Here is a 112,500-nt window from a genome sequence, read left to right as displayed (position 1 = left end):
AGCAACATGGATCTTCTGGACAGCCTTCCCCACCCAGTAACATGGATCTTCTAGACAGCCTTCCCCACCCAGCAACATGGATCTTCTAGCCAGCCTTCACTACCCAGTAACATGGTTCTTCTAGCCAGCCTTCCCCACCCAGCAACATGGATCTTCCAGCCAGCCTTCCCCACCCAGTAACATGGATCTTCTAGCCAGCCTTCCCCACCCAGTAACATGGATCTTCTAGCCAGCCTTCCCCACCCAGTAACATGGTTCTTCTAGCCAGTCTTCCCCACCCAGCAACATGGTTCTTCTAGCCAGTCTTCCCCACCTAGCAACATGGATCCAAACAAATCAGATTCAGATCAAGCTAGGGCTTAAGCTTCTATTAATGTTTTTTAGGGTTCTGGATCTTTCTATGGTTTTGGCTCCAAACTTATTGAAACATCGGAAATCCCCCTGAAGCCTATTTACATTTACATTACATTTTAGTCATTTAGCAGACGCTCTTATCCAGAGCGACTTACAGTAGAGTGCATACATTTTCTTACATTTTACATACTGAGACAAGGATATCCCTACCGGCCAAACCCTCCCTAACCCGGACGACGCTATGCCAATTGTGCGTCGCCCCACGGACCTCCCGGTTGCGGCCGGCTGCGACAGAGCCTGGGCGCGAACCCAGAGACTCTGGTGGCGCAGCTAGCACTGCGATGCAGTGCCCTAGACCACTGCGCCACCCGCGCCGCCTATATAAGATCATTTATGGAGCAGTCATCATGTAGCCAGCTTTTTCACTGTTTTAGCTTCCAACCTTATTAGTCTCTTCCTAGGATATATTTCAGATTGTCAATGCCATGTGCAGTCAATTTTGTTGTCACAAAACATTCAAGATATCCTTAGATTATGTCACTTTTCCACCACGTGACATAACCCAATTCTTTGTGTGTTTTTAATTGTCCTAAATATACACTACACAATAAACAAAGTGTAATTAATTCTGTAGAGAACATTTAACCACAACAACAACCCTGAAGGTTCCTGTTCTCCTCTTCCCTCCACCAACACACAGTGAGGCTATTTACAGTACAGTACTGTCTGAAGTTCATTTACTTCCTTGTTTACATCCAGCACTTCCTGAGAACCCAGTGAAGGATTAGAACTGGAGCAGGAGGTTAACAATACAATGAGCATGGAACTAAATAACATGGAATCAAATACATTCCAAATACATTCTTTTAACAAACCAGATCATTCTAGATGAGGTCCACAAACAGTATTTGTGTGGTGCTGAGAAGAACCGAAATTACAAACATGTGGGATTCGTGTTGTAGTATTGGAGCTTAGTTATAGCACGACTATAGCTATAGTAAGAGCAGGGATGAATGAACCTGCCCTGATACAGAACACAGTTTGTCATTCTCAATAACACCAAGGTCAAAGTCCTACTTCCTATGCTTGTTATTATTGTTAACTGCATGAGAACATTTGCTAGCGTCAAAGACCTAGCAAATGCGGTGTTGAAAAGCCCTACAAGGCTGTTCTTTTCTCGTTGGTGTTGAGACCTTTGGGTCTGAAATAAGTGGAATTGTTACTTTACAAATGGCAGGTAATTTCACAGACTGAGGAGTGAAGAGTGAATAATTTTCCTAGGGCTACGTCCCACATAGCACCCTATTCCCTATTTAGTGTACTACTTTTGACCAGAGCCTGGTCAAACTTACCTGGCACCTGTAAAGTAACAATTTGACAGACCCAAAGGTCTCAACGTCAAAGAGAAAACAACATCCTCATTCCACCTGTTAACCCTGAGCTAAGGGGCCTGGGAACTCTCATGTCATCAGTGTGTCAGTATAAGCACTTGCTGTCACCGTAGAGTGAGTTTCTCTGTGTAAGCTACAATGCTGGGACCGAAACCCTAGATACAGTAATTCAATATTTCAACATTTCCTTATTTCATATTTGATCACAGAATTCTTTACTTTTTTATTTAACTAGGCAAGTCAGTTAAAGAACAAATTCTTATTTACAATGACTGCCTAGGGACAGTGGGTTAACTGCCTTGTTCAGGGACAGAACGACAGATGTGTACCTTGTCAGCTCGGGGATTTGATCTAGCAACCTTTCAGTTACAGGCCCAACGCTCTAAACACTAGGCTACCTGCCACTACCGAGGCTATATGAGCTTTCCCATATCCAACTGATCACCCAGATGATGTCCACTTTAACACCGTTTGAGATTGAACTCACTGATGACTTGTTCATTTAATAAAGTCCCCTTTTGTCCCCAAATCTGGGATGAGTGTGTGTGTGTCGGTCTACAATAGCAGTGTCCAATCTATACATGTCTATACATGTCCTCACGTACCCGTCCCATGTGCCCCAGCTTATTGCGCTCGCAAAGGCCTCTCAGTGTGTGTTTGCGTGCATAGAAAGACTGTGCTTAACAATTCCTTTCACAGGGAAACTCAAACAGCTTAGCTGCTAACACAAAAAAAGGGCTAATTTCTGAACGTTTGGCTTTGAAAACCATGACAGTCAACAGAAACAAATAACATTTTGGGCTCTGATCCACAGCTCTGATCCAGCTGTTGATTGTAGGCCTGTTCTCTCTCTCCCCCAGTCCTCTGTGTGTCATAAGACAAGACACTGCCTGGAATATGATGCTACAGAGTTGTATGTATGACAGTGTATGCCGTGTAAAGCCCTCTAACATACTACAGTAGTTACGTAGCATCCTGCAACACAGATGTGTTTTACTAAGAGAGCCTGACTATTCTCTCTGCCTGGTAGCATCACAGAACGGTATATATCAACACAGCAGTATTGTGTGTGCAGGTAATAAGAGCTAAAGCCCATTACTCCCAGACAAGGCCGGGGCTTTTCAAACTAACAATGACTAAAAGGAAGACTCCCGGAAGGGAACCAGGCCAACACCTACAGCTGATCGTGGATGGGGTGTGTTTTTGTGCTTTCCAGTACAATTAGACAAAGAAGAACAATTGGCATTGGTTCAGATTGATCTGACAACATGGTGCTAGGCTATGTTATGTTTCAGATTGATGTGACAACATGATGCTAGGCTATGTTATGTTACAGATTGATGTGACAACATGATGCTAGGCTATGTGATGATTCAGATTGATGTGACAACATGATGCTAGGCTATGTTATGATTCAGATTGATGTGACAACATGGTGCTAGGCTATGTTATGATTCAGATTGATGTGACAACATGATGCTAGGCTATGTTATGTTACAGATTGATGTGACAACATGGTGCTAGGCTATGTTATGATTCAGATTGATGTGACAACATGGTGCTAGGCTATGTTATGATTCAGATTGATGTGACAACATGGTGCTAGGCTATGTTATGATTCAGATTGATGTGACAACATGATGCTAGGCTATGTTATGATTCAGATTGATGTGACAACATGGTGCTAGGCTATGTTATGATTCAGATTGATGTGACAACATGATGCTAGGCTATGTTATGATTCAGATTGATGTGACAACATGATGCTAGGCTATGTTATGATTCAGATTGATGTGACAACATGATGCTAGGCTATGTTATGTTTCAGATTGATGTGACAACATGATGCTAGGCTATGTTATGTTACGGATTGATGTGACAACATGGTGCTAGGCTATGTTATGATTCAGATTGATGTGACAACATGATGCTAGGCTATGTTATGTTTCAGATTGATGTGGCAACATGATGCTAGGCTATGTTATGTTTCAGATTGATGTGACAACATGATGCTAGGCTATGTTATGATTCAGATTGATGTGACATGACGCTAGGCTATGTTATGATTCAGATTGATGTGACAACATGATGCTAGGCTATGTTATGATTCAGATTGATGTGACAACCTGGAACTAGGCTATGTTATGTTTCAGATTGATGTGACAACAGGGCGCTAGGCTATGTTATGATTCAGATTGATGTGACAACAGGGTGCTAGGCTATGTTATGTTTCAGATTGATCTGACAACATGGCGCTAGGCTATGTTATGATTCAGATTGATGTGACAACATGGCGCTAGGCTATGTTATGATTCAGATTGATGTGACAACATGGCGCTAGGCTATGTTATGTTTCAGATTGATCTGACAACATGGCGCTAGGCTATGTTATGATTCAGATTGATGTGACAACATGGCGCTAGGCTATGTTATGATTCAGATTGATGTGACAACATGATGCTAGGCTAAGTTATGTTTCAGATTGATGTGACAACATGATGCTAGGCTATGTTATGATTCAGATTGATGTGACAACATGGCGCTAGGCTATGTCATGATTCAGATTGATGTGACAACATGGCACCAGGCTATGTTATGTTTCAGATTGATGTGACAACATGATGCTAGGCTATGTAATGATTCAGATTGATGTGACAACATGGTGCTAGGCTATGTTATGATTCAGATTGATGTGACAACATGGCGCTAGGCTATGTTATGATTCAGATTGATGTGACAACATGATGCTAGGCTATGTTATGTTTCAGATTGATGTGACAACATGGTGCTAGGCTATGTTATGATTCAGATTGATGTGACAACATGGCGCTAGGCTAGGTTATGATTCAGATTGATGTGACAACATGGCGCTAGGCTATGTTATGTTTCAGATTGATGTGACAACATGATGCTAGGCTATGTTATGATTCAGATTGATGTGACAACATGGCGCTAGGCTATGTTATGTTTCAGATTGATGTGACAACATGATGCTAGGCTATGTAATGTTTCAGATTGATGTGACAACATGATGCTAGGCTATGTTATGTTTCAGATTGATGTGACAACATGATGCTAGGCTATGTTATGTTTCAGACTGATGTGACAACATGATGCTAGGCTATGTTATGTTTCAGATTGATGTGGCAACATGATGCTAGGCTATGTTATGTTTCAGATTGATGTGACAACATGATGCTAGGCTATGTTATGTTTCAGATTGATGTGACAACATGATGCTAGGCTATGTTATGTTTCAGACTGATGTGACAACATGATGCTAGGCTATGTTATGTTTCAGATTGATGTGGCAACATGATGCTAGGCTATGTTATGTTTCAGATTGATGTGACAACATGATGCTAGGCTATGTTATGATTCAGATTGATGTGACATGACGCTAGGCTATGTTATGATTCAGATTGATGTGACAACATGATGCTAGGCTATGTTATGATTCAGATTGATGTGACAACCTGGAACTAGGCTATGTTATGTTTCAGATTGATGTGACAACAGGGCGCTAGGCTATGTTATGATTCAGATTGATGTGACAACAGGGTGCTAGGCTATGTTATGTTTCAGATTGATCTGACAACATGGCGCTAGGCTATGTTATGATTCAGATTGATGTGACAACATGGCGCTAGGCTATGTTATGATTCAGATTGATGTGACAACATGATGCTAGGCTAAGTTATGTTTCAGATTGATGTGACAACATGATGCTAGGCTATGTTATGATTCAGATTGATGTGACAACATGGCGCTAGGCTATGTCATGATTCAGATTGATGTGACAACATGGCACCAGGCTATGTAATGTTTCAGATTGATGTGACAACATGATGCTAGGCTATGTAATGATTCAGATTGATGTGACAACATGGTGCTAGGCTATGTTATGATTCAGATTGATGTGACAACATGGCGCTAGGCTATGTTATGATTCAGATTGATGTGACAACATGATGCTAGGCTATGTTATGTTTCAGATTGATGTGACAACATGGTGCTAGGCTATGTTATGATTCAGATTGATGTGACAACATGGCGCTAGGCTAGGTTATGATTCAGATTGATGTGACAACATGGCGCTAGGCTATGTTATGTTTCAGATTGATGTGACAACATGATGCTAGGCTATGTTATGATTCAGATTGATGTGACAACATGGCGCTAGGCTATGTTATGTTTCAGATTGATGTGACAACATGATGCTAGGCTATGTAATGTTTCAGATTGATGTGACAACATGATGCTAGGCTATGTTATGTTTCAGATTGATGTGACAACATGATGCTAGGCTATGTTATGTTTCAGACTGATGTGACAACATGATGCTAGGCTATGTTATGTTTCAGATTGATGTGGCAACATGATGCTAGGCTATGTTATGTTTCAGATTGATGTGACAACATGATGCTAGGCTATGTTATGATTCAGATTGATGTGACATGACGCTAGGCTATGTTATGATTCAGATTGATGTGACAACATGATGCTAGGCTATGTTATGATTCAGATTGATGTGACAACCTGGAACTAGGCTATGTTATGTTTCAGATTGATGTGACAACAGGGCGCTAGGCTATGTTATGATTCAGATTGATGTGACAACAGGGTGCTAGGCTATGTTATGTTTCAGATTGATCTGACAACATGGCGCTAGGCTATGTTATGATTCAGATTGATGTGACAACATGGCGCTAGGCTATGTTATGATTCAGATTGATGTGACAACATGATGCTAGGCTAAGTTATGTTTCAGATTGATGTGACAACATGATGCTAGGCTATGTTATGATTCAGATTGATGTGACAACATGGCGCTAGGCTATGTCATGATTCAGATTGATGTGACAACATGGCACCAGGCTATGTTATGTTTCAGATTGATGTGACAACATGATGCTAGGCTATGTAATGATTCAGATTGATGTGACAACATGGTGCTAGGCTATGTTATGATTCAGATTGATGTGACAACATGGCGCTAGGCTATGTTATGATTCAGATTGATGTGACAACATGATGCTAGGCTATGTTATGTTTCAGATTGATGTGACAACATGGTGCTAGGCTATGTTATGATTCAGATTGATGTGACAACATGGCGCTAGGCTAGGTTATGATTCAGATTGATGTGACAACATGGCGCTAGGCTATGTTATGTTTCAGATTGATGTGACAACATGATGCTAGGCTATGTTATGGTTCAGATTGATCTGACAACATGGCGCTAGGCTATGTTATGTTTCAGATTGATGTGACAACAGGGCGCTAGGCTATGTTATGATTCAGATTGATGTGACAACATGGCGCTAGGCTATGTTATGATTCAGATTGATGTGACAACATGGTGCTAGGCTATGTTATGATTCAGATTGATGTGACATGGCGCTAGGCTATGTTATGTTTCAGATTGATGTGACAACATGGTGCTAGGCTATGTTATGATTCAGATTGATGTGACAACAGGGTGCTAGGCTATGTTATGTTTCAGATTAATGTGACAACATGGCGCTAGGCTATGTTATGATTCAGATTGATGTGACAACATGGTGCTAGGCTATGTTATGGTTCAGATTGATGTGACAACAGGGCGCTAGGCTATGTTATGATTCAGATTGATGTGACAACATGGTGCTAGGCTATGTTATGATTCAGATTGATGTGACAACAGGGCGCTAGGCTATGTTATGATTCAGATTGATGTGACAACAGGGCGCTAGGCTATGTTATGCTTCAGATTGATGTGACAACATGGTGCTAGGCTATGTTATGGTTCAGATTGATGTGACAACATGGCGCTAGGCCATGTTATGATTCAGATTGATGTGACAACATGGTGCTAGGCTATGTTATGCTTCAGATTGATGTGACAACATGGTGCTAGGCTATGTTATGGTTCAGATTGATGTGACAACAGGGCGCTAGGCTATGTTATGATTCAGATTGATGTGACAACATGGTGCTAGGCTATGTTATGATTCAGATTGATGTGACAACAGGGCGCTAGGCTATGTTATGTTTCTGATTGATGTGACAACATGGAACTAGGCTATGTTATGTAACACAGAGAGGGAGAGGCCCCTCCCCCAACCCCATAGCTTTGACACTCCCCCTGACAACCCTTTGAAACATGTCACAGTAGAACCCTCCAGGCCTCTTTTTATGTGTGTACCCTGGCTGTACCCTCAACTGAGGCGTTACCTTGAAATCCCAACCCAAATGCCAGACACCTTTGTTCCACACTTGTATTTAGAATATGTTCTAAAGTTTGGCTGACCACATTCCTAACATGGCTGCCTTGGCTTATTCTGGCACTTGAGCCAACCAGAATAACATCACACATACAGCCTAAATCTATATCATAATGACTGGTATAGCTCACCTAGACATAAATACACCCGTCCAGCCAGCCTTAAAGCAGGAATCCTTCATTGTTAAAACTGCCATGTCCGTTTGGGATACTATAATAACAAAGAAATTACTGCAAATAACGACCATTGTTGCGCGCGGAATAGAACAGCAGAATATGTACTTTGATTAGATTGCTGCCGGAGGCCCCTCTCCTTCATTTCAACATCAAAACAAAAGCAATAACAAAAGTCCTGATGCGAACAGTTGCGTAGTTTCCCCCTAATGAGGATTCCATCTTCAACGCCCTTAAGTCTACATCACAATGACTTTTCTAATGAGGATTCCATCTTCAACGCCCTTAAGTCTACATCACAATGACTTTTCTAATGAGGATTCCATCTTTAACGCCCTTAAGTCTACATCACAATGACTTTTCTAATGAGGATTCCATCTTTAACGCCCTTAAGTCTACATCATAATGACTTTTCTAATGAGGATTCCATCTTTAACGCCCTTAAGTCTACATCATAATGACTTTTCTAATGAAGATTCCATCTTCAACACCCTTAAGTCTACATCACAATGACTTTTCTAATGAGGATTCCATCTTTAACGCCCTTAAGTCTACATCATAATGACTTTTCTAATGAGGATTCCATCTTTAACACCCTTAAGTCTATATCATAATGACTTTTCTAATGAGGATTCCATCTTTAACGCCCTTAAGTCTTCATCATAATGACTTTTCTAATGAGGATTCCGTCTTTAACACCCTTAAGTCTATCATAATGACTTTTCTAATGAGGATTCCATCTTTAACGCCCTTAAGTCTACATCATAATGACTTTTCTAATGAGGATTCCATCTTCAACGCCCTTAAGTCTACATCATAATGACTTTTCTAATGAGGATTCCATCTTTAACGCCCTTAAGTCTACATCATAATGACTTTTCTAATGAGGATTCCATCTTCAACGCCCTTAAGTCTACATCATAATGACTTTTCTAATAAGGATTCCATCTTTAACGCCCTTAAGTCTACATCATAATGACTTTTCTAATGAGGATTCCATCTTTAACACCCTTAAGTCTATCATAATTACTTTTCTAATGAGGATTCCGTCTTTAACACCCTTAAGTCTACATCATAATGACTTTTCTAATGAGGATTCCATCTTTAACGCCCTTAAGTCTACATCATAATGACTTTTCTAATGAGGATTCCATCTTCAACGCCCTTAAGTCTACATCATAATGACTTTTCTAATGAGGATTCCATCTTTAACGCCCTTAAGTCTACATCATAATGACTTTTCTAATGAGGATTCCATCTTTAACGCCCTTAAGTCTTCATCATAATGACTTTTCTAATGAGGATTCCATCTTTAACACACTTAAGTCTACATCATAATGACTTTTCGCTCACTTAGCCTAGACAACTTAATGAAGGTATAGATTCACATACACAACTTGCTAACGTTATATAGATTATTACGTTTATTTATTTGATAGTTTTACAAGAAAATATTTAGTCGTCTATAGTGTTAAATGAACAGTAGCTACATTCAGAAATGATCCTTTCCTCCTGCAAGAGCGACAATATTTTTCTATTCCTTCCAGTTACACATTTTACGATAGAAACACGTCCTTGATGTGGCTTCAGGGAAAGATACTGTAGTTTAACATGGTTCACATAGGATGCTGTTGGTAGAGTGAAACTACAGTAGGAAACCCACACTTAGACACAAATACCTGAACTTTCTAGAAACGCTCTGCCATCCTACACAGTAACCTTGTTGAGAAAAAGGCAAACGACGCAAAGGTCAAATATTACATTTGGCTTTTAGTACCAAATCCCACAGAAACGCATTGAATAACACATTCATCAATGGCCAAAAAAGACCGTCCAAACACACTGTAAATCATAAGGAAGGTTTTTAACTGTGTGTCATATATCTACAACAGGAGATAAGAAAGCTAAGATAATTTTTTTTACACATATTTAAGCCCTTTTATGGGCGGTAGACGTACTTCCACTAAACTATACCGGTCACCTTCAGACGAGTCCAGTGACACTTGTGTGGTTATATTAGTTTATAGGCCAAACCACTCAGACACCACAGCTGTTTTCAGGAGAACACCGATTTTCAGGATGTCTCATGGTCTGACAAACACTGCTGTAGCTCGGCCACATTCCACTGCAAATGTTTTGTTTACCTTTATTTAACTAGGCAAGTCAGTTAAGAACAAATTCTCATTTTCAATGACGGCTTAGGAATAGTGGGTTAATTAACAGCCTTGTTCAGGGACAGAACGACTGATTTTTACCTTGTCAGTTCAGGGATTCATTCTTGCAACCTTTCGGTTACAAGTCCAACGCTCTAACCCCTAGGCTACCTGCCGCCTAATGCAGAATGCAAAACTGATATCAGGTTAAATTGATGGATTTTGATGGGGATTTTTATATTATGTTACTTAGATTGATGCACCGGTGGGTCAATAGACTCTTTATTAAAGTGTAATATCATGTGTTTTTACCTTTTTTTTGACCAGATAGGTGCCCTCGTGCCACCCTATGGGCATGAAGCCTCCGGCTACATCTTGAGGATCTTGAGGCTACATTATAGTCGAGAGGCTGTTTGGGGAGAATACTGTAGAGAAAAAAAAAAGGGGCTTTGTAAAAACCCTCTGTATTGATTACTGAGGAATCATCTTTCAGGCCTCTGTGAAGCTGATGACCTATGGGATCTTTGGAGCTCGTTATTTCCATGACGATTCTATTTGGGGACAAAGATGGCAGTTGAACTTGTCACTGTAAACACAGTCATATACTGGTCACTACTAGTATGGGTCCCAAATGCTTCCCTATTCCCTATATATTAATTCAACTACGCGACCAAGACACTATCCCCTTTATAGGCCTATTTGTAAATACAGTCATACTTAACATTCATCATTTATACTGTATATCCTATTGTGTACATATCAGTTTTATTACCATGCGTGTTTCTTCTACTACTTGTCATTTTTATTAGACTTTTGATTATATTGATGTTGATTCTTGTACTGGCCCTGTTGAGTGAGCCTGCGAGGAAGTCTTTCACCACACCTTTTTCTACCTGTTGTAAACTGTGTACGTGACATTTGGGGCACAGACCCTAGTCTCTAAGTTACTCATCGAGGGCATAGACTCTGTGCCAGACATAAAAGCTAGGCTGGCTCGTTCACCTACGTACATATGTGGACTTTTGAAGACGGAAGAGATTGCAGCAGACATCTTTAAAACTCATTATTTAATTCATTAGGCCGACGTGCCAATGTGGGAATAATTCCTCTCTTAATAACAGATAGTCACAATGAGGCACGTAAAACATGTCCCAAACTCAAATCACTCTTATGCAACCACACTTTACGTGACCACACTCAGTTAAAAAACGATTTGCATTGAATGATACATTTGGTTTGAAGGATCAACACAACTGGAAGGACTATTGACTCTTTGTGAAATTCACATCAACGGGGTTTCAAGCACAGCTGCGCCTTTTGTTTTTGTTATTTCTGAAAAAACACACACAGTGGTAGTGTTAGCTGTGTTACTATGGCACCAACACACAGTGGTAGTGTTAGCTGTGTTACTATGGCACCAACACACAGTGGTAGTGTTAGCTGTATTACTATGGCACCAACACACAGTGGTAGTGTTAGCTGTGTTACTATGGCACCAACACACAGTGGTAGTGTTAGCTGTGTTACTATGGCACCAACACACAGTGGTAGTGTTTGCTGTGTTACTATGGCACCAACACACAGTGGTAGTGTTAGTGTTAGCTGTGTTACTATGGCACCAACACACAGTGGTAGTGTTAGCTGTGTTACTATGGCACCAACACACAGTGGTATTGTTAGCTGTGTTACTATCGCACCAACACACAGTGGTAGTGTTAGCTGTGTTACTATGGCACCAACACACAGTGGTAGTGTTAGCTGTGTTACTATGGCACCAACACACAGTGGTCGTGTTAGCTGTGTTACTATGGCACCAACACACAGTGGTAGTGTTAGCTGTGTTACTATGGCAACCAACACACAGTGGTAGTGTTAGCTGTGTTACTATGGCACCAACACACAGTGGTAGTGTTAGTGTTAGCTGTGTTACTATGGCACCAACACACAGTGGTCGTGTTAGCTGTGTTACTATGGCACCAACACACAGTGGTAGTGTTAGCTGTATTACTATGGCACCAACACACAGTGGTCGTGGTAGTGTTAGCTGTGTTACTATGGCACCAACACACAGTGGTAGTGTTAGCTGTGTTACTATGGAACCAACACACAGTGGTAGTGTTAGCTGTGTTACTATGGCACCAACACACAGTGGTAGTGTTAGCTGTATTACTATGGCACCAACACACAGTGGTCGTGTTAGCTGTGTTACTATGGCACCAACACACAGTGGTAGTGTTAGCTGTGTTACTATGGCACCAACACACAGTGGTAGTGTTAGCTGTGTTACTATGGCACCAACACACAGTGGTAGTGTTAGTGTTAGCTGTGTTACTATGGCACCAACACACAGTGGTAGTGTTAGCTGTGTTACTATGGCACCAACACACAGTGGTAGTGTTAGCTGTGCTACTATGGCACCAACACACAGTGGTAGTGTTAGCTGTGTTACTATGGCACCAACACACAGTGGTAGTGTTAGCTGTGTTACTATGGAATCAACACACAGTGGTAGTGTTAGCTGTGTTACTATGGCACCAACACACAGTGGTAGTGTTAGCTGTGTTACTATGGCAACCAACACACAGTGGTAGTGTTAAATGGGTTACAAAGCTGGAGGGGCAGTAAATACTGATTAACTTGACAGATTGTGACCAGTCTCAGCATGGTACCATGCATTGTTCTGCCTTCTATCCCCTTTCTTGGCAGTGTCCCAAATTCCCTATATAGTGGGGTTCCTGGTCAACAGTTCTGCCCTATATAGAGGATAGGGTGCATTTTGGGACACAAACCCTTGAGTGATTTTAGGGATTTGCACTCAGTTTATACAGTAGACCTCACCATGTAGTTCTGTGTCAAGAGAAATGTGAATGAAGGTGCTGATAAAGGGCTGTCATGGAATACCTTGTCTTTGTCTTTATCTGTAACTTTCTGATGGAGATAAAATGTCATTTTCATATTTTCAATGGAGATTCCATCAACAAAACAGTCATCTGAAGGATAGACCTGTTTTTTCATGGAAAGAATAAATAATAGTGATGTTTCATTGAGTTCCCATAATAGCCAACTTCAATCAGTGTTCTGTCATTACCACCCTGGTAAACCAAGCAGAGGGTTGACATTCAGAATACACAGCTATCAGAGACGGACAAACATGTTGTATATGTCTGCAGAAAGCCACGGCATGCGAACGAGGGCAAATGATCTCTTTGCATGCAAACCCTAACCACATTTAGGCTGGGCCCGACTCACACTGCACACACAGCCACCATATTTCCAACTTAAACAGATGTGTTCCCGTTGCATAACCCCAGAACTCCTGACAACCAATCACAGACTCCCATGCAGGCAGGAAATCATCCTGTAGCTCCAATCAAAAGTAACATGAAAGTAACATTCCGTTCCATAGGCCATGCCCTGGTCATTAAAATGTAACAGTATTGGTGGAAAATACAGGAATTGTTAGTGAGTCTACTTGTTGCACATGGTATTATGTTTAGACTGGAGTGTCCGGTGAAATTCCACTGTGATGCGTGTCTGTACTCATTAACATAGATTCCCTCTGGCACATATTCCCTGTCCAATGTGTATTTTGCTTTCGTACGAAGAGTGTTTCGTAGGATCAATAACTCCAAATGTATATGTAGCGTGGTTCGTTCTGCGTTGTGTAATTTAATGAGGACACTGACACAACTGGAGGTCTGCTGGTTGGATTTTTATTTGTCCTGCGCACGAAGAGACAACGTATAATATGTTAGCCCTTGGCGCAGTCACAGCTCTCAGGCACCTCGCTAGCTGAAGGTCAAGCAAGAGAGAACAATAGTAGTGTATGGTAACACAGATACCCCCACGATGGACCAAACCAAAATATACACAACTTTTACAATCATGTGTATTTACAATATAGACATGAAAAAGTGTTTGCACAAACAAACAAAATAACATTAGTTATGCAGTTATAATGAAATAAAAACACACTGAGTTATTATTATCAAATGATTAACATCCCCTCTTGACCTGGTCTTTTTGAACTGGTCCTTGTCTGCAACTTGGTGCATAACCGAGGGCAGGGCTGCCCAACCGTCTTCCTGGAGATCTACTGTCCTGTAGGTTATCAGTCCAACCGTCTTCCTGGAGATCTACTGTCCTGTCGGTTTTCAGTCCAACCCTAATTTAGCATATCTGATTCAGCTAGTTAAGGTCTTGTTGAGCAGCTAACTAGGAAGAGGTTTGGACTGAAGAGGGTTGGAATGAAAACCTACAGGATGTTAGATCTCCAGGAAGAAGGTTGGAATGAAAACCTACAGGATGTTAGATCTCCAGGAAGAAGGTTGGACTGAAAACCCACAGCACGGTAGATCTCCAGGAAGAGGGTTGGACTGAAAACCTTCAGGACAGTAGATCTCCAGGAAGAGGGTTGGACTGAAAACCTACAGGATGTTAGATCTCCAGGAAGAGGGTTGGACTGAAAACCTACAGGATGTTAGATCTCCAGGAAGAGGGTTGGACTGAAAACCTTCAGGACGGTAGATCTCCAGGAAGAGGGTTGGACTGAAAACCTACAAGACGTTAGATCTCCAGGAAGAAGGTTGGACTCAAAACCCACAGGACGGTAGATCTCCAGGAAGAAGGTTGGACTGAAAACCTACAGGACGGTAGATCTCAAGGAAGAGGGTTGGGCTGAAAACCTACAGGACGTTAGATCTCCAGGAAGAGGGTTGGACTGAAAACCCACAGGACGGTAGATCTCAAGGAAGAGGGTTGGACTGATAACCTACAGGACGTTAGATCTCCAGGAAGAAGGTTGGACTCAAAACCCACAGGACGGTAGATCTCCAGGAAGAGGGTTGGACTGAAAACCCACAGGACGGTAGATCTCAAGGAAGAGGGTTGGACTGATAACCTACAGGACGTTATATCTCCAGGAAGAGGGTTGGACTGATAACCTACAGGACGGTAGATCTCCAGGAAGAGGGTTGGACTGAAAACCTACAAGACGTTAGATCTCCAGGAAGAAGGTTGGACTCAAAACCCACAGGACGGTAGATCTCCAGGAAGAAGGTTGGACTGAAAACCTACAGGACGGTAGATCTCAAGGAAGAGGGTTGGGCTGAAAACCTACAGGACGTTAGATCTCCAGGAAGAGGGTTGGACTGAAAACCCACAGGACGGTAGATCTCAAGGAAGAGGGTTGGACTGATAACCTACAGGACGTTATATCTCCAGGTAGAGGGTTGGACTGATAACCTACAGGACGGTAGATCTCCAGGAAGAGTGTTGGACTGATAACCTACAGGACGGTAGATCTCCAGGAAGAGGGTTGGACTGATAACCTACAGGACGGTAGATCTCAAGGAAGAGGGTTGAGCAGCCCTGGTCTAGGGGAACAGCATCACACTACCACATATATATATTTTGGGGGGGGATTCTGCATTGTTGGGAAGGATCCATAAGTAAGCATTTCAATGTTAATATTCACCTGTTGTTTACGAAGCATGTGACAATAAACATTTGATTTGAAATATTTTCCAAACAAAATGAACTGTCCTTCAGATCCTGAAGCATTCCAGGCCTTATCCACACTATATCAAAGACCAATATGTGAACTAAGGGAAACTAACCCTGGACCGCACCATTCATACTGGACCTGATGGTCAGTCAAGGACAGGACCCAAGTACCAGCTTGTGAAATTGAGAATGAAGTCAGTTGGATTTGCAACTCTATAAAAGCAAGCAAGCAGCCCAAAACCATGTAACTGTGGTCTTATAAGCCAAGCAGCTCAACACCATGTAAATGTGGTCTCGTAAACCAAGCAGCTCAAAACCATGTAAATGTGGTCTCGTAAACCAAGCAGCCCAAAACCCTGTAAATGTGGTCTTATAAGCCAAGCAGCTCAACACCATGTAAATGTGGTCTCGTAAACCAAGCAGCCCAACACCATGTAAATGTGGTCTTATAAGCCAAGCAGCCCAACACCATGTAAATGTGGTCTCGTAAACCAAGCAGCCCAACACCATGTAAATGTGGTCTCGTAAACCAAGCAGCCCAACACCATGCAAATGTGGTGTCATAAACCTTGACACGGGTCTTGTCAGTTCTTGTGACACTTTTGGTGTTTCAGTCACCCGGAGACTAGGCCCAACAAATTCTGTTTTGAGAACATCCTCAGATTCTCGAAAAACTGGACATTGATTCACCTCAGTAGTTCCTGCTTAGTGTTCCTTAACGAAGGACTCAATGATAGGTTAACACAACAAATTGTCACTGGGACACTTTAATTGGTTGAACCAGTCTAGACTAGTTTTATCACCATAGATCTGGAGAAGACATAGTCTATCATTATCTTCATGCTGCCTGTGTTACTAGCCTGAGTACCATGCTGTTTGTGCTATCATGCTAACAGCTTGTCATGCCAAACAACCAGTATGCTCTGCTAATTATATTACTTTAATGGAGACCATAGCGCTAGTAAAAAAGAAAACAACCGTTCTTGCACACAGTCCTTACGCAAAAGCATCGTAACCAACCATGATAAATAACCTCAAAATAGAATGAGAGAACTGGTACCACAATGTGATATAAGCCTATAGAGACAAGCCTCATCAAAATGGCCAACCAATAACATACAGGTACAGTAATGGAAATAATAATACATGACAGCAATGCATTATTCTTAGTGTAAGACCAGGGACCTGATGTAATCTCAGCCTCTATGTAAGGCTAGGGACCTGATGTAACCTCAGCCTCTATGTAAGACTAGGCACCTGATGTAACCTCAGGCTCTATGTAAGACTAGAGACCTGATGTAATCTCAGCCTCTATGTAAGACTAGGGACCTGATGTAATCTCAGCCTCTATGTAAGACTAGGGACCTGATGTAATCTCAGCCTCTATGTAAGACTAGAGACCTGGTGTAATCTCAGCCTCTATGCAAGACCAGGGACCTGGTGTAATCTCAGCCTCTATGTAAGACTAGAGACCTGATGTAACCTCAGCCTCTATGTAAGACCAGGGACCTGGTGTAATCTCAGCCTCTATGTAAGACTAGAGACCTGATGTAACCTCAGCCTCTATGTAAGACTAGAGACCTAACCTCAGCCTCTATGTAAGACTAGAGACCTGATGTAATCTCAGCCTCTATGTAAGACTAGAGACCTGATGTAATCTCAACCTAAATAAGATGACTCATTTCATGTGTTCTGTCATATGGAAAAACAGGACTGAGACCTGTTGGTTTACCCATCATGCTACCAGATATGTACTGTTAGTCGACTGAGACCTGTTGGTTTACCCATCATGCTACCAGATATGTACTGTTAGTCGACTGAGACCTGTTAGTCTATCCATCATGCTACCAGATATGTACTGTTAGTCGACTGAGACCTGTTGGTTTACCCATCATGCTACCAGATATGTACTGTGAGTCGACTGAGACCTGTTGGTTTACCAATCGTGCTACCAGATATGTACTGTTAGTCGACTGACACCTGTTGGTTTACCCATCATGCTACCAGATATGTACTGTTAGTCGACTGAGACCTGTTGGTTTACCCATCATGCTACCAGATATGTACTGTTAGTCGACTGACACCTGTTGGTTTACCCATCATGCTACCAGATATGTTCTGTTAGTCGACTGAGACCTGTTGGTTTACCCATCATGCTACCAGATATGTACTGTGAGTCGACTGAGACCTGTTGGTTTACCCATCATGCTACAAGATATGTACGGTCAGTGGACTGAGACCTGTTGGTTTACCCATCATGCTGTCCTAACCTACTATACCGACTCCTGTTGGTTTACCCATCATGCTGCCCTAACCTACTATACCCACTCCTGTTGGTTTACCCATCATGCTGTCATTGCTGGCAATGCTGTCCTAACCTACTATTCTCACTCCTTTTCTCATTTCATGGGAGTAGCCCTGAGCCCCCAGACCAGGACCAGGACAGTAGAGAACCCACAAACCAACACAGACACACGCCATTAACACACTAGCTGCCAATATGGTGGAAGGATTTGTTTTTTTGGAACAAAGTATTTTTTCGTCTACCAGGCTAGATACCCCTTGGACAACCATTATTACATACTTTGTTGTTTGAAAAGTTCAGATGTGCTGCTTTGGACAAAGATTTCAGAAAATGTTGTGGATTTTCTTTGACCTACACATGTAAGCTACATTTAGTTCGTCTGTTAAATGATCATTGGTTAGATGTCCAATGTTTTCTTGCAAAAACATCATTAAGCTTCAACATGTAAGCCTACGTATAAATCCTTTACTTTTACATAATTACTCTCAAATCTTAGATAACTTAAACACAATAGCAGTGGGTCTTGAAGCTCGTGTTGTTGCGAGTGGTCACTGTATGCTAAATAGTTCATTATATATTCTTGTTACTCTCCATGTAGATTGCAATACCCTTGTGAGTAAGAACAACTGAAGGGGAAACAACATGGCGTTAGTGTAAACAGAAGGTTTATTGCAAATGGATATTGTACATCCATCATTACAAATACCTGCTTCATGGACACAATACAGCAACAATACCCAACGTTTATAACAAAAAAACACACGCTAACAAGAGTTCTCTCTGTGAACGATGTACACATGGTCCAGGTTGCTTGGTTTCGTTTGGAGTAGTAATGAGACGAAGTCTTTGGTAGTTAGAAAACTACCAAAAGTCCATTGTGGAAATGTTGGTATTCCTCTTCTGGAGATAGGCACTATAGTCATGCCATTGATTCAAGTTGAGGTTGGCATCTGAACACGCAGAACATGCCTGCTAGGTCAGGATCGCATTCACAGCCTTTAGAAGAAAAATCAGCTGCTCAAATTCATCTCCAGCCCACTACTCTGAACATGTTAGTAAAATGTACAGAGCTAGGCATACTGGGTATTAGATACTTCCCTCCCCATAATAAATCATTTAACTGAACAGTTACAATGCTCCTATTAACAAGTATTCCATTTTGTTCAGAATCACAAAACAAACATAAAATAGCAGGATTTTCCCCCATGAGCAGCACACCCCAACTGCAAAGAATACAAGCTATGATGTTCTGAATCATGATTATGGTAATCAGTTATCACCAGCGAGGTTGAGATACAGAAGCAACAGGCCCCTCTCTCCCTGCAAAAGTCCAGCATCTCCTATCACCAACAAGGTTGAGATAGAGAAGCAACAGGCCTCTCTCTCCCAGCAACAGTCCAGCATCTCCTATCACCAGCGAGGTTGAGATAGAGAAGCAACAGGCCTCTCTCTCCCAGCAACAGTCCAGGATCTCCTAGATCCTCCTCCTCCTCCTCTACTCGTTCAACTGGAGCTCAGGTTTGGTTTCCTAAAGACACGTTGCTTCTTAATAAGGAATATTGACAGAGAATATCAGTAGATGGTGGCAGGTGGAAACAGTCACAAGATGGCTGAGATATTTTCGAACTACTCAGAGCTTGTACTATCAGCAGCTAGAAGAAGAAATCCCCATGGATTTCAGGTAGCAGGTAGCCTAGTGGTTAGAGCGTTGGGCCAGTAACTGAAAGGTTGCTGGATTGAATCCCCGAGCTGACAAGGTAAAAAATCTGTCGTTCTGCTCCTGAACAAGGGAGCAATTTGTTCTTAACTGACTTGCCTAGTTAAATGGGGATCTAGTGGAGACTGGAGGGCCATCTGTCTTGAGAAAAGATTTCCTTTTCCGTGGCTGGACCTGGAGAGGCATCCACAGGATCAGATCTCCGGGCCAGCCCTGTCTCTTAGCCCTCTCCCCCCTCTGTAGCAGGGGTGGTAGAGAATGGCTGAAGGGTTGGCCCTCCTGACCCCAGAAGGCCGGAGCCTCCCCTCTGTCCCAATGCAAGCGTTCTCCGGCTGGCTACATGTGAGCCCTCTCGTTTAGCGCTTTTGTCTAAAGAGAAAGAGTCTAGATGTCGTAGGACGGGCTTATCTTAGCGTATAGCTTCAGCCTATAGCCGCTAGTTAGAGCGTCTTTTCATGTGCTTTTCATCAATTGTGTGTTTCATCATCTGTTACAGACAGCTTCATTGAAGTTGGCAGCGACGATCAGTTTACAATTGGAGGTCAAAGGCAGAGCCACCTATACAGCAGAGCCAGCACTGAAGGGGCAGGACTGGTCAGGGTTATGGAGTCCCATCTGGGCCTGCTGCTGGTACTGGTTGTCCAGCTGCAGGGGGACCAGAGCGTCTGAGTCGGACGGAACCCGTTCGCGGAAGCTCTCCATCTGTTCTGGACTGGCCAGGTTCTTCAGAAGGCTGTTCTCACGTTCTAGCTGGTTGTTCTTCTCAGCCAGTTCTCTGATCTGCTCCTTGAGGATCTCAACCTCCTCCCTGACTGCGTACATCAGGTGGTTCTTCACCAGATCCTAACATAGGAGAGAAGGAATGAGATCTACTGTTAGAGACGTCTGTTTAGAGAGAGAGAGTTCTGTGCAACTCATACAAACCGACCACAAAACTATCCATGTAATGTGATTCATAGTTTAAGCTTAACCTAGCGTGCCTTACAAACACTTGTAGTAACATGTAGTAACAGGCCATGTGGTTACAGAGACTTGTACTCACATGGCCAGGATTAAGGTTTAAAAGTTGATCTGTAAACTAAATAGGTAATAGTCTTGACTGCTATTGTGCACATCTATAGCTTCCTCCCTGTCTGACTCAGAATGCAGCAGAAAGAACATAGTCCCATGCCACATCACATGTATTGAGCGTGCAGTACTGTAGCCACCCAAAGCTGCAGGCACATACAGACTACCATGCTTCTACGGTACTACAGTATACTAGTACTTGACTGAAGCCTAGTCTACTATGATTATCAACATATAGAAAATGATGACTATGGGCAAAGTGAATGAATGTGGTGGGATATGGAATAGCCCAGAGTGACTGGGCTACTATGAGTGATGATATGAACGATAAAGTGTATAATTCTGCTGCTGATACATACCATTGCCTGTTCTATCTTGTTGTCAATGGCAACAACGCTAGCACCCGAGGCACTGTGGAGGAGAGAAGAAGAGAAGCCGTAAGTCAACATATCAGATCAGAGCATTGGATCGAAAGGAACACGTGTTCTAGTAAGTACCGGCAGGTTATGACGCGCTCATATAGATGCTGACACCTGACTGCCTTTACGGCACAATAACCGATCACTTATTTTGAGTCTTTTGAGATGCAATTGCCACGTAATGCCATCATCACAAATGTTTATTTAATTTGTGTTTAGGCTTTTTTGTGTCTATGAATGAACCTTGTCTTAACCTATTTGAGTTTGGGCATGTGTATGAAAAACCAGCATGCCTGCCTACCATTGTCCTACAATTCAGCCCTTTTTTTGCAAGCTGGCTAGATATATTGTTGCGCGCTGCAAACTATGACATGAAATGTATTACTTTGTATCGACATTGTTTCAAGATACTCCACTTTTATGCGTTTGAAAAGGAGACACGCGGCGGGTTGGAGTCAAATTGCATTACTCAAAGTCTGCACAGCATTAGACATGTACAATACGGTACTTCCAATTATATCATAACGAATACCAGCATAACCTTACTTTGCTTAATCTATTTGTAAAGAAATAAATATGACTATGTCGAATTATAACAATTTAGATAAAATATTTGAATGAAATATATAACGCACAAATTACGCATCAATAACACACAGAATGCAAAGCGGTTTTTCTATTTACCTGTTGTCGAGTTTTACAGACACCACATCTCCTCCTACTAACGAGGAGAAGAATGAGATGCTGAAGTTATGCAACTGATAGACTGCAACCTCCATTGGCGTTTTGAAGATCTCCGTACTCAAATTTAGCAGCAGACTCGTTTGGATAATGCTTCTCGCCACGTTTGCGATTGGTTGAGTAGATAAATCTACCTGTCTAGATACACTTCTAGGTTACTGTATTCAGCTTAAATCACTCGACTGACTCGATTCGGTTGCTTCTGTGGTGAGTGTAGTGCGGTAGGTTAATGGAGATGATGTGAGCCACGTTATGTTTCTGCGAATGGGTCTATTCCTGCTACCGGCGGCGCTTATAGCCGAACTGTCTCCTGACGTCATCTGACGCGGAGAATCATTTATGCAAATACGCCTTATGGCATGATTTCCCCTCTGCCCCTTTTCTGAACTCCTACAAACACACTAAGCACTCAGTTGACCCGGAGACCCAATTCATTTACACCCTGAAGCAAACAGGCAACAAACAAAAAAAACTGCACCAAAACGTGTGTGCCTGTGGGTTTTTCCCCGCGCATTTCTTTTGAGTAAAAAGGGTTTAGGTTGCTTGACATGTCAAATGCAGACTAGGAATAACTGTTGGTTTGGTTTTTTCTCGTTGTTATTTTGCATCAGTTGATAATCTTTTTAAGGAAATGCTACAACGGAATTGTGTAGAATTATTATCGGCCTAGTACATCTATTATATTGCTCTTTTTCATTAAATGATTCATTTGTCAGGGACCACGTGCAACAGTAAAGCGAGATTATGAAACAGATAGCCTATAGAGGCAAACTAGAATCTGAATGTATGGAATACATTAATAATTGCATGTATTATTGGTTTATAACAGGATGTCTACATAATGTTTATTGTTTTGAGTCGGTGTTATCTGCAGGTGCAACAGTAGAAGACATTGCAGCCTGTTGCAAACGGAAGTTTTGGGGAAGCCCTTCTTCATAAGGGTACTTTTCCACCCACTGCAAGGCTCTGGTTATTTCCCTTCCTCTCCTTTAGAGCTCTGCTACCACCTGGTGGCGAGAGTTGAAATGTCACTTCTTCAGAAATAATATTTTCAGGCGTCATATATCTTTGGAGGACTCATAACAAGTCTACTTGGTGAGCATTTAGGATTTTGATGCATGGAATTAAAAAAAATATTATAATTAATTTGTAATATGCACTGTGGTTTTGTTGTCCTTAATAGGCTCTCACTATCAGGCAAGAGTTTAAGCATAAGAACATCTTATAGGGGCCAATGCTGTCATCCATAGATAGACCTACCTAGTTACATGCACCATCACAGCTGCCTTGTTGCTATGTGCAGTCACTGTATAGCAACACAGTTAAAAGTTGAACACCTCCAACACCCCTTTGTGTCGCTATTTTAGCTCATATAAGAAAAGTAAGTTGCACTGCACTGCGTTTTGTGAGGAAGGAATTGTTCTGTAACCCGTCGGATCCGATTAGCTAGGTGTGACTCCAGTTTGGTCTGTACACTAACCAGATCTAACACCACCACGTTCAACATATTAGTGTCAATAGTCCTTGTCACTTGTGATTCCACACTGTGCTGTGGAGCTGCCAGGCAGGGCTGTAGAAAGGGCTAGACTGCATCCTAGATGGCACCCTATTCCCCATTTAGTGCACTGCTTTTGACCTGGGGCCCATAGGGTAGTACACTACTTTTGACCTGGGGCCCATAGGGTAGTACACTACTTTTGACCTGTGGCCCATAGGGTAGTGCACTACTTTTGACCTGGGGCCCATAGGGTAGTACACTACTTTTTACCTGGGGCCCATAGGGTAGTGCACTACTTTTGACCAGGGCCCATAGGGTAGTGCACTACTTTTGACCTGGGGCCCATAGGGTAGTGCACTACTTTTGACCTGGGGCCCATAGGGTAGTACACTACTTTTTACTTGGGGCCCATAGGGTAGTACACTACTTTTTACCTGGGGCCCATAGGGTAGTGCACTACTTTTGACCAGGGGCCCATAGGGTAGTACACTACTTTTTACCTGGGGCCCATAGGGTAGTACACTACTTTTTACCTGGGGCCCATAGGGTAGTGCATAGGGAATAAAGTGCCAGTTAGAAAGAGTATTACATCTATTGTCTCTGGTTGGAAACTCTCTAGGGTAGGGTTACAGTGGTCATGGCTTATTCCTGGTATTCAAAAAAAGTGTATTGTACTGTTTCCTATCTAAATACTGGAGGGAGAGAGAGAGAGAGAGAGAGAGAGAGAAAGGGAGAGGGAGAGGGAGAGAGAGGGACATGGAAAAAGATAGAGAGAGAGAGAAGCATCGCTAACCATGACAATGTAAACAAAGTACTTGTATTTGAACAACAATGTTTGGCCATATTATATCAACCTGAGTCCTCCTGTTTATTTTCTCCTCAGCCATATTACCCTCAGTCCTCTTATCGTTTATACGCTACAAGGGAAACTGTCAGCCAGTGTCCATTGAGCTACGTGTGCTCCAGCCTAAAGGGTCCAGCAGGATATATGACTCATTACAGTCTCCCAAATGGAACCATATTCTCCCCATAATGCACTATTTATGACCAGGGCACATAGCACTCTGGTCATAAATAGAGCACTATACAGGGACAAGGGTGCCATTTGGTACACAACCCTGGATGAGTCATGATACAACCAATTAGGCGTTGAACCAGACTTTCCATCAGTTGTCCTGGTCTGAGAGCCAAACAAAACACATTCTAACAGATCTAGTCTTTCTGTATCTCTCATCTGGATCCCCATGGTGACCTCCAGAGGCCCAAGGCCTTGGATCCCCATGGTGACCTCCAGAGGCCCAAGGCTTTGGATCCCCATGGTGACCTCCTGAGGCCCAAGGCTTTGGATCCCCATTGTTACCTCCAGAGGCCCAAGGCTTTGGATCCCCATGGTGACCTCCAGAGGCCCAAGGCTTTGGATCCCCATGGTGACCTCCTGAGGCCCAAGGCTTTGATCCCCATGGTGAACTCCAGAGGCCCAAGGCTTTGGATCCCCATGGTGACCTCCAGAGGCCCAAGGCTTACCTTCCCCATGGCGACCTCCAGAGGCCCAAGGCTTTGGATCCCCATGGTGACCTCCAGAGGCCCAAGGCTTTGGATCCCCATGGTGACCTCCCGAGGCCCAAGGCTTTGGATCCCCATGGCGACCTCCAGAGGCCCAAGGCTTTGGATCCCCATGGTGACCTCCTGAGGCCCAAGGCTTTGGATCCCCATGGTGACCTCCAGAGGCCCAAGGCTTTGGATCCCCATGGTGACCTCCAGAGGCCCAAGGTCTTGGATCCCCATGGTGACCTCCAGAGGCCCAAGGCTTTTGATCCCCATGGTGACCTCCTGAGGCCCAAGGCTTTTGATCCCCATGGTGACCTCCAGAGGCCCAAGGCTTTGGATCCCCATGGTGACCTCCAGAGGCCCAAGGTTTGGTAACCCATGGCGACCTCCAGAGGCCCAAGGCTTTGGATCCCCATGGCGACCTCCAGAGGCCCAAGGCTTTGGTTCCCCATGGCGACCTCCAGAGGCCCAAGGCTTTGGATCCCCATGGTGACCTCCAGAGGCCCAAGGCTTTGGATCCCCATGGTGACCTCCCGAGGCCCAAGGCTTTGGATCCCCATGGCGACCTCCAGAGGCCCAAGGCGTTGGATCCCCATGGTGACCTCCTGAGGCCCAAGGCTTTGGATCCCCATGGTGACCTCCAGAGGCCCAAGGCTTTGGATCCCCATGGTGACCTCCAGAGGCCCAAGGTCTTGGATCCCCATGGTGACCTCCAGAGGCCCAAGTTCTTGGATCCCCATGGTGACCTCCAGAGGCCCAAGGCTTTTGATCCCCACGGTGACCTCCTGAGGCCCAAGGCTTTGTGACCCCACAGTGACCTCAAGAGGCCCAGGGCTTTGGATCCCCATTGTTACCTCCAGAGGCCCAAGGCCTTGGATCCCCATGGTGACCTCCTGAGGCCCAAGGCTTTTGATCCCCACGGTGACCTCCAGAGGCCCAAGGCTTTGGATCCCCATGGTGACCTCCAGAGGCCCAAGGCTTTGGATCCCCATGGTGACCTCCAGAGGCCCAAGGCTTTGGATCCCCATGGTGACCTCCAGAGGCCCAAGGCTTTGGATCCCCATGGTGACCTCCAGAGGCCCAAGGCTTTGGATCCCCATGGTGACCTCCTGAGGCCCAAGGCTTTTGATCCCCATGGTGACCTCCTGAGGCCCAAGGCTTTGGATCCCCATGGTGACCTCCAGAGGCCCAAGGCTTTGGTTCCCCATGGCAACCTCCAGAGGCCCAAGGCTTTGGATCCCCATGGTGACCTCCAGAGGCCCAAGGCTTTGGATCCCCATGGTGACCTCCCGAGGCCCAAGGCTTTGGATCCCCATGGCGAACTCCAGAGGCCCAAGGCTTTGGATCCCCATTGTTACCTCCAGAGGCCCAAGGCCTTGGATCCCCATGGTGACCTCCTGAGGCCCAAGGCTTTTGATCCCCACGGTGACCTCCAGAGGCCCAAGGCTTTGGATCCCCATTGTTACCTCCAGAGGCCCAAGGCCTTGGATCCCCATGGTGACCTCCTGAGGCCCAAGGCTTTTGATCCCCACGGTGACCTCCTGAGGCCCAAGGCTTTGCAACCCCATGGTGACCTCCAGAGGCCCAAGGCTTTGGATCCCCATTGTCACCTCAAGAGGCCCAAGGCTTTGGATCCCCATGGTGACCTCCAGTGGCCCAAGACTTTGGATCCCCATGGTGACCTCCAGAGGCCCAAGGCTTAGGATCCCCATGGTGATCTCCTGAGGCCCAAGGCTTTTGATCCCCATGGTGACCTCCAGAGGCCCAAGGCTTTGGATCCCCATGGTGACCTCCAGAGGCCCAAGGCTTTGCGAACCCCATGGTGACCTCCAGAGGCTCAAGGCTTTGGATCCCCATGGCGACCTCCAGAGGCCCAAGGCTTTGGATCCTCATGGTGACATCCCGAGGCCCAAGGCTTTGGATCCCCATGGTGACCTCCAGAGGCCCAAGGCTTTGGCTCCCCATGGCGACCTCCAGAGGCCCAAGGCTTTGGATCCCCATGGTGACCTCCAGAGGCCCAAGGCTTTGGATCCCCATGGTGACCTCCAGAGGCCCAAGGCTTTGGATCCCCATGGTGACCTCCTGAGGCCCAAGGCTTTGGATCCCCATGGTGACCTCCAGAGGCCCAAGGTCTTGGATCCCCATGGTGACCTCCAGAGGCCCAAGGCTTTGGATCCCCATGGTGACCTCCTGAGGCCCAAGGCTTTTGATCCCCATGGTGACCTCCAGAGGCCCAAGGCTTTGGATCCCCATGGTGACCTCCAGAGGCCCAAGGCTTTGGATCCCCATGGTGACCTCCAGAGGCCAAAGGCTTTGGATCCCCATGGTGACCTCCAGAGGCCCAAGGTCTTGGATCCCCATGGTGACCTCCAGAGGCCCAAGGCTTTTGATCCCCATGGTGACCTCCTGAGGCCCAAGGCTTTTGATCCCCATGGTGACCTCCAGAGGCCCAAGGCTTTGGATCCCCATGGTGACCTCCAGAGGCCCAAGGTTTGGTAACCCATGGCGACCTCCAGAGGCCCAAGGCTTTGGATCCCCATGGCGACCTCCAGAGGCCCAAGGCTTTGGTTCCCCATGGCGACCTCCAGATGCCCAAGGCTTTGGATCCCCATGGTGACCTCCAGAGGCCCAATGCTTTGGATCCCCATGGTGACCTCCCGAGTTCCAAGGCTTTGGATCCCCATTGTTACCTCAAGAGGCCCAAGGCTTTGGATCCCCATGGTGACCTCCAGTGGCCCAAGACTTTGGATCCCCATGGTGATCTCCAGAGGCCCAAGGCTTAGGATCCCCATGGTGACCTCCTGAGGCCCAAGGCTTTTGATCCCCATGGTGACCTCCAGAGGCCCAAGGCTTTGGATCCCCATGGTGACCTCCAGAGGCCCAAGGCTTTGCGAACCCCATGGTGACCTCCAGAGGCTCAAGGCTTTGGATCCCCATGGCGACCTCCAGAGGCCCAAGGCTTTGGATCCTCATGGTGACCTCCCCAGGCCCAAGGCTTTGGATCCCCATGGTGACCTCCAGAGGCCCAAGGCTTTGGCTCCCCATGGCGACCTCCAGAGGCCCAAGGCTTTGGATCCCCATGGTGACCTCCAGAGGCCCAAGGCTTTGGATCCCCATGGTGACCTCCTGAGGCCCAGGGCTTTGGATCCCCATGGTGACCTCCAGAGGCCCAAGGTCTTGGATCCCCATGGTGACCTCCAGAGGCCCAAGGCTTTGGATCCCCATGGTGACCTCCTGAGGCCCAAGGCTTTTGATCCCCATGGTGACCTCCAGAGGCCCAAGGCTTTGGATCCCCATGGTGACCTCCTGAAGCCCAAGGCTTTGGATCCCCATGGTGACCTCCAGACGCCCAAGTCTTTGGATCCCCATGGTGACCTCCAGAGGCCCAAGGCTTTTGATCCCCATGGTGACCTCCTGAGGCCCAAGGCTTTTGATCCCCATGGTGACCTCCAGAGGCCCAAGGCTTTGGATCCCCATGGTGACCTCCAGAGGCCCAAGGTTTGGTAACCCATGGCGACCTCCAGAGGCCCAAGGCTTTGGATCCCCATGGCGACCTCCAGAGGCCCAAGGCTTTGGTTCCCCATGGCGACCTCCAGAGGCCCAAGGCTTTGGATCCCCATGGTGACCTCCAGAGGCCCAAGGCTTTGGATCCCCATGGTGACCTCCCGAGGCCCAAGGCTTTGGATCCCCATGGCGACCTCCAGAGGCCCAAGGTCTTGGATCCCCATGGTGACCTCCAGTGGCCCAAGGCTTTGGATCCCCATGGTGACCTCCTGAGGCCCAAGGCTTTGGATCCCCATGGTGACCTCCAGAGGCCCAAGGTCTTGGATCCCCGTGGTGACCTCCAGAGGCCCAAGGCTTTGGATCCCCATGGTGACCTCCTGAGGCCCAAGGCTTTTGATCCCCATGGTGACCTCCAGAGGCCCAAGGCTTTGCGACCCCATGGTGACCTCCAGAGGCCCAAGGCTTTGGATCCCCATGGTGACCTCCTGAGGCCCAAGGCTTTGCGACCCCATGGTGACCTCCAGAGGCCCAAGGCTTTGGATCCCCATTGTTACCTCCAGAGGCCCAAGGCTTTGGATCCCCATGGTGACCTCCAGAGGCCCAAGGCTTTGCGAACCCCATGGTGACCTCCAGAGGCTCAAGGCTTTGGATCCCCATGGTGACCTCCAGAGGCCCAAGGCTTTGGATCCTCATGGTGACCTCCAGAGGCCCAAGGCTTTGGATCCCCATGGCAACCTCCAGAGGCCCAAGGCTTTGGATCCTCATGGTGACCTCCCGAGGCCCAAGGCTTTGGATCCCCATGGCGACCTCCAGAGGCCCAAGGCTTTGGATCCCCATGGTGACCTCCTGAGGCCCAAGGCTTTGGATCCCCATGGTGACCTCCAGAGGCCCAAGGCTTTGGATCCCCATGGTGACCTCCAGAGTCCCAAGGCTTTGGATCCCCATGGTGATCTCCAGAGGCCCAAGGCTTTGGATCCCCATGGTGACCTCCAGAGGCCCAAGGCAGTGGATCCCCACGGTGACCAGAGGCCCAAGGCTTTGGATCCCCATGGTGACCTCCAGAGGCCCAAGGCTTTGGATCCCCATGGCGACCTCCAGAGGCCCAAGGCTTTGGATCCCCATGATGACCTCCAGAGGCCCAAGGCTTTGGATCCCCATGATGACCTCCAGAGGCCCAAGGCTTTGGATCCCCATGGTGACCTCCAGAGGCCCAAGGCTTTGGATCCCCATGGTGACCTCCAGAGCCCCAAGGCTTTGGATCCCCACGGTGACCAGAGGCCCAAGGCTTTGGATCCCCATGGTGACCAGAGGCCCAAGGCTTTGGATCCCAATGGTGACCTCCAGAGGCCCAAGGCTTTGACACTGTACTTCCCTAAATACTACACTACTTTTGCCCAGCACATGGCTTTGCTCAAAAATTGTGCACTGTTATATTTAGGACGTAGTCTACAGTATGTATTCACCTCTGTAGCCCAGAGGGAACTAGGAGTTTTACATTATGTGCATAATAGACATACAGACCTATTCAATAGACAGACAGACCTATTCCCAGGATAATTGACTGACAACACATCCTCATTTACAGCAACGTTCTTGGGAATAGTTACAGGGGAGTGGAGGGGGGATGAATGAGCCAATTGGAAGCTGGGGATGATTAGGTGGCCATGATGGTATGAGGGGCAGATTGGGAATTTAGCCAGGACACCGGAGTTAACACACCTACTCTAACAATAAATGCCATGGGATCTTTAGTGTCCACAGAGATTCAGGACACTCCTGTTTAACGTCCCATCCGAAAGACGGCACCCTACACCGGGCAATGTCCCCAATCACTGCCCTTGGGCATTGGGATATTATCATTTTATTTTAGACCAGAGGAAAAAGTGCCTCCTGCTGGCCATCCAACACCACTTCCAGCTGCACCTGGTCTCCCATCCAGGGACCGACCAGAACCAACCCTGCTTACTGTAGCTTCAGAGGCAAGCCAGCAGTGGGATGCAGGGTGCTGTGTTGCTGAAGGTAAGCCTCCAAGATGCAGAGAATAGCATAAATACATGGACTGACAAGTGGGAGTGAGACATACAATGAAAACCAAATCACAAGCCATCAGTTTGTCACTCAGAGAAGAGGGGAGATGTCTCTGACAGACTCTTCTTCTCTGTAAACACAATGCATGTTCTTCACCCATAGACAATGGACCCACTGTCCTACTGGTAGCAAAACAAGGGTCTAAGAAAGAATGATAATGACAGTTGTTCCCTTATCAAACAGAATGATTCAGTATTTTATATACAGACAGAAGTATTTTACTACAATATACGTTTAGACTTCCAGACTAATTTTATTAAATGTTATACAGGAATATAACTTCCCTAGTGTTTATTAACCAGTTACAAATCAACCAAATGTCAACATTCCCTGCTATTCATGCCTGTCCCTGTACTTTCTCAACAAACCAATCAATCCCCTTTCTCTTGACAATGTAATGACAACATTCAACCATCCACACACATGTTCCGAACACCCTCCGTCCACGCTCTGAAAACGCTCCGAACACACGCCGAACGTGCTCCGACCACCACTTACCGCCGGTACCCCCTCTGGGACAGACTAGGTGAGTAGGGGGGTTGGTAGTGGTAGTTCATGGCTCTCGCAACGCTGCTCAGACGTCTCTGTGTCTGCAGCGGGGCTGGGACGGCAGCAGGCGGCTCGGCTGGTCGCTGCATGGTTTGCTGGGCTGGCCCAGGGGTTGGGAGTGGTGGTCTGCTTCTGGCCTGGCTAGGGAGTGGGACAACGCAAGGACGCGACCAACAGGTTCCCATTCCAACGACCAACCAACGAATGAGAGGATAGTGGTGAGACAGGGATGCTTTCACTGTTCTGTTATTCACCGTTGTTTCAGTTTCTTCAGCGATCTCTCTCTCTCTCTCTCTCAAAACACAAAGAGAAAACTGACGAGGACACCTCTGGATGTGGGCCAAGGCCTACGCACAACGCAGCACATAGTGGCCCTCGTCATGTGATTTTCCAAGGCCGTATTAGGACCATACCATCGGCAACCGTTCTCACGCAACAGCTGTCCATGCACAGAATATGAACCTCATTCACAAATGAGGAGGAATGATTTAAATTGAAACATTTCTCAAATGTTTTATCTATTGATTACTGATGGAATCTTGTCCATAATAAGACACTAGTCTTCCATTGTTCTGTAACACGGAACATGAATCCAACCTCTTATCGTCTTACCTACAGTATGTTCTTATGTCAAAACGCCTGAGTTTTCTCAACAGATGAGTCAATCCAGTTTATTTGGCAGTCTTTTGTACCTGGGCAAAATGCTAACAGAAATATTGAGAGATCTAGTGTACCGTAGATCTGTTACAGTTGTTGTTCACATAATAAAACAAGTTGAAGCAGGACATCATGTCAAAAACAAAGGGCATCACATGACATAAGGTTTGAAGATGAAACGTGTGTCAGTATTAGTCCATAGAGTAGCTGTAGAAACCACTGACTGAGCTATTGCAAGTCAACAAGACTTTCATTTCATACCTAGCTAGATAGAGATTTGACACATCATTCTGAATGATGATGATCCCACAAATCCAACATAATGCAGACTAATTAAACAGATATCCATGCAGATATGTCCTGACACGGTGGGAACACAGAGACAGATCAATGGTAACACCCTGAAACCAGTCAATCTCATCTCCCTGTTAAATCCTTCTCTCTGTCGCTGGTCCGTCAATACGGCTGGGAACAGTCCTTGTAATTTATCCTCTAAACTCTACATATGTATGCCAAATGGCACCCTATTCCCTATATAGTGCACTACTTTTGACCAGAGCCCTATGGAAGATGTCCAAAAGTAGTGACACTATATAGAGAATAGGGATCAATTTGGGACGCAAAACCACTGTCAACTCCCCTGTAAACTCTACCAGGAAGTCAGGGCAGAACACTGTAGTTCTGGGCAGCTCAATGACAGCTGATCTCGCTCCCTTTGTAGAACTCATGGAATTAGAATCAATTCCGAATTAGAATAGAATGAGAAGTCGTTTCTACGATAAGTTCTAGAGCCCTTCTCAGAGACAGTGTCATAATGGAGAGTATTAGTTGATAAGAGAGTGCATTAAACACGATGAGACTGTCCCCACCAGAGGGGGTCTGATTACCAGCACTAACTAGGACATACAGCATCTTTCATGGGAGTGGACTCATCCTGATATCTGTAGATGTTAGTAGACATTATCTAATAGATAACCTTTCTAAGAACTGGGAAGAATGAAGGCCATTCAAATTCCATGGTTCACTGGGCAGATGGCCAGGTGTAGCCTACTCAACACGGCCACAAAAGGTGATTCTTCCTCTGCTTGCCAAGTGGCACCCTATTCCCTATTACAGTGCACTTCTTTTGACCATGGCCTATCGGTCTCTGGTGAAAAATAGGGCACTATGTACGGAATAGGGTGCCATTTGGGCTGCAGATCACGTCTCTGATGGCCCACATGCGACTAACTAACATGTATACTGTGCTGCTGGAGCACCAAGATCAATGAGCCTTACAGAAAAACATCTATTATTCTGTTTCTGTTGCGCCCACGCCACTCCTTTACTTTCATGTCATTATGTAGTCAGGTCTCCTCTGCAGCTCTCGTCTCCTCACACCATCCATGTTAGCCTGTTATCTGGTGCCACTGAAGAGACGCTTATATAAGTCGGCTGGTTGAATAATTACAACTCAGGCAGACAGACAGACAGGCACCGTGTTTTCACTAGCGGAATGGGGCTATGCTGGACACACCCCTCCTGTGGTCTATACCTGAGTGAGTTAGGAGCGTGTGTTCCATAACATTAGACTAGACAGTGAACCGTTCTGGTTGGTGAAACATCTTTGCTAACAACGCCCAAGTCGCTCTTTACAAGAGACACAGTCTGGGTGGTGTCTGGTTACACAGCAACCACAACAAGCCACCCAGTCCATATTATAGATGCCCTGCCAATGCCTCCACCGTTCACATGGAAACACATGCAGTAGGCCAATGTAGTGTGTCATGTTGTCATTCAATGACAAATAGTACGCTTTTTTTTGTTGTTGATATGTGAATTATTAAATGATGGTCAGTTCCACACCAGCAGAACGGGACACCTTATTGTAACCCCCATGCATGTATGCACAAACACGTACCCACACCCACACCCACACACACACACACACACACACACACACACACACACACACACACACACACACACACACACACACACACACACACACACACACACACACACACACACACACACAAGCTCTCTGAGGGCTCTTTGTCATTCGGAGCCTCCTCCTCTCTCTCCATGTTGCCTGATTTTCACACCCTCATGAGAACCGTGTTATTCAGGAAGTAGAGACATCTGTCTTTTAATGGCATGTTCCTCTGTATGATCCGGTCAGTTCATGTCATGTTCCTCTGTAATGATAACTAACATGGTCCATGTCCTATGAGACAGTAATGATAACTAACATGGTCCATGTCCTATGAGAGGGTAATGATAACTAACATGGTCCATGTCCTATGAGAGGGTAATGATAACTAACATGGTCCATGTCCTATGAGAGGGTAATGATAACTAACATGGTCCATGTCCTATGAGACGGTCATGATAACTAACATGGTCCATGTCCTCTGAGAGGGTAATGATAACTAACATGGTCCATGTCCTATGAGAGGGTAATGATAACTAACATGGTCCATGTCCTATGAGACAGTCATGATAACTAACATGGTCCATGTCCTATGAGACAGTAATGTATTCACAGGGGTTGTATTAAAAATGTCTATTTCAGTAAATTTGATTGAGTTGTTTTGCTTGTCTTTTAAATACAAACATCTACCACTTGGAATGATTTACAACTTTATCTTCCTAGTTTGTTTTCTAAATCAAAAAATATAAACGGTGGAGTCACTCTCCTTTACACTGACAGTGGAGTCACTCTCCTTTACACTGACAGTGGAGTCACTCTCCTATACATTGACAGTGGAGTCACTCTCCTATACATTGACAGTGGAGTCACTCTCCTTTACACTGACAGTGGAGTCACTCTCCTATACATTGACAGTGGAGTCACTCTCCTATACACTGACAGTGGAGTACCTCTCCTATACACTGACAGTGTAGTCACTCTCCTTTACATTGACAGTGGAGTCACTCTCCTATACATTGACAGTGGAGTCACTCTCCTATACATTGACAGTGGAGTCACTCTCCTATACATTGACAGTGGAGTCACTCTCCTATACACTGCCAGTGTAGTCACTCTCCTATACATTAACAGTGGAGTCACTCTCCTTTACATTGACAGTGGAGTCACTCTCCTACACATTGACAGTGGAGTCACTCTCCTATACATTGACAGGGTAGTCACTCTCCTATACATTGACAGTGGAGTCACTCTCCTGTACAGTGACAGTGGAGTCACTCTCCTACACATTGACAGTGGAGTCACTCTCCTATACATTGACAGGGTAGTCACTCTCCTATACATTGACAGTGGAGTCACTCTCCTGTACATTGACAGTGGAGTCACTCTCCTATACATTGACAGTGGAGTCACTCTCCTATACATTGACAGTGGAGTCACTCTCCTATACATTGACAGTGGAGTCACTCTCCTATACATTGACAGTGGAGTCACTCTCCTATACATTGACAGTGGAGTCACTCTCCTATACATTAACAGTGGAGTCACTCTCCTACACATTGACAGTGGAGTCACTCTCCTATACATTGACATTGGAGTCACTCTCCTATACATTGACAGTGGAGTCACTCTCCTATACATTGACAGTGGAGTCACTCTCCTATACATTGACAGTGGAGTCACTCTCCTTTACACTGACAGTGGAGTCACTCTCCTTTACACTGACAGTGGAGTCACTCTCCTACACATTGACAGTGGAGTCACTCTCCTATACATTGACAGTGGAGTCACTCTCCTATACATTGACAGTGGAGTCACTCTCCTATACATTGACAGTGGAGTCACTCTCCTATACATTGACAGTGGAGTCACTCTCCTATACACTGACAGTGGAGTCACTCTCCTATACATTGACAGTGGAGTCACTCTCCTATACATTGACAGTGGAGTCACTCTCCTATACATTGACAGTGGAGTCACTCTCCTATACATTGACAGTGGAGTCACTCTCCTATACATTGACAGTGGTGTCGTGCAAAGCAAGACTCTTCCATGACAACTGGATCTGAAAACATGAAAAGCTGAAATGTAAGGGCCTTCAGCCTTCCTCCTTAGGAAGTATCTTTGTGGCGCTTTGGAGAAAAAAAGCACGAGCTGCCTTGAGTTGAGTCATGTACCAGAACAAAAGGTTACAGAGGTTAAAGTCACCCGTTTGTGTTTGTCTGTTCACACACAGTACAGATTTACCTCAGATGTGGATGCCTTCTCTGAACAGGAGGCTTCACAAGTGCTGACATCATAGTGAGTGGTACAAAGTGTGCTAAGACCATTCAGACCTGTCTCTCTACTCCATACCGGTCCCTCTCTACTCTATACCGGTCCCTCTCTACTCTATACCGGTCCCTCTCTACTCTATACCGGTCCCTCTCTACTCTATACCGGTCCCTCTCTACTCTATACCGGTCCCTCTCTACTCTATACCGGTCCCTCTCTACTCTATACCGGTCCCTCTCTACTCTATACCGGTCCCTCTCTACTCTATACCGGTCCCTCTCTACTCTATACCGGTCCCTCTCTACTCTATTTTGGTCCCTCTCTACTCTATACCGGTCCCTCTCTACTCTATACCGGTCCCTCTCTACTCTATACCGGTCCCTCTCTACTCTATACCGGTCCCTCTCTACTCTATACCGGTAGACAAGCACCTCAGGTCACGACAGATTGGACGCTAAACTGGCTAAAGAAATGGTTGATTTCATTATCACACCTCTTGCCCACATTTTCAATCTATAATTTGCTAAGGGCATTGTGCCCTATGAACTGAAAATGGCCAAAAGTTTTCCAATTCATAAAGTTGATCAAACTTTAAAAATGACAACTTTTGCCGTCTACCTCGACCATTTTAGAGAAGCTTGCATATAACAGATTAATAAAATATCTTAAAAAGTTAAGTCTCTTATACAAACAGAAAAAGAGTCAGAAAAATCTCACTCTACTTATTTAATTGACGAAAGACATAAGGAAAATGATCGCATTCAGTATTTTTCTGGCTCTCTCAAAAGAATTCGGGAGATTAAGTGTGGTGTGCCGCAGGGATCAATTCTTGGTCCCCTATTATGTGTGTTTTACTCTCACAGCGACCTCAATGATCGTATTAATATTGTTCATGATAAACTGCAAATATCTCCAAGTGATTTAAAATCAACAAATTGTCACTGAAAGGGTGGATACTTAGTCAGTTGTACAACTGAATGAATATCCACGTCTTCGGCGCCCGGGAAACAGTGGGTTTACTGCCTTGCTTAGTGGCAGTACAACAGATTTTTACCTTGATAGCTCGGGGATTCGATCCAGCAACCTTTCGGTTACTGGCCCAATGCTCTAAGCCTGTACAACACACTTTCTTGGTCTTTTTATTGATTATAAATTGTCATGGAAACCACACATAATGACAATAATCTCTAAGATCAATAAAAAATAAGCACACCTCCTGTAACATTATATGGACCAGCACACAACGTACCAAATTACTTGTAACGGCTGTTGGAAGGAGAGGACCAAGGTGCAGCGTGGTACGTGTCCATATTTATTAAATGAACACTGAAATAACAAAAATGACAAAGAGAAACGACCAAAACAGTTCTGGCTGGTGCAGACACACAACAGAAAACAGGAAACAACTACCCACAAACACAGGTTACCTAAGTATGGTTCTCAATCGGAGACAACGATTGACAGCTGCCTCTGATTGGGAACCATACCAGGCCAAACACATAGAAATACAACACACAGAACAAAACATTGAATGCCAACCCCAACTCATGCCCTGACCAACCCAAATAGAGATATAAAAAGGATCTCTAAGGTCAGGGCGTGACACTCCTATCAATCTATCGCCTGCAGAAACGCTCAGTAATAATAAAATCATCTGATGGTTTAAAAGACCATTCAGCTCCACTTTTCAAACAATTAGGACTCCTGAATATTTATCAAATGAATTATCTTCAAGTTGTTCAATTTGTTTACAGCTCTTTAACTCACTTATTACAATCTTTCTTCAAAAACAACTATTTCACCACCACATATGAATTCCATAACTACTCAACATGAAACAGACAACAGCTACGCTCACCCACATTCAACAACAACCAATTCTCAATTCAATCACCTACAGAGGCCCTATGATCTGGAACTCAATCCCGCCCTGATTTTGGCAAACTATCCCCATCATTGTTAAAAACATGTTGTTACTGTCCATTACAGCTCTACACCCCCAGTTGTAACTGTCCATTAACAGCTCTACACCCCCAGTTGTAACTGTCCATTACAGCGCTACACCCCCAGTTGTAACTGTCCATTACAGCTCTACACCCCTAGTTGTAACTGTCAATTAACAGCTCTACACCCCCAATTGTAACTGTCCATTACAGCGCTACACCCCCAGTTGTAACTGTCCATTACAGCTCTACACCCCTAGTTGTAACTGTCAATTAACAGCTCTACACCCCCAATTGTAACTGTCCATTACAGCTCTACACCCCCAGTTGTAACTGTCAATTAACAGCTCTACACCCCCAATTGTAACTGTCCATTACAGCTCTACACCCCCAGTTGTAACTGTCAATTAACAGCTCTACACCCCCAATTGTAACTGTCCATTACAGCTCTACACCCCCAATTGTAACTGTCCATTACAGCTCTACACCCCCAGTTGTAATTGTCCATTACAGCTTTACACCCCCAGTTGTAACTGTCCATTAACAGCTCTACACCCCCAGTTGTAACTGTCCATTAACTGCTCTACACCCCCAGTTGTAACTGTCCATTAACAGCTCTACACCCCCAGTTGTAACTGTCCATTACAGCTCTACACCCCCAGTTGTAACTGTCCATTACAGCTCTACACCCCCAGTTGTAACTGTCTATTACAGCTCTACACCCCCAGTTGTAACTGTCCATTACAGCTCTACACCCCCAGTTGTAACTCTCCATTAACAGCTCTACACCCCCAGTTGTAACTGTCCATTACAGCTCTACACCCCCAGTTGTAACTCTCCATTAACAGCTCTACACCCCCAGTTGTAACTGTCCATTACAGCTCTACACCCCCAGTTGTAACTGTCCATTAACAGCTCTACACCCCCAGTTGTAACTGTCCATTAACAGCTCTACACCCCCAGTTGTAACTGTCCATTAACAGCTCTACACCCCCAGTTGTAACTGTCCATTAACAGCTCTACACCCCCAGTTGTAAGTGTCCATTACAGCGCAACACCCCCAGTTGTAACTGTCCATTACAGCGCTACACCCCCAGTTGTAACTGTCCATTACAGTGCTACACCCCCATTTTATTGTATTTGACCTCTTTTACCAGACTTGATTTTCCCTAATGAAAAATGTATCAACCCCTAAAAAAATATCCATTAATTATTATCTACATAATAATCAACATTTCATGTTGCTGTAGGATTATTTTCCTGCCCTAGCAAACTGGCTCAAATTAAGATGCTACATCTGTAGTGCACTATATAGGGAATAAGGTGCCATTTTGGATGCATAAAATATACTGTAGCTGCTATGATTGTCTTTTCCCTACCAACTGAGAGCATTTGTCCCCAAGGTGAAACAGAAGCCATGGACTGGAGGGAGCCCAAACAAAAAATGAGCTCAATGAGATTTAAATCATATTACCATCCGTCTACAGTACCACAATGATTATTACATTTGCAACAAATTGAGTCAGTCCTTTCCCCGATCCAATATGGACCTGTTCTGACTAACAAGGAAGTCACCGTAGTTGATGTTGACATTTTTGCTGTGACCCAAACAGCACACTATTCCCTATATAGTGCACTACTTTTTTTTCAAAAAGTAGTGCACTAAACAGGGAATAGGCTTCCATTTGGGACTGAGTTGGTGAAATTTTATCAGCAAAATTGAATTGTGGGTTTTATCTGCATCAATTTCTCTTTTACAAATGTAATTTCCTGGCAGTAAATTAGGTAAAGAGCTTCATCAGAGTATAAGATTCATTGATATGGTTTCACTTCTGGGAGCAGAGGAATAATAGCTACTGTACTAAGTGGAATGAAATAGGCATTTTCTGGTGTAGACATATTTGGTAAGCTTCAGTCTTACTGTATAGCCAGTCCAAGGCACACAAGGTTCTCAGAGTGTTAGTGCTTGATCAGTTTCCCTCCCAGTCAATGTAAGCTTCTTCATTATGATCTAAAAGGCAAAACTGGTCCTAGATCAGTACTCCTACTCTGAGACACTTTATGAATACAAGCCCATATTTTCTAGTTCTATAGAACCGCTTCTTCATTCCAGACAGAGGCTACTCTGGGCCATAGGAGAATCTGAAACAGCCATGAACATTGTTGTTCACATTGCATGTGGGTACAGTAACGTTAGGGTCTCGGAAAAAAGCACTGTTCAGCATGCGCAGCACCCACAGCCTGCATGGAAACCAACTCAGTGGAGCACTGAAGACAGAGGCTGTGTGGGTGTGTCCAAAATCACATCCTTTTTCAAAACGTTTTATTATTTCACCTTTATTTAACCAGGTAGGTCAGCTGAGAACAAGTTCTCATTTACAACTGCGACCTGGCCAAGATAGAACAAAGCACTGCGACACAAACAACACAGAGTTACACATGGGATAAACAAATGTACAGTCAATAACACAATAGAAAAGTCTATATACAGTTTGTGCAAATGTAGTAAGATTAGGGAGGTAAGGCAATAAATAGGCCATAGCGGCGAAATAATTACAATCTAGCAATTAAACACTGGAGTGATAGATGTGCAGAAGATGAATGTGCAAGTAGAGATACTGGGGTGCAAAGGAGCACAAAAAAAAATAACAATATGGGGATGAGGTAGTTGGGTGGACTATTTACAGATGGGCTATTTACAGGTGCAATGATCGGTAAGCTGCTCTGACAGCTGGTGCTTAAAGTTAATGAGAGAGATATAAGTCTCCAGCTTCAGTGATTTTTGCAATTCGTTCCAGTTATTGGTAGCAGAGAACTGGAAGGAAAAGTGGCCAAATAGGAGTTGGCTTTGGGGATGACCAGTGAAATATACCTGCTGGAGTGCGTGCTACAGGTGGGTGCTGCATTCAGTGACCAGTGAGCTGAGATAAGGCGGGGCTTTACCTAGCGAAGACTTATAGATGACCTGGAGCCAGTGGGTTTGGCGACGAATATGAAGCGAGGGACAGCCAACGAGAGCATATTTTAGAAAGGCAGGGTAGGATAGATATAGGTCTGTAACAGTTTGGGTCTAGAGTATCACCCCCTTTGAAGAGGGGGATGACCACGGCAGCTTTCCAATCTTTGGGGATCTCAGACGATACGAAAGAGAGGCTGAACAGGCTAGTAATAGAGTTTGCAACATTTGCGGTGGATTATTTTAGAAAGAGAGGGTCCAGATTGTCTAGCCCAGCTGATTTGTAAGGGTCCAGATTTTGCAGCTCTTTCAGAACATCAGCTATCTGGATTTAGGTGAAGGAGAAATGGGGGAGGCTTGGGAAAGTTGCTGTGGGGAGCAAGAGGGCTGTTGACCGGGGTAGGGGTAGCCAGGTGGAAAGCATGGCCAGCCGTAGAAAAATGCTTGTTGAAATGTTCATTTATCGTAGATTTATCGGTGGTGACAGTGTTTCCTAGCCTCAGTGCAGTGGGCAGCTTGGAGGAAGTGTTCTTATTCTCCATGAACTTTACAGTGTCCCAGAACCTTTTGGAGTTTGTGCTGCAGGATGCAAATTTCTGTTTGAAAAAGCTAGCCTTTGCTTTCCTAACTGCCTGTGTATATTGTTTCCTAACTCCCTCAAAAGTTTAATATCGCGGGGGCTATTCGATGCTAATGCTGTACGCCACAGGATGTTTTTGTGCTGGTCAAGGGCAGTCAGATCTGGGGTGAACCATGGGCTATATCTGTTCCTGGTTCTACATTTTTTGAATGGGGCATGCTTATTGAAGATGGTGAGGAAAGCACTTTTGAAGAATAACCAGGCATCCTCGACTGACGGAATGATGTCAATATCCTTCCAGGATACCTGTGTGACTGTGTGAGACGCACCCAGTCACAACTGTTCCAGATGTGCCTGATTCCTCCATGTGCTGTGGAAGTGGTTCCGTTAACCATACTAACTCATTAATAATGTATTGTTTTCTACAGAGAACCCCAAATCTGTCTGTGTGTGTTATTCACGGCCGGCTGGTCATAGCTAGGCCGGACACAATCAATGCTTCCAATTACACAACAGTCTCCCATTACGATGGGGGGGTGTGTGTGTGTGTGTGTGTGTGTGTGTGTGTGTGTGTGTGTGTGTGTGTGTGTGTGTGTGTGTGTGTGTGTGTGTGTGTGTGTGTGTGTGTGTGTGTGTGTGTGTGTGTGTGTGGTCTGTATGGATGTATGTGTGTGTGTGTTGTCCATATGGATGTGTGCGTCTGTGTGTATGTGTGAAGGGGGAATAACAGAGCAAAGCGAGGACTTTCTGTCACGGAAGGTTTATATTACCAAGTCCATCTGCAGTGGGGAGAGGAGTGGGGTGCAGGGCAGTGTTGAAAAAGAGAGGCACTACACACACACATGCGCACACATGCGCGCGTACACACACACACACGCACACACACACACACACACACACACACACACACACACACACACACACACACACACACACACACACACACACACACACACACACACACACACACACACACACACACACACACACACACACACACACACACACACACACTTCCTCGCCCCAATTTACTGCCTGACTGCCACAGATCCACTTCCTCCTAACACAGGCTGACAAAACATATAAATGGACTTTACATTAGGCTCTGCAGTGCTTTAAGTCTCACTGACGACTGACTGTGTCAGCTCTGCCACTTTCTCTTTTCAGCTAATATCTACGTCAACTGTGACAGAGGGCTCTGTACTCACCAACTGTGAAAGTGGGCTCTGTCCTCACCAACTGTGAAAGAGGGCTCTGTCCTCACCAACTGTGACAGAGGGCTCTGTCCTCACCAACTGTGAAAGAAGGCTCTGTCCTCACCAACTGTGACAGAGGGCTCTGTACTCACCAACTGTGAAAGAGGGCTCTGTCCTCACCAACTGAGTTCCCCTTTACTTTACTGTACAGTCTCACATTCTCCTTTACTTTACTGTACAGTCTCACATTCTCCTTTACTTTACTCTACAGTCTCACATTCTCCTTTACTTTACTGTACAGTCTCACATTCTCCTTTACTTTACAGTGTCACATTCTCCTTTACTTTACTGTACAGTCTCACAGATAGTGATCAGTGATCATCTCACAGGGGAGAGACTACAAATACCAGAAACGCGGAAGACAAACATGGGACCCTGAATGTCCAATTAAATTGCATTTACGGTATTTAATGAGTACCGTTTTGGGACTCGACACATTTGGCATGGGGGGAAAATAAATTGGCATCAAACACTGCTGCCACGTCATGTAAAGCCATTACTGTAAGAGCTCGACGGGGAGGTAGGCTGTTTGGGAGTTTACAGGAACCGTGACTCTCCTTTCCTGAGTTCAAAGCCCCTCTGATGCACTCCTCATTCCTCAATAAGGTTTACATTGTACAGGGCTTCAGGTTAACAATAAGGTTTAAATTGTACAAGGCTTCAGGTAAACAATAAGGTTTAAATTGTACAAGGCTTCAGGTAAACAATAAAGTTTAAATTGTACGGGGCTTCAGGTAAACAATAAAGTTTAAATTGTACGGGGCTTCAGGTAAACAATAAAGTTTAAATTGTACGGGGCTTCAGGTAAACAATAAAGTTTAAATTGTACGTCGCTTCAGGTAAACAATAAAGTTTAAATTGTACGTCGCTTCAGGTAAACAATAAAGTTTAAATTGTACGTGGCTTCAGGTAAACAATAAAGTTTAAATTGTACGTGGCTTCAGGTAAACAATAAAGTTTAAATTGTACAGGGCTTCAGGTGAACAATAAAGTTTAAATTGTACGTGGCTTCAGGTAAACAATAAAGTTTAAATTGTACAGGGCTTCAGGTGAACAATAAAGTTTAAATTGTACGGGGCTTCAGGTAAACAATAAAGTTTAAATTGTAAAGGGCTTCAGGTAAACAATAAAGTTTAAATTGTACAGGGCTTCAGGTGAACAATAAAGTTTAAATTGTACGGGGCTTCAGGTAAACAATAAAGTTTAAATTGTACGGCGCTTCAGGTAAACAATAACGTTTAAATTGTACGGTGCTTCAGGTAAACAATAAAGTTTAAATTGTACAGGGCTTCAGGTGAACAATAAAGTTTAAATTGTACGTGGCTTCAGTTAAACAATAAAGTTTAAATTGTACAGGGCTTCAGGTGAACAATAAAGTTTTAATTGTACAGGGCTTCAGGTGAACAATAATGTCAAAATGTTATGAGGCTTCAGGTAAACAAAAAGGTTAAATTGCTCACTTTCCTCTCCACCACTAGGAGAATGGGTCTAAAGTCCAACTACTGTTCTACAGAACTGCGTATCACCTCTGGAGCCCACCAATAGATCACGCCATATACACACACATGTAAACACCCACACGCACACCCACACCCTGGAGTAGCTCGATGGGGAGGGAGCTTTGTTTGGGAGTTTACAGGAACAGGGACTGTGCCTTTACTTTCCCTGAGTTCAAAGCCCCTCTGCTGCACCCCTCAGCCCTCAGACACAGGGGGCTCCCAAATGGCACCCTATTCCTAATTTAGTGCACTACTTTTGACCAGCGCTCATAGGGCTTTGATGCAAAGTAGGGCATTTGTGTAGAGCATTTAGTGCCATTGGAGACACAGTCAAGGTGCTGTCTCCGCCGATTGGTGGAAGTGCAGAATTGTTGGGGGGCGTGTGGTGGGAGAGGCAACTGCTTTAGTTCTGACATAGAAAAGTACACTAACGACCATTGAACAGAATACAATTACAACAAACCAAAAAATACTGATGATAAATTCATATAGTACATTTCTCTCGACACATCGTTTCAATGGGATAACAAGATATGACTTCGAGACTGTGTTGTTTTGAAGGTTAAACAGATTAGAGCATGTCATTCCTTAATCAGATTGTCTTGGCGATGTGTCACTGAATCTGTCCCAAATGGCAACCTATTTCATTTAAAGTGCACTACTTTTGACCTGGGCCCAATTGGGAAGACAACTTCTTATTGGCTTAAAATCAATGAGTTTTGAAATGAATATAAATGTATCCACATTTATCGATTTTTCTTCCCCCCCATGTAGTTTTCCTTGACAATCTTATCTTTAGTAAATAAATGACCTTCACTTTCAGAACATGCTTATCATAATTGCCTAAAAGTTTGTTTTTTTTTGGGGGGGGGGGGGTTGAAAAACAACAAGGTGGGTCCTTTCTCCTTCATCTCTGGGTCTAAAGGAACACAGCTGACATTGACATCCTGCCTTGTCGAGGAGTTCGCTTTGCGGTATAAATTGATGTTGACCTCTTCAGGCTTTAACCTGTTGGGGATGGGGGCGCTGTTTAGACTACTTATGCTAATTTGGCTAATTTTTTAAACGGCTTCCCACAAAATCCTTGATCGTACAATATGCATATTATTATTATTATTGGATAGAAAACAGTCTATAGTTTCTATAGGAGTTGAAATTTTGTCTCTAAGTGGAACAGAGCCCATTCTACAGCAATTTCCCTGACATGGAGTCAGATTTGAGAAATGTTGGCCACTGTTCTGAAGTCATTTAAAAGGGCACTGTCGTTGCTATGACTATACGGACACTTCTTACGTCTTCCCCTGGATGCCTTTACGTGATGACGATTCCAACGGGGTCGATTGCGCGTTCACAGGCCCTACAAATGAAAAAACCCTGAAGCTAGTCATTCTTTGGGAGCTGCGTCATGAGCCAAGAGGACACCGGCGCGCACTTGTTCCAAGCGTTAGTTTAGCCTGTTATATTTCTCCGGTCATCTTTTCACTCGTTATAGGAGTTAAAAACATCATAAGGTAGTTAATTTAAAGCGTTTTATAGCAATTTATATCCGTTTAGTGCGATTTTGGGACATTTATTTTTGCAACGATGTGAAAAGTTGGGCACGCTTTTCAGTTCATCCCGAACGCAGTTGACATTTCCACATGGCAAGAGGACAGCTTTCCACCAAAAGACGATTTCTCCCAAGAAAGGATCCTTTGCCCAAGATACTGATGGAAGAACAGCTCAAGGTAGGACATTTTTATTATGATAAATCGTGTTTCTGTCGAAACATTTTAGTGGCTTAGGACGCCATGTTTTTTGACGTAGCTTCGCTTGGCGCAAACTGTATTGAAAAGTAAGGATAAATTAAAAAATGTAATAACGCAATTGTATTAAGAATTAAATTGTCTATCAATCCCTGTCCACCCTGTATTTTTTAGTCACGTTTATGAGTATTTATGTATAAGAGTAGATCACTGTCTAAGTGGCGCAAGGACATTTTCTGACCAACTGAGCTACATTTCACATTGTCTAACCATGATTTTGGGGGCTAAATATAAACATTTTCGATCAAACTGTATATGCATGTTGTAATGTGATGTTACAGGAGTGTCATCGGAAGAATTCTGAGAAGGTTAGTGAAAAAATTAATATCTTTTGGCGATGTTGACTTTTATCGCTCACTTTGGCTAGAATCAATGCTGGGCTGCTAATTGCTATGTGCTAAGCTAATATAACGATTTATTGTGTTTTCGCTGTAAGACACTTAGAAAATCTGAAATATTGTCTGTATTCACAGGATCTGTGTCTTTCGATTCGTGTATGCTGTGTATTTTTACGAAATGTTTGATGATTAGTAGTTAGGTAAACACGTTGCTCATTGTAATTATTCTAGTCCATTTGTGATGGTGGGTGCAATTGTAAACTATGCCATCTACCTGAAATATGCACTTTTTTCTAACAAAACCTATCCCATACCATAAATATGTTATCAGACTGTCATCTAATGAGTTTTTTTGTTGGTTAGGGGCTATAAATATCTTAGTTTAGCCGAATTGGTGATGGCTACTGGTGTTGGTGGACAAATAAAAGATGGTGGATTATGCTAATGTGTTTTTAGGTAATAGATGTACATCTTTACATATTGTGTCTTCCCTGTAAAACATTTTAAAAATCGGAAATGTTGACTGGATTCACAAGATCTGTGTCTTTCATTAGCTGTATTGGACTTTAATGTGTGAAAGTTAAATATTTTAAAAAAATATTTTTTTTGAATTTCGCGGCACTGGTTTTTCAGTGGGGGGGGGGGGGGGTGTGCCGCTAGCGCCACGCTGATCCTAGACAGGTTAAGACGTAGATTCAATGACATTACTGACGTTTGGCATCAAGGCTCTGCTTAATTGTGGGACTTCTCACAACAAAAGGACAGGAAAGGGAAATACCTATATTCAGAGATAAGTGCAGGAAATGCGTCCTCACCCAATTCTCTTTAAACCCGAGGACATAAAAACAAATGGTCCTTTGGGACTTCTTTCTCCAGGTTTTAAAAGTATCAGAGCAAAGCAAGTCAACATCAAGCCCCTGTACTGCTCCTGTATGGGGAGGAAACAAGTAAACAATAACCTCTAAATTGTATGGGGCTTCAGGTAAACAATAAGGTCTAAATTGTATGGGGCTTCAGATAAACGGTAAGGTCTAAATTGTATGGGGCTTCAGATAAACGGTAAGGTCTAAATTGTATGGGGCTTCAGATAAACGGTAAGTTCTAAATTGTATGGGGCTTCAGATAAACGATAAGGTCTAAATTGTACGGTGCTTCAGACAGTGTATATTTACAGTACCTGGCTGGCACTCCCTCACCTGCTCCTTCACTTTGCTTTAATTAATTAAATTTAACTTCATCATCTGTACCTTTACACATTTCATTTGAATGATTCCATGGACAGTGCTTCAGTGTGCATATTCACAGACTCATAGTGATATGGAATGTACTGTAGCTCGTTCCTTTACCTCTCATGACCCTCTCTGTAGAGTGTAGCTCGTTTCTTTACCTCTCCTGACCCTCTCTGTAGAGTGTAGCTAGTTCCTTTACCTCTCATGACCCTCTCTGTAGAGTGTAGCTAGTTCCTTTACCTCTCATGACCCTCTCTGTAGAGTGTAGCTCGTTTCTTTACCTCTCCTGACCCTCTCTGTAGAGTGTAGCTAGTTCCTTTACCTCTCCTGACCCTCTAAGTAGACTGTAGCTCATTCCTTTACCTCTCCTGACCCTCTCTGTAGAGTGTAGCTCGTTCCTTTACCTCTCCTGACCCTCTCTGTAGAGTGTAGCTCGTTTCTTTACCTCTCCTGACCCTCTCTGTAGAGTGTAGCTAGTTCCTTTACCTCTCATGACCCTCTCTGTAGAGTGTAGCTCCTTCCTTTACCTCTCCTGACCCTCTAAGTAGACTGTAGCTCATTCCTTTACCTCTCCTGACCCTCTCTGTAGAGTGTAGCTAGTTCCTTTACCTCTCCTGACCCTCTCTGTAGAGTGTAGCTAGTTCCTTTACCTCTCATGACCCTCTCTGTAGAGTGTAGCTAGTTTCTTTACCTCTCCTGACCCTCTCTGTAGAGTGTAGCTAGTTCCTTTACCTCTCATGACCCTCTCTGTAGAGTGTAGCTAGTTCCTTTACCTCTCCTGACCCTGTCTGTAGAGTGTAGCTAGTACCTTTACCTCTCCCGACCCTCTCTGTAGAGTGTAGCTAGTTCCTTTACCTCTCCTGGCCCTCTCTGTAGAGTGTAGCTAGTTCCTTTACCTCTCCTGACTCTCTCTGTAGACGGTAGCTAGTTCCTTTACCTCTCATGACTGACTCTGTAGAGTGTAGCTGTAACGGTCCTGACCTGTTTTATGTTGTTTTTGTATGTGTTTATGGTCAGGGCATGTGTTTTGGGTGGGCAGTCTATGTTATCTGTTTCTATGTTGGTTTTGGTTGCCTGGTATGGCTCTTAATTAGAGGCAGGTGTTTTGCGTTCTTCTCTAATTAAGAGTCATATTTAGGTAGGGTGTTCTCACTGTTTGTTTGTGGGTGATTGTCTCCTGTGTCGTCGAATGTATGTACCATACGGGACTGTTTGGCTGTTTGTTTATTTTGATGTCGTCTGTTTCCTGTCCGTGAGTTTACGTTTAGTTATGTAAGTTTATGTTCAGGTTTCGTCAACGTCGTTTTCTTGTTTTGTATATTTGAAAGTGTTTTGTTTCGTGTTGCCATCGTCGTGTTAAATAAAAAGATGGCTTATTTCCCGAATGCTGCATTTTGGTCTGATGATCCTTCTCTCCTCTCCTCATCTGAGGAAGAGGAGAGAGACAGCCTTAACAGTAGCTAGCATGTCTGTCGTGCTCTGGAATCCTGCCAATCTCCTGACATGTTTGTGTGAACCACAGACAGAGCTCTCCGATGCTGGGGGAAGATAAGGAACCCGTGTCCCAAATGGCATTGTACTCCCTATGTAGTGAACTACTTTTGACCAGAGCTGGTATAGGTATAGCTGATATAGTGAATAAGGTGTCCTTTGGGACTCAAACATAATGACAGCTAGCTGGCTTTCAGTTGTGCCTACGTGGCCAAATATCTCAGAAATATATCTCAACAAATCATCGCTACTTGTCCTGCGCACGTCCTCTCCTGGTTGGTTGACTTTGATATAGAGATTTTGCGTCATCACTTTTTCATACCCGCAGCGTTATTTGCACATATTGAACTTTTTTTTTTAAAGTGAGACAATTGCAGACATGCTATTATTAAGTTGTCCAGATGAAGTCTAGCAAAAACAGTATAAGGCTGTTCAGATTTTGTTGAGTGATTAAAACACCAAACAGAGGGCCAGAACCTCTTATCGTGTTGACATTGGATCAGAACCGGGGGTCATAGATGTGATTTTTAACATTGCATAAGCGTATTTTACTGCCAATGCAATTGTAGAATGTGGCCTTATTAAGTCATTTATTAGAGCACCAAGTTCTGAACACCAAGTTTAAATGACTTGATAAATGAATTGATAAATACTAAATGAATTGATAAATGTATACTAATGAAAAGTTAATCTAATACGTAACTAAATATGGGTTGAGTGCTAGGGAGACTAGCTGCTTGGATGAACTTTCTGAGCACCATTGCACAGACACGCACAACATTGCGTAATCTGAAGTGACTTGCGTCTATTCCAAACCCGCCTTAAAGGGGAGGTGATAAATGAGTACATAACACAACTCGCCTTAAAGGGGAGTTCACATGAAAACATAAACCAACACACCTTACAGGGAGGTGATAAATGAGTACATAACACAACCCGCCTTAAAGGGAGGTGATACATGAGTACATAACACAACTCACCTTAAAGGGGAGGTCACATGAAAACATAAACCAACACACCTTACAGGGAGGTGATAAATGAGTACATAACACAACTCACCTTAAAGGGGAGGTCACATGAAAACATAAACCAACACACCTTAAAGGGAGGTGATACATGAGTACATAACACAACACGCCTTAAAGGGAGGTGATACATGAGTACATAACACAACCTACCTTAAAGGGGAGGTGATACATGAAAACACAACACAACTCGCCTTAAAGGGGAGTTCACATGAAAACATAACACAACCCGCCTTAAAGGGGAGTTCACATGAAAACATAACAAAACCACTTGGTTTATGAGCACTTCATGGATGAACTGTTTATTTTTGCACAACTGAGAACCAGGTGGGGAGATTTTTAAGCCAAACCCATTTTGCTACTCAGTGACCCCGTTCACCCAAAGCCTCAAGTCAAATCTCAAAGAGATATATGATTTCAGTCCCAAATGACACCCTCTGGCTTATTTAGTTCACGACTTTCGACCTATGTTTGTCAACACAGGAGGGTATCACAGCATGCAGCCTGTCAGTCATTCCTGTTATGTAACTAATTGTCTGAACATCAATGGTATCCAGAGACAGCCAGGCAGCGTGTGGTTTGGTGAGTCTGGTGGTAATCTTTCTGACAAGACTGTAATGATGGTTCCACCACACAGGAAAATTACACAGCTGGGTGTCTCTGCTGCCTCAGAGCCAACAGAGCCCAGAGACAGACAGGTTTAATCTACCGGGACAACAACTGGAACAGAGACCAGAGAACAGACAGACAGGTTTATTCTACAGGGACAACACCAGGACCAGAGAACAGACAGACAGGTTTATTCTACAGGGACAACAACTGGAACAGAGACCAAAGAACGGTCAGACAGGTTTATTCTACAGGGACAACACCAAGACCAGAGAACAGTCAGACAGGTTTATTCTACAGGGACAACACCAAGACCAGAGAACAGACGGACAGGTTTAATCTACAGGGAAAACACCAAGACCAGAGAACAGTCAGACAGGTTTAATCTACAGGGAAAACACCAAGACCAGAGAACAGACGGACAGGTTTAATCTACAGGGAAAACACCAAGACCAGAGAACATTCAGACAGGTTTATTCTACAGGGACAACATCAAGACCAGAGAACAGTCAGACAGGTTTAATCTGCAAGAACAACACCAGAACCAGAGAACAGTCAGACAGGTTTAATCTACAGGGACAACACCAAGACCAGAGAACAGACGGACAGGTTTAATCTACAGGGAAAACACCAAGACCAGAGAACAGTCAGACAGGTTTAATCTACAGGGAAAACACCAAGACCAGAGAACAGACGGACAGGTTTAATCTACAGGGAAAACACCAAGACCAGAGAACGGTCAGACAGGTTTATTTTACAGGGACAACACCAGGACCAGAGAACAGTCAGACGGGTTTATTCTACAGGGACAACATCAAGACCAGAGAACAGTCAGACAGGTTTATTCTACAGGGACAACACCAGGACCAGAGAACAGTCAGACGGGTTTATTCTACAGGGACAACATCAAGACCAGAGAACAGTCAGACAGGTTTATTCTACAGGGACAACACCAGGACCAGAGAACAGTCAGGAAAAACACCAGGACCTCCGTGGACATTTAGCTACCTCTGACAGCCTGCTTAATTTTATAAATGCAGTCATACCCTTTACAGAATCTGTATTGTGTCAATGGTAAGCACTGCAAAGCCATACTGACACTCCTCTACCATGCCATTCCTTTCTGTTCCATATCTTTACACATGCTTTTTCTTTTAACAGTCTGTGAACACCAGCTAAATCTCATCTTGCACAAGTTAAGTAGTCGGTCAGTGTACCCCTGCCCTGCCTGCGCTTGATAATTAGTACGTCTGTCACTTGTCTGCATCACATACTCTGTGGCGTTTGGTTAAGGTCTATTTCAGGCTCAGGTGAAGAGTATTATGTTATCTAATAATGTTGACAGTCAGAATGCCTACGGCAGGGTGAAACAAGGTGAGTTAGTCAGTTGGCCTGTAGAATGTAGAATGTTGGCCTGTTCCTTCATACCATTCTTTACTCTGCAGCCGACCTTATCTTCCATGTCTGCTCTCTAGCCCTCCCTCACAAAGAATTTTGCTGAACTGCCCCGGTTCTCATTTGCCCTTTGTTTTTAACAGACAGGCACCACTAAAACACCCTGTCCTCAAACCACCTGCTTAGTCAAACACTGTTGGAAAGATAAAGGAACCAGTGCAGCCACCGGGACAACCAACAGCCACCCAGACAGCCAACAGCCACCCGGACAGCCAACAGCCACCCAGACAGCCAACAGCCACCCAGACAGCCAACAGCCACCCGGACAGCCAACAGCCACCCGGACAGCCAACAGCCACCCGGACAGCCAACAGCCACCCGGACAGCCAACAGCCACCCGGACAACCACCAGCCACCCGGACAACCACCAGCCACCCGGACAGCCAACAGCCAACCGGACAGCCAACAGCTACCTGGACAACAAACAGCCAACCGGACAGCCAACAGCCACCTGGACAACCAACAGCCACCCGGACAGCCAACAGCCAACCGGACAGCCAACAGCCACCAGGAAAACCAACAGCCACCCGGACAACCAACAGCCACCCGGACAGCCAACAGCCACCCGGACAACCAACAGCCACCCGGACAACCAACAGCCACCCGGACAACCAACAGCCACCCGGACAACCAACAGCCACCCGGACAGCCAACAGCCACCCGAACAGCCAACAACCACCCGGACAACCAACAGCAACCCGGACAGCCAACAGCTAAGAAACACAACTCAACAGCTACCAAACACAACCAATAGCTACCAAATACAACCAACAGCCACCAAACACAACCAACAGCCACCAAACACAACCAACAGCCACCAAACACAACCAACAGCCACCCAACACAACCAATAGCTACCAAACACAACCAACAGCTACCCAACACAACCAACAGCTACCAAACACAACCAACAGCCACCCAACACAACCAATAGCCACCAAACACAACCAACAGCCACCAAACACAACCAACAGCTACCCAACAACCAACAGCTACCAAACACAACCAACAGCCACCAAACACAACCAACAGCTACCAAACACAACCAACAGCTACCCAACACAACCAACAGCTACCAAACACAACCAACAGCCACCAAACACAGCCAACAGCTACCAAACACAACCAACAGCTACCAAACACAACCAACCGCTACCTGGACAACCAATAGCTACCAAACACAACCAACAGCTACCAAACACAACCAACAGCTACCAAACACAACCAACAGCCACCAAACACAACCAACAGCCACCCAACACAACCAACAGCCACCAAACACAACCAACAGCTACCAAACACAACCAACAGCCACCAAACACAACCAACAGCCACCCAACACAACCAACAGCTACCAAACACAACCAACAGCCACCAAACACAACCAACAGCCACCAAACACAACCAACAGCTACCAAACACAACCAACAGCTACCAAACACAACCAACAGCTACCAAACACAACAAACAGCTACCAAACACAACAAACAGCTACCAAACACAACAAACAGCTACCAAACACAACCAACAGCTACCAAACACAACCAACAGCTACCAAACACAACCAACAGCCACCCGGACACCCAACAGCCACCCGGACACCCAACAGCCACCCGGACACCCAACAGCCACCCGGACAAACAACAGCCACCCGGACAACCAACAGCTACCAAACACAACCAACAGCCACTAAACACAACCAACAGCTACCCAACACAACCAACAGCCACCAAACACAACCAACAGTCACCAAACACAACCAACAGTCACCAAACACAACCAACAGCTACCAAACACAACCAACAGCTACCAAACACAACCAACAGCCACCAAACACAACCAACAGCCACCAAACACAACCAACAGCCACTAAACACAACCAACAGCTACCAAACACAACCAATAGCTACCAAACACAACCAACAGCCACCAAACACAACCAACAGCCACCAAACACAACCAACAGCCACCAAACACAACCAATAGCTACCAAACACAACCAACAGCCACCAAACACAACCAACAGCTACCAAACACAACCAATAGCCACCAAACACAACCAACAGCCACCCAACACAACCAACTTAGTGTGACCATGTCGTAGTTACAGAGAGAAAGGCCACTATTATTAGACAGACCTTGGATAAACACAGGGTCAGAGAAGTGGCATATTATTCTATTTTCAAGATATTACTGACCACATTCTGTCAATGAAGTTCCTGTTTATGTTGTTGTTCACTTGTTGAACTGGTGAAAACTGAAGGCAACACTTCTACAAGATAGTTGTTGTATCAAACAGATAGACTAGGGCTCTCCTCTATACAGACATGCACAAACACTAGTATTATACCAATACAATCCCATTTTACAGAGACATAGATCATCTGATAAACCCAGTAGCAGCAGTGTCTGCTAGACTAGCGAGGAGAGCCCTCGCACTGTATCTTGAAGGTGCCTGACAGGGCAGCAAAATTAACACCGAAATAGAGAAATTAAAAAAGAGGAATAGAAAGACGGAGGGGGAGGAGAGGGAGGGGTGAAGGGAGGGAGGGAGGGAGGGAGGGAGGGAGGGAAGGAAGGAAGGAAGGAAGGAAGGAAGGAAGGAAGGAAGGAAGGAAGGAGGATGAGAGGGAGGGAGGGAGGGAGGGATCACCACACACAGCTGTTATTCTGCTGTCCTTCCTCTGATAGTAGTGGTCTTGGCTGTACTCCCAGTTCTTAAGGTGAACTGGCTTACTCACTGACTGACTCCACAAAACACACTTGTCTTGTGATGTGACGGCCTCTCTACCAAGAGAAAGGTGCCAGTGGAGACTAGGATCTGCATGCAAAACATGCACCCTATTCCCTAGTTAGTGCACCACTTTTGGATATAGGGAATACGGTGCCATTTGGGACTCACCCTAGGCCTGTACAATGATGCCTGGACATGAAGCAGAAAGCCTGTACAACTGCTTTTCATTTCCATCTGAGACTCTTGTCTAAGCTGGTATTGTTTTCTTGCATGTGTTCTTGCTGAAAACGACCCTTTTTAACTAATGGTGTATCATTAAACGTTCAGAAGTTAATTTGAGGGAAGTAACGGAACGTTCAAGTTGTCTTTGTTAACTGCACCACCGCCATCGTGATTGTTGGAATCATTTTAGATTCATTATTATAAATTAATACAAGTATACAGATGTAGGATCTCTTGAATTTTCCTGCACAGCACGATATGCAAAATTGGAGTGTAATCGAGGTCTACAAAGGCTTCTGTTATGTGTAATTTCCACCTTAAAATTGTCAGATCTGATTTGTCACATCACAATTCACTTTTCCTGTTGCTGCAGGATTATTTTCCTGCTATAGCAAACTGGCTCAAATTAAGATACTACATCTGTATATATTTTTTTTAGGTGTGTATCTTCTGAAGGAAGAACTTTACTTATTGTAGTCTATTGTTAACTGAGTATCGCCCATTGGGTCTATGTGACATATCACATAATGAATTATCACCTGAATGCGATCATGTCTGCTTGAACTACACATGATTTGTTCATGAATTAGCAAGAAGAAGATGTGTTCGTCTTGACATGGACAGGCTCTGTGCTCTCCCTCTGGGACCCAGATGATTATTGTTATTTCTCCATTGTGGACAGGACAGACAGGCTCCTACTTGTTGGTACGGTAATAGATATCTTGTCTTGATGGTTATTATGAGTATAAAAGGCAGGGAACTATCAGAGCTCTCTGAGTCTAAAAGCATATCCTGAAACCAGGCCCCATTATCTGTTTATTGGCCAAAAGTTACCAGGGGAACAAGCTCTTTTACAGTATTCACTTTTGGCATTTATTAGATTTTCTAGAAGTCTAAGACAAGGATGTTCTATATTACCATATCTATTTGTAATGGTGAATTAAACAATGTTAATCAAATTCAGCTATGTACAGTAGCTGAATGTTATATAATTCAAATTATACTGAGGATTCAGGTAAGAAGCCTAAAGTATGGTGTGTTTGCTTTGTTGGCTGTATGTTTCCAGTCCATTATCACCTTGATTGTTACCTAACTGAGCAGGAACAACACTGTCTGAGACTATGCTTCACCAGTCAACCAAAACACATCACTCACGGTTGAGGAGTTACAGCCCACTCGCATGAGAATGACATGCACCCTCAGGTGCCCTTAGACTGCATCCCAAATGGTGCCCTCATTCCCTAAGGAAACTGGTCAAAATATGTTATACTACATAGGGAATAGGGTGCCATTTGGCAGCACCGCCTTATATGCAGGGTTTCTTAGTGTGTGCTCTACTGTAGTATACATGTCTTACATACTATAAGGTCTGGTGCACACATGGTAATTAGTGTAAGTTACAACTATACTGACAGGTCTATTAAAGTCATACTCTCACCTACTTTTTGAAACCTGAATTGAGTCCAACTCCTGCTGACGTGACGTACAAAAGGATAGTGCATTTGATGTATTCTCTTTGCATGCAACGTATCCAATGCAAACTGTATTGACAGATGTCTTTTTCAAAGAGTAAAAGAAAATATGGATTGGGAAAAAACAACAGTGATATTCACGCTGTTTAAATGGGCCATGCACTTTGACGACATCAAATCATCATTAACGTCAACATTTATTAGGACCATTACTCTGTGAGGACTTTCACCCAGTTTCAGCTGGGGTGCGTCCCAAATTGCACCCTATTCCCTACATAGTGCACTGAGTACAAGTCAAAAGCAGTGCACTATATAGGGAATAGGGTGCCATTTGGGAAACATATCACAGTTTCCTCTTATACAATAACTGTCACCTCAAACACATTGAATAAACTGTAAGTAAAACGTGTTGACAACCAAAATACTGGTCTCCTTTAGCTTGGTGTTGAAATCTAGCAGACGGAGGAAAGAAGAAGTTAAAAGCAAATAACGTATTATTATAATTTCCTCGTCTCCATTCGTGACGACAAGATACTCTTCTGTGCTACTTAGTAACTGTTTACAACGTCTGTTTAATACACCGATTTATTCAGCACTGTGTTTTCAATCACAGCTGTAATACCGACATGTTTCAAGCAGACTCACATGGACCCTGTACTCAAGAACGCCATGGTAACCTGTCTAAATGACTATTGTCTCGTAAGCACTCACATCTGTAGCCATGAAGTGCTTTGAAAGGCCGGTCATGGTGCACATCGACACCGTCATCCCAGAGACCATAGACCCATACCTATTCTCTGTATACATCAATGATGTTGCTCTTGCTGCGGGCGATTCCCTGATCCACCTCTACTCAGACGACACCATTCTGTATACTTCCGGCCCTTCCCTGGACACTGTGCTCTCTAACCTCCAAACGAGCTTCAATGCCATACAACACTCCTTCCGCGGCCTCCAACTGCTCTTAAACGCTAGTAAAACCAAATGCATGCTTTTCAACCGTTCGCTGCCTGCACCCGCACGCCCGACTAGCATCACCACCCTGGACGGTTCCGACCTAGAATATGTGGACATCTATAAGTACCTAGGTGTCTGGCTAGACTGCAAACTCTCCTTCCAGACTCATATCAAACATCTCCAATCCAAAATCAAATCTAGAGTCGGCTTTCTATTCCGGAACAAAGCCTCCTTCACTCACGCCGCCAAACTTATCCTAGTAAAACTGACTATCCTACCGATCCTCGACTTCGGAGATGTCATCTACAAAATAGCTTCCAATACTCTACTCAGCAAACTGGATGCAGTTTATCACAGTGCCATCCGTTTTGTTACTAAAGCACCTTATACGACCCACCACTGCGACCTGTATGCCCGAGTCGGCTGGCCCTCGCTACATGTTCGTCGTCAGACCCACTGGCTCCAGGTCATCTACAAGGCTATGCTAGGCAAAGTGCCGCATTATCTCAGTTCACTGGTCACGATGGCTACACCCACCCGTAGCACGCGCTCCAGCAGGTGTATCTCACTGATCATCCCTAAAGCCAAATCCTCATTTGGACGCCTTTCCTTCCAGTTCTCTGCTGCCTGCGACTGGAACGAATTGCAAAAATCTCTGAAGTTGGAGACTTTTATCTCCCTCAACAACTTTACAAATCTGCTATCCGAGCAGCTAACCGATCGCTGCAGCTGTACATAGTCCATCTGTAAACTACCCACCCAATTTACCTACCTCACCCCCATACTGCTTTTATTTATTTACTTTTCTGCTCTTTTGCACACCAGTATCTCTTCTTGCACATGATCGTCTGATGATTTATCACTCCAGTGTTAATCTGCTATATTGTAATTATTCGATTTATTGCCTACCTCATGCCTTTTGCACACATTGTATATAAATTCTCTTTTTTCTACCATGTTATTGACTTGTCTATTGTTTACTCCATGTGTAACTCTGTGTTGTTGTCTGTTCACACTGCTATGCTTTATCTTGGCCAGGTCGCAGTTGCAAATGAGAACTTGTTCTCAACTAGCCTACCTGGTTAAATAAAGGTGAAATAAAATAAATAAATAAAAAATCCAATTCACATACCGTTCTAACAGATACACAGATGAAGCAATCTCCACACTGCCCTTTAACAACCTGGACAAAATGAACACCTATGTGAGAATGCTGTTCATTGACTACAGCTCAGAGTTCAACAACCTAGTGGCCTCCAAGCTCATCACTAAGCTAAGGACCCTGGGACTAAACACCCCCCTCCGCAACTGGATCCTGGACTTGCTGACGGGCCGCCCCCAGGTGGTGAGGGTAGGTAACAACACATCTGCCACACTGACCCTCAACATGGGGGCCCCTCAGGGGTTTGTTGTTAGTCCCCTCCTGTACTCCCTTCTCACCCACAACTGAGTGGCTGCGCACAACTCCAACACCATCATTACATTTGCAGACAGCCTACAGGGAGGGGGTCAGAGACCTGGCAGTGTGGTTCCAGGACAACAACTTATACCTCAGCGTCAGCAAGACGAAGGAGCTGATCGTGGACTACAGGAAACGGTGGCCCGAGCAAGCCCCCATTCACATCGACGGGGCTGTAGTGGAGCAGGTCGAGAGCTTCAAGTTCCTCTGTGTCCACATCACTAAAGATCTATCATGATCCAAACACACCAACACAGTTGTGAAGAGGGCACGATAATGCCTCTTCCCCCTCTGAAAAGATTTGATATCGGTCCTCAGATCCTCAAAAAGTTCTGCAGCTGCACCATTGAAAGTATCTCTGCCAGCTGCATCTCCGCTTGGTATGGAAACTCTGTAGAATGTGTTCAAGATGGAACCCAAAAGGGTTCTACCTGGAACCATAAAGGGTTCTACCTGGAACCATAAAGGGTTCTTCAAAGGATTCTCCTATGGGGACACCCAAGAATTACTGTTACATTCTAGATAGCACTATTTTTCTAAGGGTGTAGTGGGACTGGAGACCTTAGTTAGTTAGGGGTCATCTGTTACCTTGTCAAAGCAGATTAGGCATCCAGAGCAAGAAGCCAATAACCCTTAGAGCTAAGCCAGAGGGGGACATACCCCTGGCAGGTGCAACCAAACGGGACAGATCGGAGGGTAGGAGGGAGATCAAGCAACCCCTGGTCTTGCAGGTTGGAGGTTCTGTGTAGGGCTAACACCCTACACCCGCAACACATACAATGAGCTAGTCAAATACATATTTACTAATGAAAGAGACAGACTGGATCAATGACACAGGGCAGAAAGTGACAGATGATGGGTAGTGCTGTTTCCCTACGTTTCTCTACCGTAGAAACATTCATGATCCCACCTCATCCTAAACCGTCATCCACCATCAGATTGAGAATAGTTACATCATCCTCCTCTATCAACTGAAATGTTAGATAACTCCCCTCCCCGTGTAACTACTGCCCCATCAACTTAATGTCTCCTGTATGACACCTTTCATCCAGTTATGTGATAGAAAGGTATTTGTGTGCACTGCAGCCTGGCCTGAGAAACTCTCTCCCTGGATCACACCAGCCGTAGAAATGCAAGTCATTATAGAGCTATGTGGATGAGAGAGAGAGAGACATATTTTACATTCCTGCATCAGTGTCTTGCAATTGGCTTTCTTTGCAAAGTAATCCCTCTACCTCCTAACTAAGCTTGTACTATTAGCCAGTCTCTCTATGTGTCTGTGTTCCTTCTAGAGCTCTACTCTCTGTATCTCTATGTTCCTTCCAGAGCTCTACTCTCTGTGTTCCTTCCAGAGCTCTACTCTCTGTGTATCTGTGTTCCTTCCAGAGCTCTACTCTCTGTGTTCCTTCCAGAGCTCTACTCTCTGTGTCTCTGTGTTCCTTCCAGAGCTCTACTCTCTGTGTTCCTTCCAGAGCTCTACTCTCTGTGTCTCTGTGTTCCTTCCAGAGCTCTACTCTCTGTGTTCCTTCCAGAGCTCTACTCTCGGTGTCTCTGTGTTCCTTCCAGAGCTCTACTCTCTGTGTTCCTTCCAGAGCTCTACTCTCTGTGTCTGTGTTCCTTCCAGAGCTCTACTCTCTGTGTTCCTTCCACAGCTCTACTCTCTGTGTCTCTGTGTTCCTTCCAGAGCTCTACTCTCTGTGTCTCTGTGTTCCTTCCAGAGCTCTACTCTCTGTGTCTCTGTGCTCCTTCCAGAGCTCTACTCTCTGTGTTCCTTCCAGAGCTCTACTCTCTGTGTCTCTGTGTTCCTTCCAGAGCTCTACTCTCTGTGTTCCTTACAGAGCTCTACTCTCTTTGTCTCTGTGTTCCTTACAGAGCTCTACTCTCTGTGTCTCTGTGTTCCTTCCAGAGCTCTACTCTCTGTGTATCTGTGTTCCTTCCAGAGCTCTGCTCTCTACTCTCTGTGTTCCTTCCAGAGCTCTACTCTCTGTCTTCCTTCCAGAGCTCTACTCTCTGTGTATCTGTGTTCCTTCGAGAGCTCTACTCTCTGTGTCTCTGTGTTCCTTCCAGAGCTCTACTCTCTGTGTCTCTGTGTTCCTTCCAGAGCTCTGCTCTCTACTCTCTGTGTTCCTTCCAGAGCTCTACTCTCTGTGTTCCTTCCAGAGCTCTGCTTTCTGTCATGTTTACTCCTCATTCCGTCTGTTTAACCTCTGTAGCACGTAAACAAACTAAATGACCATCACCATGCATCGCTGTATTGGTGAATCACTGCCATGACATCTCAGTGGAAAGAATGCAGCCAGCCCACCAGTCAGCCAGCCCATCAGTCAGCCAGCCCACCAGTCAGCCAGCCCACCAGTCAGCCAGCCAGTACAGGCTAAATGGCCTCACCAATTAGTGTACATAGTTGTTGTAAAAAGATTGGATTAGTCTCAAATGACACTCTATTCCCTATATAGTGCAGTACTTCTGATCAGGGCCCACGGGGCTGCACTATTTATGGAATAGGACACAGACATGGCAACAGAGACACGCATAGGAGTATAGTGTACATACCAACACTCCCACATGCTTAATGCTGCCCCAATGCAACCTGTACCCACCCTGTACCCGCCCTGTACCTGCCCTGTACCCGCCCTGTACCCGCCCTGTTCCCATGGCACGACTTGCTCTTGTTATTTTCTCTCATCTAGCCCTGTCAAGTTTTTATTTTAAATCGACAGAAACAATCACAGGCTTAAAAAGAAATTGGCAAACAACCATATCCCTGTTCTCAAGCACTCTGTGGTCTGTACGGAATGGCCTGGAATAAGCACAAGAGGAGCTTGACAGGACAAATAACTTGCTTCAATCTCAGAGAGAGTCAAATGGCTGAAGTTGGAGCCCTGCCTTATCTGCCTCGTCGTTACTGTTACTGGGGAAATTAAAACTGGACTTAGTCTCGGTGGGGGTTGGATGGGTTGGATGGTATCCTATGATCATAATCAAACTTTATTTGTCACATGCGCCGAATGCAACAGTAGTAGACCTTACAGTGAAATGGTTACTGACAAGCCCTTAACCAACAGTAGTAGACCTTACAGTGAAATGGTTACTGACAAGCCCTTAACCAACAGTAGTAGACCTTACAGTTAAATGGTTACTGACAAGTCCTTAACCAACAGTAGTAGACCTTACAGTTAAATGGTTACTGACAAGTCCTTAACCAACAGTGCAGTTTTAAGAATATACCAACAACAACAAAACGTAAGAGACAAGAATAACAAATAATTAATGAGCAGCAGTAAATAACAATAGCGGGGCTATATACAGGGGGTACCAGTACAGAGTCAGTGTGTCAATGTCTGGGGGGCACCGTTGTCAAGGTAATTGAGGTAATTATGTACATGTAGGTAGAGTTATTAAAGTGACTATGCATAGATAATAACAGAGAGCTGCAGCTTGGGGGGGGGGGGGGGTCAATGCAAGTAGTCTGGGTAGCCATTTGATTAGCTGTTCAGGAGTCTTATGGCTTGGGGGTAGAAGCTGTTGAGAGGCCTCTTGGACCTAGACTTGGCGCTCCGGTACCGCTTGCCATGTGTTAGCAGAGAGAACAGTCTATGACTGGGCTGGGTGGGGTCTTTGACCATTTTTAGGGCCTTCCTCTGACACTCCCTGGCATAGAGGTCCTTGATGGGAGGAAGCTTGGCCCCAGTGATGTACTGGGCCATACACATTACCCTCTGTAGTGTCTGGCGGTCGGAGGCCGAGCAGTTGCCATACCAGGCAGTGATGCAACCAGTCAGGACGCTCTCGATGGTGCAGCTGTAAAACCTTTTGAGGATTTGAGGACCCATGCCAAATCTTTTCAGTCTCCTGAGGGGGAATAGGTTTTGTCATGCCCTCTTCATGACTGTCTTGGTGTGCTTGGGCCATGTTAGTTTGTTGGTGATGTGGACGCCAAGGAACTTGAAGCTCTCAACCTGCTCCACTACAGCCCCGTTGATGAGAATGGGGGTGTGCTCGATCCTCCTTTTCCTGTAGTCAACAATCACCTCCTATGATGAATGACAGATTGAACCAGGACATTGTCATATAGAGTAGACTCTCTCGTCCTGGTCCAGATCAACACTAGACTTGGTGGGGGTTTAATGGGGGGGTGACCAAGAACTTGGTGGGTTTTATTTGGGTTGGGTGGTGTCCTGTTCGCTATGATGAGTGAACGAGAGAAGCTGGCTAATGCACTCCAGGAGGGTAACAGGAAAGTAGGAGGCTATGGAACTGTGGAAGAACAACAATAATGAAGGAAGCTATGGAACTGTGGAAGGACAACAAGAATGTAGGAAGCTATGGAACTGTGGAAGGACAACAAGAATGTAGGAAGCTATGGAACTGTGGAAGAACAACAAGAATGTAGGAAGCTATGGAACTGTGGAAGGACAACAAGAATGTAGGAAGCTATGGAGCTGTGGAAGGACAACAAGAATGTAGGAAGCTATGGAACTGTGGAAGAACAACAAGAATGTAGGAAGCTATGGAACTGTGGAAGAACAACAAGAATGTAGGAAGCTATGGAACTGTGGAAGGACAACAGGAAAGTAGGAAGCTATGGAACTGTGGAAGAACAACAAGAATGTAGGAAGCTATGGAACTGTGGAAGGACAACAAGAATGTAGGAAGCTATGGATCTGTGGAAGGACAACAAGAATGTAGGAAGCTATGGAACTGTGGAAGAACAACAAGAATGTAGGAAGTTATGGAACTGTGGAAGAACAACAAGAATGTAGGAAGCTATGGAACTATGGAAGAACAACAAGAATGTAGGAAGCTATGGAACTGTGGAAGGACAACAAGAATGTAGGAAGCTATGGAACTGTGGAAGGACAACAGGAAAGTAGGAGGCTATGGAACTGTGGGAGAACAAGAAGAATGTAGGAAGCTATGGAACTGTGGAAGAACAACAGGAAAGTGGGAAGCTATGGAACTGTGGAAGGACAACAAGAAAGTGGGAAGCTATGGAACTGTGGAAGAACAACAGGAAAGTGGGAAGCTATGGAACTGTGGAAGGACAACAAGAAAGTGGGAAGCTATGGAACCGTGGAAGGACCCTGTTCACCCACTGCTGTCCATTCGATATGAACAGGGGGGTGCTCCCTCTGCTGTTTCCTGAAGTCCACGATAATTTCCTTTGTTTAGGTGACGTTCAGTGAGAGGTTGTTTTCCTGACACCACACTCCGAGTGCCCTCACTTCCTCCCTGTAGGCTGTCTCGTCGTTTTTGATAATCAAGCCCACTACTGCTGTGTCGTCTGCAAACTTGATGATTGAGTTGGAGGCGTGCATGGCCACGCAGTCGTGGGTGAACAGGGAGTACAGGAAGGGGCTGAGCACGTACCCTTTTGGGGCCTCAGTGTTGAGGATCAGCGAAGTGGAGATGTTGTTTCCTACATTCACCACCTGGGGGCGTCCCGTCAGAAAGTCCATAACCCAATTGCACAGGGCGGGGTTGAGACCCAGGGCCTCCAGCTTGACGATGAGCTTGGAGGGTACTATTGTGTTGAATGCTGAGCTGTAGTCAATGAACAGCATTTTTACATAGGTATTCCTCTTGTCCAAATGGGATAGGGCAGTGTGCAGTGTGATGGCGATTGCATCGTCTGTGGACCTGTTGGGGCAGTATGCAAACTGAAGTGGGTCTAGGGTGGATGGTAAGGTGGAGGTGATATGATCCTTGACTAGTCTCTCAAAGCACTTCATGATGAAAGAAGTGAGTGCTACGGGGCGGTAGTCATTTAGTTCAGTTATCTTTGCCTTCTTTGGTACAGGAATAATGGTGGCCATCTTGAAGCATGTGGGGACAGCAGACTGGGATAGGGAGCGATTGAATATCTCCATAAACACACCAGCAAGCTAGTCTGCGCATGCTCTGAGGACTCGGCTAGGGATGCCGTCTGGGCCAGCAGCCTTGCGAGGGTTAACACGTTTAAATGTTTTACTCACAACGGCCACGGAGAGGAGGGGGGACACAGTCCCAGTATCGGCATTTCAATTGTTTGATTGTCTTGCAGAGGGAATAACTACACTGTTCATATTCGGCCATATTCCCAGATCTCTTTCCACGGTTAAATGCGGTGGTTTGCCCTTTTAGTTTTGTGCAAATGCCGTCATCCATCCATGGTTTCTGGTTAGGGTAGGTTTTAATAGTCACCGTGGTTACAACATCTCCAGTGCACCTCACCGAGTCAGAGTATAAATCAATGTTGTTCTCTGAGGCTGACCGGAACATATCCCAGTCCGCGTGATCAAATCAATCTTGAAGCGTGGATTCCGATTGGTCAGACCAGCGTTGAATGGGTCTAGTCACTGGTACATCCTGTTTGAGTTTCTGACTAGAAGACAATAGGAGCAGGATGGTTGGATTTGCCAAAATGATGGCGGGGGGGGGGGGGGGGGGGGGGTTTATGCATCGCGGAAGCTAGAGTAGCAGTGATCGAGTGTATTACCCCCCACGCGTAGTGCAATCAATATGCTGATAGAATTTAGGTAGCCTTGTTCTCAATTTTGCTTTGTTAAAATCCCAGCTACAATAAAAGCAACCTCAAGATATATGGTTTCCAGTTTACATAGAGTCCAGTGAAGTTCCTTGAGCGCCGTCTTGGTGTCTGCTTGAGGGGGAATGTACACAGCTGTGACTATAACTGACGAGAATTCTCTTGGGATGTAATATGGCCGGCATTTGAATGTAAATAATTCTGGGTCGGGTGAGCACAAGGACTTGAGTTCCTGTATATGTTGTTATGATTACAGCATTAGTTGTTAATCATGAAGCATACACCCCCGTCCTTCCTCTTCCCAGAGAGGTGTTTATCTCTGTCGTCGCGATGCATGGAGAAGCCCGGTGGCTGAACCGATTCCGACAACATATCCCGAGAGAGCCATGTTTCCATGAAACAGAGAATGCTACAATCTCTGATGTCTCTCTGGAAGGCGACCCTTACTCAAATTTAATCTACCTTGTTGTCAAGAGACTGGACATTGGCGAGTAGTATACTTGGGAGCGGTGGACGATGTGCACGTCTACGGAGCCTGACCAGGAGGCCTTCTGCGGTGCCGTTGTTTTGGGTCGGCTTCTGGTATTAGGTCCATTGTCCTGAGTGGTGGTCCAAACAGAGGATCCGCTTCGGGAAATTCGTATTCCAGGTCGTAATACTGGTAAATTGACGTCGCTGTTATATCCAATAGTTCTTCCTGGCTGTATGTAATAAGACTTCAGATTTTCTGGGGTAACAATGTCACTTCCCGTTGAACAAAAGAGAGCTTGGTTTGTTGTTTTGGAAATGTTGTTGTTTTAATAGTGTATTGAAATGTTTCTCAGTAGCTAGCTAACATTTAAGTTTGGCTGGTAACATCAACAGTGCTAAGTGGCTGTGCTACAGAAACATCTCTAACCAAACAACAGTGCTAGGTGCTTGTACTACAGAAACACCGCTAACCAAACAACAGTGCTAGGTGCTTGTACTACAGAAACACCGCTAACCAAACAACAGTGCTAGGTGCTTGTACTACAGAAACACCGCTAACCAAACAACAGTGCTAGGTGCTTGTACTACAGAAACACCGCTAACCAAACAACAGTGCTAGGTGCTTGTACTACAGAAACACCGCTAACCAAACAACAGTGCTAGGTGGCTGTACTACAGGCACACCGGTCGTTGTTGTGGATACTAAGGAGATCCTGAGGGAAATCGCTGAGTACCAACAGTTTTATGCTATGGAGGGACAACATACTCCATCATGGAAAGATCCGGCTACCTCAAAAAATAACTCTAACCCGACAAAAAAAGAAAGACAGATTAATCTACAGACACGGACGATTTACTTACCGTTGAAGTAGAGGCTAGTGCTCTGGCTGGAATCCATGCAACACTGGGAAGGTTGTGTGAGGAGATAGCAAGGCTGAGGGGGAGTTTGGCGTTCAGCCAGAGTGAAATTCTCACGCTCCATGGAGAGAACAAGACACTCACAGCCAAGGTAAAAATCCAGGGTATTTTGTTTTTAAATTATATTGTAAATTGGAATGGTAGAGTTATGTCTTTCATGGAGTTATCAGAATTGTACGGGAAGGTCTGCTCAATCCAAGAGTACAGCATTACAGCATTACCCCAAAAATGGAGGAGGCAGGTGGCGGCGGGAGGAGGTAGGGAACTGGTCTGTCTGCCCAATATAAAGGATCAAAACTGGCAGAGGAATAAAAATAGCATAAATAAGAAAGTATACCAGTTTAATTTGAGGACCAGGATGTTGACAACAGTGCCATACAGATTGAAAAATTGTTGGGAAGAGATTTTGATGTACCGATTCCATGGTACAGGATGTATGAGTTGATATATAAAACAACGCAAGATTCAAATTATTATATAGAATTCTTGCCATCAACGAATATTTATGGAAGGTGGGATGGGAGGTGGGAGGTGGGATGGGAGGTAGGTAAGGGAAGCTGAGGGTTAGGATGTGGAATTGGAAACAAGTGGGAGTGGAGTTGCTGGCCAGGGGATAGAATGATGGTCAAAGATAAAAGTATAAAAAATAAAGTCAAAATTAAACATAATCAAAAGTATGTTTGAATGACACTGAGGGGCAGTGTTTTTACAGCTGATGCTGGTTTGCCTGAGGCTGATGCTGTACACTGTTTGTACACATGCATACACACACATTGTCATTCAAATGCACACATAGCTACCCGGACTATTTGCCTTGTGTGCCCCCCCAACCCCTCTTTTACGCTGCTGCTACTCTCTGTTTATCATATATGCATAGTCACTTTAACTATACATTCATGTACATACTACCTCAATTGGGCCGACCAACCACTGCTCCCGCACATTGGCTAACTGGGCTATCTGCATTGTGTCCCACCATACCCACCACCCGCCAACCCCTCTTTTACGCTACTGCTACTCTCTGTTCATCATATATGCATAGTCACTTTAACCATATCTACATATACATACTACCTCAATCAGCCTGACTAATCGGTGTCTGTATGTAGCCTCGCTACTTTTATAGCCTTGCTACTGTATATAGCCTGTCTTTTTACTGTTGTTTTATTTCTTTACTTACCTATTGTTCACCTAATACCTTTTTGCACTATTGGTTAGAGCCTATAAGCATTTCACTGTAAGGTCTACACCTGTTGTATTAGGCGCACGTGACGTACGTAAATAAACTTTTATTTAATTTGATTTGACATACATGACACACACACATGTAAATAGTGCCAGACTCACTCAAACATATACAGTTGGCCTGTTGTGTATGTTGTCAGGAGCGTGTTGTGTTGACAGCCTGTTTTATTATCTTTAATACGTGCCAGACTGAGCCTGAGTACAAGCAGATAAGACTGGCGTATGGGCCAGTACTACAGCCAGCTATCACCACTACACACACACACACACACACACACACACACACACACACACACACACACACACACACACACACACACACACACACACACACACACACACACACACACACACACACACACACACACACACACACACACACACACACACACACACACACACACACACACACACACACACACACTACAGCCAGCTATCACCACTCAACCTCTGAATTTAAATAACACGCTCCTTCCATGCCAACTAGAACACCCTAGCTAGATGGGCAGACCTAATACAATAAGAAATGGATGGGTGGTGGTGGCCCTCCCTTGTCTCTTTCGAAGTTGGCCAATTTTCTTTTCTTTTTTTTTGTATCTGTTTGACTAATTGATCTGGTGCAGAAGATTTGTCGCTGGCATGCAATGCTGATTAATATTACATCTGAGGGTGTTGGCTTCGTACTATGCTTGTTGGGTAAATGACTGTACCAATGGGTGGGACTGTTTTTAGTTAATCGTTTTGTGGAATTCTGCCCAAGACTGAAGTCATATTAGTATGACAGAGTTGAGCCATTCCAGATTTTGTTTTCAAGAAAAAAATCGGCACTATAGTCCTGCTGAAAGAAATAAGTCATCTGTGTCCTCAAAAAGACAGAGGCTTCTGGCCCACTTAGGGAGATAACACGTTCTTCACAGTGATAATGAGTGCAACTCATTCTGTCGGTTTTGACCTCAGTAATGGACTCTCTCTCTCTACTACTTCCCTCCTGCTCTACCAGTCTACTCTAAGAATCAATACATCTTTTTTTTTTTGTCAGGCCGTTTTATATCAACAGAGCAAGACGCGGCGAGTTTGTCATTCTTTGATGTAAACAGGAAGTTTATTCAACGAGTGACCTGGCCCATGGTGAGACGTCAACGCAGAGCTGAGGCCTGTAGACCTGGGTCACAAGGCAGTGAAGGCTCTGAAACAATTACACCGAACAGTAGGAGCAGCAGCTAATTCATTCAATGACCCCTGGAGCTTAATACTGTCTTGGATAATTAGGTTCATCTCTTCAAGGACAAAAGAATGGTGAGGTCAGCATATCAGTAATCTCCTTTGTTCTATTTACAGTATCTACTCAGTACTTTATTTAACCTTCATTTGACGAGGCAAGTCAGTGAAAGAACAAATTGTTATTTACAATGACGGCCTAGCCCGGCCAAACCCTAACCCGGAGGACACTGGGCATATTGTGCGCCGCCCTATGGTACTCCCGATCACGGCCGGATGTGATACAGCCTGGATTTGATCCAGGGACTGTAGTGACGCCGCTTGCACTGAGATGCAGTGCCTTCGACAGTATCTACTCAGTACTACTATTGACAGTATCTACTCAGTACTACTCAGTACTACTATTGACAGTATCTACTCAGTACTACTCAGTACTACTATTGACAGTATCTACTCAGTATCTACTCAGTACTACTATTGACAGTATCTACTCAGTACTACTATTGACAGTATCTGCCTGCTCAGTACTACTCAGTACTACTATTGACAGTATCTACTCAGTACTACTATTGACAGTATCTACTCAGTACTACTATTGACAGTATCTACTCAGTACTACTATTGACAGTATCTACTCAGTACTACTATTGACAGTATCTACTCAGTACTACTATTGACAGTATCTACTCAGTACTACTATTGACAGTATCTACTCAGTACTACTCTACTACTATTGACAGTATCTACTCAGTACTACTCAGTACTACTATTGACAGTATCTACTCAGTACTACTATTGATAGTATCTACTCAGTACTACTATTGACAGTATCTACTCAGTACTACTCTACTACTATTGACAGTATCTACTCAGTACTACTCTACTACTATTGACAGTATCTACTCAGTACTACTCAGTACTACTATTGACAGTATCTACTCAGTACTACTCTACTACTATTGACAGTATCTACTCAGTACTACTCTACTACTATTGACAGTATCTACTCAGTACTACTCAGTACTACTATTGACAGTATCTACTCAGTACTTCTCAGTACTACTATTGACAGTATCTACTCAGTACTACTCAGTACTACTATTGACAGTATCTACTCAGTACTACTCAGTACTACTATTGACAGTGTCTACTCAGTACTACTCTACTACTATTGACAGTATCTACTCAGTAGTACTCAGTACTACTATTGACAGTATCTACTCAGTAGTACTCAGTACTACTATTGACAGTATCTACTCAGTAGTACTCAGTACTACTATTGACTGTATTTACTCAGTACTACTCTACTACTATTGACAGTATTTATTTAGTACTACTCTACTACTATTGACAGTCTCTACTCAGTACTACTCAGTACTACTATTGACAGTATTTACTCAGTACTACTCTACTACTATTGACAGTATCTACTCATGACATTACCATTGACTTCCTTCATGGCCTAACAAGCCCAGAGTGGCTGCTACACAACACAGCCCAATGCCTGTTCCTAGATGGACAGTTACTGTAGGAACGTACTGGACTTGTTGAATTAGTTTCAGTCAGTTGCCTGTGTGAGGCCGCATCTCTGTCTGACTGTCTGCCTGTGAGTCTTAACTAGCTCTGTATGAGTCGACCTCTGTATGAGTAGATCTCTGTATGAGTAGATCTCTGTATGAGTAGATCTCTGTATGAAAAGATCTATGTATGAGTGGATCTCTGTTTGAGTGGATCTCTGTATGAGTGGATCTCTGTATGAGTGGATCTCTGTATGAGTAGATCTCTGTATGAGTGGATCTCTGTATGAGTGGATCTCTGTATGAGTGGATCTCTGTATGAGTAGATCTCTTCATGAGTAGATCGCTGTAAGAAAGATCTCTGTATGTGTAGATCTCTGTATGAGTAGATCTCTGTATGAGTAGATCTCTTCATGAGTAGATCGCTGTAATAAAGATCTCTGTATGAGTAGATCTATGTATGAGTAGATCTCTGTATGAGTAGATCTCTTCATGAGTAGATCTCTTCATGAGTAGATCTCTGTATGAAAATATCTCTGTATGAGTCGACCTCTGTATGAGTAGATCTCTGTATGAGTAGATCTCTGTATGAAAAGATCTATGTATGAGTAGATCTCTGTATGAGTGGATCTCTGTTTGAGTGGATCTCTGTTTGAGTGGATCTCTGTATGAGTAGATCTCTGTATGAGTAGATCTCTGTATGAGTAGATCTCTGTATGAGTGGATCTCTGTATGAGTGGATCTCTGTATGAGTAGATCTCTTCATGAGTAGATCGCTGTAAGAAAGATCTCTGTATGTGTAGATCTCTGTATGAGTAGATCTCTGTATGAGTAGATCTCTTCATGAGTAGATCGCTGTAATAAAGATCTCTGTATGAGTAGATCTCTGTATGAGTAGATCTCTTCATGAGTAGATCTCTGTATGAAAATATCTCTGTATGAGTAGATCTCTGTATGAGTGGATCTCTGTATGAGTGGATCTCTGTATGAGTAGATCTCTGTATGAGTAGATATATTTATGAGTAGATCTTTGTATGAGTAGATCTCTGTATGAGTAGATCTCTGTATGATTGGATCTCTGTATGAGTGGATCTCTGTATGAGTGGATCTCTGTATGAGTAGATCTCTTCATAAGTAGATCTCTGTATGAGTAGATCTCTGTATGAGTAGATCTCTGTATGAGTAGATCTCTGTATGAGTAGATCTCTGAATGAGTAGATCTCTGAATGAGTACATTACATTTACATTTAAGTCATTTAGCAGACGCTCTTATCCAGAGCGACTTACAAATTGGTGCATTCACCTTATGACATCCAGTGGAACAGCCACTTTACAATAGTGCATCTAGATCTTTTAAGGGGGGGGGGGGGGGGGGGGGCAGAAGGATTGCTTTATCCTAGGTATTCCTTGAAGAGGTGGGGTTTCAGGTGTCTCCGGAAGGTGGTGATTGACTCCGCTGTCCTGGCGTCGTGAGGGAGTTTGTTCCACCATTGGGGTGCCAGAGCAGCGAACAGTTTTGACTGGGCTGAGCGGGAACTGTACTTCCTCAGTGGTAGGGAGGCGAGCAGGCCAGAGGTGGATGAACGCAGTGCCCTTGTTTGGGTGTAGGGCCTGATCAGAGCCTGAAGGTACTGAGGTGCCGTTCCCCTCACAGCTCCGTAGGCAAGCACCATGGTCTTGTAGCGGATGCGTAGATACATAATGAATCATGTCCTTGTTGGTAGTTCCTCTGGTGATGTGGTGATGCACTGACAGAGCCTGGCTGGTGATGTGGTGAAGAGGTCCACAGCGACAGCTGTCCTCTCACTGAGAGTGACTCCGTTTGGGTCGGAGAGAGAGCACGTACAGATGACTCCGGATGGTACCCTGAACCAGACATACAGACAACAGGGGAACACCTCTCACACACACACACCACCATATAACAAGGACACTACACTGTTGCCAGTCATCTCCTGGCGGAGCACCAAAACCCATTCACACAGTCACAACAATGCTGTAACTCAACAAGTCCATTAAAACACCATTACTGTATCTCTCTGCACTGTTCTGAGTCGGTCTCACCAAGCTCCTCTCTATCTTTATCTCTCTTGACTCATAATGGGCTTCCTAAAGAGTTCACCTTCAGTAGCTATCTATGTCTGAATCCAACAGTAGCATAGTGAATAGGGTGTAATTTGGGACATCATCTGTCTGAATCCCTAGTCAGAGGCCCGGGTGTACACTTTCCCCAAGCCAGTTCCTGTTTCAGAGGCCAGGGTGAACACTTTCCCCAAGCCAGTTCCTGTCCCAGAGGCCAGGGTGAACACTTTCCCCAAGCCAGTTCCTGTTCTAGAGGCCAGGGTGAACACTTTCCCCAAGCCAGTTCCTGTTCCAGAGGCCAGGGTGAACACTTTCCCCAAGCCAGTTCCTGTTCTAGAGGCCAGGGTGAACACTTTCCCCAAGCCAGTTCCTGTTTCAGAGGCCAGGGTGAACACTTTCCCCAAGCCAGTTCCAGAGGCCAGGGTGAACACTTTCCCCAAGCCAGTTCCTGTCCCAGAGGCCAGGGTGAACACTTTCCCCAAGCCAGTTCCTGTCCCAGAGGCCAGGGTGAACACTTTCCCCAAGCCAGTTCCTGTTCTAGAGGCCAGGGTGTACACTTTCCCCAAGCCAGTTCCTGTCCCAGAGGCCAGGGTGAACACTTTCCCCAAGCCAGTTCCTGTTCCAGAGGCCAGGGTGAACACTTTCCCCAAGCCAGTTCCTGTTCTAGAGGCCAGGGTGAACACTTTCCCCAAGCCAGTTCCTGTTTCAGAGGCCAGGGTGAACACTTTCCCCAAGCCAGTTCCTGTTCCAGAGGCCAGGGTGAACACTTTCCCCAAGCCAGTTCCTGTTCCACGGGCCAGGGTGAACACTTTCCCCAAGCCATGTCCTGTTCCAGAGGCCAGGGTGAACACTTTCCCCAAGCCATGTCCTGTTCCAGAGGCCAGGGTGTACACTTTCCCCAAGCCAGTTCCTGTCCCAGAGGCCAGGGTGAACACTTTCCCCAAGCCAGTTCCTGTCCCAGAGGCCAGGGTGAACACTTTCCCCAAGCCAGTACCTGTTTCAGAGGCCAGGGTGAACACTTTACCCAAGCCATTTCCTGTCCCAGAGGCCAGGGTGAACACTTTCCCCAAGCCAGTTCCTGTCCCAGAGGCCAGGGTGAACACTTTCCCCAAGCCAGTTCCTGTTCTAGAGGCCAGGGTGAACACTTTCCCCAAGCCAGTTCCTGTTCTAGAGGCCAGGTTTTTATCTAGCCCTCTGTGATTGGCCTGCAGGTATAGGGAGGTGCCAGGTAGAAGGCTGAGCATTCTGTCAGCTGACTGGTGTCCTCGTTACAACTACCCCCTGCCTCCGTCTTTCATCATCCCATTGCAATGCAGACCGTTGCATATGGCCTGTCCTGCAGCATTTAACGACCACACCCCTTCATCATACCCAACTACAAATCATGTGTTTTAGTATTCATCCAATTAACGAATTAAGCACTGGCTGGCATAAACAAGTAGCATCGTTTCTGCAGGAAATGTGCTCAACTTTACAGAGGGAGGAAGGACCAGTAGACCACAGTGGCCTTGGCCAAAAGGTTTTTGACCCCTGTTCTGCAATAGTCCGATCAGCACAACACACCCACCCTATCATAAATACATCGACAACAGAGTAGTCCCTTGGCAAACAACACACACACACACACACACACACACACACACACATACACATACACATACACACACACATACACACACACACACACACAGGAATGTGGAATGGTGATAGGTCCGCCGATGTACTCTGCGCTTATCTCTGTTATTTACATATCATCACAAGAGATTAACATCCAGAGCCTTCAGAAACGTTTCACACTCATTGACTTCCTCCACATTTTGTTGTGTTTCAGCCTGAATTTAAAATGGATGAAATTTAGATATTTGGTCACTGGGCTATGCAAAATACCCTATATTGTCAAAGTGGAATTATGTTTCACTAAATGTTTACAAAAAATGTCTAAAAAAATCTAAAGCTGAAATGTCTTGAGTCAATAAAGTATTTAACCCCTTTGTTACAGCAAAATAAGCAAAATAAGTTCAGGAGTAAACCTTTGATGAACAAGTCACATAATGGATGCATGGATTTGAAAATATATGGCAACACCTGAAAATTGGTTGTCTAGCAGCGATCAACAACCAATATTACAGAGCTAGAAGAATTTAGAAAATCATAAATGGGCATATGTTACACAATCCAGGTGTGGAAAGCTCTTAGAGACTTACCCAGAAAGACTCACAGCTGTAATCACTGCCAAAGTCATTTCTACAAAGTATTGAGTCAGGGGTATGAATATTTATGTAAATTAGATATATCTGTATTTAATTTTCACTAAATTTGCAAACATTTCTAAAAACATGTTTTCACTTTGTCATTATGGGATATTGTGTGTAAATGGGTGAGAGAAAAACATGAATTTAATCCATTTTAGAATTAGGCTGTAACGTAACACAATGTGGACTAAGTCAATGGGTCTGAATAGTTTCCGAATGCACTGTATATGGAAGTCAAAGGTGGCGTCTCTGTTGATAACGACGCTCGTTGTCGACATAATGTCTTCCTCCCGGTCCTAGCTCAGATATTTCTCAGTAGGCCTTCACATTTTACCGCTCAGAAACCAAACATGCCACTGTACCTTTCAAAGTGTGTACAGACAGTATTGTTAGTGCTTTCAATGTGTGTACAGACAGTACTGTTAGTCCTTTCAATGTGTGTACAGACAGTACTGTTAGTCCTTTCAAAGTGTGTACAGACAGTACTGTTAGTCCGTTCAAAGTGTGTACAGACAGTACTGTTAGTCCTTTGAAAGTGTGTACAGACAGTATTGTTAGTCCTAACAAAGTGTGTACAGACATTACTGTTAGTCCTTTCAAAGTGTGTACAGACAGTACTGTTAGTCCTTTGAAAGTGTGTACAGACAGTATTGTTAGTCCTAACAAAGTGTGTACAGACATTACTGTTAGTCCTTTCAAAGTGTGTACAGACAGTATTGTTAGTCCTTTCAAAGTGTGTACAGACAGTATTGTTAGTCCTTTCAATGTGTGTACAGACAGTACTGTTAGTCCTTTCAAAGTGTGTACAGACAGTACTGTTAGTCCTTTCAAAGTGTGTACAGACAGTACTGTTAGTCCTTTCAAAGTGTGTACAGACAGTACTGTTAGTCCTTTCAAAGTGTGTACAGACAGTACTGTTAGTACTAACAAAGTGTGTACAGACAGTACTGTTAGTCCTTTCAAAGTGTGTACAGACAGTACTGTTAGTACTAACAAAGTGTGTACAGACAGTACTGTTAGTCCTTTCAAAGTGTGTACAGACAGTACTGTTAGTACTAACAAAGTGTGTACAGACAGTACTGTTAATCCTTTCATAAATCAGAAGTACAGCAGTGATAACTGCTGAAGCTATGGAAGAGTTTTAATGAAAAACTGTTAACTCTAATTTGAACTGAGTTGAAGTGGTCCCTAGGGTTGGTTAGTGCTGCCAAAGGGAGATGCGAACTGGCAGTAATCAGTTGCCAACTTTTATTCCAACGAACACGTCAGCATGTTTCCAAACAAACCTGTGGTATACATTTACAATTTGGCCACGATGAGAGAGGAGTATAATTAGATTTCAAAAAGCCTTCTGGAATCCACCCAAACTAATTCAAAACGCGTCCAATATGACAAGCTGCCTTGTGAGGGTTTGTGATGCGTCGTGTTTACAGTGACGTCTAGAGGTTTGTGATGCGTTGTGTTTACAGTGACGTCTAGAGGTTTGTGATGCGTTGTGTTTACAGTGACGTCTAGAGGTTTGTGATGCGTTGTGTTTACAGTGACGTCTAGAGGTTTGTGATGCGTCGTGTTTACAGTGACGTCTAGAGGTTTTGTGATGCGTTGTGTTTACAGTGACCTCTAGAGGTTTTGTGATGCGTCGTGTTTACAGTGACGTCTAGAGGTTTGTGATGCGTCGTGTTTACAGTGACGTCTAGAGGTTTGTGATGCGTCGTGTTTACAGTGACGTCTAGAGGTTTGTGATGCGTCGTGTTTACAGTGACCTCTAGAGGTTTTGTGATGCGTCGTGTTTACAGTGACCTCTAGAGGTTTTGTGATGCGTCGTGTTTACAGTGACGTCTAGAGGTTTTGTGATGCGTCGTGTTTACAGTGACGTCTAGAGGTTTGTGATGCGTTGTGTTTACAGTGACGTCTAGAGGTTTGTGATGCGTTGTGTTTACAGTGACGTCTAGAGGTTTGTGATGCGTCGTGTTTACAGTGACGTCTAGAGGTTTGTGATGCGTCGTGTTTACAGTGACCTCTAGAGGTTTTGTGATGCGTCGTGTTTACAGTGACCTCTAGAGGTTTGTGATGCGTCGTGTTTACAGTGACGTCTAGGGGTTTGTGATGCGTCGTGTTTACAGTGACGTCTAGAGGTTTTGTGATGCGTCGTGTTTACAGTGACCTCTAGAGGTTTTGTGATGCGTCGTGTTTACAGTGACGTCTAGAGGTTTGTGATGCGTCGTGTTTACAGTGACCTCTAGAGGTTTTGTGATGCGTTGTGTTTACAGTGACGTCTAGAGGTTTGTGATGCGTTGTGTTTACAGTGACGTCTAGAGGTTTGTGATGCGTTGTGTTTACAGTGACGTCTAGAGGTTTGTGATGCGTCGTGTTTACAGTGACGTCTAGGGGTTTGTGATGCGTCGTGTTTACAGTGACGTCTAGAGGTTTGTGATGCGTTGTGTTTACAGTGACCTCTAGAGGTTTTGTGATGCGTCGTGTTTACAGTGACGTCTAGAGGTTTTGTGATGCGTCGTGTTTACAGTGACGTCTAGAGGTTTGTGATGCGTTGTGTTTACAGTGACGTCTAGAGGTTTTGTGATGCGTCGCGTTTACAGTGACGTCTAGGGGTTTTGTGATGCGTCGTGTTTACAGTGACGTCTAGAGGTTTTGTGATGCTTCGTGTTTACAGTGACCTCTAGAGGTTTGTGATGCGTCGTGTTTACAGTGACCTCTAGAGGTTTTTGTGATGCGTCGTGTTTACAGTGACGTCTAGAGGTTTGTAATGCGTCGTGTTTACAGTGACGTCTAGGGGTTTTGTGATGCTTCGTGTTTACAGTGACGTCTAGAGGTTTGTGATGCGTCGTGTTTACAGTGACGTCTAGGGGTTTTGTGATGCGTCGTGTTTACAGTGACCTCTAGAGGTTTTGTGATGCGTCGTGTTTACAGTGACGTCTAGAGGTTTGTGATGCGTCGTGTTTACAGTGACGTCTAGAGGTTTGTGATGCGTCGTGTTTACAGTGACGTCTAGGGGTTTTGTGATGCTTCGTGTTTACAGTGACGTCTAGAGGTTTGTGATGCGTCGTGTTTACAGTGACGTCTAGAGGTTTGTGATGCGTCGTGTTTACAGTGACCTCTAGAGGTTTGTGATGCGTCGTGTTTACAGTGACGTCTAGAGGTTTGTGATGCGTTGTGTTTACAGTGACGTCTAGGGGTTTGTGATGCGTCGTGTTTACAGTGACGTCTAGAGGTTTTGTGATGCGTCGTGTTTACAGTGACGTCTAGAGGTTTTGTGATGCGTCGTGTTTACAGTGACGTCTAGAGGTTTTGTGATGCGTCGTGTTTACAGTGACCTCTAGAGGTTTTGTGATGCGTCGTGTTTACAGTGACGTCTAGAGGTTTGTGATGCGTCGTGTTTACAGTGACGTCTAGAGGTTTGTGATGCGTCGTGTTTACAGTGACGTCTAGGGGTTTTGTGATGCTTCGTGTTTACAGTGACGTCTAGAGGTTTGTGATGCGTCGTGTTTACAGTGACGTCTAGAGGTTTGTGATGCGTCGTGTTTACAGTGACCTCTAGAGGTTTGTGATGCGTCGTGTTTACAGTGACCTCTAGAGGTTTTTGTGATGCGTCGTGTTTACAGTGACGTCTAGAGGTTTGTAATGCGTTGTGTTTACAGTGACGTCTAGGGGTTTTGTGATGCTTCGTGTTTACAGTGACGTCTAGAGGTTTGTGATGCGTCGTGTTTACAGTGACGTCTAGGGGTTTTGTGATGCGTCGTGTTTACAGTGACCTCTAGAGGTTTTGTGATGCGTCGTGTTTACAGTGACGTCTAGAGGTTTGTGATGCGTCGTGTTTACAGTGACGTCTAGAGGTTTGTGATGCGTCGTGTTTACAGTGACGTCTAGGGGTTTTGTGATGCTTCGTGTTTACAGTGACGTCTAGGGGTTTTGTGATGCTTCGTGTTTACAGTGACGTCTAGAGGTTTGTGATGCGTCGTGTTTACAGTGACCTCTAGGGGTTTTGTGATGCGTTGTGTTTACAGTGACGTCTAGAGGTTTTGTGATGCGTCGTGTTTACAGTGACGTCTAGAGGTTTTGTGATGCGTCGTGTTTACAGTGACCTCTAGAGGTTTTGTGATGCGTTGTGTTTACAGTGACGTCTAGAGGTTTGTGATGCGTCGTGTTTACAGTGACCTCTAGAGGTTTGTGATGCGTCGTGTTTACAGTGACGTCTAGAGGTTTGTGATGCGTTGTGTTTACAGTGACGTCTAGAGGTTTGTGATGCGTCGTGTTTACAGTGACCTCTAGAGGTTTTGTGATGCGTCGTGTTTACAGTGACCTCTAGAGGTTTTGTGATGCGTCGTGTTTACAGTGACCTCTAGAGGTTTGTGTTGTTTTTTCCTTGTTTTACTGAAGGGCTTACTGGTGCTCTACCATGCCGTCCCTAGGAGAGGGGTGCGTCACGCAGTGCCAGGTTTTTTCCCCCACTATACTCAACTTGAGTGGGTTGAGTCACTGACGTGAAGTTCCTGTCCGGTTTTGCCGGACAGGAAGCCGCTTTCGTGGGCTATACTTAGCCTTGTCTCAGGGTAGTAAGTTGGTGGTCTATTGATATACATTTAGTTGTGTGGGGGCTGTGCTTTGACAAAGTGAGTGGGGTTATATCCTGCCTGGTTGGCCCGGTCCAGGAGTATCGTCAGACAGGGCCACGGTGTCCCCCGACCCCTCCTGTCTCAGACTCCAGTATCTATGCTGCAGTAGTCTATGGTCTCCCTCCCTCCCTCCCTCCCTCCCTCCCTCCATCCCTCCCTCCCTCCCTCCATCCCTCCATCCATCCATCCATCCATCCCTCCCTCCCTCCCTCCCTCCCTCCCTTCCTCCCTCCCTCCCTCCATCCCTCCATCCCTCCCTCCCTCCATCCATCCCTCCCTCCCTCCATCCCTCCCTCCATCCATCCATCCCTCCCTCCATCCCTCCATCCCTCCCTCCCTCCCTCCATCCCTCCCTCCCTCCCTCCCTCCCTCCATCCCTCCCTCCCTCCCTCCATCCCTCCATCCCTCCCTCCATCCATCCATCCATCCATCCATCCCTCCCTCCCTCCCTCCATCCCTCCATCCCTCCCTCCCTTCCTCCCTCCCTCCCTCCCTCCCTCCATCCCTCCATCCCTCCATCCATCCATCCATGCCTCAGGACTACCTGGCATGATGACTCTTGGCTTTTCACGTCCCCAGTCCACCTGGTCGTGCTGTTGATCCAGTTTCTGCTGTTTTTGCCTGTGGCTATGGAACCCTGACCTGTACACCAGACGTGCTACCTTGTACCGGACCTGCTGTCTCAGTCTCTAACTCTCGCTTTCTCTCTCTCCCTCCCTCTCTCTCCTTCTCTACCGCACCTGCTGTCTCGACCTCTGAATGCTAGGCTATGAAAATCCAACTGACATTTACTCCTGATGTGCTGACCTGTTGCACCCTCTACAACCACTGTGATTATTATTATTTGACCCTGCTGGTCATCTATTAACATTTGAACATCTTGGCCATGTTCTGTTATAATCTCCACCCAGCACAGCCAGAAGAGGACTGGCCACGCCTCAGAGCCTGGTTCCTCTCTAGGTTTCTTCCTAGGTTCCTCCTCTTTCTAGGGAGTTTTTCATGGCCACCGTCCCTCTACATGTGCATTGCTTGCTCTCTGGTGTTTTAGGCTGGGTTTCTGTATTAGCTCTTTGTGACATCTGCTGATGAAAAAAGGACTTTATAAATTCTGTCTTTTGACTGAGTCATTTGAAAAGTTATCATTATACATTGGAGAGGGAAATGCATAATTGTATCTCATATGTAAAAATGAGGGGTAATGAAAACTGGTTGACTTCATAGGGATGTCATTCAGCTTTCAAATCATAAACATTCTTAGCATGTCAGTTTTTAAACAACCTAATTGGTCGATTGTGATGTTTGATTAAGGTAGAATAGTCACGTTATTAGTTTTCATTAGGTTGATGATGTTATTGTTGTCATTTGTGGTTATGACTGGGATATCACTAATACATTGACAAAGTACATCATCAGAAAGTTAAACAGAAAGGTGGAATGGAAGGTAAAGATGACCTAACAACTTTCAGTACAGGTGAGTAGGAGGAGGGGTATGTCTTTATGTTACAGTCCCTGGATTATTACCTGTCCTGTAAGTACAGTGACGGTATTGAAGGTGTATTACCTGTCCTGTAAGTACAGTGACAGTGTTGAAGGTGTATTACCTGTCCTGTAAGTACAGTGACAGTATTGAAGGTGTATTACCTGTCCTGTAAGTACAGTGACAGTGTTGAAGGTGTATTACCTGTCCTGTAAGTACAGTGACAGTAATGAATGTGTATTATCTGTCCTGTAAGTACAGTGACGGTATTTAAGGTGTATTACCTGTCCTGTAAGTACAGTGACAGTGTTGAAGGTGTATTACCTGTCCTGTAAGTACAGTGACAGTGTTGAAGGTGTATTACCTGTCCTGTAAGTACAGTGACGGTATTTAAGGTGTATTACCTGTCCTGTAAGTACAGTGACGGTATTTAAGGTGTATTACCTGTCCTGTAAGTACAGTGACGGTATTGAAGTTAGTCATTGACACATTACACTTAACCAGCCCTACACCTTGCCATAACCCAGGTACAGTGTAAGATTACTGCTGTATGCACAATATAACAATGAGTAATCACAATATTTATTACATTGTACAATACTTACAAAAAATAATGACACTGTAATGTTTAGTGAGATAATGTGAAACTAGAGATATTCTGAGGTGTTTCGTGTATCAGCAACTTAACAGGATGAGATAAAGGTGGAGATGTAAATGAGGATGAGAGATATAGGTGAAGTACAGTACCTGTGGAAGAACAGCAGGATGGACAGCGTGGTCTGGTCGATGTTGCTGTTGCAGATGCCCTCGTTGAGCAGGTAACAGGGGTCTCTGACCACCGACTCCAGAGAGTCCAGCCTCATCATGCTGTTCAGCTTGTCCGTGTTCACGTTCTGGTTCTGGAACGTCAGCTGCTCCCGGAACTGGCGGAAGTGGCTGAGCGACGTGGGGCTGCCCATCAGAGGGGTGCTGTGGCCTCTGCCTTGGCCCCCACCTCCAGCTGGGTCGTCACAGTTGGCCAGGTCCAGGCAGCAGGAGCAGCAGTCCAGACCGATGGGAGAGAGACACTCCTCTCCATCTGACATGATGACAGCAGATCAGTCAATCCGGTCGGGCAGAACACCTTTAGGGACTGGAGAGACGAGCTCCACAGCAGGAGAGAGAGTGAAAGGGAAAGAGAAAGACCTTGGTGCTGGTCTCTCTTCTACTTCTCTACTTCTCAGGCTTGTAGTCGTTGTTGTGTGTTCCTCAGCGTATGCAGAGGGAAGGATTTCCTCCCTCCAGGTGCTCTGGATGAGGGTGTTGGGAAGTCAAGTGTCGCCAGCTTCCTCCTCTTCCCTGAGAGTAGACAGTCAGTCGTGTCTCCTCGAGTCTCCCTCGCGTCACGTTAATAAGGCTATGTTTGCTTTGGTTGTGATACACTCGCTGGCTTCTGTGTCTGTGGGGGAGAGAGAGCTAGCCAATGCTGTGCTGTCTGCGTCTGTGTCGAACACACACACCCTGATTCAGCGGGAATGTGTTTCAAAGCTGCTTATCACTTTTTTTTCTGCCCAGCACTTTTTCCTCCCCCAACATGCTTAGAGACTGACGGAGGGAGGGAGGTTAGCCGGGAGGGAGGTGGGGAAACCCTTGTGATTGGTAAACGACTGGCCCTCCTCTTTCTCCTCTCTCACAGTCTCTCTTAGCCGCTGCATCACAATTAGGGGATGGACAGATGCAATGCATGTGCTTGGTGATGCTCACTGTTCTAGAGAGAGAGAGAGGGAGAGAGAGAGAGAGAGAGACGCAGAGAGAGAGACAGACGAAAGAGGGACAGAGAGAGAGACGCAGAGAGAGAGACAGACGGAAAGAGGGACAGAGAGAGAGAGAGAGAGAGAGAGAGAGAGAGAGAGAGAGACATAGGGAGATAGGGAGAGAGAGAGAAAGAGAGAGTGATTCAGAGAGAGAGACAGACGGAAAGAGGGACAGAGAGAGAGAGAGGGACAGAGAGAGAGAGAGAGAGAGAGAGAGACAGACGGAAAGAGGGACAGAGAGAGAGACGCAGAGAGAGAGACAGACGGAAAGAGGGACAGAGAGAGAGAGAGAGAGAGAGAGAGACATAGGGAGATAGGGAGAGAGAGAGAAAGAGAGAGTGATGCAGAGAGAGAGACAGACGGAAAGAGGGACAGAGAGAGAGAGAGGGACAGAGAGAGAGAGAGAGAGAGACAGACGGAAAGAGGGACAGAGAGAGAGAGAGAGAGACGCAGAGAGAGAGACAGATGGAAAGAGGGACAGAAAGAGAGAGAGAGAGAGATGCAGAGAGAGAGACATAGGGAGATAGGGAGAGAGAGAGAAAGAGAGAGTGATGCAGAGAGAGACATAGGGAGATAGGGAGAGAGGGAGAGAGAGAGAGTGATGCAGAGAGAGAGACATAGGGAGATAGGGAGAGAGAGAGAGAGAGAGAGAGAGAGAGAGAGAGAGAGAGAGAGAGAGAGAGAGAGAGAGAGAGAGAGAGAGAGAGAGAGAGAGAGAGAGAGAGCATGAACACATTTGGAGCTGCTGCTGACTGTTAAAGGGAATGATTTTAACTCCCTCTGTTTCCACTCCCTCCATGATTTGTACACATGACACGATTATACCTCGTGCTCTGTCTGAAGCATACTGTAGGCTATCTCTCTTTGGGCTGAGTGCTCTGTCTGAAGCATACTGTAGGCTACCTCTCTTTGGGCTGAGTGTTCTGTCTGAGGCATACTGTAGGCTCGCTCTCTTTGGGCTGAGTGCTCTGTCTGAGGCATACTGTAGGCTACCTCTCTTTGGGCTGAGTGCTCTGTCTGAAGCATACTGTAGGCTCTCTCTCTTTGGGCTGAGTGCTCTGTCTGAAGCATACTGTAGGCTACCTCTCTTTGGGCTGAGTGTTCTGTCTGAGGCATACTGTAGGCTCGCTCTCTTTGGGCTGAGTGCTCTGTCTGAGACATACTGTAGGCTACCTCTCTTTGGGCTGAGTGCTCTGTCTGAAGCATACTGTAGGCTCTCTCTCTTTGGGCTGAGTGCTCTGTCTGAAGCATACTGTAGGCTACCTCTCTTTGGGGTGAGTGTTCTGTCTGAGGCATACTGTAGGCTCGCTCTCTTTGGGCTGAGTGCTCTGTCTGAGGCATACTGTAGGCTACCTCTCTTTGGGCTGAGTGCTCTGTCTGAAGCATACTGTAGGCTACCTCTCTTTGGGCTGAGTGCTCTGTCTGAGGCATACTGTAGGCTACCTCTCTTTAGGCTGAGTGCTCTGTCTGAAGCATACTGTAGGCTACCTCTCTTTGGGCTGAGTGCTCTGTCTGAAGTATACTGTAGGCTAGCTCTCTTTGGGCTGAGTGCTCTGTCTGAGGCATACTGTAGGCTTTCTCTCTTTAGGCTGAGTGCTCTGTCTGAAGCATACTGTAGGCCAACTCTCTTTGGGCTGAGTGCTCTGTCTGAAGCATACTGTAGGCTTTCTCTCTTTAGGCTGAGTGGTCTGTCTGAAGCATACTGTAGGCTAGCTCTCTTTGGGCTAGAAAACATTATTTCATTACATTTACACAATTTGAATTGAACTGGAACTGGTTTCATGTAGGCCATGGCTGCGAGCCTGCAACACTATAAAATCTCATTTTTATTGAATTAAATTAGGAGATCCTGAGCCCGATTTAAGATACATGAACCTCTCGATCGCAAGTGTGATTAAGTTGGGGTAACTCATCTATCCTGAGCCTGATTAAGATAAGACAGCTTTGCAGTGCAGACAGAATGGAACGCTAAGAAGATAGCATGGCTTATTGAAGGCAGGGCATCAATACAACATGTTGTATTGCATTGTGTTCAGTGGGATCAGGTAAGCAGTGAAAATGACTGTCTGTTGTTTTACTGAGTGTCTGAGGATGTCCTCTGGCAGTGGAGCCCTTGTATGTCTCCCAAATGGCATCCTATTCCCTAATAGTGCACTTCTTTAGACCAGAGTCCTATGGCACCCTATTCCCTATATAGTGCACTTCTTTAGACCAGAGTCCTACGGCACCCTATTCCCTATATAGTGCACTTCTTTAGACCAGAGTCCTATGGCACCCTATTCCCTATATAGTGCACTACTTTCGACCAGAGCTCAATAGCATGCCATTTGGGACTTAACCTTTTTGGTTGGGAAATCAGGTAGAAGCTGTGGATGAAGTGAAGTGAAAGAAACACTGCCCTCTACTGGTGCTGAGAAAATACAGCACTTCTGTGATGACGTGTTTTACATTTTTTATTTATTTAACCTTTATTTAACTAGGCAAGTCAGTCAAGAACAAATGATGATAAAGTGACTTAGCCTGACACCAAATTTGCCCGTTGCTCTGTCGTTCGCTACGTACTTCAGTCTGAGACGAGCATCATTGAAGTAGTTTGTGGCACGAGGGGCGTTGTCCAAAACAAAGTCATTGTCTCTAACCAATCAGAGTATCAAAGCCAATTACTAATTTTAAAAATGCCGCTTTATCCACCTGTGTTCTGGCTCTGGCAAAACCCATCGGTTTCTGGACCAATCAGACGGCCCCAAATGTGTTTGTATTTGGTGAAGGGTTGGGCAGGTACTCAGATCCAGACACCTTGAGGAGGATAAACTAATGTCTGTTGCCATGGCGTACAGTGGCGTAGCGCAGTTTCGCGGGGCCTCCCGCGGCGTCCGAGCCAGAGAGAAAAATGTGCAGTTTTAAAGCTAATTTTACGTTACTTTACATTTTGCTCTGAGGCTGAGAGAAAATTTTGCTGTTTTAGAGCTCAGGGATTCTTGAAAGGAAGGGACAATGTCAAATATTTGTCTTAATATTAACAAATATATATTTTGATAAAGTATGACCTTTCACAACAAAAAGGAACGACCTCCTATATATATATTGTTTTCTTCATAAAATGCAACTAATTGGATTCATTTCAAGTCCGTCAGAGACCATAAAAGGCATTTTATTTTTCATGGTTATTGTCCAACAAGTGTTTAAAAAGGCTTTGATTGTTTAATTCTAACATTAGATAATTTAAATATGTAGTACAAATCTCCAAACATATTTTTGTTTTGTTTTGTTTTGTAGCACTATTGAATGTTCCAGGGCTAATTTATTAGCATTTTGGCATATTTTTCTAGATTTAGAACATAAAACAATGTTATTAAAGCAAAAATTATCTTTTAGATCTAACACAGAAAATACTTCCATTGTTTCAGCATATGTTGCAAAACAACGATTAAAAATATATATTTTTCAGAATATTTACAACAACAAAAAACGATCTTAAGGGCCATCAGTGACGGAGTTGACAACAGATACTCAAAACACATCTTGTCTGTGTGTCTACCAACGTTTGCAGTCCACACCTAGAGAAGGTTGTCTGGTGCTGTGGGTTACCTAATGTGTATTTAGAGGAGATACTCTGGCATGGCCCTCTAATGTAACAGTGTGAAGTATCAACAACCATACATTACTGTCTTAGACTCTCTGGTGTACTGGAGCCAGACTGTGTTTTTGTGTGTGTGTGTGTGTGTGTGTGTGTGTGTGTGTGTGTGTGTGTGTGTGTGTGTGTGTGTGTGTGTGTGTGTGTGTGTGTGTGTGTGTGTGTGTGTGTGTGTGTGTGTGTGTGTGTGTGTTCATACTGCCTGCTATAATAAGAGCTGCCTTTGTTCCACACAGTTCCTGCCAATCTCTAGGGTCACCATCCCACAACAGAGAGAAGCTGCTAAGAATGTGCACCATTACCTGTCACACTGAGGTGACAGGACCGTAACATTACCCCTCACACTGAGGTGACAGGACCGTAACATTACCCCTCACACTGAGGTGACAGGACCACAACATTACCCCTCATACTGAGGTGACAGGACCACAACATTACCCCTCATACTGAGGTGACAGGACCGTAACATTACCCCTCATACTGAGGTGACAGGACCGTAACATTACCCCTCATACTGAGGTGACAGGACCGTAACATTACCCCTCATACTGAGGTGACAGGACCACAACATTACCCCTCACACTGAGGTGACAGGACCGTAACATTACCCCTCACACTGAGGTGACAGGACCACAACCTTACCCCTCATACTGAGGTGACAGGACCGTAACATTACCCCTCACACTGAGGTGACAGGACCACAACATTACCCCTCATACTGAGAAGACAGGAAAGTAACATTACCCCTCATACTGAGAAGACAGGAAAGTAACATTACCCCTCATACTGAGAAGACAGGACCGTAACATTACCCCTCATACTGAGGTGACAGGATAATAACATTACCCCTCACACTGAGGTGACAGAACCACAACATTACCCCTCATACTGAGAAGACAGGACCGTAACACTACCCCTCATACTGAGAAGACAGGAAAGTAACATTACCCCTCATACTGAGAAGACAGGAAAGTAACATTACCCCTCATACTGAGGTGACAGGATAATAACATTACCCCTCACACTGAGGTGACAGGACCACAACATTACCCCTCATACTGAGAAGACAGGACCGTAACATTACCCCTCATACTGAGAAGACAGGATCCTAACATTACCCCTCATACTGAGAAGACAGGAAAGTAACATAACTGTTTAATGCTTTGACCCAGTTATGAAGGCTCAGCCAAAGTCCTCCTAGCTATACGCTGAGTGTACAAAACACCTTTCCATGACATAGGCTGACAAGGGTAATCCAGGTGAAAGCTATGATCCCTTATTGATGCCACTTGTTAAATCCACTTCAATCAGTGTAGATGAAGGGGAGGAGACGGGTTAAAGAAGGATTTTAAACCTTGAGACAACTGAGACATGGATTGTAAATGTGTGCCGTTCAGAGGGTGAATGGGCAAGACAAAAGATTTAAGTGACGTTGAACGGGGTATGGTAGTAGGTGCAAGGTGAACCGGTTTGAGTTTGTCAAGAACTGCAATGCTGCTGGGTTTTTCACGCCCAAAAGTTTCCTGCGTGTATCAAGAATGGTCCACCACCCAATGGACATCCAGCCAACTGGACACAACTGTGGGAAGCATTGAAGTCACCATGGGCCAGCGTCCCTGTGGAGTCAACATGGGCCAGCATCCCTGTAGAGTCAACATGGGCCAGCGTCCCTGTGGAGTCAACATGGGCCAGCGTCCCTTTGGAGTCAACATGGGCCAGCGTCCCTGTGGAGTCAACATGGGCCAGCGTCCCTGTGGAGTCAACATGGGCCAGCGTCCCTGTGGAACGCTTTCAACACCTTGTAGAGTCCATGAGCCGACAAATTGAATATTTTGAAGGTGTCTCTAATTTTGTACAATCAGTGTTTCTACGCCAATTATATCACATCATCACATATAGACTACCCTGTCTGTGTGTGTGGTAGTCTCTCTCACCTCACATCATCACAGATAGACTACCCTGTCTGTGTGTGTGGTAGTCTCTCTCACCTCACATCATCACATATAGACTACCCTGTCTGTGTGTGTGGTAGTCTCTCTCACCTCACATCATCACAGATAGACTACCCTGTCTGTGTGTGTGGTAGTCTCTCTCACCTCACATCATCACAGATAGACTACCCTGTCTGTGTGTGTGGTAGTCTCTCTCACCTCACATCATCACAGATAGACTACCCTGTCTGTGTGTGTGGTTGTCTCTCTCACCTCACATCATCACAGATAGACTACCCTGTCTGTGTGTGTGGTAGTCTCTCTCACCTCACATCATCACAGATAGACTACCCTGTCTGTGTGTGTGGTAGTCTCTCTCACCTCACATCATCACATATAGACTACCCTGTTTGTGTGTGTGGTAGTCTCTCCTGAGTATATCAATGGCTAGTGCACGTGAGACATGGTTCTGGGATCTGAGACTCCGTTTTGAGCTTCGGTTTTGTCCACAACATGTCACGAGCTACTAACTTGGCTCAGGCACCAAATTGCCTTTTCAGGGCCCTACTTTTGAGCCCTATTGATACCATTTGGTGACACGTGGAACGCAACCCATGATCTGTAGAAGGACTCTTGTCTCACCTCTTCCCACTCAGACTCTGTGTCAGAAAGCTACCTAAACCAGCCTGTTGATCAACTACAATCAGACTCTGTGTCAGAAAGCTACCTAAACCAGCCTGTTGATCAACTACAATCAGACTCTGTGTCAGAAAGCTACCTAAACCAGCCTGTTGATCAACTACAATCAGACTCTGTGTCAGAAAGCTACCTAAACCAGCCTGTTAAACAACTACATGTGATGTTGAAATGACATTTGAAAAGGTAAAATGATAAATGTTAACTACATTCAAACGTTCTGCCACCAGGTTGTTATAATAACACCACAGTCCCATTATGGAACCTGTCTTCTGATCGGGGATGTGTTCCAAATCGCTCCCTATGCCCTATATAGTGCACTACTACCATTGCCATGTGGGACGTAGCTCCAGGGGTTTTCCAGTACAATGTGGAAGAGTGGATCGTGTGTATGTTTGTTGTTATTGTCTTAAATCACCAACAGTATGGAACATAGGTGACTTTTCCACTAGTTCTCTCAGCTACTTGAGTTTTGACTGCCCCCCTTTGGAAAGAAAGGTGTACTGCTGGTGTTGAGGCATTGGCACAAAAATTGAAGGATTCTGAAACATCAACACACTACTAGAGTGTGGACTAAGCAAACATCAACACACTAGAGGATGGACTAAGCAAGCATCACCACACTAGAGTGTGGACTAAGCAAGCATCAACACACTAGAGGATGGACTAAGCAAGCATCACCACACTAGAGTGTGGACTAAGCAAGCATCAACACACTAGAGGGTGGACTAAGCAAGCATCAACACACTAGAGGGTGGACTAAGCAAGCATCAACACACTAGAGGATGGACTAAGCAAACATCAACACACTAGAGGATGGACTAAGCAAGCATCACCACACTAGAGTGTGGACTAAGCAAGCATCAACACACTAGAGGGTGGACTAAGCAAGCATCAACACACTAGAGGATGGACTAAGCAAACATCAACACACTAGAGGATGGACTAAGCAAGCATCAACACACTAGAGTGTGGACTAAGCAAGCATCAACACAATAGAGGGTGGACTAAGCAAGCATCAACACACTAGAGGGTGGACTAAGCAAGCATCAACACACTAGAGGATGGACTAAGCAAGCATCAACACACTAGAGGGTGGACTAAGCAAGCATCAACACTCTAGAGGGTGGATTAAGCAAGCATCAACACACTAGAGGGTGGACTAAGCAAGCATCAACACACTAGAGGGTGGACTAAGCAAGCATAAACACACTAGAGGATGGACTAAGCAAGCATCAACACACTAGAGTGTAGACTAAGCAAGCATCAACACACTAGAGGGTGGACTAAGCAAGCATCAACACACTAGAGGATGGACTAAGCAAGCATCAACACACTAGAGGGTGGACTAAGCAAGCATCAACACACTAGAGGATGGACTAAGCAAGCATCAACACACTAGAGGGTGGACTAAGCAAGCATCAACACACTAGAGGATGGACTAAGCAAGCATCAACACACTAGAGGGTGGACTAAGCAAGCATCAACACACTAGAGGGTGGACTAAGCAAGCATCAACACACTAGAGGGTGGACTAAGCAAGCATCAACACACTAGAGGATGGACTAAGCAAGCATCAACACACTAGAGGATGGACTAAGCAAGCATCAACACACTAGAGGGTGGACTAAGCAAGCATCAACACACTAGAGGGTGGACTAAGCAAGCATCAACACACTAGAGGGTGGACTAAGCAAGCATCAACACACTAGAGGGTGGACTAAGCAAGCATCAACACACTAGAGGATGGACTAAGCAAGCATCAACACACTAGAGGATGGACTAAGCAAGCATCAACACACTAGAGGATGGACTAAGCAAGCATCAACACACTAGAGGGTGGACTAAGCAAGCATCAACACACTAGAGGGTGGACTAAGCAAGCATCAACACACTAGAGGGTGGACTAAGCAAGCATCAACACACTAGAGGATGGACTAAGCAAGCATCAACACACTAGAGGGTGGACTAAGCAAGCATCAACACACTAGAGGGTGGACTAAGCAAGCATCAACACACTAGAGGATGGACTAAGCAAGCATCAACACACTAGAGGGTGGACTAAGCAAGCATCAACACACTAGAGCAGGGGTGTCAAAGTCAAATGGACGGAGGGCCAAATAAAAAATTTAGCTACAAGCCGAGGGCCGGACTGTTCGAATGTTCATTGAAAAAATTTTAAATGACGCATATAGTCTAGTGAACCTAATTGAACCTACTGAAAACCTAAAATATATTCCAATATGATCAGATAAATAAAGCAATATTTTCTTATGGCTCTGTCAGTAATCTTTAATTTTCAACAGACACAAAAGACAAATTTCCTTTATATAAAAATCCCCATAACATGAACATTAAATGAAAGAAACCGGTATTCAAGGCACCATCAGTAGCCTATATTTTCTATTTTAGCAAAAGTGGGCTAAATTTACTTCAAAGAAAAAAACAATAATAGCAATTTTCTATCATCCACTCAACTGAAATATTTTTAAAATATAATTGGATTGAAATACAATAAAATAAAGTGCAAAAATCTATTAATCAAAAACAACACTTTGTTTAAGGAGAAGTAACATGCAGTGAAAACAAATATTAAACTTTAACTTTTAAACTTGAACTGAGTAAAAACTCTAAATATGTGATTGCACAGTAATGTTCACTTGTTTGAGGTTGAGGGTGATACTTGGTGGTGTCCCATCTTTTCCACAAGTTCATCAATGTTCGGGGTAAGGCTCTGAGCTGAGGAAATCCTCAGAATTGAGTGGAGGTGTTCAGCAGTAAGTCGACTTCTGTGTGATGTTTTGTTCAGGTTCATCAAAGAAAACAGTTGTTCACACAGGTATGTGCTGCCAAACATAGACAACGTTTGAGCAGCCTGGATGCGCAGCTGGGGCATTGTGTCGGGGAGGAAACGGGCGAACTCCGCAGCACCCACTGCCGCATATTTTGCCCTCAGTGCATCATTGCATTGGAGGTCAATCAACTCCATTTGGAGGTTTGGTGGTGAGCTTTCCACGTCAACAGCAAATGGGTTACCGAGCAGTTCCAACCTGCTTTTTTGTGCTTCAAAGTCAGCAAATCGGCGTCGAAAGTCAGCGGCAAGCATACCTATTTTATCAGCCAACTGTGCGCTCGGGAACGCACTGGTAGAGAGCTTCTCTTTCATGGTCTGGCAGCTGGGAAAGTGGCTCAAATTTTCTTTCCGCATCTGCGTCTCCCACAGAGTCAGTTTGGTTTTAAATGCCTTCACTGTACTGTACATATCAGAGATGACATGATCCCGACCCTGCAGCTGCAAGTTCATTGCATTCAGATGACTCGTAATGTCACACAGAAAAGCCATTTCACACAGAAACATTTCGTCTCGGAGTTGTGTTGTGTCTTTCCCTTTGCTGTCCAAGAACAGACAAATCTCCTCACGAAGCTCGAAACATCTTTGAAGCACCTTTCCCTGGCTTAGCCATCGCACCTCTGTGTGATAAGGCAAATCACCATGCTCCGTTTCTAACTCCGTCAGAAATGCCTTGAACTGGCGGTGATTCAAACCTTTGGCTCTGATAAAGTTAACTGTGCGCGTGATGATGCTCATTACATGCTCCATTTTCAAGGCTTTACCGCACAACGCTTCCTGGTGTATGATACAATGATAAGCTGTCAGCTCACCTGTCGCGTTTTCCTCTTGCATCTTTTCCCGTATCTTCGCCACCAGTCCGCTCCTGTGTCCACACATCGCAGGTGCTCCGTCGGTTGTCAAACCCACGAGTTTTTCCCAAGGCAGCTCCATCTCATTTACACATCTTGACACCTCTTCATACAAATCATGCCCCGTAGTTGTGCCATGCATAGGACGTAAAGCCAAAAACTCCTCTGTCACGCTTAGGCTGGAGTCCACTCCGCGGATGAAAATTGACAACTGGGCAATGTCAGAAATGTCGGTGCTCTCATCCACAGCCAAGGAATATGCAATGAAATCTTTTCCCTTTTTCACAAGCTGCTCTTTTAGATTGATGGACAACTGGTCTACTCTCTCGGCAATGGTGTTTCTGCTCAGACTCACATTTAAAAAGAGTTGCCTTTTTTCTGGGCAAACTTCGTCACAAACTTTAATCATGCAGTTTTTGATGAAATCCCCCTCCGTAAATGGCCGGGCTGATTTAGCGATCTCTTCTGCCAAAATAAAACTGGCCTTGACAGCAGCCTGGCCTTGTGATTTGGCTTTTTTGAACAGAGCCTGTCGAGATTTGAGGCCTCGTTTTAATTCCTCTGCCTTTTGTAGCCTTTGTTCCATGTCCATATTCTTGTTTTTGTCCGCGTGTTTCGTTTCATAATGTCGTCTCAGATTATACTCTTTCAGTACCGCCACACTTTCTCCACACAGAAGACACACAGGTTTTCCAGCTACCTCCGTGAACATATACTCCGACTCCCACCTTGTTTGAAACCCCCGGTTCTCAGTGTCCACCTTCCGTTTTGCCATTTTTGATGGGTATCTGAAAGTTAATTTTACTGTGATGCTGACGACTGCTGTGCCAATAAATATTGAAATGAAGCAGCCTACTGCTCGGTGCGTCACCGTTGCATTGTGGGAAATGTAGTATTGGTGCGTGTAAAAGATCTGCGGGCTGCCGGCTTGCTGCGGTCTGCGGGCCGGTTCTAATAATAAATCAAGATCATCCCGGCGGCCGTAAAAAACCTTCTCGCGGGCCGGATGTGGCCCGCGGGCCTTGACTCTGACATATGTGCACTAGAGGGTGTATGAAACTGAGGAGTATTTGTGACTGTAATAAAGACCTTTTGTGTGGGGAAAAAAACTAATTCTGATTGGCTGGTCCTGGCTCCCCAGTGGCTGGTCCTGGCTCCCCAGTGGCTGGTCCTGGCTCCCCAGTGGCTGGTCCTGGCTCCCCAGTGGCTGGTCCTGGCCCCCCAGTGGCTGGTCCTGGCTCCCTAGTGGGTGGTCCTGGCTCCCCAGTGGCTGGTCCTGGCTCCCCAGTGGCTGGTCCTGGCTCCCTAGTGGGTGGGCCTATGGCTATGCCCTCCCGGGCCACATGTGGCTGCGCCCCCTGTCCAGTCATGTGAAATCCATAGATTATGGCCTAATGAATTTATTTCTATTGACTGATTTCCTTATATGGAGTGTAAGTCAGTAAAATCATTGAAATTGTTGCATGTTACGTTTATATTTTTGTTCAGTATACTTCAGGATAAAGGAGCATCAGTTAGATGAGACACAATATAAAATCTAACATCTATTTTCTACAACCCTTATGAACCACACTACTGTTCTGTGAACTACACAGCTTTTTAACTTGAAAATGACGCAGCAGCCCACTAACTAACTAAACTAGCTAAAACCAGTCACATTGTGTTCTGTTGCCCACTAACTTACCCCAGAGCCTAGGCAGGACTTACTCACTGGCTGAACTAAAACCAGTCACATTGTGTTCTGTTGCCCACTAACTTACCCCAGAGCCTAGGCAGGACTCACTCACTGGCTGAGCTAAAACCAGTCACATTGTGTTCTGTTGCCCACTAACTTACCCCAGAGCCTAGGCAGGACTCACTCACTGGCTGAGCTAAAACCAGTCACATTGTGTTCTGTTGCCCACTAACTTACCCCAGAGCCTAGGCAGGACTTACTCACTGGCTGAACTAAAACCAGTCACATTGTGTTCTGTTGCCCACTAACTTACCCCAGAGCCTAGGCAGGACTCACTCACTGGCTGAGCTAAAACCAGTCACATTGTGTTCTGTTGCCCACTAACTTACCCCATAGCCTAGGCAGGACTTACTCACTGGCTGAGCTAAAACCAGTCACATTGTGTTCTGTTGCCCACTAACTTACCCCAGAGCCTAGGCAGGACTTACTCACTGGCTGAGCTAAAACCAGTCACATTGTGTTCTGTTGCCCACTAACTTACCCCAGAGCCTAGGCAGGACTTACTCACTGGCTGAGCTAAAACCAGTCACATTGTGTTCTGTTGCCCACTAACTTACCCCAGAGCCTAGGCAGGACTCACTCACTGGCTGAGCTAAAACCAGTCACATTGTGTTCTGTTGCCCACTAACTTACCCCAGAGCCTAGGCAGGACTCACTCACTGGCTGAGCTAAAACCAGTCACATTGTGTTCTGTTGCCCACTAACTTACCCCAGAGCCTAGGCAGGACTTACTCACTGGCTGAGCTAAAACCAGTCACATTGTGTTCTGTTGCCCACTAACTTACCCCAGAGCCTAGGCAGGACTTACTCACTGGCTGAGCTAAAACCAGTCACATTGTGTTCTGTTGCCCACTAACTTACCCCAGAGCCTAGGCAGGACTTACTCACTGGCTGAGCTAAAACCAGTCACATTGTGTTCTGTTGCCCACTAACTTACCCCAGAGCCTAGGCAGGACTCACTCACTGGCTGAGCTAAAACCAGTCACATTGTGTTCTGTTGCCCACTAACTTACCCCAGAGCCTAGGCAGGACTTACTCACTGGCTGAGCTAAAACCAGTCACATTGTGTTCTGTTGCCCACTAACTTACCCCAGAGCCTAGGCAGGACTTACTCACTGGCTGAGCTAAAACCAGTCACATTGTGTTCTGTTGCCCACTAACTTACCCCAGAGCCTAGGCAGGACTTACTCACTGGCTGAGCTAAAACCAGTCACATTGTGTTCTGTTGCCCACTAACTTACCCCAGAGCCTAGGCAGGACTCAATCACTGACTGAGCTAAAACCAGTCACATTGTGTTCTGTTGCCCACTAACTTACCCCAGAGCCTCGGCAGGACTTACTCACTGGCTGAGCTAAAACCAGTCACATTGTGTTCTGTTGCCCACTAACTTACCCCAGAGCCTAGGCAGGACTTACTCACTGGCTGAGCTAAAACCAGTCACATTGTGTTCGGTTACTCAAGGTACTCATACATCAAAGCTGTGGGATTGGACAGCCACAGCAGCAAGTGGCATCAAGCTGAACACGGGTAGGTAGAGCTGAACACGGGTAGGGTCATCTGAACACGGGTAGGGTCATCTGAACACGGGTATGGTTATCTGAACACGGGTAAGGTCATCTGAACACGGGTAAGGTCATCTGAACACGGGTAGGATCATCTGAACACGGGTAGGGTCATCTGCACACGGGTAGGGTCATCTGCACACGGGTAGGGTCATCTGCACACGGGTAAGGTCATCTGAACACGGGTAGGGTCATCTGAACACGGGTATGGTTATCTGAACACGGGTAAGGTCATCTGCACACGGGTAGGGTCATCTGCACACGGATAGGTAGAGCTGAACACGGGTAGGTTCATCTGAACACGGGTAGGTTCATCTGAACACGGGTAGGGTCATCTGAACACGGGTAGGGTCATCTGAACACGGGTAGGTTCATCTGAACACGGGTAGGATCATCTGCACACGGGTAGGTTCATCTGAACACGGGTAGGTTCATCTGCACACGGGTAGGGTCATCTGCACACGGGTAGGGTCATCTGAACACGGGTAGGGTCATCTGAACACGGGTAGGGTCATCTGAACACGGGTAGGGTCATCTGAACACGGGTAGGTTCATCTGAACACGGGTAGGATCATCTGCACACGGGTAGGTTCATCTGAACACGGGTAGGGTCATCTGAACACGGGTAGGTAAATCTGAACACGGGTAGGATCATCTGCACACGGGTAGGGTCATCTGAACACGGGTAGGGTCATCTGAACACGGGTAGAGTCATCTGAACACGGGTAGGTAGAGCTGAACACGGGTAGGGTCATCTGAACACGGGTAGGAACATCTGAACACGGGTATGATCATCAGAACACGGGTAGGGTCATCTGAACACGGATAGGGTCATCTGAACACGGGTAGGGTCATCTGAACACGGATAGGGTCATCTGAACACGGGTAGGTAGAGCTGAACACGGGTAGGGTCATCTGAACACGGGTAGGGACATCTGAACACGGGTAGGATCATCAGAACACGGGTAGGGTCATCTGAACACGGATAGGGTCATCTGAACACGGGTAGGGTCATCTGAACACGGATAGGGACATCTGAACACGGGTAGGGTCATCTGAACACGGGTAGGCACAACTGAACTTTGGGTAGAGTCAGCTGAACACGGGTACAGTCAGCTGATTTATGGGTAGGGAAAGCTAAATTAGAGACAGGGTTATTTGAATTACCGGTTACCTCTGAAACATTGTCAAATCAAATCAAAGTTTATTTTTCACGTGCGCTGAATACAACAGGTGTAGACCTTACAGTGAAATGCTTACTTACAGGCCCTGACCAACAGTGCAATTTTTTAAGTAAAAAATAGGTATTAGGTGAACAATAGATAAGTAAAGAAATAAAAACAACAGTAAAAAGACTGAAAAATAACAGTAGCGAGGCTATATATATATACAGGCACCGGTTAGTCGAGCTAATTAAGGTAGTATGTACATGTAGATAAGGTTAAAGTGACTATGCATATATGATAAACAGAGAGTAGCAGTAGTGTAAAAGTGGGGTTAAGGAGGGACAAACACGCACACACACACAATGCAAATAGTCCAGGTAGCCATCTGTTCCGGAGTCTTATGGCCTGGGGGTAAAAGCTGTTGAGAAGCTTTTTAGTTCTAGACTTGGGTCTCCGGTACTGCTTGCCATGCGGTAGCAGAAAGAACAGTCTATGACTGGGGTGGCTTGAGTCTTTGACAATTTTTAGGGCCTTCCTCTGACACCGCCTGGTGTAGAGGTCCTGGATGGCAGGCAGCTTAGCCCCAGTGATGTACTGGGCCGTACGCATTACCCTCTGTAGTGCCTTGCGGTCGGAGGCCGATTAGTTGACCTATCAGGCAGTGATGCAACCAGTCAGGATGCTCTCGATGTTTCAGCTGTAAAACCTTTTGAGGATCTGAGGACCAATGCCAAATCTTTTTAGTCTCCTGAGTGGAAATAGGCTTTGTCATGCCCTCTTCACGACTGTCTTGGTGTGTTTGGACCATATTAGTTTGTTGTTGATGTGGACACCAAGGAACTTGAAGCTCTCAACTTGCTCCACTACAGCCCCGTCGATGAGAATGGGGGCGTGATCAGTCCTCCTTTTCCTGTAGTCCACAATCATCTCCTTAGTCTTGGTTACGTTGAGGGATAGGTTGTTATTCTGGCACCACCCGGCCAGGTCTCTGACCTCCTCCCTATAGGCTGTCTTATCATTATCGGTGATCAGGTCTACCACTGTTGTGTTGACTGCAAACTCAATGTTGGTGTTGGAGTCGTCCCTGGCCACGCAGTTATGGGTGAACAGGGAGTACAGGAGGGGACTGAGCACGCACCCCTGAGGGGCTCCAGTGTTGAGGATCAGCGTGGCGGATATGTTGCTACCTATCCTCACCACCTGGGGCGGCCCGTCAGGAAGTCCAGGATCCAGTTGCAGAGGGAGGTGTTTAGTCCCAGGATCCTTAGCTTAGTGATGAGCTTTGAGGGTACTATGGTGTTGAACGCTGAGCTGTAGTCAATGAATAGCATTCTCACATAGGTGTTCCTTTTGTCCAGGTGGGAAAGGGCAGTGTGGAGTGCAATAGAGATTGCATTATCTGTGGATCTGTTTGAGCGGTATGCAAATTTGAGTGGGTCTAGGGTTTCTGGGATAATGGTGTTAATGTGAGCCATTACCAGCCTTTCAAAGCACTTCATGGCTACGGACATGAGTGCTACGGGTCTGTAGTCATTTAGGCAGGTTGCCTTAGTGTTCTTGGGCACAGGGACTATGGTGGTCTGCTTGAAACATGTTGGTATTACAGACTCATTCAGGGACATGATGAAAACGCCAGTGAAGACACCTGCCAGTTGGTCAGCACATGTCCGGAGCACATGTTCTGGTAATCTGGCCTTGCGAATGTTGACCTGCTTAAAGGTCTTACTCATGTCGGCTACGGAGAGCGTGATCACACAGTCATCTGGAACAGCTGATGCTCTCATGCATGCCTTAGTGTTGCTTGCCTCGAAGCGAGCATAGAAGTGATTTAGCTCGTCTGGTAGGCTCGTGTCACTGGGCAGCTCGCGGCTGTGCTTCCCTTTGTTGTCTGTAATAGTTAACAACATAATAAGTGCGCCAGCTGGTGTGGTACAGTTCAATCTTAGCCCTGTATTGGCGCTTTGCCTGTTTGATGGTTCGTCAGAGGGCATAGCATGATTTCTTAAACGCTTCCGGGTTAGAGTCCCGCACCTTGAAAGTGGCAGCTCTACCCTTTAGCTCAGTGCGAATGTTGCCTGTAATCCATGGCTTCTGGCTGGGGTATGTACGTACAGTCACTGTGGGGACGACGTCATCGATGCACGTACTGATAAAGCCAGTGACTGATGTGGTGTACTCCTCAATGCCATTGGAAGAATCCCAGAACATGTTCCAGTCTGTGATAGCAAAACAGTCCTGTAGTTTAGCATCTGCTTCATCTGACCACTTTTTTATAGACCGAATCACTGGTGCTTCCTGCTTTAATTTTTGCTTGTAAGCAGGAATCAGGCGGATAGAGTTGTGGTCAGATTTACCAAATGGAGGGCGAGGGTGAGCTTTGTACGCGTCTCTGTGTGTGGAGTACAGATGATCTAGAATTTTCCCCCTCTGGTTGCGCATATAACATGTTGATAAAAGTTAGGTAAAACTGATTTAAGTTTCCCTGCGTTAAAGTCCCCGGCCACTAGGAGCGCCGCCTTTGGGTGAGCTGTTTCCTGTTTGCTTATTTCCTTATACAGCTGACTGAGTGCGGTCTTAGTGCCGGCATCCGTCTGTGGTGGTAAATAAACAGCCACGAAAAGTATAGCTGAAAACTCTCTAGGCAAATAGTATGGTCTACAGTTTAACATAACATAATCTACTACATCTAGAGACTTCCTTAGATTTCGTGCACCAGCTGTTGTTTACAAATATGCACAGACCCCCCCCCCCCCCCCGTCTTACCGGAGTGTGCTGTTCTATCTTGCCGGTGCAGCGTATATCCCGCTAGCTGAATATCCATGTCCCATTCAGCCACGATTCCGTGAAACATAAGATGTTACAGTTTTTGATGTTCCGTTGGTAGGACATTCGTGATCGTCCCTCGTCTAATTTATTGTCCAATGATTGTACGTTGGCAAGTAATATTCCCACTTGCCTTTTGCGGATCCTTACAAGGCACCCCGCTCTGTGTCCTCTGTACCTGCGTCTCTTTCTCTTGCAATGATGGGGATGTTGGCCTTGTCGGGTGATCGAAGTACATCCTGCTTGTTGAATAAAAAATATTTTTCTAATCCGAGGTGAGTGATCACTTTCCTAATATCCAGAAGCTCTTTTTAGCTGTAAGATACGGTGGTAGAAACATAACCTGTCTAGGATCAGCGTGGCGCTAGCGGCACCCCCCCCCCCCCCCCACTGAAAAACCAGTGCCGCGAAATTCAAAAAAAATATTTTTTTTAAATATTTAACTTTCACACATTAAAGTCCAATACAGCTAATGAAAGACACAGATCTTGTGAATCCAGTCAACATTTCCGATTTTTAAAATGTTTTACAGGGAAGACACAATATGTAAAGATGTACATCTATTACCTAAAAACACATTAGCATAATCCACCATCTTTTATTTGTCCACCAACACCAGTAGCCATCACCAATTCGGCTAAACTAAGATATTTATAGCCCCTAACCAACAAAAAAACTCATTAGATGACAGTCTGATAACATATTTATGGTATGGGATGGGTTTTGTTAGAAAAAAGTGCATATTTCAGGTATATGGCATAGTTTACAATTGCACCCACCATCACAAATGGACTAGAATAATTACAATGAGCAACGTGTTTACCTAACTACTAATCATCAAACATTTCGTAAAAATACACAGCATACACGAATCGAAAGACACAGATCCTGTGAATACAGACAATATTTCAGATTTTCTAAGTGTCTTACAGCGAAAACACAATAAATCGTTATATTAGCATAGCACATAGCACATAGCAGCCCAGCATTGATTCTAGCCAAAGTGGGCGATAACGTCAACATCGCCAAAAATATATTAATTTTTTCACTAACCTTCTCAGAATTCTTCAGATGACACTCCTGTAACATCATATTACACAATCCATATAGAGTTTGATCGAAAATGTTTATATTTAGCCACCAAAATCATGGTTAGACAATGTGAAATGTAACTCAGCTGGTCAGAATTTGTCCTTGCGCCACTTAGACAGTGATCTACTCTTATACATAAATACTCATAAACGTGACTAAAAAATATAGGGTGGACAGGGATTGATAGACAATTTAATTCTTAATACAATTGCGTTATTACATTTTTTAATTTATCCTTACTTTTCAATACAGTTTGCGCCAAGCGAAGCTACGTCAAAAAACATGGCGTCCTAAGCCACTAAAATGTTTCGACAGAAACACGATTTATCATAATAAAAATGTCCTACCTTGAGCTGTTCTTCCATCAGTATCTTGGGCAAAGGATCCTTTCTTGGGAGAAATCGTCTTTTGGTGGAAAGCTGTCCTCTTGCCATGTGGAAAAGTCAACTGCGTTCGGGATGAACTGAAAAGCGTGCCCAACTTTTCACATCGTTGCAAAAATAAATGTCCCAAAATCGCACTAAACGGATATAAATTGCTATAAAACGCTTTAAATTAACTACCTTATGATGTTTTTAACTCCTATAACGAGTGAAAAGATGACCGGAGAAATATAACAGGCTAAACTAACGCTTGGAACAGGTGCGCGCCGGTGTCCACTTTGCTCATGACGCAGCTCCCAAAGAATGACTAGCTTCAGGGTTTTTTCATTTGTAGGGCCTGTGAACGTGCAATCGACCCCGTTGGAATCGTCATCACGTAAAGGCATCCAGGGGAAGACGTAAGAAGTGTCCGTATAGTCATAGCAACGACAGTGCCCTTTTAAATGACTTCAGAAGAGTGGCCAACATTTCTCAAATCTGACTCCATGTCAGGGAAATTGCTGTAGAATGGGCTCTGTTCCACTTAGAGACAAAATTTCAACTCCTATAGAAACTATAGACTGTTTTCTATCCAATAATAATAATAATATGCATATTGTACGATCAAGGATTTTGTGGGAAGCCGTTTAAAAAATTAGCCACATTAGCATAAGTAGTCTAAACAGCGCCCCCATCCCCAACAGGATAATGTACAAAATAAATTACAAATAACGCGACAAAAAACACATAAAAGCAGAATTGATGAGGCACCCGACCAGTGGAGTAAAAGATGGACTGTCTGAGAAGAGGAGAGGACAGGAGAGGACAGGAGAAGAGAGGAGAGGACAGGAGACGAGATGAGACGAGAGGAGAGGACAGGAGAAGAGAGGAGAGGACAGGAGAAGAGAGGAGAGGAGAAGAGAGGAGAGGACAGGAGAGGACAGGAGAAGAGTGGAGAGGACAGGAGAAGAGAGGAGAGGAGAGGACAGGAGATGAGAGGAGAGGACAGGAGATGAGAGGATAGGACAGGAGAAGAGAGGAGAGGACAGGAGAAGAGAGGAGAGGAGAGGACAGGAGATGGAGGAGACGACAGGACAGGAGAAGAGAGGAGAGGAAAGGACAGGAGATGAGAGGGGAGGACAGGAGAAGAGAGGATGTCACGCCCTGACCTTAGAGAGCCTTTTTTATGTCTCTTTTTGGTTTGGTCAGGGATGATTTCGGGTGGGCAATCTATGTTTTGTTTTCTATTTTTCTTTATTTCTATGTTTTGGTCGGGTATGGTTCTCAATCAGGGACAGCTGTCAATCGTTGTCTCTGATTGGGAACCTTACTTAGGTAGCCCTTTTTCCCTCCTAGTTAACTTTTTTTGTGGCACTATAGCCCTGTACGCTTCATGGTTGTTTCTTTCGTTTGTTGTTTTGTTGGCGACATTTCTAAAATAAAAGGAAAATGTACGCTCACAACGCTGCACCTTGGTCCACTTCTTTCAACGGCTGTGACAGAGGAGAGGACAGGAGATGAGAGGAGAGGACAGGAGATGAGAGGAGAGGACAGGAGATGAGAGGAGAGGACAAGAGATGAAAGGAGAGGACAGGAGAAGAGAGGAGAGGACAGGAGAAGAGAGAAGAGGACAGGAGATGAGAGGAGAGGACAGGAGATGAGAGGAGAGGACAGGAGATGAGAGGACAGGACAGGAGATGAGAGGAGAGGACAGGAGATGAGAGGAGAGGACAGGAGATGAGAGGAGATGACAGGAGATGAGAGGACAGGACAGGAGATGAAAGGAGAGGACAGGAGATGAGAGGAGAGGACAGGAGAAGAGAGAAGAGGACAGGAGATGAGAGGAGAGGACAGGAGAAGAGAGGAGAGGACAGGAGAAGAGAGAAGAGGACAGGAGATGAGAGGAGAGGACAGAAGATGAGAGGAGAGGACAGGAGATGAGAGGAGAGGAGAGGACAGGAGATGAGAGGAGAGGACAGGAGAAGAGAGGACAGGACAGGAGAAGAGAGGAGAGGACAGAAGATGAGAGGTGAGGACAGGAGATGAGAGGAGAGGACAGGAGATGAGAGGAGAGGACAGGAGATGAGAGGAGAGGACAGGAGAAGAGAGGAGAGGACAGGAGAAGAGGACAGGAGAAGAGAGAAGAGGACAGGAGATGAGAGGAGAGGACAGAAGATGAGAGGAGAGGACAGGATATGAGAGGAGAGGAGAGGAGATGAGAGGAGAGGAGAGGACAGGAGAAGAGAGGAGAGGACAGGATATGAGAGGAGAGGACAGGAGATGAGAGGAGAGGACAGGAGATGAGAGGAGAGGACAGGAGAGGAGAGGAGAGGACAGGAGAAGAGAGGAGAGGACATGAGAAGAGAGGAGAGGACAGGAGAAGAGAAGAGAGGACAGGAGAAGAGAGAAGAGGACAGGAGGTGAGAGGAGAGGACAGGAGAAGAGAGAAGAGGACAGGAGATGAGAGGAGAGGACAGAAGATGAGAGGAGAGGACAGAAGATGAGAGGAGAGGAGAGGAGATGAGAGGAGAGGACAGGAGATGAGAGGAGAGGACAGGAGAAGAGAGGAGAGGACAGGAGAAGAGGACAGGAGAAGAGAGAAGAGGACAGGAGATGAGAGGAAAGGACAGAAGATGAGAGGAGAGGACAGGAGATGAGAGGAGAGGAGAGGAGATGAGAGGAGAGGACAGGATCGAGAGGAGAGGACAGGATATGAGAGGAGAGGACAGGAGATGAGAGGAGAGGACAGGAGATGAGAGGACAGGACAGGAGATGAGAGAAGAGGACAGGAGAAGAGAGGGGAGGACTGGAGAAGAGAGGACAGGACCAGAGATGAGAGGAGAGGACAGGAGAATAGAGGGGAGGACAGGAGAGGAGAGGAGAGGACAGGAGATGAGAGGAGAGAACAGGAGAAGAGAGAAGAGGACAGGAGATGAGAGGAGAGGACAGGAGATGAGAGGAGAGGACAGGAGATGAGAGGAGAAGACAGGAGATGAGAGGAGAGGACAGGAGTAGAGAGGACAGGACAGGAGATGAGAGGAGAGGACAGGAGATGAGAGGAGAGGACAGGAGATGAGAGGACAGGACAGGAGATGAGAGGAGAGGACAGGAGATGAGAGGAGAGGACAGGAGATGAGAGGAGAGGACAGGAGATGAGAGGAGAGGACAGGATATGAAAGGAGAGGACAGGAGAAGAGAGGAGAGGACAGTAGAAGAGAGGAGAGGACATGAGAAGAGAGGAGAGGACAGGAGAAGAGAAGAGAGGACAGGAGAAGAGAGAAGAGGACAGGAGATGAGAGGAGAGGACAGGAGATGAGAGGAGAGGACAGAAGATGAGAGGAGAGGACAAGAGATGAGAGGAGAGGACAGGAGATGAGAGGAGAGGACAGCAGAAGAGAGGAGAGGACAGGAGATGAGAGGAGAGGACAGGAGATGAGAGGAGAGGACAGAAGAAGAGAGGAGAGGACAGGAGAAGAGAGGAGAGGACAGGAGAAGAGAAGAGAGGAGAGGACAGAAGATGAGAGGAGAGGACAGGAGAAGAGAGGACAGGACAGGAGATGAGAGGAGAGGACAGGAGAATAGAGGGGAGGACAGAAGAAGAGAGGAGAGGACAGGAGATGAGAGGAGAGAACAGGAGAAGAGAGAAGAGGACAGGAGATGAGAGGAGAGGACAGGAGATGAGAGGACAGGAGATGAGAGGAGAAGACAGGAGATGAGAGGAGAGGACAGGAGATGAGAGGAGAGGAGAGAACAGGAGATGAGAGAACAGGAGATGAGAGGAGAGGACAGGAGATGAGAGGAGAGCAGTGGGTTCATGCTCGGTTCCCAAAATGTGATAATTGCCTCACTGGCTTAACTCAGGCTGGAATATCCTATAAGAATCCCACCCAACGCTCCACTGCCTCCACTTGGCATATTCATCATTATATCATGGCACAGTGCCAGTTAAGGGTTAGTGCTTAGTGTCAGCGTCTCGCTGGGAGAGGGCACACATCTACAGGATGAGAGAAACCTGACTGTTTCCATACACACACTCACCACTTCAGAACTTCCACTGTGAAGGCTAGGAGACGTTGGAGAGTTTGAGAAGAACTCAGGGTGAGACTGTGATATCTCCTCCCAGACCAATGAGAGGATTAGACACTGCTGTATAATCCTGAGCGTCTGCCCAGGCACAGCAGGGAAGGGATCAGTCACTTTAAAATGTAACATGACAGGAGAAATATATACTCTCTATGCGGCTATGAATGAATAGTATTACTACCTGGATCATAGAACAGACAGATAAACCGATGGAAGAAAAATATGCTCTATTTGCAGTGATTCATATTATTACTGGCGTGAACGTGTAACAGAATCAGATACATTTCCTTATTTCATATTTGATCATTAAATTTAAAAAAATATGTCACGCCCTGGCCTTAGTATTCTTTGTTTTCTTGATTATTTTAGTTAGGTCAGGGTGTGACATGGGGAATGTTTATATTTTGTTGGTTTTGGGTGTTTATTTGGTAAAGGGGTTATGGGGTGTAATATATGGTTTTGTGTTGAGTGTAGATGTCTAGCGTTGTCTATGTTGGTGAGTTATCTAGAAGAGTCTATGGTTACCTGAATGAGTTCCCAATTAGAGACAGCTGATTTCGGTTGTCTCTGATTGGGAGCCTTATTTAGGGTAGCCATAGGCTCTCATTGGTTGTGGGTAATTGTCTATGTAAGAACGTTAGTAGCCTGTATGTTTGTGCACAACGTTTGTAGCTTCACGGTCGTTTTGTTGTTTTGTTGTTTTGTTAAAGTGTTTTTGTGTCGTGTTCATCTTCGTGTTATAATAAAAGAAGATGGCTTATTTTCCAAAAGCTGCATTTTGGTCCGTTAATCCGCCACACGATCGTGACAGAATTACCCACCATAGGACCAAGCGGCATGGAAGGCGGCAACAGGACCTACCTACACAGGATCTCTGGAGTTGGGAGGACGAATTGGAAGAAGATGGACCTTGGGCTCAACCTGGAGAATATCGCCTCTCTCGTGAAGAGCTGGAGGCAGCGAAAGCCGAGAGGAGGCGATATGAGGAGGCAGCACGGAGACAAGGCTGGAGACCCGTGAGTACAACCCAAAAATTTCTTGGGGGGGGCCTTAAAGGGAGTGTGGCGAAGTCAGGTAGGAAACCTGCGCCTACTCCCTGTACTTACCGTGGAGAGCGGAAGTACGGGCAGACACCGTGTTACGCAGTAGAGCGCACGGTGTCTCCTGTACGCGTGCATAGCCCGGTTCGGTACATTTCGGCTCCACTTATCGGCCGGGCTAGACTGAGCGTTGAGCCGTATGTCATGAAGCCGGCCCAACGTATCTGGTCACCAGTGCGTCTCCTCGGGCCGGCGTACATGGCACCAGCCTTACGCATGGTGTCCCCGGTTCGCCTACATAGGCCGGTGCGGGTTATTCCACCTCCCCGTACTGGTCAGGCGACGGGGAGCATACAACCAGGTAAGGTTGGGCAGGCTCGGCGTTCAAGGGAGCCAGTACGCCTGCACGGTCCGGTATTTCCGGCGCCACCTCCCCGCCCCAATCCAGTACCACCAGTGCCTCCTCCACGCACTAGCTATGTGGTGCGTGTCTCCAGCCCTTTACCACCAGTGTCTAAACCACGCACCAAGCCTCCTGTGTGTCCCCAGAGTCCTGTGCGTCCTGTTGCTGCTCCCCGCACTAGCCCTGAGATGCGTGTCCCCAGCCCGGTGCCACCAGTCCCGGCACCACGCACCAGGCCTACAGTGCGCCTCAGCCGGCAGGAGTCTGCCGTCTGCACAGCAATGACTGAACTGCCCGTCTCCCCAGCGCCATCTGAGCCATCCGTCTCCCTAGCGCCATCTGAGCCATCCGTCTGCAATGAGCCTGCAAAGCCGCCCGTCTGCCATGAGCCTGCAAAGCCGCCCGTCTGCCATGAGCCCACTGAGCCGTCCGCCAGACAGGAGCCGCTAGAGCCGCCAGCCAGACAGGAGCCGCTAGAGCCGTCCGTCAGACAGGATCTGCCAGAGCCGCCAACCAGACAGGATCTGCCAGAGCCGCCAACCAGACAGGATCAGCCAGATCAGTCAGCTAGCCATGAGCAGCCAGATCCGTCAGCTAGCCATGAGCAGCCAGATCCGTCATTTAGCCATGAGCAGCCAGATCCGTCAGCCAGCCATGAGCAGCCAGATCCGTCAGCCAGCCATGAGCAGCCAGATCCGTCAGCCAGCCATGAGCAGCCAGATCCGTCAGCTAGCCATGAGCAGCCAGATCCGTCAGCTAGCCATGAGCAGCCAGATCCGTCAGCTAGCCATGAGCAGCCAGATCCGTCAGCTAGCCATGAGCAGCCAGATCCGTCAGCTAGCCATGAGCAGCCAGATCCGTCAGCTAGCCATGAGCAGCCAGATCCGTCAGCTAGCCATGAGCAGCCAGATCCGTCAGCTAGCCATGAGCAGCCAGATCCGTCAGCCAGCCATGAGCAGCCAGATCCGTCAGCCAGCCATGAGCAGCCAGATCCGTCAGCCAGCCATGAGCAGCCAGATCAGTTAGCCAGCCATGAGCAGCCAGATCTGTCAGCCAGCCATGGGCCGTCCCTCAGTCCGGAGCTGCAGTCCCTCAGTCCGGAGCTGCAGTCCCTCAGTCCGGAGCTGCCCCTTACCTTGGAGCTGCCCCTTACCTTGGAGCTGCCCCTTACCCTGGAGCTGCCCCTTACCCTGGAGCTGCCCCTTACCCTGTTGCTGCCCCTTACCCTGGTGCTGCCCCTTACCCTGGTGCTGCCCCTTACCCTGGTGCTGCCCCTGATCCTGGTACTGGCCCTTAATCCGGAACTCCCCCTTAATGCAATGGGATTAATGTGGAGAGGGGTTATTTTGAAGAAACTAAGGAGGTGGTTAGGGACTGTGGTGAAGTGGGGACCACGACCAGAGCCGGAGCCGCCACCGTGGAGGGAAGCCCACCCAGACCTTCCCCTAGACTGTGTATGGTGCGCCCGGAGTTCGCGCCTCAAGGGGGGGGTTATGTCACGCCCTGGCCTTAGTATTCTTTGTTTTCTTGATTATTTTAGTTAGGTCAGGGTGTGACATGGGGAATGTTTATATTTTGTTGGTTTTGGGTGTTTATTTGGTAAAGGGGTTATGGGGTGTAATTTATGGTTTTGTGTTGAGTGTAGATGTCTAGCGTTGTCTATGTTGGTGAGTTATCTAGAAGAGTCTATGGTTACCTGAATGAGTTCCCAATTAGAGACAGCTGATTTCGGTTGTCTCTGATTGGGAGCCTTATTTAGGGTAGCCATAGGCTCTCATTGGTTGTGGGTAATTGTCTATGTAAGAACGTTAGTAGCCTGTATGTTTGTGCACAACGTTTGTAGCTTCACGGTCGTTTTGTTGTTTTGTTGTTTTGTTAAAGTGTTTTTGTGTCGTGTTCATCTTCGTGTTATAATAAAAGAAGATGGCTTATTTTCCAAAAGCTGCATTTTGGTCCGTTAATCCGCCACACGATCGTGACAAAATAATAACTAGTCAAGTCAGTTTAGAACAAATTCTTATTTACAATGACGGCCTAGTGGGTTAACTGCCTCGTTCAGGGGAACAGTGGGTTATTTAACCTTTATTTGACTAGGCAAGTCAGTTAAGAACAAATTCTTATTTACAATGACGGCCTAGGAACAGTGGGTTAACTGCCTTGTTCAGGAGCAGAACGACAGATTTTTACCTTATCAGCTCGGGGATTTGATCTTGCAACCTTTCGGTCACTAGTCCAATGCTCTAACCACTAGGCTACCCAGCAAAAATTAACAGTAAACATTACACTCACAGAAGTTCAAAAATAATGAAGACATTTAAAATGTCATATTATGTCTATTTACAGCGTTGTAACAGTGTGCCAATAGAGTACAAAAGGGAACATAAATAAACATAATAAATAAACACACGAGTAAATTGATTTATACTCACATGCAGCAAACGTGTTATTCATGGCAAGTTTAAAAGCTTCCATGTCATGAAATAGCCCAACTGTCTCTCTCTCTGTTTATCTGCCTCTCTCTCTCTCTATGTGCCTCTCTCTCTCTGTCTGCCCCTCTCTCTCTCTATCTGCCTCACTCTCTCTGCCTCTCTCTCTCTCTCTCTCTCTCTCTCTCTCTCTCTCTCTCTATGTGCCTCTCTCTCTCTGCCTCTCTCTCTCTCTATGTGCCTCTCTCTCTCTGCCTCTCTCTCTCTCTCTCTCTCTCTCTATCTGCCTCACTCTCTCTCCCTCTCTCTCTCTCTCTCTCTCTCTCTATGTGCCTCTCTCTCTCTCTCTCTCTCTCTCTCTCTCTTTCTCTATCTGCCTCTCTCTCTCTGCCTCTCTCTCTCTATCTGCCTCTCTCTCTCTGCCTCTCTCTCTCTGTCTGCCTCTCTCTCTATCTCTCTCTGCCTCTCTCTCTCTGTCTGCCTCTCTCTCTATCTCTCTCTGCCTCTCTCTCTCTATCTGCCTCTCTCTATCTCTATCTACCTCTCTCTCTCTTTCTGCTTCTCTCTCTTTCTGCTTCTCTCTCTCTCTCTCTGTCTCTCTGAGAGGTTGTGTCTCAGTGTTGAGTGAGGCATGCAAGTAAATTGATTCATACTCACATGCAGCAAATGTGTTTTTCATGGCTAGTTTAAAAGCTTCCATGTCATGAAAAAGCTCAACTGTAATACACACACACACACACACACACACACACACACACACACACACACACACACACACACACACACACACACTTTATGCTGTATAGTGAAATGACCCAACTGTACTACACACACACTTTATACTGTCAACAAAGTTTAAAAAATCCGACGTGTTTCGGAGTTTTGTTTCCTTCCCTGACGAAGGCCATGCAGCCGAAGCGTCGAATTTTTAAAACTTTGTTTCTATTTGTTTCTATATATAACAAATAAATTCATTTAAATGAATTCTATGAAGAGGGCCTTGGTCCTCCTTTCTTTTTGATGACCAATTTACCCCTTTTACCAAAGAGCACCTTCTGTCTACCAAAATGTACTATAGTGTCCCTTAGTAGCGCTTCCCTTCCTCCTCTTTCTACACTTTCTACTGTTTAGTGAAATAACCCAACTGTAGTATTGCAGTGGTGACGATGACGTTGCTTCTGTGTCTCCTAGTTAATTAATTCCCATTGGTTGATTCCACAGAGAGTGTCTCTGAGTTTTGGTCAACCACCATCATGGCTGCTCAGTCTGCAACAGCAGGTGTTTTGACGTGTGCCCTGTTTTGTAGTCTCACAGTATTCTCAATGGGCCACTCAAAAAGAAGATTTTCAAAGTCATTTCAATGCAATTTATTATGTTGTAAATTCAAGTGTGACCATTTCTTAAAAAGCATAATGAAATTACACTTGAATGTTGCAAGTGAATATTAAAAGTTGCATGTGAATTTTAAAATGTGATATTTGTGTTTTTAGCTTCACAGGAGACCTATGGTGTTCCTTAGTGGGGATGTTTTGGGTAGATGTAACCCTCCCCCTGTTTTCGGGGCCTCTCTGCCAATTTGTTGCACTGGAATATTCTGCTCTGCAACAAAGACTTCATTTCATTCCACACCAGCACAGCGAGAGAGACAGAGACAGAGAGAGAGACACAGAGGCAGAGAGAGAGAGAGAGAGAGAGAGAGACACAGAGGCAGAGAGAGAGAGAGAGAGAGAGAGACAGAGACACAGAGGCAGAGGCAGAGGCAGAGGCAGAGGCAGAGGCAGAGGCAGAGGCAGAGGCAGAGGCAGAGGCAGAGGCAGAGGCAGAGACACAGAGAGAGGCAGAGGCAGAGACACAGACACAGAGAGAGACACAGAGAGAGACACAGACACAGAGAGAGACACAGACACAGACACAGAGAGAGACACAGACACAGACACAGAGAGAGACACAGAGAGAGACACAGACACAGACACAGAGAGAGACACAGACACAGACACAGAGAGAGACACAGACACAGACACAGAGAGAGACACAGACACAGACACAGAGAGAGACACAGACACAGACACAGAGAGAGACACAGACACAGACACAGAGAGAGACACAGACACAGACACAGAGAGAGACACAGAGACAGACACAGAGAGAGACACAGAGAGAGAGACAGACACAGAGAGAGAGACAGACACAGAGACAGACACAGAGACAGACACAGAGAGAGACACAGACACAGACACAGAGAGAGACACAGACACAGACACAGACACAGAGAGAGACACAGACACAGACACAGAGACAGACACAGAGACAGACACAGAGACAGACACAGAGACAGACACAGAGACAGACACAGAGACAGACACAGAGAGAGACACAGACACAGAGAGAGACACAGACACAGAGAGAGACACAGACACAGAGAGAGACACAGATAGAGACACAGAGAGAGACACAGACACAGACAGAGAGAGAGAGAGAGACACAGACACAGAGAGAGACACAGAGAGAGACACAGAGAGAGACACAGACACAGACAGAGAGAGAGACACAGACACAGACAGAGAG

The 112,500-nt window shown here is 45.4% G+C and overlaps 1 protein-coding gene across 2 annotated transcripts; it reads right to left on the bottom strand.

Annotated features, from left to right (window-relative positions):
- Nucleotides 1-18,795: 18,795 nt before the first annotated feature.
- On the bottom strand, nucleotides 18,796-83,012 carry LOC129858508 (TSC22 domain family protein 1-like). Of its 2 annotated transcripts, none has more exons than XM_055927798.1 (3): nucleotides 82,234-83,012; nucleotides 21,292-21,343; nucleotides 18,796-20,707 (listed from the first exon to the last, which is right to left on the bottom strand). In XM_055927798.1, exons 1-3 carry the CDS (start codon nucleotides 82,569-82,571, stop codon nucleotides 20,423-20,425), a joined length of 675 nt encoding a protein of 224 aa, XP_055783773.1. In that variant the 5' UTR covers nucleotides 82,572-83,012; the 3' UTR covers nucleotides 18,796-20,422. The 2 variants fall into 2 exon arrangements, with proteins under 2 accessions (XP_055783773.1, XP_055783774.1); XM_055927799.1 differs by lacking the exon at nucleotides 82,234-83,012 and adding an exon at nucleotides 31,229-31,538.
- Nucleotides 83,013-112,500: the final 29,488 nt, after the last annotated feature.

This window comes from Salvelinus fontinalis, chromosome 6, assembly GCF_029448725.1.
Source record: "Salvelinus fontinalis isolate EN_2023a chromosome 6, ASM2944872v1, whole genome shotgun sequence".
Taxonomy (NCBI): domain Eukaryota; kingdom Metazoa; phylum Chordata; class Actinopteri; order Salmoniformes; family Salmonidae; genus Salvelinus; species Salvelinus fontinalis.
This window is presented reverse-complemented; position numbering and strand designations above follow the sequence as displayed.

Excerpts from the sequence above, each read along its gene's own strand:
- LOC129858508 (XM_055927798.1), bottom strand. The coding sequence starts at position 82,571 with ATGTCAGATGGAGAGGAGTGTCTCTCTCCCATCGGTCTGGACTGCTGC. Across the intron at positions 21,344-82,233 it reads ATCCTGCTGTTCTTCCACAG|TGCCTCGGGTGCTAGCGTTG; the intron begins GTACTGTACTTC and ends TCTCCTCCACAG. Across the intron at positions 20,708-21,291 it reads ACAAGATAGAACAGGCAATG|GATCTGGTGAAGAACCACCT; the intron begins GTATGTATCAGC and ends CTCCTATGTTAG.